Source organism: Megascapheus bottae, chromosome 4 (genome assembly GCF_031878675.1).
Source record: "Megascapheus bottae isolate mThoBot1 chromosome 4, mThoBot2.hap1, whole genome shotgun sequence".
NCBI lineage: Eukaryota > Metazoa > Chordata > Mammalia > Rodentia > Geomyidae > Megascapheus > Megascapheus bottae.
Window position 1 is genome coordinate 27,290,235 of NC_143512.1, and position 121,896 is coordinate 27,412,130.

The 121,896-nt window shown below is 38.2% G+C and overlaps 1 protein-coding gene across 1 annotated transcript; it reads left to right on the forward strand.

Moving 5' to 3' along the window:
* The first annotated feature begins 33,102 nt into the window (after window positions 1-33,102).
* On the forward strand, window positions 33,103-106,339 carry Ell2 (elongation factor for RNA polymerase II 2). Its single transcript, XM_090331602.1, has 12 exons — window positions 33,103-33,414; window positions 47,232-47,279; window positions 73,885-74,006; window positions 78,028-78,191; window positions 85,196-85,455; window positions 89,749-89,873; window positions 90,038-90,125; window positions 91,792-92,362; window positions 95,497-95,563; window positions 99,286-99,457; window positions 102,156-102,200; window positions 102,292-106,339. The coding sequence occupies exons 1-12, from the start codon at window positions 33,268-33,270 to the stop codon at window positions 102,406-102,408; spliced, it is 1,926 nt and encodes a 641-aa protein (XP_090187728.1). The 5' UTR covers window positions 33,103-33,267; the 3' UTR covers window positions 102,409-106,339.
* Window positions 106,340-121,896: the final 15,557 nt, after the last annotated feature.

The window sequence follows — 121,896 nt, forward strand, 5'->3', positions numbered from 1 at the left end:
CAGTCTCAGTGCTTTGCCCTCAGGATGCTGGCATGCTGACAGAAAAGACCCTGTAGAAAAATGACTATGGACATTTCAAATATGGCAAGATTTTACTGGAGGTGAGTGGTGGAGATTTTTATCTCCCAAGGTAACATGTGACAGTCTAAACTCCCTTGGTGGAAATGGGCAAAACAAGATCTTCTCAACCAGGAACAGTGGGTGGAGAGACCTCTCTGGGTGTTTGGTGCTATGAATATTTCTTTGTTCTTGACCTTTCTCTTTTGCTTGCCAAACTACATTTACCTGCTGTCAGCTCAGTTATCATACTTGTCTACTCAAACAAACTGGGTTAGACAAAGGACAGAAGCTGGAGAAGTAACTGAGCTTTCATTTAGAGCCCTGTGATTAAGTTATTCTTGTATCATCAATACATAATTGTGTCTGAGAAGGTACTATTTCACAATTGCTGGTTCTCTCAAATTTAAGCTCCTGACACACAGAGATAGTGCCAAGACAGGAGGGCTAGACAAGGAGTAGGAGGGAGAGGCCTGCCAGAACCCACGCACTAAGGCTTTGGATAAAAAGATGCTGGTGATAAACATGTCACTGGTATGGGTACAATTTCCCCTAATAAATATAGAAATCAAAACTATTCAATTTCTAGTGTCTTACTTTTACCTATAAGTGGAAAGTATCCTGTCTTCAGGGGAAATTCAGTGAGCTAGAAAATTGACCTTTAGTTAATCTGTCACATCACTGTATGGAAAAGTACTATACTAAACTTGTTTCTTTGGCTCTGGATTATTCTGAGATCTTTGATCAGCATAAATATGTAACATATCACTATATTGAGCACAGTGTTGTCCTTTACTAATTTTTATTCAATGCACATACTCATCTACTTAGCAAGTACTTAGCCATGTGCCAACCAAACTAACATTCATGAATGAGGATAAATAATAAAGTAGCTAGGCATTGGTGGTTCACATCTGTCATAGTAGTTATTCAGGGGCTTAAGGTATGAGGATTACAATTTGATGGTAGTAACTTTGGCAGAAAAGTCCTTGAGACTTTTATCACTAATAAACTAGCAAAGAGCCAAAAGTGGAACTCAAGTGGTTGAGCACTAGCCTAGTGCAAAAATAAGGTAAGAGACAGCTACCTGAGTTCAAGCTACAGTATCAGAGCATCAGCACCAAAAAATAAATGTGAAATCCAAGAGTTTGAAACTATATAAACTATGAACCATCTATCTCTGCACCATCTGAACAAATATAATTATTTCAGATGCATAACCCTGTGTCCTACTTTAATTCCAAGTAATTCAGAACCTCTGTAGGGAGATGCTGGGAATAGACATACAACAGGTCATTCTGTACACAGAGGGCTGTGAGTCACTGTTGTGATAAGAGAGGACTCATATCACAAATCCATGTGACATGGTATAATAATAGACATCGCTGTTTGGTACCTTGGTAATTATGTGCTACAGTATTCTTCTATAATGTTTTCAGTGTTTGGTATTTTTAATATATTAACTTCTAATCTAAACAGTACCATGAAAATAATTGTCATCGTAGAGTACAACAGAATCAAGTGAAGTGTATACTATGTTCCACTCCAAACACCTCTGATATTCTGTGCATTTCCCAGATATGGGCAGTGAGAATATGACATACTCCTGGTCATAGCTAGAGGCAGTAAAACTGAGTTGCTCAACTTTTACGTTCAGAACCAGTGGTGTGCCTCAAGTAGTGGAGCACCAGCCTTGAGTGATCTTTTTTTTTTTTTTTTGGTCATGGGACATGAACTCTGGGTCTGGACAATGTCCCTGAGCTCTTCAGCTCAAGGCTAGCCCTCTACCACTTGAGTCACAGTGCCACTTCCGGTTTTCTGGTGGTTAATTGGAGATAAGAATCTCACAGACTTTCTTGCCTCGGCTGGCTTTGAGCAGTGATCCTCAGATCTTAGCTTTCTGAGTTGCTAGGATTATAGGCATGAGCCACTGGTGCCTAGCCAATAGAGGAAATTCTTGAGTTTGGATTTACCATTGAATTTTCTGGGGTTTGTGTTTGTTTGTTTGCATATTTGGCTTGGTTTGGGGAGTTTTGGTGCCAGTATAGGGGCTTGAACTCTGAGACTAGCACTCTTGCTTGGCTGGCTTTTTTGGTCAAGACTGGTACTTTACCACTTAAGTACTTAAATCACACATCCACTTATAGTTGTGTGTGTGTGTGTGTGTGTGTGTGTGTGTGTGTGTGCGCGCGCGCACGCGCACGCACACACGCTGCTCTTCAGACTTGAACTAAGGGCCAGAATGCCATCCCTAAGCTTTTTTCCTCAAGGCCAGCATACTATAATTTGAGCCATAGCTCTACTTCCAAATTTTTTCCTGATCAGTTGTAGATATGAGTCTCATATTTGTTTGTCAGGGATCCTCAAATCTCAGCCTTCTGTGTAGCTAGGATTACAGGTGTAAGCCACTAGTGCCCAGCTACTTACTCAGTTTTGCAGTATGTCAAACTTTCAAAAATTGACAGAAACTTGCTGCTAGTGCCATCCTAAAATCAATTGCTTTCTGCCATTCATCTGTAGCCAGAAAAGTGATGCTTGTGACACGTTCTTTCCAACATATCTTAGTTTCAAGTCAAAATTCCTTGATGTATCAGACTAGTATAGCATAGCCCTAGCATGGGGGAAAATGTGAAACAATGTCTTAATTTTGTTTTTCTTTGTTTTTAGGCTGTCTTAGAAAGGTGAAATTCACATTCCAGGGAATGATGAAAACATGGAGTAAATGATCAAAAGATTCAGAACTGCTATCTGTTATCTGTTCACCATGCAGTCTATCTCTAGAACATAGGCTTCTTCCACCCACCTCCATCTACCACCCCACACACAAACGCACACATATTCTGTGTGTGCTGGTTCTGGGGCTTGAACTCAGGCCGTTGTGCCCTCACTTGACTTTCTCACTCAAGGCTGGTTCCTTACCACTTGAGCCACACCTCTGTTTCTGAACAGAGCAGCTCTGTTTTACTGTTTCCGGCTAAGACCAGGAGTATGCTATATTCTCATTGCCCATATCTGGGAAATGCGCAGAATATCAGGGGTGTTTGGAGTGGGACAGAGTGTACACTTCACAGAGCAACCTCTAGCACATTCAATACAAATATTTTCAATCTTTCTCCCTTTACCATACCTAAATCGTCTCAACTGAATCCTTTCCTTTGCTAATGACCAGATATAAAAAAGCAATTAAATACTTCCATCAAGAATCCAATTTCATACATTCTATGAAACAATTCTTCATTTTTTCACAGATTTATGTAAGTAGCACTCAGATGAGAAATACTAACTCATGAGGTCAACTAATGTAATTAACTGAGATTAGATTTTAAATGTAACTTGGCATGTTTACTAAATTTCAGATAAGCACCAATCAAAATATCATATGTCAACTACACTAAAGTTCACTAGAAGTAGTAGGTAACTATTGATTATATAAATGGAATTGGCCAGACTGAAGGTATTTCTCTCTGCTTATGGTACAAAAGAATGAGGATTCAACAGAAAGCATGTCTAGACATTTAAGCAGATAAACCCCATACAGGGTGGAATGTACTCCACTGGGGTCAACATGTTTGAGTCTAATAAAAATGTCAACACCTAGCAGCCTCATGTTTCAATCATAGCTCAATCTTCCACAGTTCTCGAATTCCCAGTTGCTCTGTTCAGGGTTTTTTTTTTTGTTTTGTTTTTTGTTTTTGTTATTGTTTTTTTCCTGAAAAGGCTTTTCTAGTAGGTAGAAGAAATAGGAAGTCCCGTACTTTCTAGGCCAAATATGGTTTAGCCCTGGTCAGTACAAGAGTCAGGCATACCAAGAATATTTTTAACTTTTTTAAAGTACCTTAGCAAATATTGTCCAGGGTGTATTTAATGTTTTAGTATGACAAATCTCATACAAAATTTTTCTTTCCCACTTACTAAAATGGATAGTCTTCCATTTATCACATAATCAAAAGAGGTTTGAATATGAAGTACTACCCGCTCCCCCGCCTCTATTCCCATTTTAAACCTTGAGACCTCGTGGAAGGATAGATGTGATCATCATTGCCTTTCTTTTCATCTTCTTCCTATCTCTATGAGGAAAAGAACCTCCTGGAACTTATTTGTCGCAAACTGAAGATCCTCTCGCCTCAGCTTCCCAAGTGCTGAGGCTCAAATTCACTCATACAGAGGTGAAAGAATTATCACAGTTGTATATTGTCCTACAATCATCACTACAATCAAGATAGGGGATTTTTCCATTCATCTTTAAAGTGTCCCCATTTGAACCAGATGTGGTAATGTCATACCTTCAGTCTAAGTACTGGAGGCTGATGCAGAAGGGCCCTGTGCTCCAGGCCAGCCTAGGATACACAGTGAAACTGTTTCAATTATTATTTGTTTCAAACGAATAATAACAACAATATCTTTTGGGGCTGGGAGCATGGCTTAGTGGTAGAGTGCTCACCTAGTATGCAAGAAGCCCTGAGTTCGATTCCTCGGTACCACATATACGTGGAGCTGTGGCTCAAGTGGTAGAAATCTAGCTCTGAGAAAGCCCAAGAACAGTGCCCAGGCTTTGAGTTCTAGCCCCAGGATGGGCAAAAAAATAAAAAATTCTCTTTCAAGTTGCTCCCTCCCTATCATCTTAATCCAAACGTAAGCAGCCATTGTTATATTTTTTGTCACTATCATTTTACCTTCTCATATAAATGGAATCATACATGTAATATTGGACTTTCCTGCATAATGCTTTGGAAATTCATCCATGTTATTATTAAATATCAAAATCTCATTTAAAGTTTATTGCCAAATAGTATTCTATAGTATGTTGCAATAATTTATTCATTAACCAGTTGGTAACTGGATTTTTTTCACTTGATACTACTCTGAGTAAGATGGTAATCAACCTTCATATAAAATTCTTATATGGACACACTTTCATTTCTTCTGATCAAGATCCTATGAAGTAGGAAAGCTGGGTGAATGTTTATTAGGTAAGACAATGTTAAGCTGTTTTCCAAAGTAACTGAACTATTTTGCAATCTCACCAACAAAGTATGAGCGTGCCAATTACACCATATCTTTGTCACTAAGAAGTTTCAATTTTTAGTCATTGTAGTTAATATGTAGTTAATATCTCATTGGGTTCTTAACTTCACTGGTAATGAATAATCTTGAATACCTTTGTGTATTTTTAATTGGCACACATATATATAACTTTTTAAAGCACCTCTTCAAATTCTTTTCCCAGTGTTGTTTTCTCATTAGTGGTTATAAGAGATCTTTATATATTCTGAATCCAAGCCTTTTGTCATCCTGTTTTCTCCCAGTCTGTATCTTCATTTTCTTAATGTGCTTTTCACAGAGCAAAAGTCTTAAATGTTGACAAACATCAACTACATTGACTGTTTTATCATATGATTCAAGATTTGTGACCTACTTAAGAAATTGTTGCTTAACTCTGACCTTGTCAAACATTGTACTACCCTCTTTGGAACTTTGATGTGGGACCTGTCCTCTGCATCACAGAATATTTAGCAGCATCTCTGGCATTACCTTCTACATAGGAATGACATCTACTTATCTGGCAACAACCCAAAATTTCTGCACATATTAGTAATTGTCCCTTTTAGTGTTAAGATTACTGCTGAGAACCATTGTTCTAACTCCGATCCATATACATAAATTTCTTTTCTCTCTCTCTCGATCTCGCGCGCTCTCGCTCTCTCGCGCTCTTGCTCTCGCTCTCTTGCTCTCTCTCCCTTTCCCTTCCCCATCCTTCTTCCTTTTTCTCTTTCTTTCTCTCTCCTCCTGCTCTTTTCTCTCCTCCTCCTCCATTCAATGCTCCTTCTCCTCCTTTCCTTCCTCCTCCTCCTCCTCTTCCTCCTTTTCCTCTTTCTCCTATAATATCCACAGCTCCTATAGTTAATGTTTATTGAGTTAATGTTTGTATCTCTTGAAATCAAGGTTTGCCAGTCTGTTGCAAGTGGCTCACACCTGTAATCCTAAATATTCAGAAGGCTGAGATCTGAGGATCATGGTTCAAATCCAACCTGAGCAGCAAAACCCATAAAAACACTTATCTCCAGTTAATCAGAAATAAAAAAAAAAAACAAAAAACAAAAAACAAAAAACGTGGAAGGAAGTGGAGGTATGATCCAATTGGTAAGTACTAGCCTTGAGTGAAAAGGCCAAGGGAAAGTGTAAGACTCTAAATTCAAGCTCCAGTATTGGCACATATATATATATACACATGCTTGTGCATATACACTGAAACATCTTTTCATTTTCCATACTCATCTCATACTCAGTTGCTTTAGTGCCATTTTTACAGAGATTATTCTTTCTTTTAGTGTAGTACCTTAATACATTTGTTGAAAATCTGTTGATTTGATTTTCAAGTGTGGATCTTTCTGAGATCTTTATTCAGATTACTATATGACTATACTTAAGCCAATACCACACAGTAGTGATCAAAAATAACTTTACAGTTCATAATTGTATTAGAACCTTAATTGTAACTGGTAGGATCACACATATTTTCTTTTTCTTTTTTCCAATTTACTGTTTTTTAGTAGTAGACCAAAGAAAACATTCATTAATCCCATAAAAATTATTTTATTATCAAACTTGTGGTCCATAGAGAACTTGAGAAAGCTAGTTTATTTCTACATATTACTGATAACAAAGCTTCCTTATCAAGAAGCAAGAATTTATAATATTAGCTGAACACATTATCTGAGACTGATGTTTCCTCCCTGGACATAATACTACCTTTAGCTCATTTTTGCTGTATTCTAGCCTCCATTTTAAATTTCACAGAATTACTTAAATTTATCCAACAATATTCAATTAGAACAACTTAAAACTTGGTAAATTAATAAGTGAAGTAATCCATACTCAAAGGAACATGGGCTCAATTGTTTCCACATTTGTCAGAATTAGTATAAACCTTGGACTCTCCTAGCAGAGGTTTACAATAGGGCAAAACCTAGATATGTAAGGCCATATAGGATGAGCCACATAATGTGTGCGTGTTGTTCTTAATGTACTATGTTATTTATCATCTTTTTTTGTCCCTTGGTTATCTCATATTGTTATAGTAGCTTACCTTGTTATCTGATATATTATATATATATATATGTTTGTTTATTTGAAATAGGGTATGGAAGGGGGAAAACAAGATGAGGGGAGGGAAATGGGGACAAAAACATGAGAAAGGGTAGCAATGCTTGTTAAATAATGCACCTTCTATCTGGCGAATACAATGTAACCCTTCTGTTAATTACAATAAAGTATATTTTAAAAAAGGGAAAAGGAAGATGCACACAATTACAAAGAAAACCTTGGTAAATTAAAAATCTAAACCTAATTTTAAGTTCAAAGGAATTTTTTAGTTCAAAGGAATTGAACTATGCTTTCCATGAATGTTTGAAAGGTTTAGTAAATTAGTATTCTAGGAAGCTTTCCAGCTTCATGATTTAAAACACGTCATAAAAATCCCAAATTATATTTTATTTATTAAAAACTCATTGTCCTCTCGTTAGAGTTATTATTATTTGTTCACAGTTGCTCAAATAGAAATGACAGGGTACAGCATGATCTTGTAAACCAAAACTTTCTGTTATGAACTGGCCCAATCTTTATTGTTCAAGTCTCATAAACTAATGGTGTAGTTTTAACATTGCTGATAATTATCTACTAAATCACACACTGGCCCTTTAACTTAATTTCACATATGTCAAACAACTTTTCTTATAATATTCTGAGTTTAACATTTCATACTCCTAGAAGATAACCCAATGGGAATGTTTAAGGTTAGTGGAGTGTTTATCTTATCAAAAGCCGCATAGTCTGTTTGGGATACTGTTTGGCTTCCAGTTAATCAGGCCTATTTACTAGTTTAAGAACGCTTAGCAATTAACAGTGTTCAAACAGCACCAATCTGCTATGTTATTTCAGCTGGGAAAGCAGCTCTATGAACCAACACAGCTTCCTTCTAAAAATAAATGACAGCACTTTCGACTCACTGGGAGTTAGCTTTTACTTCTTTAGCTATGCCACACTGTTGCACTGCATCCCAAAACAAAAGAGTGTGAGAGGTTTCAATCGTTAAAACCCGAGAATTTATGCTGTTTTAGGACTTAATAATAAAATAACTTGGACAACAGAAACATCACTGCAGAGAGATAAATCTACAGTGAATTTATTTTTTTTTAATATTTATTAAGAATTCATCTATTAAACCACAATTCTTTTTTTTTTTTTTTTGCCAGTCCTGGGCTTGAGCTCAGGGCCTGAGCACTGTCCTTGGGCTTTCTCAAGGCTAGAGCTCTACCACTTGAGCCTCAGCACCACTTCCGGCTTTTTTCTATGTATGTGGTACCGAGGAATTGAACCCGGGTCTTCATGCATGCTAGGCAAGCACTTTAACCACTAGGTCAAACTCCCGGCCCTCTACAGTGAATTTAAAATGGTCCTTTTTTCATATTCTTGTTTTTAAAGACTGCCTGATTATATGAGCAATTTTTAACACACGGTAGCACAAATCAACAATCTACTTGTTTTTCAGACTTTGACACTTTACCAGCTGCTAGGCCTGCACTTAACTCAACAAGTACAGTAAAAAGAGTGGAACATTTATGTAACATAGGAGCCAAAAATGTTCTTTGAGAAAAAGGGCTACTTATCCTAAAGGATATGACAAAGGGATAAGATTACTATACTTTAAAACTCTTTTGATTAATGTGTATACATATGTATGTATATATATATGCATGCATGGATGAATGTTATTATTATTATTATTATTTAAATGTGTCAAACTACCTTTTTTTGACGATCCAATATTCTTTCTTACCATGAAGTAAATTTTAAAACTTAGCATGTACCTTGTATTAAGCTCTAATTTTATCACTAAATCCCTGGAATGAATAATTCTATGAGATGTGGAGACAAACATTGATCCACATTTGACAGGTAGAAAAACAAAGTTAGATTAAGTAACTTGTCCTTGCCCTAGGCCCCCCCCACTAATAAATATTGGAGCATAGATTGAAATTCTGAACCTCTTCTCCTACCTAATATGAGAAAATCAAAATAACAATTTTCAGAAAAAGAAGAGCTATCAAAATGCCTGAAATAAACATTAGAGATGAGATTATGCGTTTTCTTTTTTTTTTACTAGTGAATACTTATTTAGGTGTTTCCCTTACCAGTGTTAGCTGGTACCTACTATCTTCTGGTCTTTTCATTTCCACTTTCCACTCTGTGTGCACACACATGCACAAGAAGATGACTCTGATAGTAACAAACAGGGAAGAAAGAAGTTAATGTTCTACTTCAACAAATGGACTAAAAAGTAAATGTGGCTTCACAAATAGAAAAGTGGGGGAGGGGAGGAAAAGGTCATAATTTGTTTAATTGATTGAATGTACCCACTGCTTGTTTACTTCTAGGTAAACTCCTTTATAGATATATAAGAAAAAGAGAAGACTTAATACTAGAGATAGTTTCTATATTTCTTTCCTTTCTCTGCCAAGGCTCAAAAGGCATATTTCCCTGTAAAACTAATGTGGTAATGTTTCCAGTACAGAATTAAAAATGAAAATTCTCTTGGAGTATTCTCGTGAAATAGATCCAGTCAATAGAACTTCCTGTAATGCAGGAAATTCCTGGTTGTGCAATGTTGCAGCCATTAAATACGTGTGACTACTTAGCACTTGGAATGTGGACAGTGCAACTTGGGAACCAGTTCTTGAATTGATTTTAATTAAAATCATCCTATGTGGTGAGTAGCTAGACAGAACAGCTAGACACATCTTAACCACTGTTCACTTCCTATCTTTTATGTGCTGTATCACTACCATTCAGAAAGCACCACTCTGGTCCCATTTTACCAAGAAAGAAACTGAAGTCCCAAGCGTATAAGTGACTTGCCAATAGTTTTAACTGATATGTAATAAAGTTCACCTCTACATCTGTCCCTTTCACATTCTGATGTTCCTGCCACCTGTGGTTCTCAACAGCAGCTGCAGTTTAGATGGTGCACCTCTCAAAATCAGTCACCCTCACCCCAGAAGGTTCTATTCAGATGACTGAGGGAGGGCCTAGCACATGCATAGCTCTGTAATTCCCACAGTGCAACACCACTGGTAAGATGAACACCCCAACTCCTGGAGCCAGAAAGGGATCTGTGAATAAACTCTACCTCCATCTCCTGTCTTAAATTCATTCAACTTTAAAGATATAGCCTAGCTCATGCCTATAATTCTACCTATCCAGGAGGCTGAGATCTAAGGACTGTGACTCAAAGCCACCCCTGGATAGGAATGTCTGTGAGACAGTTCCCCTCCCCTCAAAAGACTCAAGTAATAGAGTACTAACCCTGAGCAAAAAAAGCTCAAGGACAGTGCGCAGGCCCTGTTCAAGCCCCAGGACCCATTCACACGCACGCACACAAGATTCAAAAAAACACATCTTAGGGCCGGGAGTTTGGCCTAGTGGTAGAGTGCTTGCCTAGCATGCACGAAGACCCAGATTCGATTCCTTGGTACCACATACATAGAAAAAGCCAGAAGTTGTGCTGAGGATCAAGGTTCAAAGCCAGCCTGGGCACAAAAGGACCTGAGACTCTTATCTCCAGTGAACCTCGAGAAAATGGGGTTTGGCTCAAGGGTAGGCAGGAGCCTTGAGCTGAAGCTTTTAGGGACAACACCCAGGCCCAGGGGTAGGGCAGTAGTCTTGAGCTGAAGAGCTCAGGGACAGTGCCCAGGCCCAGTTCAAGCCCCATGACACTCCTCCCACACACACTCAAGACCTTGAGTTAATCCCCAGTATACATACGTACATACATCACACACACACACACACACACACACACACACACACACACACACACACACACAATCTTTTCCAGTCTTTCCATTTAAAAGTAGTTAGCAAGAAACTAGTGTCATTTTAAAATTAGGATTCTTTTCTGTTATTGCCATTCCAAATGTTTGTTGAAAAGGTTGGGAAGTGGTGAAATAACAAGAGCAAACAAGAATATTGTCAACAAGTTGAACAGAGAAATTTGTCCCATATGTAATGCTAACATTCCTGTTATGTACACACATTCTGCATCAGTCTCTCCTGTCATTAGGACAGCACTGGGTCAAAGTTTGTGAGTTGAGAATATTAATAATGCAAGTGTTGGAGGCAAACTATCATCAAAATAGAAAATGCTGCAGGAAATGTTCATCATCAGACTAGCTAATTCTTTCTCTTACACAATACAGGATCAAAAATAAAAAATAGTTGGTGTTTTAAAGTATCCTCACAATGGTGTATAGTTATAAAATTATGCTAGGAAAATCATTTCTCCATTCAGAAACAACACAGCTGGGGATGATAAGGAATGGCTTGTAGTCTAAGAATTTGCCTTTACAAGCAACGGCTCTGAAAATCACAAGCAAAAACATCTCCAGATGATTATATCAAATGGCTTCAAATAGAAATATCTAATCTGTGAACAAGTGCCTGTTAGAAGGCACAACTTGTATTCTCTTCAAACAAATTCCCCATTATTCTTTTGGACCTGCTGCTTATAGAAATAAGGAAAAATACGTAGGTTTTTCCAAGATACAACTGCAGATTCAATATTGATTTGTAGTAGTTGATGTTGCTTTTAGTAATGCAAAAAAATAGAACTCCAAAAGTTCAGGAAGAATTAACAGAGAACAGAGGATATCAAGGGATGTAGAAGAAGGTAAGGATAGAAAAAGTCATTTCAAGAAACACATTAAAATTTCAAACTTTTATTAATTAATTAATAGTTTGGGGGTGGGTGTGGTGGTAGTACTACAGTTTGAACTCAGCCCTACCCTTAGCTTATCTCAAATCTCTTACTAAAACGGCTGAGATCTGAAGATCACCATTTGTAGCCAGCCAAGGCAGGAAAGAAATCCTATCAGACTTTTATCTCCAATTAATTACCAAAAGCGTTGGAAGTGAAGCTGTGGTTCAAATGGTATACTGCTAGCTTTGAGCAAAAAAGTTTAGAGACAGTGCTCAGGACCAGTACATACACACACAGAGAAAGAATAGCCTTGTCTTTGCTAAGAAGCCATCACACCATTTAAGGAGTCATGCTTCCAGCCCTTTATTACTTAGTTTAGCAGATAAGGTCTCTCTCCCTGTTGCCGAGGGCTGGCTTCTCACAATGCTCCTCCCAGCTTCCTGCCTAGGCCTCTCACACAGCAGAGATGTCAAACATATGTCACTAAATCCAACTTGTTGGTTGAGATTCTGTCTTACTTTTTGCTGTGCTATCTTCAAACTATGATCTTTCAGATCTTTGCCTCTCAAGGAACCAGGATTACAGGCATATACCCACCCTCTTTTTTTAATATGTAATACAAGCCCTAAGTTCATAAACAACATACAGGTATGTGCAACTGAATGTGAAAGTCTCTTACCAAATCAATTCTCAATCCTATTCAATATCTCATCGAATTCTTAAACAACTGCCTAACTTGTAAAAGGTTATAGAAACATGGTGTTCAATAAGGAAATGTCTTAAGGAAGTCTGTTCCTCCCATGTCTCAATTTTTCCCTTAGAGATCAGCTGTGTATACTAGGGACATAAGACAAAATCTAAAGATGGAAAGTCTCCTCCCACTTCTTTCCAACTAGGTCTGTATGTCTGAGAAGAATTTCCCTCTCTCAACTGGGGTGTAGCTCAGTGATAAAGTGCTTACCTAGCAGGTAAAGTGTCCTGGGTTTGATAACCAATACCAAAAACAAAACAAAGTACACACACACACACACACACACACACACGCACGCGCACACACACACACACACACAAAACAAAAACAAAAAAACACACACAAAACAAAAAAACACCCCCAAGGGTCAGGAGTTAGGTCTAGTGGTAGAGTGCTTGCCTAGCATGCTCAATGACCTGGATTTGATTCCTTGGTACCACATACATAGAAAAGAGCTGGAAGTGGTTCTGAGGCTCAAGTGGTAGGGCTCTAGCCTTGAGAAAAAGCCCAAGGACAGTGCTCAAGCCCTGAGCTCAAGTCCAGGACTGGCAACAAACAAACTAACAAAACAAATACTTCCAGGAAATAAAATTCTCCCTCTCTGGAGCTCTCCCCTACCTTTCTGATTTATACCTACCTTACTGTTGCTAACAGAAAAATAGACACAGTCATCATTTTAAAATATTCAGTAAAAAAAATTAAAAAACAGGTAAGTTTTAATAATAATGTTTTATATTCATCCTGCAACACTAAAATCCTTGTCATTTCAACAAGTAATTGACGTACAAACATTAATATTTTATAATATTAGTAACAGTTTGCATTTTACTTTTAGGAGGATTGAACTTACTTTTTCATGTTTTATTAGCATCAATTAGTTGTCCAAAAGGAGAGCACAGAGCATTTTCACATATTCATATGTACATACAATATATCTTGCTCAAACTCTATCACTTTTCTTCATCCTCCCTCCTCCTTCCAAAAGCAATCTCAATCACTTTCATTGTTCTATTTTCATGGTGTTCACTACAGTCACCATTCTTCACCCTCTCTGTTCTCTTCACCCCTCCCTGCCATTTATATATATATATATATATATATATATATATATATATATATATTCCAATTGTTCAAAGGGACTTCATTATAGTATTTTACATACTTCCACACAGCATTTTAATCACATGGCCCCACATGTTTAGCTTTCTCCATCCTCATTGCTATTTCCCTTATTATCCCATTACTTTCCATGAGCTCGTATCATCATTCACAGATACACTGTACTGCACCCTCTAATATTCTCTCTCCCCATCCCAATACTTTCAAATGGCCCTACAATTACAAATATGTCCCGTATATATGTGCACATGATCTTACATGTGTTTACCTTGTTTTAGATCTAGCATATATAAGAGGAAACTGTACCCTTCAAATCTGACCTACTTCACAGATATGTTGTCCTCTAATTCCATCCATTTGCCTGCAAAAGATATGATTTCATTTTTCTTTATAGACAAACAATACTTTGTTGTGTATGTGTGCCACATTTTCTTGATTCACTCATCAACTATAAGGCAGCCAGGCTTTTCAGTAGCTTGGCTATTGTGAATAGTACTTCAAAGAATATGTATGTTTGGGTAACTCTGCTGTATCCTGACTTACATTCCTTTTAGATATATGTCCAAAAGTGAACATATAGTATTAGAATATATAGTTCTTCTATTTTTAGTTTTCTGAAGAACTTCCAGTCTGATTTCCCTAGTGGTTGCACTGGTTTATGTTCCTACGAACAGGATAAAAAGGTTGCTTTTCTATCCCGCACCCTTATTAGCATTTTTTGTTTGTGTTTTTGGCAACTGGCCACTCTGAAGGGAGGTAGAAATTTTAGAGTTGTTTTGTATTTCTTTTATTGTCAGGGACATTGATCATTTGTCCATTTACTTATTGGTCATTTTTGCTTCTTTCAAAACTTGTCTGCTCCATTCATTTGCATATTTATTAATTGCTTATTATTGTTAGTTGATTAATAGCTGTTGATTCTTTGGAAGTTTATCTACCTGGCTATTCTGAATAATAATCCCTTATCAGATGTATACTTAATAAAGTTTTTTTCCTTATTCTTTTTTGTCTGTCATGGAACTTGAACTGTGGGTCTGGATACTGTCCCTGAGCTCTTCAGCTCAAGGCTATCCCTCTACCACTTGGGTCAGTGCCATTTCCAGTTTTCTGGTGATTAATTGGAGTTAAGAGTCTCACAGACTTTTTAATTCCCAGGCTGGCTTTGAACCATGATCCTCAGATCTCAGCTTCCTGAGTAGCTAGGATTACAGGCATGAACCACCATACCTGGATTTTTTCCCCCTTAATCTATAGATGATTTCTTCAATCTAGTGACTATTTCTTTGTTGTGCAGAAGCTTTTTAGTTTAAATATAATACCATTGTCAGTCTTTGTTCTTATTTATTGAGCTATTGGAGTTCTATTCAAGAAGTTAACGCTTATGCCAACATGTTCTAGCATTTCCCCTATTCTTTCTTGTACTTGTTTCAAAGTTTCAGTTCTTAGAACTGGAAGTTTGGCACAAATGGTGCAATACCAGCCATGAGCAAAAATGCTGAGCAAGAGTGTGAGGCCCTAAGTGTAAGCATTGGCTCCAGTACAAAAAAGAGAGGAAGACAGAGACAGATAAAGAAATAAAGAGAAAGGGAAGGAAGGAAGAAAGGAGGGAGGGAAAAAGGGAGGAAGGAAGGAAGGAAGGAAGGAAGGAAGGAAGGAAGGAAGGAAGAAAGGAGGGAGGGAAAAAGGGAGGAAGGAAGGAAGGAAGGAAGGAAGGAAGGAAGGAAGGAAGGAAGGAAGGAAGGACGGACAATTGAAAGAAAGACGAGAGAAGAGAAAAAATAAAATATGTTTCAGTTTTTACATAAAGGTTCTTGATATATTTTGAGTTCATCTCCATGTCCAGTTCATCTCCATGAGGCTCAAGTTTCCACAGTTACAACATCATTCAAGATCTCCTGGGACACTCGGAGCAAATTCTTAGCTGTGAGCTTCTATAAAAATGTATAGGGGAAGATGAGGAGACAGTGATATTGTGTAAAACATATTGTGCACATAAACTAATAGGTTGAATTGTAACTTTTTTTTTTACTAAAATGACTTATTTTTTTTCAATTAGAACAAAATGTGGAGGAGGCCCCCATTAGGTGACATGGTGGACAAAAATACCAAAGTCCAGGTGGAATAAAGAAGGGAATCAAGGCTAAGAAATGGTCCAGTTGAAATACAAATATGAAAAGTGAGGACTTAACCTGTTTCCAAGAGAGAAAAATTTCCACAAACAGCAACTAGCCAATCAAAAGTAGGCTAACCAAAGGCTTTCTTCTAACCTTATCTGTTAATGCTATGCCTCTTCAGTACCTAGCTGCCCACACTATGTCTCTCCCATTCCAGAATTCTAATAAATCTTTGTTTTACCCATCCTCTTTGGGAAAGTCTAGTATCAGCCTTTGGCCACAGCTCCAAATATCCAAGACATAAAATAAAAAGAAAATTAAATACTTGTAGTTTGCAATGGCACAGAGCAAACATAACCTTTTCAAAAGGAATAAATGAGAACAAAGGCAAGAAAGATCTGATCAAAGCAAGACAGAAACCCAGCAAGGCTAACATTAATTCTTGAATCTCTATTGTCACAAATCTAGGGCAAATAGTATTCAGATGTGAACTCCCATTGGTTTGGGCAGCTCCACAACTGTGGCCTTGCTGGCTTCTCTATTGATCAAGTTTCACTTAATACTTGCTTCTTAGATAGATGTGCAAGCTGGACAGATGTCCCATGCTGTCATCTCTAGCATCCTGGGACCACCACTGTGGCTTCAGCTTTATAAGTATACTTCATGCATTGCCATTTCAGGAGCTCCTCGCCAGGCTACACATTAATAGAAACTTTCCTTACCCCAGAACTTTTGTATTCTTCATGTACACAGCACCCATATCAATGGACAGGACCAAGGTCTGCTGCCAGCCCAAGTAGTAGCCAGCACCTCCCCCTTGGACCAATGGTTTCTGAGTGCGTAAGTGCCTGCACTTGGGAAATGGCTGCCTTGGAGAGCTCAGTGTGAGCTGGGTGCCCCAGGATTCTCTCTTCTTCAGGGAAAAGTTTTCCAAACCGTTACACTTTCATACCTTCAGGGAATCTGGCCAATTCAGGAGATGTCCAGAAGTTATCTTTCCTACTGTCCTAATGCAAAGTAGTTATCTTATGTTTTTAATGGCACTAGTCTCTTAGCAAGTCTTTCTTATCTGCAACTTTCAAGGATCTTTTCCTGACTAAGTTACATACTCTTCAAATTTCTCCAATTTTCATTGTAAACCTGGCTCAAAAGCAAGCAGCTGAAAAGTCCAAGCTACCTTGAAATTTTCTCTGCCAATGTAATTATCCCATTACTTTTCTTGTTTGTTTCTTTGTTTTCTTTTGCTTCCTTTGAGGCAGGCTCTCTCTATGAAGCCCAGGCTGGCTTCAAACTCACAATCCTGTCTCTGCTTTCTCACATTCTGGGAATACACTAAGCATAGCTACTTAGTCCATTACCTTTAACTCAAAATCTCAGAGTACAAACAAAATGTAGACAGAATTTTTCCAGGAATTTAACATATGTGGCCAATAGTTCCATTTTTTTCTTTTTTTTTTTTGTGGGTCATGGGGTTTGAATTCTTGGCCTGGGTGTTGTCCCTGAGCTCTACAGCTTAAGGCTACTGCCCTACCCCTGAGCCACAGCCCCACTTTCAGTTTTGTAGTGATTAATTGGAGATAAGAGTCTCACAGTCTTTTGTGCCCCCGGCTGGCTTTGAACCTTGATCTTCAGATCTCAGACTCCTGCATAGCTAGGATTACAGGCATGGGCCTGATTGGATTTTGTCACAGCAAAGATCCTGCTTCTCTGGTATCACTTTGCTGTATTAGTTTACTTTTCTATGTGTGCTGGTATTAGAGCCTGACCTGAGGACCTCAAGATCTCTTATTTTCTTGCTTCATAGCTGGTACTCTACCATTTGAGCTATATTTCTAGTTCTGCATTTTGCTGGATAATTAGAGATAGAGTCTCAAGACTTTTCTGCCAAGGCCATTTTCAAACCATGATCCTATAGGTTGCAGCCTGTGGAGTACCTAGTATTACAAGTTTGAGCCACTAGTTTCTGGCTTGTATTAAGTATTCTCATAGTCACTGTGACCAAAATATGTGGTAGAATAGCTTAAGGAAGGAAAGATTCACAATGGGAAGATCACAAAACAGAGGAGTTCACACTAAGGCAACTGAAGAAAAATCTGAGATATTTATTTTTAACTCAATACATCGTGAGCATTTTAGCTAATATATAGAATAGCAGTACAAATTCAACAAATTTCCTAATACATAATGATCTAATTTCATTTTATTTTGTTATTATAAATAATGTTATTTAAAAAACATTTTGGGTATTCAACTTCATAAATCAGTTATTTTGAACTTAAAAGGAACTATAACTATTATTGCAAAATGAAGTGGTATATTAGTTACATCAGAATGCCTGACCATATTTGAGTTCTAATACAGCAAAAGTTTATCATGGGTTGTTCCTATTTTCTAGATTCTAGATACCTTTCACAGCTTTCATTTGCTAGGAGGCTGGAAGAACTATTTACAGCACATTGATTTTCTTCTTTCTCTCTCTCTTATTTTTCTTTTCTAGTCCTAGGATCTGTACATGGTAGGCAACAAACTCCACCCCAATCTCTGTGCTGTGTACTTCCCAGAATAATCACTACATTGCCAGCATCACCATAACTTGAGAAGCTTATTAAAATACATATTTCCCAGCATTCAGCATCATTAGGAATGGGTCTACTGTCTTCATTAGGATACACATTGAATTGCTGTCCTATAATGATACTCCAGAATATAGTAGTGTTAACGAATAGATTATCCTGTCTTCCATATAATTGTCTCATACTATATAGGTGTGTCTGGGTGGAAAAGGTGGCTCTACTCTAGATAGATGCCCATGGAGCCAAATCAATGCTCTTCTCGTGTTGATCTGATAGAAGGTAGCCAATCACTAGGTCCATAGAATGTCCATATTCTCAGCAAAGGGAAGAAGAAAGACAGGAAGCAGAGGACAAATCATTTCCTTTGATGGAAGAGCGGAGTATACACACATCCAATTGCCAGAGAACATGACCATAACATGAGACCCTTGTGGGCATGTGGCTTCTAGCTTATGTCCATGTGCCTTTCTAAAAGTGACGAAGGGTAGGGGTTATTGTTAAAAAGAAATAAAATGGCTGTTACAGGTATTAGCAGTTTCAAAATGTATCTAAATAGCAAGCCGGGCATCAGTGGCTTATGCCTGTAATCCTAACAACTCAGGTGGCTAAGATTTGAGGATCAATAGTTCAAACCTAGCCCAGGCAGAAATGTTCTTGAGACACTTATCTCCAATAAACTGCCAAAATGATGGAAGTGGAGTAGTAGCTCAAGTGGTAGAGAACTAGCCTTGAGCAAAAGAAGCTCAGGAACAGCACCCATGTTCTGAATTCAAGTCCCAGGATTGGAAAAAGGAGTAAGCAAATATTATCCTAGAAAAGACCTTTCATGTTTGGCTTAATTTCTCAAGTATCTCTGGAACTCTATGAACTATCTGCACTTCCTAGGAAACCCATGAGTAAAAATAACACCCCAAGTCACATGAGTGCCTTCAATGAATTATTTTACTTAATATGTATAATATACTTACAGCATAAGTACTGTTACTACCTTCCTGGCTATAAAAGGAAACTGCAGCTGACATGGTGGCTCATGCCTGTAATCTACTACCTACCTACTCAGGAGGCAGAGATCTTAGGATCAAGTTTCAAAGCCAGCCAGGGCACAAAAGGACCCGAGAATCTTATCTCCAATTAACCTCAAGAAAAGGGGAAGTGGGGCTTGGCTCAAGGGTAGGGTAGTAGCGTTGAGGTGAAGAGCTCAGGGACAGCGCCCAGTCCGAGTTCAAGCCCCATGACCCATTAAAAAAAAGGAAAGAAAGAAAGAAAGAGAGAGAGAAAGACAGACAGACAGACAGACAGACAGACAGAAAGAAAGAAAGAAAGAAAGAAAGAAAGAAAGAAAGAAAGAAAGCAAAAAATAAAGCAAAAAATAAAAAGGAAAAAGAAACTGCAATTTATTTCGGTCCTTGTCACTGCTTCAAAATTAGTCTTGATTACTAAGGGTGTAAAGTCGTACAGAGTTTATGCTTAACCTTCATTTGTGTAGTGAAAGGATACCTTTAAAAGAAACTACCCTTACAATCTATACATAGCCAACATAATAAAGCATACCCACTTAACAGTCGGTGTGTCACATTTTCAATAATTTTCAAATAACTTCTACTATCCTTATGGTGCTTCTTAGGTAGAACATAAGACTATCCAATGAAAGAACAGAAGCATAAGCTTTGACATCTATGACACTGTTACTTAGTCTATGCTTCGACGTCTATGACACTGTTGCTTAGTCTATGCCCTGAGAATCCTCTGATCCAGCGACTCTGTCTTAGCTGCATATTAAAGTCACCTAGGGCTTTGAACAATACACAGTTGCCTGACCTCCACTTCATATCTATTTTCCTGGAATCCCGGAATGGGGCTTGGACATGGTGTCTATTTTATTCATGTTAGTCATGGATAAAAGCGCTTTTACATATGCCTAATCCTTTCATCCTTCACTCCGTGACGTAGGTACTATTGTCACCTCCACTTTACTTATAATGAATTAAGGTTTATCAAGGTAAATTTACTTAGCCTAATCAGACAATGGAGTAAGTAACAGATCCAGTATCACACAGGCTTTACAACAGCCAGAATGATGCTATCCATTTTCACAGCTTTTCAACCCAATCTTCCCAGATTCTCCAGCCAACTATATAATTCCTGGAACTGTAGAACTGTACCCAAGATAAATACATGCAAATAAAATAGGCTGATTTTTACTGAGAATTAAAAGCACCAATGTAAACAGGATAGATGATGGGAAGCATGTAAAAGAAACTGAAAAATTAAAATCGAAGCAGCAGCCTGACAGGGTACTGTTCTCCTCTCTCTCTCTCTCTCTCTCTCTCTCTCTCTCTCTCTCTCTCTCTCTCTCTCTCTCTCGCCCTCTCTCTCTCTCTCTCTCTCTCACACACACACACACACACACACACACACACACACACACAGAGGTGTCAGTCTAGCTAGTGACAATCAAGAATAATTAGGCAGTCAAACAAGAACCCTTAAGGACTCACTCCAAAATACTATCAAATGATACAAACTGAGGATCCTAGATATCTAGGAAAGATTCTTAGTCCAGGTATATAAATGAACCACAAACCTAGAGATTCATCCCAATAAGGAAGGAAGCTTACGGTTTTAATTCTGCAGAACATCAGATCAGAGAATTGGATGCTCTTTTGTGTTAGCTTTTCTTCCGTGACAAAATACTTTAGAGAGACAATTAAAAGGAGAAAGAATTTGTTTAGGCTCATAATTCCAGAGGTTTCAGCTCATGGTACTTGGCTTCATCGCCTTGGGCCTGAAATAATATTAAATCATTGTGACAGAAAGAGCATGTGACAAAGGCTAACTTTATGACAGAAAGTGGGGAGGGGAATGGGACAAACTGTATCTTTCCAGGGCATGTCCCAGTGACCTACTTTAGCCAACTATGCTTTATTTCCCATGTCATCAAATTATGAATCTATCCACAGAGTATTCAAGTTGATCATGTCAGAGCCCTCATGGTCCAATCACTTGTCATCATCACAGAACCTCTGAGGATACACATTGTATCCAAACACCTTTTGCTTCATATGTGGGAAAAGTACAGTTTTATCACTTTCCTTTGTGCAGCTACTTTGAGTCCAATCACTTCATGTTTCATCTTTCAGGGAAAAATCTTATGGAAAAACATAGGAAAGCTGGCCAAGTGGCAGATGTTGAAACAGTGCTATTTCTATATCTACAAAGTAACTGGTATAGAATGCGAATTTGGATTGCTGGTGTGTGAGGGAATTTTGTTTTTCAAATTAAAAAGTGGGTTAGAGGTGACCACCTGAACTAAGAGATTAAGCACTTAAGGGACTTCAGTTGCATTTTGAGATGTCCCTTATGAGCATAGTGGAGCTTAGGCTTCTCCCTGGAAAGAGAATTGCTCTTGAAGTTTACAAGCCTCATCTCTATCTTTTCTCCAGCATGACCATTTTGGGGTGGAGCCACGGGTTTTACTACCCTGGCTATTGTCATGGGGCCAATTACTATATTCACAAGTAACTTAATAGGATCTTGAGTAACATCATTAAGGGCACAGTAGGCAATAGAGGATTATAAAAAGAACCTTTTGAAAGTCCCTTGATGTCTATACTGGTCCATCTCCCTTATCTAATATCATCTGTGGATGTACAATTACCTGGAAATGGAAATTGTGTAACTAATAACTTCTAATTAAAACAAATCTCATGTCTGTATATACTGCTCATTGAATCTTATCATTTAGGCCTAGAAATTTTAAACTAGCATTCCTAAACCGATCTGGGCTCTCATTCATTACATTTGTACTACAAGAAATTGTATTTTATACATTTGGTTGAAGAGCACAGCTTTTTGTTATGAAAATTTTGTGACCTGTTGAGAAATGACCGATGGTGCCAGAGGAATGTTATTAAAAATGCATATTTTTTGGTCACTGAACTCATACCTGGTCCTTAATCTTAACAAGCTTCCCAAGTGACCTTTTTTAAAAAAATTTTTTTGTAGTACAGTACTTTGGATTCAGAGCTTTTCACTTGCTAGGCAGGTGTTCTACCAACGGAACCAAATCTCCAATCCCCCACCTCACCCAAAGTGATCTCAATATACACCAAAGTTTAAAAACTTCAGCTGGCTAGGAGTTTGGCCTAGTGGTAGAGTGCTCGCCTAGCATGCACAAAGCCCTGGGTTCGATTCTTAGTACCACATACATAGAAAAAGCTGGAAGTGGCGCTGTGGCTTAAGGGGCAGAACGCTAGCCTTGAGCAAAATAAAGTTCAAAGACAGTGCACAGGCCCTGAGTTCAAGCCCCAAAACTGACAAAAAAAGAAAAAAGAAAAAAAAAACTTCAGCTCCAAAGCTAAAAATAATTTATAACAAAATACTACAAGATGCTGAATTTCTAGCACATTTGATTAGCTGCAAAAACAAGTACTTCCTAGCAGTAGAAGAATCTCCACTCTTATTTGATTTCCTTTTACTTTAGAATATTACTCTGTATATCGAAAATATTGTTTATAATGATGTTTGCCCAGTGTGATGCATTCTATACAAAGTTGCTGGTAGTAACAGAACTCCTGTATCCCATGTTTATTACCCACACCTGGCTTGGTATTGTTAAGTTTAATCACAGCCATTCTCCTTTATTGGTATGCTCTCTCATCTAAAGGGCAATATTTATTTTGGGCAACTCATAAAAAGCAATATACCTTTTCTTATTAATATTTTGTCAATAATCCTCCTTGTGAATATTTTAAAGTGTTTTGTTTTCTTATTTTCTTTTGGGGGCATTTTTAATAGTTCTCTTTCTGTTATTCCCAACTCATTAAAGATTGTCTTTTAAAGCAATATTTATAAGCCTATCAGAACTAAGAAAACAATAAAACAGACCAGGATTAAAGTGGCTTCAGCCACCCAAGAAATAGGGCAGACCCTGAAGATATACAAATCCTATCTACCCAGGCCCTTAAGAATTCTTCTTTCAAATCTAAGTTAATCATATGTCAAAGGGGAAAAAATATTTATAGTAGGAATTTTGTTGTTTTGTCTTTGAAGGAATATTAAAAACAAGGAAGCTCATAAAAATTATTCAAGAATTGGTAATACAAATTGTGTGTGTGTGTGTGTGTGTGTGTGTGTGTGTGTGAGAGAGAGAGAGAGAGAGAGAGAGAGAGAGAGAGAGAGAGAGAGAGAGAGAGAGAGAGAGAAAGTTGCAGTGCTTGTTTGTTTTTTTCAGGAAGAAATAACAGCCAGTACAAACATTTGATGAAAATAACATTTATCTATCCACTGAGCTCACACAGGGAGAACAAATTGCAGTATACCTGCTACAAAAATAAAAATAAAAGTTCAATTACCCAAGCACTGGAAATCAAACTGCTTATATAAAGAAAATTCTCCCAATCAGAAACCATTCAGCTTCACTTTTATTCGCACCACTATTCAAAAGGCATAAATCTTCAACGAGATGAATCATAGCAGCTGGTTCTGACCAACTGTCACTGTACCAGACAGGAAACTGCTTATCAATGGGTGGTAAGGTCAGTGCTTGCCCAGGCTGTTCAGGCAGAGTGGTGAGGCTTCTAAGAGATGTTGCCTTCCTGGAAAAGCCCCTCAAGGGAACTTCTGCAGATGGTAATTTAGGAAATGGTTCTTTTTGCAAATGTTTGAATTTTGATTATGTTTGGAATCACAAGATAAATGTCATAGTGTGAAGGAGTCTTTCTCTACCCAGCACAGGTAAAAGATGTATGGCTAAAACAGCTGAATGAAAAACAGAAGGCAGTAGCAGTCAGCAATAATCCATTTGCTCAAATATAAAAATACTCAAAAGAAAATTAAAGTTCTTCAAAGGATTTGCCTCTTTCTAGCAGAGATTTGAAATGCTAATTCTACTGTAAAGCAACAGTAATCATTGACAGTATGTTATTGGCAAAAGGATAGACATAGATCAATAAAAATAGAAAGTCCAGAAATAGACCCACACAATTGATTTTTGACATAGGTGCAAAGGTAATTCAATGGAGAAAAGTCCTTCTAACAAATAGTAAAAGTCCAAAGCCAAAAAAAAAAAAGTGAACTGGGATACATAGCTCAGTCAAAAATTAACTCAAAGTGGGTCATAGACATAAAATGTAAATGTCCTAGCATAAGACACTTAGAAAAATCTTTGAATTACAACAAATTCTTGGATACATTGCTAAAACATTATCTATAGAGAAAAAAATGATAAAATGGGTTTTTAAATGTTTATTCTGAGCTAACATTGTTTTACAGTAAATTTGGGGGATAATTATGACAAATCTCTGAATTTCCTTCAAATTTTCTATCTTTAAGGTACATTTTCAGTGCTATGCTTTGTTCAGCAAATATTCAAATAATATTCAGTCTCTTTAAACCTATACCATGCAGTCTATTTAAATGATTAATTTTTAGAATCGACTGAACTTTTAAAAAATACAGTTTCCAACACCTGACAATGCTAAACTATGGCTTGACTTTCTCTACTACTGATGTATAAGGCAATTTGCTTACTTCAGTCTCAAAGCTTTCACTAGAGTCAGAGTCATGACAGACAATCAATATTGTAGATTGTTGTTTTAAGAAATTCAGATACAGTGCTAGAGGCTAACCCACTTTTTTCAGGTAAATCAAATTATACTTTATGCTATTTGTAGCGTTTTACACTGGTTTAGTTGAGAAAAATTGAAGAAAAATGTCACAATTAAAATAATAGGAGCTTTTAAATCACCCAGAATCATTTTACACATAAGTGAAGTGACTTATTCTGAGCAAAATTCAGGACAAAATCAAAAACTACACTTCTAAATCTCAGTTAATGACTTTGCTCCCAAGATCAGATTATAGATTACCAAACACGTTTCTATTTCCATCATTAAAATTAATTTGTTATAACAAATTGCTTTTCGTTCTATGCAACAATACAAGCTCTGGGAAATTCCTTTCCCAGTTGCAGAATTTTTCCTAGTTATTGAACTTAAATTTTGATCTATGATAGATAATCTTCATCATATATTCATTATATATTATCTAGTTTTACTCAATAAATATATTACTATTACTAATATCAATGATCTTTTGTTGAGTGCTATTTGCTATCATTTAGGTCTCAATCTTCTCATTATTTTATTGATAGACCCTATTTCAAGTTTCCAAAGAATCTACTCTAATCATTGGTCTTTCCATTTAATCTATCAAATATTCCCTTTGGTTCCCTTTATTTTCTAATTCCCAGAGAGTTCAAGCTCCTCAATTATTAGCCACCTTTCTGCCATGACATTCCCAATGGATGAGGTATGCAAGGTCAAGACTTGTCCTTGAGTACGAACCAAATAAGTACAATGCCTAAGGAGCAGTGATTAATTTCCCCCACACTCCAAATAAAATAAATCTGAATGTGACTAAGAGTGATACTACTACTAAAAACTTCTGGAAAATATATTCAGGAATACACACACACACACACACACACACACACACACACACAGAGGCAAAAGTTAATTATTCCATAATCTTGAATAGGAAGGAGTGGTGAAGTTCTTTCAGTAGACATGGACATTAACAGACTTTCCAGTTCTTTCCTTTTTCTTTTTCCTTTTGCCAGTCCTGGGCTTGAGCTCAGGGCCTGAGCCCTGTCCTTGGACTTTCTCAAGGCTAGAGCTCTACCACTTGAGCCTCAGCACCACTTCCAGCTTTTTTCTATGTATGTGGTACCGACTCTTCGTGCATGCTAGGCAAGCACTCTACCACTAGGCCAAACACCCGGCCCAGTTCTTTCCTTTTTCATTCACTTTCTTCGTAACCTTCCTCAGAAAACTTGCCCAATTCTACAGGTCCTTTATGACTTGATGAAGTTGCTTCTGAGGCAAATAATGAGCCCACAATCTATCCTAAACTTACAGCTATTTTTCATTTGATTGATTTTTTTTCATATTATGGGTTCAGAGATGACAAGTATAATACTGAAATGACTGACTTAAAAAATTAGGATCAGCCACAGTTAAAATTCTAAATTGAATATTTAAAAATCTTCTCAGTTCACAGTCTGATAATTTTCTTGTACTGTATTCTCCCCTGGTAACAAGTGATAGTACTGGGGTGTTTGATTTTTTTGTTTTTAATTTTTTTGTTAGTTGTGGAGCTTGAACTCTGGGCCTGGGCACTGTCCCTGAGCTCTTCAGCTCAAGGCTACTGTCCTATCCCTTGAGCCACAGCACCACTTCCAGTTTTCTAGTAGTTAATTGGAGATAAGAGTCTGATGGACTTCAATATCCTGGCTGGCTTTGAACCATGATTCTCAGATCTCAGCCTCCTGAGTAGTTAGGATTACAGGCATGAGCCACTATGCCCAGCTAATACTGGGGTGTTTTTAAGGCGCATTGTCAAATAAATCATAGCTATAAGCAATATGCAATAAGAGTAAAGATATAAAACTTATAAATCTTTATAGTAATTTAAAATTATCACCTGAGCATTGACAAGTGAGTAGCTATGCACTGTGCATTTACAGCATGCCAGGAGTTCCAATATTATAAATTGCACACATAATGAGTGAAAACAGAATTATGTTTTATAAATCTCCCTGAAGTCACTATGCCAGTTATAATAAACCGAAACTGAAAGGATCTTTTCTTGACTTCTTCTTAGCTATGATTGGTATGATTCAAATGACTTCAGTCTTGCTTTTTTTCTTGTTTCAGCAAGGATGTAATTAATCCCCTCACATACATACCTGTCCAAGGAAGTAGAATCAACCCATAGTCTCTTCGTTATTTTTTTTTTGCTAGTCCTGGACTTTGAACTCAGGGCCTGGGCACTGTCCTTGGTCTTTCTCAAGGATAGTGTTCTATCACTTGAGCCACAATACCGCTTCCAGCTTTTTTTCTACTTATGTGGTAGTGAGGAACCGAATCCTCGTCTCTGTGCATTCTAGGCAAGCACTCTATCACTAGACCAAATTTCTGGCTCTCTTTGTTATTTTCTTATGATAACCTCACACATTCAGCTTAATTTTCAGACCTTAGAGACATGTCCAAACTGGATGGATGGGCTAGGAATGGAAAAGGAAACTTCAGGTTCTGGCTTGGCTCTGCCACTTACCACAATGGGTGATGTGCAGCTCTTTGTGCCTCCCTTACCTTAAAGAACACAAGAGTGCCAGGTGGGGTGGCTCACACCTGTAATCCTAGCTACTCAGGAGGCTGAGATCTGATGATCAGGGTTCAAAGCCTGCCTGGGAACAAAAACACCCAAGACTCTTATCTCCGATTAACCTCTTGAAAACCTAAAGTGGGGCTTAGTTCAAGGGGTAGGAGGGTAACCTTCAACTGAAGAGCTCAGCGACAATCCCCAGGCCCAGGGGTAAGGCCTTGAGCTGAAGAGCTCAGCGACAGCGCCCAGGCCGAGTTCAAGCCCCAGGACACACACAAAAAAAGAAAAAGAAAAAAGAAAAAGGACACAAGAGTCTAAAACAATGACTAGCTCACAGAATCCAAGTGCCAATCATCTACAACTTGATTTCTTCAAAACTTCAACTTCAGTTATAATAAATAACACATGGTTATTATAATATAATGATTAGTAGTTTTATATTAATAATTATACAATATTATAATTAATAATAATTATGTTATTGATCATCAGAAGTGCTATTCTTGATGTTGATGGCATTCAGCCCACTTAAAAATGAAAAATTGAATGTCCTTCCTCCATTACCCTTTTATCCAAATTTTTAGTGTACTCAGAAACTTATGAGATCCTTTCAATATAAGATAACATAGTGGTATTGTGACATGACTCAAGTGGCAGACCACCTACCCACCAAGCACAAGGCCCTGATTTGGTACCATAATACTGCCAAGGTAAATACACACACACACACACACACACACACAGCAACAAAAAGGTCACTTTTGACATTCTTTTTCAGTCTGTTTGACATCATTCAGGGCATTTTTCACTACACTAAAAAACCAAAAAAAACAATGATTATGTTTGAGTAAGAGATATGCAGGTCATGATATTGTGAAATTCTGTGGACTGGGCATTTCCCTCAATTAAAAAATGAGTTTTCTTTGTCAGAGAACTTATATTTGACTCCTTTGCCTCCAAAAGACATACAATATCATAAAAAGTATTTTCAGCCAGGTGAGCCAAAGGCTCATGCTTATAATCCTAGCTACTCAGGAGGCTGAGACCTGAGAATCTTGGGTTTAAAGCCAGCCCAGGCAGGAAAGTCTGTCCCAGGGCCACAAAAAAAACTACCTATTTTTCAAGTGAGGAAAACAAAAGCAAAAGTTATAACAAAGAGAGACAGACAGAGAGAGGGAGAGACAGAGAGAGGGAGAGACAGAGAAGGAGGGAGGGAGAATGGCTTTGAAAGGTGTTATGGACCACAAAGTATCTTCATCTTTGAAAGGTAAAGTGTTCTAGCTTTAATATATCTGAAACTTTGAGATAGCCCTAACTATTTAGACTTCTACTCAGCCCCAAGAGTAAAGAAGAGATTGGAAGAGAAAAGGAGACTACAGTATGGGAGGAGGAAGGAGTATAGATAGAATTGATCTCATATTGAGATTACAATATATTTTAAATTCAGTTACAGAAGGAGCAGAGAACCCTGGAGCTTAAGTGTAGAGGTGGATGTTTAGAGATAACTGGCTGTGAGAAGAAATATAGACTGCAAGTTCTAAGAAGCACACAGCCCAAATCGAGTGTCTTTTCACCTGGTACTCTCAGCAAAATACCAGGAATAATGGGGAGTCTCAAAACCCCTGCCAGTTCTTCCCTTAATCCTTCCCCAGGTAAATACACCAACCTAAGTCTAAGAACAACTTCAGTTGAAGATCTTTCTGTCTTCATTTCACTCCATATAAAAACCTTTCTTGAAAAGGTAATTAAATCTTCAATGGAAACAACAGTGATGGATACAGAATCATCTATGTATTCTGGTATCCATGTATGATCTTTGAATTTATTGTTCTACCACTCAGTAAGATAAGGGAACTTGGCCAGATTTAGAAATAATAATAGCAGTAGTAATAATAATAAATATAAATGATGTATTATTTCTTATACTTACATGAATTGGAACAAAAGAAAACATTCACACATTATACAATAATAATTTAGCTTGAAACTTGGGTTTCCACATCATGTACTTAAACTATTACTACAGAAATTACAGTTTTTATTCTTCTATAAACGGTGTGTGTGTGTGTGTGTGTGTGTGTGTGTGTGTGTGTGTGTGCCAGTCCTAGGGTTTAACTCAGGGCTTCAGCACTGGTCTGAGCTTCTTTTACTCAAAGCTAGCATGCTACCATGTGAGACGCAGGTTCACTCCTGGCTTTTTGATGGTTAATTGAAGATAAAAGTCTTCTGGTCCTTTCTTCCCCGGGCTGACTTCTAACCACCGTTCTCAGATCTCAGCCTCCTGAATAGGTAGAATTAAAGATATGAACTACCTGCATCTGGCCAGTGATGTTCATTCAAATGTGTCTAAGGGAAGAAGAATACCTTTGGACAGGTCTAGGAAAATCTTAAAAGAGGAGAGCAGAGCAATACAATGGCACAGTTCAGATATAGGGGATAAGAGACACCAAAGGGAGAATTCTAAGGAAAAAAGAACTTCTATCTATGCATTTTCCAACCTTGTTTTATGACATTAGTAGATTAATAGGTTTCTTTTGAGTTAAAGCCAAAGAGTCATCAGTGTGTATAGCTACAAAGACATTCAAAGAGCTGATTCAGACCCAGCCTTGTCTGATTATAATGGAGCAGGCTGGTTACTTTAAAATTAGTGGGATCTCTGTTTCCTTATTCATAAAATTAAAGGGTTCAGCTAGCATGATTATGAAGATCATTTTTAGTTGGCCTCTCTCCATCTACTTAGCCCTCCAAAGGTATTCAAGTTCTTCTATTTCTACCACACTTCTCTAGACTTCTTAGAATTTTTGAGTTTGCCACTAATATCATCAAATTCGCATTTACTAATGCTTTAATTTTTCCCCTCAGTCCTGGGGCTTCAACTCAAAGTCTGGCCACTGTTTTTGAGCTTTCTCAAGACTAGTGCTATATATATCACTTGAGTGCCACAGCACCAGATCGGCTTTTCTGTGTATGTGGTACTGAGGCATTAAACCCAGGTTTTGTGCATGCTAGGCAAGAACTCTACCACTGAACCACACTCCTGCTTTCATTGTTTGGGGGTTGTTGCTTCATTCACCACATTTATATGGAAAATTTTTATTCTTCACAGCATTTTACACTTAGAAAGCATTCAATGCTTAGTTATTTAAACTAAATAAAGGTACAGAAAACGTGTTTACAATGTTAAATTTCCCAAAGAGTAACTTAAAACTAATTACACTGATGAACAGGAGCAGCACAACTTGACCATCTGATTCAGGTAGGCATAATGTGTCCTATGCCTGTGAGGCATCAATTAAGAGACATTACTAGATTATCTTATCACTATACACAGGATCATTGCTTCCTAACACAGCAGGAAAACTCAAATGGAGAAAAATATAAGCAAACATTAACTCACTAAAATTCTGTGTTACCCACTGAAAGAACTGTGACCCACTAAAATATGGCATGAGGAAATTTTGCTACCACAATTGAGGAAAAAAAATTAGTTCTTAGTAAAGGACCACAGATTAGAAACTTGAAAATGACAGTGAAAAACCACTCATGTTTCTCCCCCATCCTTAGGATGGCATCAGAAATTCTAAGTAAGAGACTAAGTTAGGACTTCCTGTGGGCGGGGGTTTACCCACCCTCACTGGAAAGAGAATGGAATGCAGGTTTTACTTGTTCTGGTCAAAACTCTGAGCTCCACTTTCCCCATCTCCAACACTGCTTTCAAATAATTAAAACTTTAGCCATATGGTCAATTCCTTGGAATAAAGAAGAGAAGCACAGAAGCAGAAACAAAGCAAAGAAGAGAAAAAGAATGAAAGTACAGAATTCCTTTTGTATGCTATAATTCACTTACATATGAACTATTTGATAAGAGTTTTTTGCAAAGCTGAGAGAACGAGGAAATAGAAAGTTTTTATTCCCTTCTAAAAGAAAAATTCCTAATCTACTTTTGTGATTGTCTTAATTTCCTATTCAATGAATTGTACTAATATTGTTATTGTATTAACACTCAAATTAACAAGTGCTAATCCTGTCTAAACACTAGCAAACTCTAATGGATTGAAATTAACTCACAAACAGCTTTCCTGTGATGAGACAAGACTTGGCGCAGGTGTTCCCTTCCACTTAACCCATATCATATGGAAACAGAATCCCTTCTGGAAACTTATATTGTATGGGTAGAATGCTGGAGGAATTGAATTTAAAAAGTGAGGTGTGTGTAGGGAGTGTGTGGAATCATCGAAGAAAAATCCTAGCACGAATCCCATTTCAACAGAATGAGAAATACTGATTAAATTATCTAAAATTCCTGGGGAATCCCAACAAAACACCTAAAATTTTGTAATCTGAGGGTAACAATAAATGCCTATATTTTAAAAGGAAAATAATGATGCGTGCATTTCAAAGTGATGCTGTATGCTCTCACATTTTTTAGTGATTTATTATCTGGCAGTTCTGGCTGCCAGGTTACCCACCTTCTTTGGGAATCTACCTACCTCCTCTATCCACCCACAGCCTGAAGAGGACTCTAGGCTCTCTCCTTAGGACACACCTACACACAGAGCATAAACAGAGAATGGAAAGCATGCAAGGCCTCCACACGCCTAAGCTCCTGTCTCCTTCACTTAGCCTCCACAGCCCATCACAATTAGCCTTAAACCCTAGCTAAATTTTCCCGCAGCCCTGTCAAATAAGATGGGAGGAACTCAGACAGGAGGAGAGAATTAGAGATATCCATGTTTCTTTTTATTCAAGTCAAAATCAGTTCTACTCTTTTAGTTCTTCTGGAAAGATTACAGAGTAGCCTCTCCATATCCATTTAAGCAACAACAACAACAAGCCATAATCCGGATCCATGACGAGCTCCAGAGAAGCATTCCAGGTTCCTATGAGATCAAGACCTTGAAGTTCAAGTCACTGGTATCCCAATTCCATCACACGAAAGACAGTTAAACCCTCAGCATGATTTTGTACTTATTCCATCCAATTTAGCATAACAAAGACTAGGATTGATTGTCTCATCTCAAGTTTAAAGTAAACGGATTAGAGAGTCCTAATCCCATCTGAAGTTGTTTTGGAAGACAGTTTCAAAGACTGTCCACCCACGAACTATGTTCTCCTTAGAGGCATACACCCTCCCCAAGTTTCCACAGCTGTCAAGGCACAGAACCTTCGCTGGTCCCTCGTCAAGCTCTCAAATGAGGCGGACAGTGTTACTCAGGACCATCAGGGGGCTTGGCAGACAGATTGTCTACTCTTGCCTCGGACTTCGATACATAGGACCTGGCAACCTGAATACCCAATTCGCAGGGGATCCCCAAATCTGTCTGGTCAGACTCAGCAGGTGAGCCAAGGCAACTAGACGTGACGTCAGAGGCGATTAACTCCGCACGTCACCCCGACGTAAGCCTCTCATCTGGTGGGACGTCCCGTCCCGGGAGCTAAAAACTCCGGCGACTTTGGGCCCCGCCCCTGAGGGAAACTGGAGGGCGGCCAATGAGGGCGGCTCTGCGGGGAAAGAGACCAATGAGGAGGAGCCGGGGCGGGGCTTGGGACCGAGGGTGGGGCGGGTGTCGGCTGTGGCAGCCCGAAGTCTGGCTGCGCGCAGTCTATGACAGTACGTCAGCAGCGGGATGGCCGTAGCTGTGGCGGCGGCTGCAGGAGCCCAAGCAGCCGCGGCCGCAGTGGAGGCTAGAGCCGGAGCGGCGTCGGCGGTGGCACCCCGGGAAGTTTAAGATGGCGGCGGGGGGGGCGGCGGGCCTGCGGGAGGAGCAGCGCTACGGGCTGTCCTGCGGGCGGCTGGGGCAAGACAACATCACTGTCCTGCATGTGAAGCTTACCGAGACGGCGATCCGGGCGCTCGAGACTTACCAGAGCCACAAGGTGAGCGAGCGGCCCGGCCGGCCGGGATCCGGGCGGCGGCGGGCACCCCTCGCCGTCCGGCCGTGCTTCCGTGCCCGGGCACCTGGCGCGGGGCCGGTCGAGCCTTGGCTCGCCACGGCTGCCGTCAGCGCCTGCGGCGGCGGGGCCGGACCGAACCGGGGCAGGGTCGCTGCCGCCGGGCTCCGGGGCCGGCGGGGCGGCGGGGGGCGCTGGGACGGTGGCTAGCGGACGGGCGGCCCCTGGCGGCGGGGCCGAGGCAGCCTCCGCCCGGTCCGGGCTGGGCTGCTTTTGCGGGACTTTCCGACGGCGCCCGCGGGTTTCCCGGCCAGATGGGTCCCGGAGAGGGCGAGAGGTCCCCGGAGATAGGAGTGGGCCGGGCCACGCTGTCCATGGTGGGGTGGGGTTGTGGGGCGCGCGCGGAGAACCAGTAAAGAACCGGAGCGCCCGTGCGCACCCGCTGTCCGCGCTTTCGGGGTCCACGGTTGCTCCGTCCCCCGAGACCGGATCGCCGGCTATCCGCGTCTGGTTGTGTGTGTGGTTGGGGCGGTAGGGGGGTAAATGACACAAGCTCGGGGGGCCTGGGGAAGACCGGCGCTTGTCTGGAGAGGCGGGGCGTAGGCTGCGTGCTCGCCCCGACCGCGCTCCGAGTGCGGGGTCGGGGGACACCTTGCGCTCGCTCGCCGGGACTCGGGGTCTCCCAGCCAGCGCCTGCGTTCCCGGCGCCCGGCGATCCCCGGGAAGCCCGCACCGCAGGCAGACACGCACCCACACCGGTGCCAGAGCAGGACCCGGGGCTCTGGGGAAAGGACTTCTCGGAAGCTCAGCGTCTACCCGAAAGACGCACAGTGTCCCGGACGGACTCTGGAGTTTTTAGAAGAGGGGCTTAGCCTGACAGAGAAGGGGAGAGGGGCAGAGAGAAAAGTAGGGTGGAGTAGAATGAGCGTACAGTTCAGGGCACCTACTCCTGCCTCTGCCCTGCGTTCCCGAGAGAGCGAGCTGCGGCCATACCCTTCTCTAGGACAGAGAAGCTCCGCACACAGACGCGGCCCAGTACAAAGCCAGAAACGCTTTCACGTTGATGAGGGGGTAGGGAGGAAGAGAAACGTACCAAGAAGAAACATTGACAGCCGTTTATGCACACATAGTAGGGAGGAGAGAGAGGGGGGGAGGGAGAGGGAGAGGGAGAGAAAGTGAGAGAGAGGAGGGGGGTACACTGCGGAGTGCAGGATAGGTTACCATATGGGGAACCAATAACGATGTGCTCCCAAGATGAGACACACTTAGAGGGAAATGTAATCCACAGAGCATCCTGACAAATAGCCCAGTCCATACCAAGAAACGTGCTCTAACTGGTCTCATGAAACAGGCTCAGAGGGGCAGACGTCACTACACGCAGGCTCCCATATTTATTCAGATAAAAGTAGAGGAAAAGAAAAACACACACACACACACACACACACACACACACACACATCTGTTGAGCTCCCACTAGTGCCAGGCACTTAAAGTGCATACTGAGAAAACAGCCTGAAGCAAAACCTCCTCAGAGAGGTATAAACCTGGGTCAGCAGAGGTTAAAGCTTCTTAAACACACACACACACACACACACACACACACACCCCTCTCACATAAGAGGGTATGTTCAGGAGATTCAGAAGTTAACTGTTAGGAGGGCATTCAGAAGAATTGGGTGGACACACTAGAACACATGTGTTTTGGCCAAAGAAGCATATGGTACAAAGCACTCACCAACTTTGTGGGTGGGAGGCTAAAAGGACAACAGAGAGAAGTGCTTATATGGGGAGAGAGATATCTAACTGCACATAACGAAATGCTTGAGAAAGAACTTGAAATGTGACTGGGAGAGCTCTCTATAGCCAGCAGTACAGCTGCAGTGGGAAACAAGAAAAACAAAACTGGGTGCCAGTTTTCACTCCCAGACAGGTGCACCTGCAGTGAAGGCACCAGAGAGCTGGTGGGAGGCGCTTGTGAGGGAAGCCAGATACAGACGTAGAGGAACCCTAGGAGATAGGGGAGAGAAACTCCGCCCTGCTAGATGGAGAGATAAGCTTCCCTGTTTGTAGGAAAGGGTGGGGAAGAATGACAGTGGAGGAAAAGATAGATCAGGGGATAGAAAAAGAAGACGGTAGAAGGAGGCCAGTCTCCAGTCAGAAACAGATCTAGTGGCCAGAGAAAGACTGACATAGGTGATGCAAAGGCATCACTGGAAATGGTAGTTCAGCTAGCCACCTTGGGAAACAAGGAAATGAAACAGGTGAGCAGTCAGGTTGCTACCATATACTGGGGTGAGGTCACTTGGAGAAGGGAGATGTTTCTTAGGATGAATAAAATGACAAGTGATGCCCCCAATATTCACTGATGTGTTTGACCTCTGAGGTACAAGAAGATGCTTTGTTTTCTTCCCAGTGTGTATTCTTAATTCCTGCCTCCTGTACTCTAGTGTTTTCATATTTGGGATTAGGATCAAAGTTCTTAAAGCTCTGATGTTTATGTACCAGTTTCTTCCAGAAAACAAAATCATTTTCTTTTTCTCAAACCACCGCATAGGTCTTGATTTTATTTTAAGTTCTTAATGTACTGAAAGAGAGATAAAATGGCATTGTTTGCTATTCACTTCCATTGCCTATTACTATCATTAGCGTTTCCCTATCTAGGCATGCAAATGAATGGATCTGGTCAATTTGTACAAAGGGAATAAAGGGAAAGGAAATGACATTTTCCAAGTCCCTAAGCTCTGCTGAAGTGTGGAGTCTTAGGATTCCCTTTTCTCAAAAATAAAACAAAACCAAACACACAACTGGTGGAAGGAGCAAGAACACAATTGGAGTGAGAGATTGAATAAGCTGACTTGGCCTTTCTAGTTGAATACTGACTTGTTTCTCATTTCACCAACTCCTGTGCTCAGGCCTTACTGTCACTTGACCAACAGAAATACCTCTTAAGGGATTGGAAAAGCAAGCAAAAATTAGGATGAAAATGTCAAGCCTAATCAATAAAAAGTGAGAAGAGGTCAAGAAATGAGGGATTGGTTGGCAGGGTGGGATGACTTTGTTACTTATTCTAGGATCCTCTGGTATTTTGCCAAGCCGCTCACTGAGGCCCTTGGGGCCTTTTCTCCTGGTTCAGCCAGACCAGGACTTCCCATGGGCCCTGGTGAGAGTGATCTTTTTCACTATCAGTAGTAGGGCTGCAGTTTGGAAATATATTGGTAGGTGTTGATAATTGGGAAATGTTTCTAATGCTTAACTTTGCTCTCTCTGGAGGAAAAAGAAAAAACCTTTTTATTTCTCATATAAAACTTACATCATTCCTATGTTAGTATAGGAGAATGCTTGATGCTGATGACAAATGGCTTCCAAGTGGCTTCACAATACAAAGTGGATGACTAGTACTCTTTCTTGTAATGACTTTCTAGGTGCAGAAATTTCAACAAGTTCATTTGCTAAATGAAGTATCAGAGAAGTGTTTTTTTTTAAATAAGTCCAGTATATCTTTTATGTTTCACACTTTTTATATCTTGAGAAATTTTTATTAGAGGATACTAATTTTACAAATGAGTTTCATTGTACTATTTTCTTAGCATATTTGCATATCCTATGCTTGGAGCAAATTCACTCCCTCTATTGCTACAGATAATTTTTCTCATGTTATCCATTTGATTTTTTTTATTTATCCACTTAAGTTAGGGCTTCACAGAAGTGAATTCAGGAACTTAAGCCCTAGCTATGGCTTAAGTATAATAAATTATTAGGGTGTTCATGGAAGGAGAAGCTTCAAAAATACGGATATTTCTTTTTTTTCTCCCAAATCACAAGTTCCCCCAATGTTTCAGAAAACAAACATGACTTGTATTATTTAAGCTTTCTACTTTTCAGATTTTGGCATCTTCTGTAAGTGGACAGGGGGACATTTTGAGTCCTGGAATGGAAGTTATGGTTAGAGCAACTATATCCCAAGTGATGTTTTCCATTCATTTTGAATATGGAAAACAGTTTCAAATCAATTCTATAAAATGTTAAATGAAAGGTTATTTTCATTATTTATTTAAAAATTCAAATATGCTAATACGATAGCCTAGGACATTAAGCTTTGAAAAAATACACATAATTTTGAACAAGAGGACAAATTTAATAAAATCACAAATTATAGCTATATATTCTACCTAAATTGGTGTGATCTGCATATGTACTGTATATGTAAATGAACATATATTACTGTAGTTATAACTTCCATTGGATTTTATTTCATCTAAAATTATATTTAAAACTATATTTTGCAATATAGTTTAGGTAATTCCCTTAGTAGTATAAATGGCTTTCTTTTGACATTTAAGTAATGTGTACATAAAATATTAATGAAGTAATGTTTTTAGATTTTTGTCATTGCTGCTACCTAAAGTTTAAAAGGTAATCCACCCATGCTAGTGGCTGAGTCCATGACTCATACCTATGATCGAAGCTATTCTGGAGGCTGAGATCTGGAAAGGGAGTGTTTGAAGCCAGCCCAGGGAGAATAATTTGAGACTTCCACTCCAAAATAACCAGCAAAAAGTTTATCTGGGAGTGAAGTCAAGAGGTAGAATGCTAGCTCGAATGGTAGAGTCTTGAATTAAAAAAAAAAAAATCCAAGGTGGTGTCTCAAATGCTTGCCTAAAACGTCTTGTATGGTTGTGTTTGGATGCTGAGGCTATTTGTTCTCTAGGGATCTTTGAAGATCAGAAAGCAGATGTCCTTATTTGGGATTCTCTTAACACATTCTCCTGCCATTTCTACTGAAATAAATTTTCTTCCCTTGATTAGTGTTACTTGGGAAAATGTTACTGTTTTTTAAAATTATACACATGTATTTTCATTTAATTCTTCACGAAGAACTTAATTTCTGTGTACAAAAAAACTGCTATTTTGTTACAAAACATAAATTATTTCTCTGTGTAGTATGTTACGAGGTTTTTAATCTCTGCCTCTCTAAGTCATGGGGCAGATGTTTCCCCACCTCAGTCTTTCTATCAAGTGAATTCCTCAACATTGGCTTCACTATGGTTTAAGACATAGAAAAGAGCCACCCTGTTTTTTCCTTCTCTTTTTCTTCTAGCCCACAAACAATTGTGCCTGTACATACCTTCAACAATCTCATCTAATAAATACAGAAGACTGTGTTCTCCTCTACCTACCACTTTAGTATCAGACTTGCTAGCACAGCATTGTCATCATTGTCAGACATGTTTATTAAGTCATGAAGTTTGCTAAATCAGATTCCATTTGTCTACTTCAAAAATGCAGCCGTATCTAATTTAAATAGGTTAGCCTGTCTGTCTTTCAGCTTCTTTCTATTAGCCCTCCCTGGCAACATGCTTTTGGTCAGGAAATTCAAGTGCTCTAACCTGCAGTATTTGAACAGTGTATTCTAAGGCCCAGTCACTTGCTCCAAGCCTTGGAGGGTATGTCTCCCTAAGAAAAGTAGTAGCCAGATTGCCTTGAAAGATAGACAGGGAATCTTGGCACCAAAATTGGGAGGAGAAAGAAAGAACATATGTGAAGGATTGGATCATGTTCAAGAAAAGAATTTAAAAGGAAAGGCGTATAGAATTCTTGGAATGATTTCATGGAAGCTTACCAAGGACAATCACCAGATTCAGCCTTTCCATTTGCTCCATTTACACTTGTAAAGAATTACAGAAGCTGTGCTCCTAGGCTTGTTAGGTAACTGGTGAAAAAACCTGGAGAAAGAGGAAAATGACCATCTTAGCTGAGTCAAAGCTGGGTCCCTCAATAATTTGCAGTGACCTTATTCTTTGCCACAAAGAGGTTCAGAAACTGGCACCAGAGTTCATCCAGTCTTATAAGACATTCCACACTGAAGGCAAGCTAAGTTTTACAATAAAGAAAGCAGCATATAATACAACCCATATTAACTGTCTTGCATACCAAAGCTCCATTCAACATTTCCTATGACATGTAAAAATCTAGAAAAGCAGGCCTCAAACAAAATACTGTAAATTAATTACTATATTTCCACAGCTAAATTAATGCTGAAAGACATAAGAATCAGATCAGGTTTACCAAAGACAAGTTCTTTCTGTGGTTATTTTATTCCTCCCCCCCATCTTTACTTCATCTTCTCCTTTTCTTTTTTATTTCTTATATCTTTACCTATCTATAATTTCTGTTGTACTGTTAGGGCTCTTGAGAATCCTATAGAACCTTTAGTTTAAATGTTTCTTCTAAAGCTTTGCCAATAAAGGTAAAATCTACCTTCCATTTCCATTGTTGGTAACTTAAGATAGAGAATTTTATTCTGCTATAAGCTTCTTAAAGATTCATGAATCAAACTAGTACCTTGAATTGACCTCTCTCTATAGTCAGGGCGTTTGGCTACTAGTTAATAGTAATTAGATTGTTAGACAAAGGACATGAACTGCTTTTCTTCTTGAGGAATCTTATGTTACTCATCTAGAAAGCATCCTTGGATTTTTAATAGGAAAGAAAGGCAGATGCAGTTCAAAGCATGTGGGTATATAGGTGGGGAAAATAAAGATGAGTACCACTTTGGCAAGTACTTGTTTAGTGTTTTGTTTAATAAGCAAAAGACTTAAGTTTGATTAGATTTTTTGAATGTAGAGGTATATTTTGCAGCCTGAGGAAGACAGATATATGGAACAGTCTTAGATTGCTTGATGTCTTTTTTTTTCATATGTTTTATTGTAATTATTAGAAGAGTTACATTATATTCACCAGACAGAAGGTACATTACTTCACAAACATTGATACCCTTTCTCATGACTTTGTCCCCATTTCTCTTTCCCCACCACTGCCCCTCATCTTGTTTCCCCCTCCCCCCATCCGATTTCAAATAACCAAATACACATATATACCATATATCAGATAACAAGGTGAAATACTGTAACAATTGCTTGATGTCTTATATTGGATATTTGGATATTTTTTCTTTTCTTTTTGGCCAGTTCTGGGGCTTGTACCCTGGGCCTGAGCACTGTCCTTGGACATTCTCAAGGCTAGCACTCTATCACTTGTGCCACAGCACCACACTGGGCTTTTTCTTTTTTTTATTTTTTGCCAGTCCTGGGCTTGAGCTCAGGGCCTTAGCACTGTCCCTGAACTTTCTCAAGGCTAGAGCTCTACCACTTGAGCCTCAGCACCACTCCGGCTTTTTTGTATGTATGTGGTACCGAGGAATTGAACCAGGCTTTTGTGCATGCTAGGCAAGCACTCTACCACTCTGGCCAAACTCCCAGTCCCAACACACTGGGCTTTTTCTGTGTGTGTGGCACTGAGGAATCAGTGCATGCTAGGAAAGCACTATTCCTGACTCCAATTTTACATATTTTTAAAAGTGAAATTTGAAAAAAATTTTAGGTTGGACAGGGTTTTTTTAGGGTAACAAGCTTCTGTAGATTGCATTGAAGGCCAACAGAGAGCATAGATAATAGATAAACCTGATTTAATTTTCAGATGAAATTCAACATCCATGGTTTCTGTCCCTAGTGACTGCTGAAACTTAAGTATCTCTATGTAACGTAAGCTTATTTAAGCCCATGGATTTCAGAATTATCTATGTGCTAATAACTTTACATTTCAAATTTCATTTAGAAATAAACTAATTCCTAAAGGCCTTGAAGGGATCACCTTTTTTAAAAAAAAAACTTCTACTCAACTCCATTTTTGTTTTGATTGGAGTTTTTTGTTTGCTTTCCTTTCCCTGTTTTGGAATATAATATAAGCACTTCAACTACTTTGAGCTGAATCTTCAGCCCCTGTGATGGTGTTTTGATGTCCTAATTCCTTTTTGAGAGTACCTTAAGAAAAACAAACGAAACAGTCAAGAGTGCATAAAATGCTATGTTTTGAGTGCATAAAATGCTATGTTTTTACACCTTGGAGGTGACCTTAATTTAGGGCGGTTCCACCCAATTGTGAACTCCTGCCAGACGGAGAACCAGGCTCACACTTTCCTGTAAGATTTAACCAGAGAAATGGATATGAATATGCTTATCTGGAACCTAAGTGTTAGTATATTTTAAGATAACAATTTTATTGCTTGTGGCTCCTTTATTAGAAACCACAATGCCTCAAAGAACCAGAAAATGCTTGTGTGTAGTGAAAACTCTGTTGGTTATTTTAAGATTTTTTTCTCTTTAATAAAAGATTCAGAGGTGAGAACCAGAGTTAAAACTGTGAAATATACAGTTGATCATTGAGCAAAACTATTTATCTTCTGAAGTGTGCCAGACATTAGATGAGATATTAGAGATAAAGGTGGATAGTCTGCCACCAAAACAGAGATTTTTTTTTTTTGGATGCTGATAACTTCCACCAGTAATCCTAGATAGTCAAGAGGCTGAGGCCTGGAGGACATGGGTTTGAAGTCTGTGAAAGAGAGTACATTTCCCAATAACCAAGAAAATGACAGGCTGAATATGTGACTCAAGTGGTAGAATACCTTCCCTGAGCAAGAAAGCCCAAGTTAGAGCAAGTGGCCTCGAGTTGAAGTTTGGGTACTGACACCAAACAAACTGAAACAACAACAAAGAGAAGTAAGAAAAATAGAAACAGGTAAACGGGTGAAAAATAAAAACAAAAAAAAACAAAATGCTCAGGAGAAACATCTAGAAAGAAAAAGATTATATTTGAGGATAAATAATACCTTTACTTGCCATCATTCACCCAGCTGTTTTCATAGTATCTAATTACAAAATCCTTGATAAGTACACCTGAACAGGTGCTGTTCCTAATCATCTCTCTTCCTATCTTACCATAGTTAGTGGAACTCTAATAAAATGTGTATTTCATCATGTTGATTATTAGATCTTATTAGAAACATCTTTCCACCTTTCCCCCTATCCCTCTTTGCTCTGACATATTCTGCTTAGCTTGGCCACTAGATATTGATGATCCCAGCTCCCTTGTCTTTACTGTATTTCTTTACTATCTGATATCTGCTTGCATGAATTTAAATGTCACCTATATATTAATGACTTGAAAATGTTTACCTCAGATCAAACCTTTTCAACTATGACCACTTATTTTCAACATACCCTGCCTTCATCGAAGTTTAATAGGCATCTTAAACTTACAGCCAAACAAAGCATACTCTTAAGCCCATACCATTTGAAGGTTCTCCATCTTAGTGACAGCACAGTTGAGTTGTGAAGAATTGACAAGATCAAATGTATCCATCAGCAAGTTGTGTCAATTTTAAAAATATCTAGAATGTAAGCCCAGAGATTACCACTCTTCCAGTCCCAATCACCAAACAATCCCTTCACAATCACTGCCCTGGACACCCAACTGGCTTTCAAGTCCCCACTCCCCCACCTTCCACAGTTTATGCACCAGTGCCAGAGTGATCTTGAAACCACAAGATGATTATGAAGTTTCCAAGTATATAGTTTCCTAATGATTTCCTTTGTAACAATTGACTTAGATGCTACAGTTTATCAAGTTGTAATTTTAAAACATATTCTCTCTTTGAATCCCAGTAGTTGATCTCCTACCTCGAAAGTGCTAAGGCTCTGAGTTCAAACTCTTCAGAGACCACACAAGAAAGAACTAAAGAAAGAAAGAAGAAAGAGAAAAGAAGGGAGGGAGAGTGAAAGAGGGAAGGAGGGAGGAAGGGAAAGAAAAGAAAGAAAAAACACTTCTTCCTTTTCATAACACTTGTAGATGGTTAGTTCAAGGACTAAAACAGTTATACTACTAATAGAATCTTTTGACCACCTTTATTGTTTTTTGAAGCCTTTAAGGAGTTTCCCTAGCTTTTTCCAATCTACCCTTGTGCTTCTTGGGTGTAGATACCAGATCATTAGCTAACTTATGCCTCTTCCTGTGCAGTTAAACCCTAAAGTTACTTAATTTTCAAAAAACTACTTGGTGTAAATGTTTAAAGCTAAAAAGCAAAGTTTCAAGTTCTTCTACCCAGACTCACTTCCAATGAGAATGTCCTCCCAAAGATAAAATTTATTTTAAAACATATCACATCATATTTGGTCATCTATAATTGATTTGTAAAATTGGCTTGCTTTTTCAAGTATATTTTTAAGTAAATATTGAGTCTAGGTCTCCACCTTAAGCAAGACTAAAGACTTAACATGCTTGAGGTATTTCCTTAGAATGTTTTTTACTTTTGGAACTTACTCTTTGTAGCTGCCCTACTGTTGCAGAAGTCAGATGTATGAGTAATTAGAGTTCTGTGGGAGCAGTTTGCTACACTTTAGAACCAGTAAGAGAGAACGGTAGGCCTCTGTGGGTGGTGGGATATGTAAAGTGGTATCTGAGAGAGATTGTACTAGCCATTTGAATGTTTTGGATGTTCTTGAAAAAAGACAGGTATTAACCTGGATGCCAGGTCAAGGGGCCTTCAAAGGAGACTAAGAGCTTAATTTGAGGGCATCTGGGACAGACTGGCTAGAGCTGATGACGGATAGTCCTAAAGCCTGGATATAATTTTGTCTTTGGTTCTTGATACTTAACTGTCTGTACATCTTACTGTTCTTCTTTTCTGAATGTCTGCTGGTCCACCGTCTCTTGTTGGCCTCTGACTCACATAGACTAATTTAGACCTTTCTTTAACTCCAGTATTTCCAAAGCATCACCTGGAGTAGTGTTCAAGCTACTTTCCCTGCCACCACTCCATCTTTCTCCATCTTATTTATATATAGCTGAAAGAACTCCTCTCCCACACCCATTTTGGGAGTTGTTCATCACATTTCACACAAGGCTTTACAGCTCATCATTGACTGAGTAAGAAGAGTAATTTCACAAGATAAGCAATTTGGGCAAAGTCCTGAGGTGTGAAACTTAAATAAACATTGTATTTATTCTGTAACAGAAAAAGTAAAACCAGAGAATTTGTGGAGTACAGGAGAGCTTAGGCAAGAATGTGGAGGTATAGTTTCTACCCATTGTGTTAGGTCTCAGTGTGAAAGAATGTCATATACACACAGACCTGCCCTATGCTCACATGGTACCCATTGTTACCTTCCTTGCTTGTTACTCAAGGAGCTGTTTTTCCTAATCTGCTACTCAAGATCTACTTTTTCAACTTGCCTAGTATCTATTCTTACTCATATTCTTTTTTCCCTTTTGAGAATCCATACGGCATTTCCTGATAGTGCTTAGCCTCGTGCTTCATCATTCTCAAGCTTTCCCCAACTAATTGGTGAACTCTGGTCTGAGGGATTAAGCCCTCACACTCTCATATCTCCTGCAGCACATATGTGTGGAGCACAAGGTAGTACAAACGAAGTAGCAAGGCAAAATAGGCAGGTTCAGCCCAGAATTCTGTGTACAGTATCATTAATAATGGAGTTCAAGGACTGAAAATGGAGGATGGATACAGTACATAATTTCCAAGGCTTGTTCTGGGTTTGAAATTCTATAATTATAGTAATATGGAATTGAATGTGGTGGGAAAAGAAACTAAATTAACCAAGATTGTTAGCCTGAAAAACCAAGAAGATAGAAATGCCATTACCAGAAAAGTAGGAAAGAGGTGCCAGTGTCATCAGGGAGGTTGCAAATGTGGGAGTTTTTTAGTATTTGCCAGTCAATGAAAGTTTGCTGCCTATCAGGGGGTGGGGAGGAAAAGCAGGGAGAAGGAGAAGGAGAAAGTCTGTGAGTTTGTGTGCATAGAGGGCTTGGGCACTGTCTCTGAGCTTTTCTTGAATAAGGCTGGCACTCTACCACTTGAGCCACAGCTCCACTTCCAGCTTTTTGCTGGACTCACAGACTTTCATGCTTGCATTGACTTTGATCCTCAGGTCTCAGACTCCTGAGTGGCTATAAACCACTGAAGCTTGGCTTTTATTGAGAGTTTTTAATGCCAAGTGTCCTGTAGTCAGAAGTAAATAACAGTTTGGGAAATGCAAATTGAGGAATGAAGAGATTCTGTCATCAAACAGGTACTGGCTTTTTCCCTCAAGGCTGAAGCTCTATTATTTTAGCCACGCCAATTCAGCTTTTTGGTGGTTAATTGTCAATGAGTCTCATGGACTTTTCCTGCTCTGGATAGTGTCATTAGGCCCTGTTGGGTTTTGGTTGTCGCTGTTTGTTTGTATTTTAGCTCAAAAGCTAAAAATAAAACCTGCGATGAAAAAGCTGGGGAGCACTGGTGTACTGGTGTATCTAAGTACAAGGAAGAGCTAGTATGTGGTGTCATTTGGTGGGGGGAGGAGTGTGCATTTATTTGACACAGAAGAGTTGATAAACTTGAATTGGAGAATTTTTCAGTTCTAAAGGTGAGCTGAAGGCAGTGTGTGAGTAGTAAGGAAACCAAGTGTAATCAGCCTTCAGTATTATAATTTGAAGGGTAATTGAAGAGGCAGGGCTGGATGGACTTCCACTCAAAGACAGTTTCTCTTAAAGAAGCACTAACCTTTTCTTCCTCTTCCTTCTTTTGTTTATTAAATCCTGATTGACTTTTTTTGTTTTGTGCCAGTAATTGGGCTTGATTGAACTCAAGGACTGGCTCAGATCATGATTAGAACACTACCACTTGAAAGCCACTTCTGAATTGGAGATGAGTCTGCACTGGCTGGCTTCCAATAGGATCCTTAGATCTCAGCCTCCTGAGTAGCTAAGATTCTAGGTGTAAGAGTTGTTGTAAGCTGGCAGTGAGCTTTTAGCCTGCATAGAAGTTTTGGGAAGTAATTGGAACTTGTAGTTGTTATGATGTGGTATGGATGAGAACAGAAGTGCTGTTTTCCTTCCTTGCTTCCTTCCTTCCTTGCTTCCTTCCTTCCTTGCTTCCTTCTTTTCTTTCCTTCCCTCTTTCTTTCTTTCTTTCTTTCTTTCTTTCTTTCTTTCTTTCTTTCTTTCTTTCTTTCTTTCTTTCGAGCTTCACACTCTCACTTGGCCTTTTCACTCATTGCTGGCTCATTTGAACTATGCAACCAGCCCCGTATTTTGGCAGGTTAATTGGAGGTAGAGTTTGTGGATTTTCCTACCCAAACTGATTTTAAACTGTGATCCTCAACCCTCGGCCTTCTGAGTAGTTAGGATTACAGGCATGAGCCCCCAGCACTTGGCATTGCTTTCCTTTTTTATACATTACACTTGCATTTACTATTAAATGCTACTCTCTCCTGGTGAGAAGTTCATGAGGAAAACCAGTAATTTTTTGATGCCCAAGTAAAAATTGTCTTATAGCAGGATATCTATGGCTCCTGCCTATAATTCTACCTATTCTGGAGGCTGAGATATGGAGGAACAAGATTCAAGCAGCAAAATCTGTGAAATCCAAGATAGCTGGCAAAAAAGGAGTTTTGCAGGCATGGCTCAAGTGGTAGATTACCAGCCAAGCAAGTCTGAAACCCTTAGTTCAAACTCCAATGCTCCTTAAAAATTAAAAAAATAAATAAATAAAAAGAGGAAATGTGAGCAAATAAAAAGTTATAATTGACTTAACTATCTTAAATTTTTGTTTTTCTTGCAGTCTATTATATTTTTCAAAGTTCTTTTCTCTTTTCCTACCCCTATGAAAAGAAAGAATTTTTAATATAAAATTGAATTAGTACACTAATTTTGTTTTGGGATTTGGGTTTTTTTTTCTAATCTTGTCAAGAGCATTACTAGTTACACTGCAAATGCATATCTTTTAGTTGTGTGGTTCAGAGAAATGTACACCGTTCATCAAGCCTTCTTCAATTAATGTGCTTGCAAAAGAACTCATAAAAGGAGATTTTTACATATGGCACTGAGCAAATGCATAGAGTTAAAAGTGTAATTTCATTTCTATGTTATGGTAAACTAAGATTTACCTCTTGTGTTTCTTTTAACAGAATTTAATTCCTTTTCGACCTTCCATTCAGTTCCAAGGGCTTCAAGGGGTAAGTACTCTTGCTGGTTTGGCAAAAAATAAATCTAATATTACTCTTATATGCTATAAAACTGAAAATTTGTGTCTACTGAACCACTCAAACATAGTCAGTCATGTGAACATTGTGACTAAGTGAAAATTTCTGGCATCTTTTGATTATGATGCTTTGATCTTCTTAATTTATTTAAAAATAATTTAGATAATTATTTTGAAATTCATTTCTAGATCATTATTTCTGACGGTTTAAACATCCTATTTTGTAAATGTTAGATTTACAACTAAATGTCCATAAAATTGCTAATGTTATACAAGTTAGAATTATGATTGCTGTTACAATTAATACAATTTTGCTGCCTGTACACTTAGTTTCATAATTGCGCTTGCTAGGAAGCAAGATAATGTAAGTAGAAATTAATATGCTTTTCTAGTGTACATAGTAGAGAAAGTTTCCTATTCTATTTTATTGCAGCATTGAAATGCCCTGGGAGATATAGTTCAGAGATAGAGTACATGTTTAGCCTGCACCAGGAAAAAAAATCAAAATAAAATATATTATAATATATAATAACATAATAAAATAGATCTTTAAATTTGTGTTCTTAATTGATGGACAATTTTATATTAGTGTGATATTATAAATTGTTGCCTTTAATACTTAACATTAAAACAGTGGTAAACCTTTGTTTCTTCACTTAAATTAATATGCATTTCTATCAATACATGATAACTATATAGAGCATAGATCTGAAATATCTGTTAAGAGAATTGTAGGCTATAGAGGATATGGCAAGCCAAAACAGGAGGTTTTATTCTTTATTATTGTAAACCTATATATTTGTTATGTCACAAAGGCAAAGAGATCAGTGTTAATAAATGTAATCTGTCTAAACTTTATAACTCTAAAATATTTCAAGAGTTGCATTGATTGTATTATTCAGCATGGATTAGGATCTTGTACTTGTAAATCATTTGTGTAATGCTAAATTGAAGGAGATATTTATGTGGATGTCAGAGCTTTCCTTCTTCAGGACAGCTTTACAATGAAGTCCTTTTTCCCCCTCAGTGTTCATGAATGAGATTCTCATTGGAACAATTCTTCCAATTCCTCCCAATTGTTTCACTTAGAACAATTCCATTTTTCTTAATTTTCTCAGATAGCTTTTTAGGTAGTTTTTAGTGCATGATTGTTACAATTCCGAAGGTTTAGTTTATTTATTGAAGGCTTCAGAGGTTTTGCTGAAAAATGTAGAAGGTTTAGGTACTTGTGTGCATGTGTGCGTATTAATAATGGGACTTGGACTGAGATCTGGAGCCTCACTTGTCTTTTTCACTCATGGCTGGCACTATGCTACTTGAGCCACACCTACACTTCCAGCTTTTTGCTAGTTAATTGGAGATAAGAGCCAGGAGAATTTCCAACAAGAACCTCTGACCCTCACTACCTAAGTGGTATAGATTATAGGTCTGACCTGGCAATGCCCAGCTTCCTACAAATGTTAGTGATCCAGCAATATTTCAAGGGATGTTCCAGGCCAAAGTCCTTGAGACCCAGTGATCAGTCAAGGGTTATCAGATGGTAGAGAAAGATCTGGAGAAGTTGAGCAGTGTTTCTCTCACTAGAAGTTGCAGGACTACATTTTATGTGAGAACTGCTGCCTCCCCTTAATTCTCTATTTTACCAAGCTGGGAATTCAAGCTAATGAAATGCACATATGGGACTTTTCCTTAGAGAGACATCACAACGAAGACCGAAAGACTAAATAATAGAGAACTTATCCTGGGGCTTCCAAACACTGAATTCTGACTCTTGCAGCTTTTAACACTGAAGGGGCATGGTTTTCTCAGACATAGTCCTTCCTTACTCCAGGGCCTAGCTATGATTGAAAGCAAGTTGGTTTATATTTCAGACTTGGGGCTGCCTTTTCCAAATTTTCCACTTAGCTTTCTCCAGAGCTTACTACCCCCATGTATACAGCTCCCCCATTTTATCTTAGTACCATTCTTCTTCCTAGTCTAATAAATTATAATTTAGTTATAAATGAGTGGTAGACTTAACTCTTAATGCATCTTTCAGTTTTAGCAGATGAGCTTTCTTGCCCAAATGAATGTAAGGAGACTGGATTTAGTACCATAGATAAACAATGGAGGTATTACAGACTAAAAGGTATAGGATGCTTTTGCCCTACCTTGCTTGTTTAGGGTCTGTCTCTTCAAACCCCTACTCTTTATTATTCTAACTGGGAACAAAATATATGGACTCAGCATTGTTTCAGAGTCTGCAGCTGCATTCTATTTGCCCTTCCCCCTTTCCCTTTGCAGAGCTCTCCCCAGCCCTTTGGGGCTTAGTAAAAACAAAGAGTCATTACAGGGGAAAGAGTGGGTTGGCACAACCCACAGGGAGTACGAGAGCCTTCAATGTGAGGGTCTTCTATACAGGGCTCCTCTGTTTCTCTGGAGAGTTATGATACATTAATGTTGCCTTTGCCGATTGCTTTCAAAACCCCAAAGAAATATGCTTATGGTATTCCTATGTTGAAAATACTCAAAGCTTTACATTGGAAGATATAAATTTAGATTTTACACAAAAGATACGATTCCTTAGTGAGAAATTTTATTTGTTCCTTTATATCAAGCATCATTGAAAATTGTATACCTTAAGATTACATTGTCCGTCAGTCATATTTGAAGCATAACCGTAACAATATTAAATATGCCCTTTCAAAGTGATAATATCTTGTTAAAATTATTTTCTGTTTCCCTGATGAGACTTATGCTAAGCACTTTATGGTTATGCTGTTCCTTGTTACTAATTATAGGATGTTTTTCTTAAGTAATGTCTTTAGAAGACCAGAATTTAGATTTTGGCAGATTAGCTTCTAACTATATTTACTTTACTGCTTGAACATGTTCTCCTAGGTTGGATTTGATGCCCAAATAAGTATATTCTAAAATATTAAAATATAATAGTATATTGTTACAGAACAAAAATTCATGTCCATAAATTAGGCAACAGCTTTTATAGCAGGAAAGAAAGTTCTGGTTTTTAGAGTTCATTCTATTCCTATTTCTTAATGAAGAGGGTATTCTGGATAGTCATTAAAAAGCTTATTTCTGTATTCAGAAAGACAAAATGTCTATAAGAACATTGAATTCTGATAACTAAACTCATGGATGTTAGGAGGAGATCATGACATTAAAAATGCTTTGTTCGTTGTGAAGGTTGTGAGTCAACTAGTTTTCTTAACACAGTTCAAATCCATACCTAGGACACAAGGTTTATAAGGACTGTAAGTATCTGTAGATGAGCATATCTGAACAGTAAAGGTAGCTGGGAGGATTGACACGAGCAATTTCATTGAGGTGTTCAAGATACAACATTCAGATGAATGATTTGGCATAATGCATCCAATATTTGTTACAAGTAAGCTGTATAAATGTCAGGATACTTCTGACTCTGTATTTTAACTTTGTATTGAAACTGTTGCAGGATGTAGTGGTACACGCCTGTAATCTCAGCACCTGAGAGGCTGAGATTGGAAAATTATGAGTTTTGAGACCAGTTTATGCTACTTAGCAAGACTCTCTGTCAGAAAGAAAGAAGAGAGGAAGGTGGGAGAAAAGTAAGAAAGTGCTGGAGAGCGGTAAGGAAGGAAAGAAGGAAGGAAAGAAGGAAGGAAAGAAGGAAGGAAAGAAGGAAGGAAAGAAGGAAGGAAAGAAGGAAGGAAAGAAGGAAGGAAAGAAGGAAGGAAAGAAGAAAGGAAAGAAGAAAGGAAGGAAGGAAGGAAGGGGGAGGGGGAGGGGAAGGGAAGGAAGGAAAGGAAGGAAAGGAAGGAAAGGAAGGAAGGGAAGGAAGGGAAGGAAGGAAGGAAAGAGGAGGAAGGAAGAAGAGGAGAAAGGAAGGAGAGGAGAAAGAAGAAAGTTTATTTTATTCCTCATTTTTATACCATTGTTATCTTTAAGTAGTTATACAAAGCAGGTTTAATGCAACAAATTAGAAAAGGTGAGGGAGAATGACATTAATCAAGATGTATTGTACTTATAAAAATTTTATTCTATATTTTTATTATTTCTTTTTATGTTGGTTCTGGGGCTTAAACTCAGGGCCTAGGCATTGTCCGTGACCTTGTTTTGCTCAAGGCTAGCACTCTACCACTTGAAAAACAGCTCCACTTCCAGATTTTTGCTTTTTTCTGGCTTCTTTGGTAGTTAGAGATATATCTTCAGATTTTCCTGCCCAGGCTGTATGGAAACCCGCAATACTCTAACTTCAGCCTCCTAAAGTAGGTAGGATTACTAGTGAAAATTTTTCTTTTTAAAAAGAGAGTTGAAAATAGGTAATATTTTTGTATGTCCTTTACATTTTCTACACTGGGTGCAACCCTGAGTCATACTCACTTTTCCAGTAATGAGCAAGGAATAGCTGGACTAACAAGTTCTCAACGTACGCCTTCCAAAAAGTACAGTGACCTTCTGAAGATTAAACTGGCATTTAACTGCCAACCCTAAAGCCTTAGTGGTCCTATAAACTCCTGTACTAGAGTCATTAACTCCAAAGAGCAGGTAAAATTTTTTTCTCTTAAATTTATTTTTAATTTAAATTCCAAATTCATAGTACAAGACTCAGAATACTTTGCTAATTATTTGTTTTACTTTATAAGGACTGAGGAGAAGACTAAATTATACAGTATTTTGAAATTAGTAGGCAATTTCAACCTGCCTTGAATATGCTTCCCCCAGACTGCCCTTCCCTTCCCCACTTAGTACCTAGGAAAGCAAAGATAACTATCGGCTTGAAACAAGCAGCAAAGACAAAAATAAATTCTCAGCTCTGCCACCCTTTTCTTAGATAATAGACTTTCCCTCATACTCCTTTCCCCTGCTGTTTTTGGTTTGGCTAGCCTACTGGTTTTGCCAAGAGTTGTGTTTAGTTAGTCTGATCAGAAGGTTGCTGACTAACAGCTACCTTTATTCTCTTGGCTCTAGATATAATTAACACTGGAAGGATGTTAAAATTATATGCTTTTTGTAATGGTAGTTCTGTTTTAATTTTTAATTTAGTTTAAAAAAATTTTTAAATATAGTGGTACATTCATAATGATAACATTTATTTTAATTATTTACATTGAACTGTTACACATTTATTGAGTAAGATATTAATAGAGTAGAAAATTTATTTTCAAAGATATTTAACTATAATATATACACATGCTTGTTAAAATGTACATTTTAGCCAAGGGTATATGCAACCTGCCTCTAGAAACTCATCATCACAACAATGGAATCATACTTTGAAACTATTGTAAACTAGCCAGCTTCTCTATTTTGTTTCCAATCCCTCTCTCTCCCCTTTCCCTCCCCCCACCCACCATACCTGAATAAAAGTTAGCTTATGGGTTTCCTAAATAAGTAGAACTAGTGAGTAAATCAAACATCCTCATATGTATTTGTATATATATATATATGTATATATGTATACATATATACATATATATGTATATATAAAACGCATGGGCAGATACCACTATTTCCATCAGCAATGCAAAGAAAACCCAGGCCAGCCTGTCTCCTAGGACTTCACAGTGTCAGAAGGTGAGAGGGACTTTGATTAGATGTGTGGTGCCTGGGGAAACAATTGTTGAAACTACTTGTTGACCACAGCTTTCCATAGATTCCATCAAAGGCTATTTCAAATTTCCAGAACCTGAGCACACTGTGTGTGCTCACCTTTCACTAAACTACATCACTTTCCATAGCATTGATTAGTATTCTACCTAAAATCTGAAGGTACCTACAAGAAATAACAATTACAACACCCCAAAAAAAAAAAACAACCCATAATAGTATAGGGAATATGGCTTAGTGGTTGAGTGCTTGTCTAGCATGCATGAAGCCCTAGGTTAGATTCCTCAGAAACAGAAAAAAGCTAGAAGTGGCTCAGTAGCTCAAGTGATAGAGTACTATCCTTGAACAAAGTAAGCTCAGGACAGTGCCCAGGGCCTGAGTTCAAATCCCAGGACTGGAAAGACAAAAAAAAGGCAAAAGCAAATATAAAATACAATATTAAAATTCTACCTCTTATTCCCAAATGATGTTATCAAACAGACATTTTGTCTGTCAATAAAGTCTTCCATCACCTGGGGGCTTATACCTCATGTCTATAATCCTCTTCCTCAAGAGGCTGAAAGCTGAGGTTCATAGTTTGAAGCCAGTCCAAGTAGGAAAGCCCATGAGACTCTTACCTCTAATTCATCATAGAAAAAGCCAGAAGTGGCACTGTGGCTCAAGTGCTAGAGCCTTAACAGTGCTGGGCCCAGAGTTCAAGCTCTATGAACTGCAAAAAAACCCTGCCATTGATGGCTTTAAAATTTTTTCTCCTCACTAAAAATTAAAATGACATTGTATCATCTCTGTTACAGATGTCACTTTAATAACACTTAGGTATTTGAAGCTTGAAAAATAATTTTACTGAGGTTTTTAAGCTTGGAAAATAATATTACCCCATTATTGACAACTGTTGTTATTATTGAGCTATCCTTTAAATTTGAACCACAAGCACATAATTTGATTTTTATGTGTAAGGCCTTATCCTAGATACAGAAGATGAGTTTGTGAGAGCTTTTTGAAACAAAGTTTTAAGAAGGAAAACCAGGACAGAACAAAATAACAACACCAAAAAAAAAAAACCCATAATAGTATAGGTCAAAGCCCCAAATATTATTTCAGACAACATTTAACACACCAAATAATGCTGTGAGTCACTGATTCTAGGGTGTGTATGTGCTTTTTTTTTTCTTAACATATTAGCTATTTGAATTTACAGTGCATCTCTTTACCAGATGTCCTATTTTTATATTACACTTTATCAGCATTTTGTTATATGGTACACATACAATCATAAATCTTGAAAGTACTAACAGATTGAGTGAGCTACAACAATGCAGTAGAAGTATATAGAGTTCCTGTTAGGAAAGATAAGATATTAATATAAATGAGGTCTTGGAAAAAAAATTTCTGTGCTCGTTCTTGACTAACTTGTTTATTACTAATTAATACCCCATATATTGGATAACCTGGAAAAATTATAAGGAAAGTATATATTCTTTTTTTTGTGGGTCATGGGGCTTGAACACTGTCCCTGGGCTCTTCAGCTCAAGGCTACCACTCTACCCCTGGGCCTAGGTGTTGTCCTTGAGCTGACAAGCCACTCTACACTTGAACCAAGCCCCACTTCCATTTTCTAAAGGTTAATTGGAGGTAAAGTCTCAGGTCCTTGGACTGGCTTTAAACCTGGATCCTCAAATCTCAGCCTCCTGAGTAGCTTAGGGTTACAGGTGTGAGCCATCAGGCCTGGCTGGGGAAGTATATATAATTTTTTGTGGGGGGGAGTATATATTCTTATAATCATCTTTTTTTTTTATTATTGGTCAGTCATGGGACTTGGGTCTGGGTGTTGTCACTGAGCTCTTCAGCTCACCTCAAGGCTACCACCCTACCCCTTAAGCCACAGCGACACTTTTGGTTTTCTGGTGGTTATCTGTGAGATAGAAGTCTCACAGGCTGGCTTTGAACCACAATCCTCAGGTTTAAAAATACTGTTTCTGGGGCGAGGGAAGATGAGGGGAGGGGGTTGGGGAGGAAAATGGGGACAAAAGCATGAGAAGGGGTATCAGTATGGAAAAAGTAATACATCTTCCATCTGGTGAATATAACTGTAACCCATAGCAACACTGTGAAACATACTTCCATTTTACTGATGTATATAAACCATAGCTTCCAAGTTGCATTACTTGTTAAAGCTTACAATTTCTTACTTTTTGGAATAGTTTTACATAATGAAAGAGCTTGCCTCAGATCTAGATTTCTGTTCTCACCCCTGTGATAAATGGTCAGTGAGCATTTTAATTTATTCAAGTTTACAACTAATAAGGGGAAGAGAGTGATAGGAAGACCTCAGAGAAGAAATCACATTTGACCTGAAGAATATTAAAGAGTTGGCTGACAAGAGAAGAGGAAAATACTTTGGGGGTCTTAGTTGCAGCATGAACAAAATAGAAAGTAGATATGGCAAATGACCCCATCTTCCAAAGAAATTATATGTTACCATGGAGATCAGTGCTTCTTATCTGTAGGAATTCTTCATAGGTCTATTATGAAATCTGAAAATCTAGACTTCTTTCCATCCCTCAGTTTTCTTATAATAGCTAGATTCACTAATATGAGACTGTACCTGTTTTTTTGTTTGTTTGTTTTCAGGAAAAAGATTTCTTAGACCTCTGGCAACTCTTTTATTTTTTATTTATTTTTTTTTTACCACTGTTCTGAGCCTGTTTGTGTTCAAGACTAGCACTTTACCCCTTGTACCACAGAGCCATTTCTGGCTTTTTCTGAGTAGCTTATTGGAAATAAGAGGCTCTTGGACTTTCCTGCCTGGACAGGCTTTGAATTGTGATCCTCAAATCTTAGCTTCCTGAGTAGGTAGGATAATAGGTATGAGCCACTGGTGCCCAGTCCTCTGACATTCCTTATAGGAGAAAACAACTTACAAAGATATCTCAATTAGTTTTGCAGACAGTTTGCCATACGACAGCTGCCTTTTTTGTCCTTTGCACATAAAGGGTATGGATATTTACACAAATGAAATAAAAGTTGTACACTTCATTTACCTGTACTTTGACAATGTGACCTGGGATTTTCTATTCTATTCTCTTATTTAAAGAGGAAGCATGGGCTGGCACTGTGGCTCATACCTATAATCCTAGCTACTCAGGAGGCTGAGATCTGAGGATCATGGTTCAAAGCCAACCTGAGCACTGAAGTCCTGAGACTCTAATCTCCAGTTAATCACCAGAAAACCAGAAGTGGCACTGTGGCTCAAGAGGTAGAATGGTAGTCTTGAGCTGAAGATCTCAGGGACAGATGATACCCAGGCCCAGAGTTCAAGTCCCACAACCGAGAAAAAAAAAAATAGAAGAAGCATGGTCATAATTGAAAAAACTAATGTCACAACCTGTGGCTTAAAACACACTGCAGGAGATCACCATTCATTTAAAAAACTTAACCAGTGAATTATGTGATTAGGTTTGCATTTTAACATTCTTCTTCAGTAGCTGCCTTGATTTGTTGTATAAATATATGGAAAGGGAAGACTTAATTGTCTCTGTGTTGACTATTTGAGCATACAGTTGGATAGGGAAGCCAATCTATTCAAGCTGGCTGAGAGTAGAGCCAGCTGAGTGTATGTTAGGGATGTACTTTACTTGAGCTATTCAAGTAACACTTCTACTCCTGTTCCATGGGGATGGAACAGCCCAGGAGACATTAGCACTGAGAACTTGGAATAAAAAAACAAATCCCCCCCTTTTTTTGTGGGTTATGGAGCTTGAACTCAGCCTGGGCACTGTCCTTGAGCTCTACAGCTCAAGGTTACTGTCCTACCCCTGGGCCTGGGCGCTGTCTCTGAACTCTTCAGATCTAGGCTACCACCTTACCCTTGAGTCAAGCCTCACTTCCCATTCTCTAGAGGATAATTGGAGATAAGAGTCTCATGGACTTTTTGCCCAGGCTGGCTTTGAACCTGATCCTCAGATCTTAGCCTCCTGAGTAGCTAGGATTACAGGCGTGAACCACTGCATCTGGCTAATTCAACCAATTCTCAAAGAAATTTTCCATTGTTTAATTATACCTGAAAATCCAACAAGAAAGTGGAAGAAAGTATCTCTGGTGTGAAACTATGCTTATTGAGGGTTTTTTTCATATCTTTTTATTGTAATTAGTAGTAGGGTTACATTATATTCACCAGATAGAAGGTGTATTACTTCATATACATTGATACCCTTTCTCATGTCTTGGTTATTGAGTTTATTTTCAACTGTTATGAATATCTAATTTATACAAGAACTTACAAGTACTGTTGCTTTTGATTACTAAGAGTTCTGTTGCTCAATTTTGTCCATATAAGAACCATGGTAGATTAAGGGAGATGAGCATTAAGTCAGTGGAAGAATATTCAATGATGGAAATTGGTAATAATTATAACAGCAACATGATATCAAGAACTCCATGTGGGAAAATAATGCCTATGATATGCCATTTTTAAGTATAAAATGACAGGCAAAATGTAGCACAGTATTGTGTATTTTTTATTAATCATTGTGTTTTATTGTCAGGATGATGTATAGAGGAGTTACAGCTACATTTGTCAGGTACATTGCTTGTTGAACCTTGATACCTCTTCCCATGTTTTTATCCTAATTTCCCTTCCCCCCACACCCTCCTAGTCATCTTGTTTTCCCCCTTCCTTATTTCAAATAAACAAATTAACGTACATACAATATGCCAGGCAAATACAGTATAACATGAGATAAACCAGAAAAAGAAAAAGAAAAAAGGACAAAAAAATAACTTCACATTGTACATTAAGAACAGCAATCATAAAGTTAAACCTCTTGTTTCCATATCGACTAAAGATACTAACACAACTATGATCATTACAGCATTATTTACCATAGCTAAGATAGGGAACCAGCCCAGATGTCCCCCAGTAGATGAATGGATCAAGAAGATGTGGTATTTATACACAATGAAATTCTATGCTGCTATCAGAAAGAAAGGCATTGCCCCATTCATAAGGAAATGGAAAGACTTGGAAAAAATCATATTAAGTGTATTTGTTTCTTATGTGATAAATTATTCAGCAAAGAAAGAAGAAATGATAAACTTAAAACACTGGTCACCCCTGGCAAGGAAAGGCAGGCAGGAAGATGAGAAAGGAGATGAACAGATAGGTAGAAAATTACTGTTACTATTTTAGTTCTTGAGTGGCCAGCTTACAGATGTTCATTATGTCATCAGGCTTCATAGCTCAAACTATTTGTAGACTCAAGTAGTAAATGAATTAAAGCTTATCCTCATTATCATTCATTTTCAGTATACTTTGTCATGTTCATGGGTTCAATGAGGAAAACCAGAGCTCATTTCAATGAATACTCCAAAGCCATGTTATATATTCACGAATTGTTCCCTAAACATAAAAGATATTTTTTGAGATGTCAAGGCTAAAAATCCAGGATAAAATGTCTAATAGTAAAGGTTTACAAAACAAACTAAGAAGAAGAATAAGAATGGCAGGTCTTGAGAACTTATCTACAGCTAGACACTAGCCATGTATCTTTCTAGTCAACTACTTGATAAAATTGCTTTGTCATTTATCAGTGGAGAAAGAAAGTTTTCTCCCAGCCTGTAATCTTTCTCCACAGGGGAGAGAAGGTGCAGGCAGACATGGCATTATCAAGGGTGTGGGAGCAGAGGCCATTTTCATTGAGGGAAGAAAAGTCCAATCTGGGAATGATAGATTAGGGGAATGAAAGGTGGCAGTTGAATTGAAAATGATGCAGTTTTTAGGGGGTTAGTGTAACAAAACTCAGGATTCAATATAGAACTGATTAAGAACTAAATCCGGCACACACAGACAGTGTAGGTTGATGTGTATCCTGCTGTGTGAAAGGATCAATCCTTTATAATACTTAGGAAGCTCAAAGTGTTTATAATCATTCAATAATATGTTATCCATGTCTTATTTTAGAAAGCAAACATAAAACATAGTCATATTTATGACTATGTGTAGTAATAATGTGCTAATCATAATCAGTCTTTTTTTAAAAAAACGTTCATTTGAATGCTTTTCAGTTTTGTCATTTGTGTTGGTAATTCATGAAAGTGAGTCTTGACCGTTTAGAAAAGAAGATATTTGGGAGTGTTTATTTCCACTGTGAACAGTAAGATGATGCCGGCTTAGATTGCCACAGCTGTCTGAAAGTTCTGTATTAGGTTATAAAGGAAAACTTTGTGCTAAAGATTCGTGGTGATTTGTTCATTGTCCTTTTAAAAGAAGATAGTGTTCTATTCTTTCCTTATAGGGCTTGAAGAATAAGATAATTATGAACCCAGGACTATATTTTGGAGAAAGTCTTACATTTTGTACTTTCTGATTCAAAAAGAGAAAAAAAAAACTTCTTTAAAGTGGTTTAAACTGATGGACTCGGCCATAGTGATAACCTGCAATATTATTGATAATTCTTCTGCAACCTTTGTTGTTGCAGTTTACAAATCAAAGTGACTATTGTAGAATTATGTAAAGTATATACATGAGTAAAGATGAGTAATAAAAGCATCTCTAAAAGAAAAAAGAAGAAATCAATTTCTCACACATATATTTTTAATTCCACTGACAGCATATTTATTGATTTTGTTATATCCTGTTTTTAAGCATATGTCATAAATATTTTCCTATCATAAAAGTTATTTTCAAATAGCTGCCTCGCATTTTATTGTGTGGGTATACTGCTGTTTATTTAGCCATTCTGTTATTAAACAGTTCCTGTGTAGAAATAATAGTAGTCTTATATACAAATTTTATGCATAGACATTTATTTCTGTCTCCTTTGTTTTGAGGAAAGATGTTTTTAGATGTATAATTTATTAGGTCAGCAGTAGTAATGTCTTTCACATTTAATTTTATTTATTTACTCACGTACTTTGTCAGTACTGGGGCTTGAACTCAAGGCCTGGGCATTGTCTCTTGGCTTTTTGCTCAAGGTTGGCACTCTACAGCTCCCCTTATTGGTGATTAATTCGAGGTGAGAATCTCATGGGTTTCTCTGCTGGCTTCAAACCTCAATCCTCAGATCTCAGCCTCATGAGTAGCTAGGATCACAGGTGTGAATCACTAGCTCCCAGAACCACACTGTCAATTACTGTCATAGAGTTTTTCCCCGCCCCACCCATACTCTCCAAGAGTGCCACTGCTGCTATTTCCACAGCATTTTGGAAGTGCTGTCTGTCACAAGTGCTGTCTGTCACAAGTGCTGTCTGTCTTTCCCTGACCAATATTGAATGCACATTATTTTTTGAATTTCAAAATTAGTCATTTGAAAATGTTTAAAAGCTAACAGTATGATTTCCTTGATAATATATGGCACAGGCAAAGCATTTCAGTGTTTTTAAGAGATGACGTTTCATCAGATGTTCTACTGTCTACATCTGATGTTGCCAGAAATGATTTTGAGTTCTTTTATCTTACTCATGTTTCTTCTAATAGGATAGAGAGAGTTTTTGGGTTTTAGTAATTTATAAACTCTTCTTTGGGATAATTACCTTATTTTGCTAATTTTCTAAAAATAATTATATTTACCTAATTTTTTATATATATGCCTCTTTTCTCTGTATTATGGTTTATGGTGTTAAGAATTCCACCTTTACCTTTCGATGGCTGCTATCTCTAAAAGATTACAAATGTCTCCTCTTTTTTCTCTTCCTTCTCTTTGTTTTTAAACAAGGCAATGAAATGAGTTACTGGACGGAGGATAAAATGTTTTATTGCCTTATGGAGTTCTCTTGGCCCAGAGGGATTGTGCGGTATATGGTGCTACCTCCTAGCAGAATTAAGTAACTATCTAGAAGATAATTGAGGAAAAGTTTTGTAATGTAGGGCCAGCTGTTGTCGCCCTCTCTTGTAATCTTATACACTTCAGAGATGGAGATCTGGATCAAGGCCAGCCTGGGCAAAATGCTCACATGACCCCATGTCAACAAAGGACATGGAAGCATGGTCTGTCATCCCAGCTACCTAGACAAAAACAAATAGGAGTATCACAGTTCAGGCTGGTCTCAGCATAAAGTGAGAGCCTATCTCTAAAATAATCAATGCAAGTCGGGCACTGGTTGCTCAAGTCTATAGCCATATCTACTCGGGAGGCTGAGACCTGGAAGATGGTGGTTTGAAGCCAACTCAGGCTGAAAAGTCTGATTCTCATCTACAATTAATGAGCCTAAAGCTAGACTAGAGGTATAAGAAGTGGTAGAGGGTCTGCCAAACAAGCAAGTGAGAGGGTCCTGTGTAAATATTTGCCCCTTTTCCATTGTTTCTTTTTCTTCACATGAAGAAATAGGTTTGATGAGCTTAGCAAAGACCAGACATTCTAACCCTAGGAATCTTTTTAATTCTATATTTCTTACACATGTAAGACAATTTATCTGAGAGGTTTAATGATCCCTCTTATTTACAATAGACCTGCCTGGTCCCTTAGAAATCAGGACTGTACTCTTTAATTTAGCTCTTGATGTGCTGTGTGTATCAATAGCTGTGAAATCGAAAATAATTTTGCTTTATAAACAAAGAAAATTAGCAAGTGAATTTAACTTAAGGAATTAAATAGAAATAAGTTATTTTATAATAGATTCCACAATAGAAGTATATTTTCAGATCAGATACTTGGGAAAATATTTATAAAAATTATAATATAACAAGCATTACTTGCTTTTAGGGGTAATCATGGCTTTGACCTAAGGGGAAAAAACTTATAATTTTTAAAAACTGGTTATTATTCATGAAGACTGAATGCTTTAAAGTAACAAGCTGTGGTTCCCATGAGAACCCTTAATTCTATTTTCTTTGCTTCTTTGTTGTGCTGTAGCTAGTATCCAGCGCTCTCTGGGGCTCTGAAGGCAGCATATTTTTTGTACATAGGACACTTGGGAAGCAGTGTTTGCTATCCTTCCCCAGTAGCAGCAGGCATCTGTAATTTTTCAGCCTTCCATGGAGATCTGTTGTGACTGATTCATTCCAGTATCTTATCTCTCTGTGTTTTGGATTTGGGACAATTAAAAATATGGCTAATCATTTTTTATTGTCTTCCCAGATCACCTCTTTGGCTTCCACTTATGTTAAAAAGCATTATCCTAGAAGGCCTGTTGTTGCTTCCTTTTGTAAATACCAAGAATTCACAATAAGTAGAATCAACTTTTGATTATCCTCCAAGTGCTTGTTACCATCCTTACTCACTTAAAAATTTAAAAATCAACCATATCATTATGCTAAGAAAGGCATGTGTGTGCTTGCAGCATATAGGTCAAAATCAGAATGGGAGCTTCCCAAATCGTTCTTATATCATTGGCAAATTCTTGGGTACCTGTCCTGTGAGTTGTGTCAAGCATCTTGCATAGAACCTCTCTAGGCTTCACCACAGTCATATGAAGTATAATATTGTCTACATTTTACTGGAAGAACCCAGGAGTTACTGAGTCTAGTTACTTAACGGAAACCCAAATGGTAGGCACTGGAGCCAGAGCAGAAAGCTAACAACACATGTGCTAGCTTCTCTTTCTGTTTCATTCTATTTATTTTTTGGTCGGTTGCGGGGCTTGAACTTGGACTTGGACACTGTCCTTGAGCCTCTTTGTGCTCAAGGCTAGTACTCTACCACTTGAGCCACAGTGCCACTTCCATTTTTTGAGTGGTTAATTGGACTTCGAGGGCTGGCTTCAAACCACAATCCTCAGATCTCAGCCACCTGAATAGCTAAGATTACAGGCATGAGTCACCAGTACCTGGTTCTTTTCATTTGTATATAAAAGAGACCTTCATACTATTTTTTTATCAAAGTGCTGAAGGAGGTCCATTAGACTTCATTACTAAAGAAAGAGAGTATGCCATCTGGGCCCCATTTTGTATATTTAGTGTTCTCCAAAAGGTTGGCACTAATTCCTGTGCCCTTCCCCTCAAATGACATGCAAAGATGTCTGCTTTTATATACATTATTTTTCATTTAAGATCAGACTACTGTATTATTACTAAAATAATATCCTTTCATTGCTGCAAGTCTTGCAGTTTCTGCGTCCTTAGCAGATGTTGGCTGCATGTGGGCTTTTGTCCCCAGAGGTTTTATGATGTTGCCCCAATGCCTGACTTTGCAGCCCTAGCCCCTTAGCTCCCAGTTCCTCAATCAGAGCAGTTCTGACTACTTGTAATGTCTGTTGGATTTCCCGTATGATTTATTTTCACACACACACAAAAAAGAATCCCTTCTGTGTAGCTTTAAAAAAAGGGTGGGGGTAAAAAGCTTAAAATAAATTGGTGTTGAGAAACAGAATTAAAAGCTAAGTATACTTCTAAACCTACATAGAGATATTCTGCAGACTCAACTATTGTTTACCTTAGAGATGTTGATTGGTGTAGGCTGAAACCATGTGTTTTGCAAAATCTAGGGCATGAGCCACTTTTCAAAACCTCTGTTGATCTTGAAGATGACTCTCATCTTTCAAGTCTCAGTCTTCCCAGTAGGTTTACACAACTAACTATTCCTCACTGCCAGGCATAGATCCTAAGCGCTCTGGTGTCTGCCAGCAGTTCTTCCTAGCCTCATATATAACAGCTTTCCTCCTGTCTAAAGGAGAACAAGAAGAGAGAAGACTGTCAATAATTTGGATGTTGCCAGTCACAATTAACATCTATATTTTTTCTTGTAGAATTCACATTTGGATTTTGTTTCTGAGAATTAAACCAGTTTAAAATAACAACAACAAAGCCCTGCTTCTTGACCAGAGCACTAAATTTAGAATTTTTTTTTGATGTGGTCTTCCTAAGTCTTTTAAAACATCAAGTGGTTTTTAAGAGGTCAGACTATATTTTCAAATGAAATTTGATGGGACAAAAGTATGTCTATACTTTAATAAAGGTGGAATGTACTTTAAAAAAAAGAAAAGTATGTATTGTAAGTTTAAATCCCAAAAGCCAAACAAGTCACTTTGCCTACGTTTGCAGACTAAATATAGTACAAGCGAGATCAGAAACTTTCTCATCCTGACATTTAAACGTGGATTTTTCCTCCTTTCATTTTATTTGTATTTACCTCTCTTTGGAATCCTATATAATCTATTTAAAATGCATTTAGGATTTTTTTGTGAAGTACCATTTAAGTGAATTTAATCCAATTTTAAGTTTCTTCCTGTCAATGAAGCAAATATTTATTAGGGATCTCCTATGTCCCAAAGAACCAAATCTTTGTTTCCATAGAATTCAGTCTACTGAAAGAGAAAGATGCATAGACAGTCAGTATTCCATGAAGGGAAGGTGGCAGTACAGAGGAAGGAATGGTGAGGACCCACTGAGCTAGGGAAGGAAACTTGGTTCCCAAGAGAGAGAAAACCCTTGAGTTAATTGGCTTACAGAAGATTGATTAAAACTCACTAAAAATCAAGTGGGGATGCACATCAGTACATTTTTAGCATTTATTGGCAGAGGATTCCAAAGTGGAAGGTGCATTGGCAAGAGTGTTGTCTGCTAAGAAGGGAATTTTTTATGCCCTATGAAAGAGCTTAGACCTACTAAGTATAAGTAAGAGACAACTACAAAAAAAATAGCCCAACATTGCCAGAGTTGGTATTTTTTTTAAATAATAGTTTTGGTGTAAAACAACAACAACAAAAATGAACCCTAAGTGATTAGGGGATAGCAATTGAATGATTTACAAAATGGAATTGAGAAGGCAAAGGAGGAGTGTGAAGGAAAGAACAGTAAGATTTGCAGTAATTTTGACATTGATCTTGTAGGCTAGTATGAGGCAGAAAATAGTCATTCTGCACCTGTAATCCTAGCTACTCAGGAGGCTGAGATCTGAGATCTTGGTTCAAAACCAGCCAGGGCACTAAAAAGTCTGAGAGACTCTTATTTCCAATAATCACTAGAAAATAAGAAGTGGGTCTATGGCTCAAGGAGTAGGACAGTAATCTTGAGCTGAAGATCTCAGAGCCAACGCCGGGCCCAGAGTTCAAGTCCTAGGACTGACAAAGAAAGAAAGAAAGAAAGAAAGAAAGAAAGAGAGACAAAAAGAAAATAGCCACTCTGAATGCCCAAGATAGGAGGAAGCTCAGTAAGTTGAATAGTGCTTTATTATCTGAAAATAAAGAATGTGTGGGAAATTCCAGGATAAAATAATTTAGTTCATTTCTAAATTGATTCTGTAAGTTGGGAATGTAGCTTAGTGGTAGAGTGCTTGCCTAGCATGCATGAAGCAGCTCTGGATTTGATTCCTCAGTACCACCTAAGCAAAATTAATTAATTAATTTAAAGTTTTGATTATATGGAATATATTTAAATTTTGGAAGTGACTAATCAATAGAAGAAAAATAAAATGCAGCTTTATTATAAGAGTTGATTATCTCAATGGAAGGTTTTGGGTTTTACCATCAAAGAAGAATGTAGTCTAGCCATACTAGTTTTAAATGGGTTAATTACATTCTCTCAGCCCTCTTACTCTTCTTTCAAATGCTACTTTAGCATTTGTCTCAGTTGTCATTCTTTTGTTATTGTTGTTGTTGTTTTATTTTGAGGCACAGGGTCTCACTATGTTCTCCTAGCAGGAACTCCTCATGTAGCTTAGACAGACTTAAAATTCAAGGTCCTATTGCCTCAGCCTCCCAAACCAGGGCTGGGATTAGTGATGTATACTGCCATACCTGGCTTCATTTATTTTCAAACAGAGGCCTTTATTCTCTGATACTGCACAGGTCATGTAGTTTTCCTCCAGTAGAGTATATCGTATTTATTATTTGCATCTTTCTCCTGCCAATAACTGTCATCTCTCTTCTTTTCCTGAAATACCCACCTGTCACCCAACTGTATGCCCAGCCACCTGGCTGGTTTTCTTCTACAGAATTTTTAGCTATGAAGCTACAACATGACTCATTTAAAAAAAAAAAAACTCACCTTGAAACTCCACTTTAGATAGTGAAACCAACATGGGTCACTTCTAGTTGAAAAAAAGCCATGCACTCAGCTAATGTATTGATGGATTCAGTTGTTTAAGGTATAAATTATTATATACTAGAAATGCGTGTTACTCATAGCAAAACACCTTGGGATCCGTTTTGTTTTGTTTTGTTTTGGTGCTACTCCACAGGGCTTCAGCTCTACGCTAGAGCTTTTATAAAAACTCAAGGTCAGTGCTCTCCCACTTGAGCCACAGCTTCACTTTCAGCTTTATCGTGATTAATTAAGAGGTAAGAGTCTCATGGACTTTTCCTACTCAGTCTGGCTTTGAACCAAGATCCTCATATCTCAGCCTAAGTGGCTAAGATTACAGTTGTGAGCCACCAAGCACCTGGCAAGTATCTTTTTTTTTTTTTTTACAAAAATTTCAGTCATATATTGTAGAAATATAAATAATGCCTAAGACAATAAAACTCGATTAATATTGTGAAATAAATTAATTAAATGTCAATTAATCAAAATCACATCATTGGACACACCAGAATTTTTTTTAAAAAATGACTAGTCTCCTATTAATAGAGCATTAATGCTAAGAAAGCAAAAAAAAAATACAGGCTTTAATTCAGCCTAAGTTTCATAGGAGCATGGGAATACTTGATATTTTAAAAATTAGCACTTTAATTCCAAAGCAGTCATCATTTACTTATAATTTGGACTAAAAATAAGTTTTAAAATGTCACTATCCATATTCTCTCAAAGATGGTTGTAAAATTAAAGGACTGTATTAGGGCTAGGTATCTATTTTTCCAAAATACAAATGTCAGAGCTAGCACCTGCTACTCTAATCCAGACCTACTTCAGAAATCCTACTACTGCAGCTAGAGGGGCTACATTAACAACAACAACAACAACAACAACAATAATAATAATAATAATAATAATAATAATTGGAAAAGCTTTACTTGCTTACTTATTATATAGTCTTGCTGAAGGAAAGGAACACAAACATACTTCTGTCAGTCCTAAATTATTTATTGTAATTGCTATATGACCTGAAATTTTGAATAACTGCCCATATTTCTTTGTGTTACATGAATCGAACATTTTATCCTTCTCGTCTCAATAAAGTATCTGTCATATAAAGTTCTAGATGTTTCTAACATAAGTCAGAATTATTCTACCTCCTCATCTCCTCTTGACTCTCACCAGTACATAGCATGTTCTGTCGTTTCTAGAATATAATTTTATTTCTTCCTATTTCTCAATCCACCTGCCCCCAGCATTGGTTCGCACATCTGGGCTGATAAGAGAAACTATTTTTACTCTAAACCTTTCATGTTGAGCTAGTTTAAAAAATAGGACTTGGGGCTTTCAGGTTGAAGTTTCTATTTTCTGTTCTGATTCTAGGTTATCTATCCTGCCCCTGATTTGTAGAATTTGAATAGTACATGCAAATATATATCTCTAACTACACTGTTTTCTAGATTACTAGGAAATCAGCATCATCAAGACTCTGGAAAACATTGTAGGGAAATAACAAATTCTGTTAGGCTTGTAACTAATTTTAATATAATCTATATATGTTTTAACAACAGATCTATTCAAATAATATTGAGTTAGTTAGCTTTCTGAAAATACTAGTGGGATGAAGAGGTAAATTCTTTAGTCACAATAATTGGACTTCTTCGCTGGAAAGATCTAAAGCAGAGGAAGTCATCTTGTTTGACATGGCATTTCTCAAATTTTTTATTAAAGAATTTATTAACATTAATTTTTACATCCTATTTCAAATGACATTTAACAAACAAGTATGGCATTTCTCAAATTTATTTAATAATAGAATCCCCTTTTAGAATAAGGCCATTTTCCATCATGCTTGTGAAATGTTGATGGAAAAGATAGTATACAGCTCAGTTGTAGTCCTGTGTTTGATACTAGTCAACATTTTTACTCATTCAACAAATATGTATTGAGTGATAGCGTTGTGCTGTGCATCGTTCAGGTTTCTGGCAGTATATTTATGGAACACGCAAAGGCCCCTGTGTTTGCAGAGTTTATATTCTAGTGGGGGAAGAAGCACTGTAAACATCATATGTGAGTATTACAAGATAATGAATGTTTTAACATGAACAAAGGGCAAATTAAACTAGGTGACCCTGGCTTTCCTGATCCTATGGCTTCAATTTTACCCCAAGAATTGTCATGTCAGCCTTTTGTCCCTCTGTCTCTTTTGCCATGTGAGGATATAAAGTCCAAGGAACCAACTTGGAAAGAGGAGGAACTGGGCCATCATGGGCTTCCCAGCCTCCAGAGCTATGAAAAAATAGAAATGTTTAGCATTTAAACAAAATTTATTGTATTTTATTGTCGGGGTAACATATTAGAAAGGTTACAATTACGTTTGTCAGATAGTGAGTACATTATTTCTTGAGCATTAATATCCCTTCCCCTGTTTTACTACCACTTCCCCCCTCCCGATATTCTTAATTCTGGTATTTTAAAGACACAACACATTTATTTTGTTTTTTTATTTTTCCATATTTTTATTGTAATTAATAGAAGGGTTACATTATATTCACCAGATAGAAGGTGCATTACTTCACAAACATTGATACCCTTTCTCATGTCTTTGTCCCCATTTCCCTCCCCCAACCCCCACCCCTCATCTTGTTTTCCTCCCTTTATCCGATTTCAAATAACCAAATATGCCTATATACAATATATCAGAAAACAAGGTGAAATACTGTAACAATATGAGATAACCGAGGGGCAGCAAAAGAAATGAGAGATAACATAGGTCAACAATCACTCATTATATGGCTTTTGTTTCTATAACCTAAAAATAGAATTTTTATACTTCATGATTTTTTTGCCAGTCCTGGAGCTTGAACTCAGGTCCTTAGCACTGTACTTGGGCTTTCTCAGGGCTACAGCTCTACCGGCTTTTTCTATGGATATGGTACTGTGGAATCAAACCTGGGTCTCTGTGCATGCTAGGCAAGCACTCTACCACTAGACTAAACTCCTGGCTCACTTTATAAACTTTTTTTTTTTTAATGTGTGTATGTGTCATGGGGCTTGAACTCTGGGCCTGGGCATTGTTCCTGAGCTCTTCAGCTCAAGGCTGCTGGGCCTACCTCTTGAGCCACAGCAACACCTTCAGTTTTCTAGTGGTTAATTGGAGATAAGAGTCTCACAGTCTTCAGTGCTGGGGCTGGTTCTGAACAGAGATTCTCAGATCTCAGCCTCCTGAGTAGCTAGATTACAGGCGTGAGCCACCATGCCTGGCACTTTATAAATTGTTTAAAAAAGAATTGTCATATCAAACTATGGTACTACTGATTCATGAGTACCACACTGAACATTTATGGTCAACTTAGTAGGAAAGGTTAGATATTAATACTCATAGAATCACTTCTAGACAAAGAAGAGTTCTATCATCTCAGTAATTTATATTATCCAAAAAACAAAGTACTCAAGAAACTTTTTGAACTTATTGGTGTCATTTTAAACCTAGCATATACTTCAACCCAATGTGGAAAGGAAGCTAGTTGACTTAGCGGTAGGAAATTTCTGCATTAAAGGCACCAGCTACTGCTAAGCTAATATTAGTGTAGATGTATGTGAAATTTGCAGCCATTTGCACATTGCACTTCTGCCCTAAATCCTCTGTAAATAGCAGGTCTGTGACTGGATGTTGAAATGACCTTTCAGAAAGTATTCCATTTGCCACATGCCTGAGCTTGTATCTTAGAATAATTAGAAGCTTTGACTTACACATCTCGCTATACAGTATTTATGATGATTATAAATGTCTGAAAGTTTCCTGAAACTTTTTCTTTGTACCTTCTTATCGAAGACAGACTGGAGTTTGAGAGGAAGACTGTGGATTGTGGTCCTAAGCCTTTGATTTTTAGTCTCTCATTTTCGGAATGAAAATTAAAATCTATGTTTCTAGTTGATATACTTTCATACCCTTTATCTTGATTTTGGATCAAGCAATCTTTAATACTTCCTCCATGATATTTCATTCTCAAAGTACAGATTAGAGTCAAGTGTTACGTGCATTAATATATAAGTATACCCTCAAGAATGAAATGGCACACAAAGTAGCACTTATGTTTCTAGCTAACTATTTATAACACTGTGGCCTACAGGTGGGCAAGCAGGAGATTTACTGAAAAGAGCTGGTTAAATATGACAATTAGAATAGGTGGGGGACAGAGGACATCACAGTAGATAAAAACCTGTGAGACTTTTTAGAGATCGAGATCAAGTTTCAGAAGAACCTGGAATCTGTATCACTTTTATGCAGTGTAGCCTTTTTTTTTTTTTTTGAACTAGCCTTCAAATTTATGGGATACGAGGAAGAAAAGTAATGAAAATATACTGCTTCATGGACCTAGAATCACTTTTCAAGGACTGAGCAACTATCAATCAGAGGAAACTGAAAAACAACTGCACACACATGATTCACAGTTAAAGAAAATTTAGTTTTTTGCTTTTCAAATTCCTCTAGTTGGCAGATATGAAACAGGAATGTGTCTCCAATAAGTTAAAATGGCTCCTTTCCAATGGAGAGAGGAAGGGTGAGCCAGTGTAATCGTCACATTCAATATACATTACATAAAAGATGAACTATGTTACTTGAGGATAGGGACAGGAGGAGGAAATGGAGAATAAAGGAAGAGGTGACAATGACCAAGAAGCATTGGACTCATTTCTAGAACTTTAATCTCTTTGTACAATTACTTAATAATAACAATAATTAAAAATGAATAACCATTTCATTTGAAATAAAATGGATAGTTATTTCTTTAAAGATAACTTATTTCTTCCCTGTACTTCAGTGACTTTCAGAAGCGAATTATACAGTAGTCAGAATTCTGAATTCCTTTTCATTTTTTATTTTTTGGTGGGTCATGGGGCTTGGACTCTGGGCCTGGGCGCTGTCCCTGAGCTCTTCAGCTCTAGGCTACCACCCTACCCCTTGAGCCACAAGCCGCACTTCCCATTTTCTAGTGACTAATTGGAGATTAGAGTCTCAAAGTCTTTAGTGCCCAGGCTGGGTTTGAACCCCCATCCTCAGAATTCAGCCTTCTGAGTAGCTAGGATTACAGAGTGAACTACCACACTCTGCTTTGAGTTCCCTTTTAAAGGAACCTACCTACCTCTATTTGTAATCCAAAGTTTCTCAGCTTTGGATTTTCTGTTCTGCAGACTGGATAAATCTCTGTTATGAAAGTTGTCCTGGACACTGTAGGTAGAATCTGAGAAGATTCCAGCCTGACAGACCTCATGGCCTCTCTAGGGCAAAATTGTCCCTGGTTGAAACTGTTATTGTCATCTATGAGTATCACAAGTGTGAAAACATTTTATTGAATGCACAGAATGTGTTATATGTGCTTTTAGAATAAGCAAAACTTCATTTCTTTTTAGTCTGATTCTTTCCTATTCCTATTTATTAGTCAACAGAGCTAAAAATAAGAAATTAGACTGAACACAAACATTTTTAGAATTCCAGGCACTCTCTTTCCTTCCTTCTTTCTTCCTTCTTTCCTTTCTCTTCCTTCCTTCCTTCCTTCCTTTCTTTCTTGTTCTTTCTTTCTTTCTTTCTTTCTTTCATTTTCTTGCTGTGCTGGGTCCAGAACTCAGAGCTGAGCACTGTCCTTGGGATTTTTCAAGAGTTTTACTTTTTTCAGAGTTTTACTTTTTAAAAATGCATGTTAGATCTGGCAAGAGTAACAGTCTTCCATAAATATTAAGCCCCAATATATTGCCCTAGACCTAAATACTAAAGCAAAAGCCTGACATAGAGATGAGACCTCAGCTACTATGAAATCTTCTCCAGCAGGTTCTGAGATCAAGATGGAAGGTTAGTTCAGAAAGAAGAATGCCAGGTGAAGGGATTGTGACCAGGAGGGGATTCCATACCTTTCCTACCTATCTCCCTTCTCTTCCCAGTTTTAGAAAGGCTTTGGGCTATGCTGAATATCCCTTTCTGTCAGCAGCCTTCTACCCTTTTCACTAGGCAAAAGCTGACCTCAGTGTGCTTATAGGACAGCATGCAAATAGATTTTTAGATTTTCGGTGCTCCACACAAGCATTCCTTTCACTACTGCTCTTCTAACTGCTAAGGATGTTGCCAGTATGTGTAGCAGCTAAGTGTGGAGTTTGCTCACCCAGTTAGACAGCCTGATAAGTACCTACAGATAAAGTAAAGTAAGACTTGTTCACAACACTATCACATTTTAGAACTAGGGGAAATTTGGGCCTCCATGAGGTATTTTTTTCTAGAGTAGATAGCAAGAGGCTTGTTTCTTGAGGAATTGAGGAATTGAGACTAATCTAAAATAAGGAGCAAAAAAATGTTGCCTAAATTCATTAGTAATGGAAACAGTATGGATTATTGTCTAAGATTCAGATTCTTTGGTGAAACTTGAGCTTTCTATCCTACCCAAGTAAGAGTTTCCAATCTCCTTTGAAGAGATATTTCCCTTATTCTTCATATTCACTCAGTCCATCAATATATATTTATTGTACTCTAGCTACTACATTTGTCTCCCTTGTTAACTTCAGTTCTATTTTTGTGAGTTGAAAATGGGGGTTCCAAGTTTTAAATGTAGGTCATTGTGCATTTTTAGCTTGGTTAAGTCACAAGAAAACTTCTATAAAGACTTTCTAGCTCACTGGCCCATTCACAACTATGTCAATACACATCAACCAGTTAGTTATCTTTGGTCCTTAATCTTGCAGTAATAGCAAGGACAGATTTTTCAAAGAAGGAGAAAACACTTTCCCTTCACCTCTTGTCTACTAAGATATTAAGATTCTGTGTTTGAGGCTGGAGGGTAGGAACTTATATATTACATAATAGCCAAGAATCCTGTTTTGTTTTGTTTTGTTTTGTTGTCAGTTATGGGGCTTGAACTCTGGGCCTGGGCACTGTCCCTGAACTCTTCAGTTCCAGTCGACTGCTCTACCCCTTGACCCACAGCACCACTTTTGGTTTTCTAGTGGTTAATTGGAAATAAGAGTCTTACGAGACTTTTGTGCCCGGGCGATCCTCAGAGCTCAGCCTCCTGAGTAGCTAGGATTACAGGTGTGAGCCACCAGCGCCGCATGTCTTTGGGGGGGGGGTTGTTTGGTTTTTTTTTAACATCACCTGATAACATAGTGGTCCCTACTTAAAAAAAATAAAAAAATTTAAAAGGCAGGTGCCAAGAAAACAGGAGCAGTGGAAGGACAGTAGGAAGATTAAAATTGTTCACATAGGTTTATTGACTTCCAACCATATGCCAGGAAATGTATTTGATGCAGGGCCTTAATCACCTAGAAAAATCCTGTTCTTTTGTTCTTGGGATTTCCCCTCAGTTAGGAAAGGCAAAACTTGAGCAAGACAGCAGCAGATACATCTGCAGATTCCATCTGCCTGGGGTTCAGCCGGGGAGTGGCCTGGAGAATCTTCTCTGAAGGTTGCTGACCTGTTGTATAAATATGAGGATGAATCAGGGAATCATGGAGCTAGAATAAACACCCAACTGCTTTTAGTTTGTGAATGTAATTATGGCATTATCCTTGTTCTGTTAATTATTCTTTAGAAATACTACAAAGTGGGTTTTGATTAAGAATGCAAATGAATGGAATGTGGACTGTATTTCACAGACAACTATCTAGAAGCTATGCTGCAGAGGACCATATCTGCCAAAGATAAAAGTTACTTCCATGTCTCAAAGGAGCAGGAATTTTTTTAAGAAAGCAAATTAGTTTATTACTGTTACATGTGAACTATGGTCTTTTCTTGCTTTGAAATTAAGAGGATTCCTCTTTACAAATACTGAGTGAGATAAATTGCTGACAAGGGAAGAAAATGAAAATAAGAATGTGATGAGTTATAGGCATTCTTGACAGAGTACATGAATTATTTGACCATTTAAATGCTGTATTATAAAGATGAATATCAAGAGAGCTATTCAATGATTGACATAAAAAAAACAGTAAATCAGAAGATTAAACGATCTTCCATGGCAAGACTGTAATTTGAGGTTTTCTCTCTTTTCCCCACTTTTAGCTTGTCAAAATTCCCAAAAATGATCCCCTCAACGAAGTTCATAACTTTAACTTCTATTTGTCAAATGTGGGCAAAGATAACCCTCAGGGCAGCTTTGACTGCATCCAGCAGACATTCTCCAGGTAAGTACTGCTCAAGGTAGGCGGAAGGTCAGATTTTTACTTGAGACTTTCTAAAAATTAATGAAGTACTTACTAGTCATTTCATAAGTATTTGTTGAATTGAGTTGCAGATATTTTATTTTAAAAGTATATTAAGTACCTAGTACATATTGAAGAAATTGTGTTTGTCACTGGGGTACATACAGCTGAAACATTTTAAGGCCCTTCCACTGAACATGGGGTTTTTAAGGTAGAGAAAATATCCAATAAAATTAAAATTTATTCTTGAGGACTTGTTTTTTGTTTTGTTTTGTTTTTTTTCCAGTCCTGGGCTTGAGCTCAGTGCCTGAGCACTGTCCTTGGACTTTCTCAAGGCTAGAGCTCTACCACTTGAACCTCAGCACCACTTCTGGCTTTTTTCTATATATGTGGTACCAAGGAATTGAACCCTGGTCTTCATGCATGCTAGGCAAGCATTCTACCACTAGGCCAAACTCCCTGCCCTTGAGGACTTGTTTTTAAAGATTTTGTTCACTGAGTTTTAAATAAGAGTGTCTTATCTTCCACTGGAGGCTTAAACACAAAGGAAAAAGAGAGCAATATATATAATGTGTGTGTATATATATATATATAATATGTATATAAATCTCCATTTTAAGGTTTTTCAAAATTTCATTTTACAACAGCACAGAAACTATATATTAACCCTAATATTGCATACCCATCTCTTGTTTAAAAATAAAATAAAAAGAAGAGAGTAAGAGGAGAAAAAGAGGAAAAAGAGGAATACAAGAAACTATATACTACTTTGATCCTCCAAAAGCAATAGCCATTTGTTTCACCCTGGTTTGGATTTTAAAGTAGACCCTTGTGTATGGGAAGTTTGTTGTTCTGCTTCTTGATAAAGATACTCAGGTCTTGGGATATAAAAGCTTGACATTGGCCCTGAATGCCTATGCCAGTTCATCTTCATTAAAACTATGCAAGGAAAGAAGACAGATTAAAAAAAAAAGACATATTAGCTGAAAGAGTCTTCAGTTTCTCTTCCCATGTAAGGTGACTAAACGACTTTCTTCTTTACCTTATTCTGCCATTCTCCCTAAGTATATACTGATTTTACTTCCTGAAAATTACCTCCCTCCAACTTGTGTTTTTAGCCTGATTGTATGTTATTATGCCAAAGGCTGTTATAGATTATATGGTCTTTTCTATGCAAACTACATGCAGTTATTTATATTTCAATTAATAAAAGTCAAACAAAATTTAGAATTCCATTGTGTATTTCCATTAACCACATTTTACAGTATCAAAACCTACAGGTGGCTACCTTAGTAAACACCAGAAATACAGCACATGACCATCATGACAGGAAGTTCTTTTGACCAGCACAGTGATAGGTTGCAGAATCTATCAGTATAAGAGTGCTTTATGATTGCATAGCTCCACACCTTCATTGAACACATGACTTATCCACTTTACACAGTTGGACTGTTAGTGGCTGGTTAAAAGAAAGGGGTCAGCCCAGTATTTACATACCACTTGGGCACACTAATATGTAATTGGGACACCAGCACCTAAGATGCCTGTCCAGTCCTACCTTCTCACCACCTCCGGAATATACCTACTACTCTTCTGTATTCTTACATCTCAGCTTTATGCATCCCTTCCTACGTTCATTCCGTTAGTAGCCTCCCTAACTGATCTCTCAGCTTTCGCTTTTGTAATTCCCTCCCCATCTACTCTCCATCCAGACTGATTTTCCAATAATATCAATTATTTTCTTGTTTTCAGTTTCCATTGTTTAACACATCCCAAGCCCTACCTCATCTCTAATTGTTCTTCCTGACTTTCTTTGACTACACTGAAAACCTTATTTACTCCAAGCCTGCCTAGTATAGCTACATCTTAGAAGTCTTCTGCTCCTCTTCTTTTTTTTTTTTTTTTGCCAGTCCTGGGCTTGAGCTCAGGGCCTGAGTACTGTCCTTGGACTTTCTCAAGGCTAGAGCTCTACCACTTGAGCCACAGTACCACTTCTGGCTTTTTTCTATGTATTGGTACCAAGGAATCGAACCCAGGTCTTTGGGCATGCTAGGCTACCACTCTACCACTAGGCCAAGCTCCTGGCCCTCCTCCTCTTTTTTAATCCAGTGTTCTTTCTAATCAGGTCAGGAATCACTTTCTCTAGGAAATTCAAGTAAGATATTTGGTGGGGGCGGGGGGATGGATCCCTGCTTCTTGACACTTGTCATACTGTTGTAATTTCAGTTAGCTTATCTTTGTTACCTACCATTAGAGAAAAAGCACCTTTAAGAAAGGCCCATATCTGTCTAGTCCTTGTTACAGACTTGATCTTACTCAGATTACCTGCTATACAGTACAGTCTCTGGCCAATAAATATCTATTAGATCAATGAGCTTATTTTTAAGAGCATTTCTAGAGAACATTATTTGCAATTTACATTTTTAAAAAAATCAACCCTTAAGCTGGACGCGGTGGCTCACATCTAAAATGCTAGCTACTCAGGAGGCTCAGATCTGTGCCAGCCCGGGCACTAAAGTCCGTGAGACTCTTATCTCCAATTAACTACCAGAAAACCAGAAGTGGCATTATGGCTTAAGGGATAGGGAAGTAGCCTTGAGCTGAAGAGCCCAGGGACAGTGCCCAGGCCCAGAGTTCAAGCCCTATAACTGACAAAAATAAAATCAACCCTTCTCAGCATAATAACAAAGTTTCTTGTAATTCAGTTTCTAAATAGTAAGAAATAAGACTGAAGATGTGATATTATTTTCATTACTTTTACATTCCACTTTGTTTTAAAGCTGTAGTATTGTCTTTTAAAATACTAGTTGTGCTTGGTTCTGATAGCTCATACCTGTAATCCAGCTACCCAGGAGGCTGAGATATGAGATATGAAGATTATGGTATAAAGCCAGTGGCAGAGTTCCCGTGAGGCTCAGTATCTCCAGTAAACTACACAAAAAAGCCTGAAGTGGTACTGTAGCCCAAAGTGATACTGTAGCTCAAGTAGTTGAGCACTAGCTTTAAGCCCAAAGAGGCTCAGGGACAGTGCGAAGGCTCTGAATTCAAGCTCCAGGACCAGCAAAAATAAAAATAGAAAATAGAAAAACACTAGATGTGATTATCACCATGATGATCTGCCTAATAACTGTGTGTTCTTTTTGAACAAAACCATATTCTGAGTCAATATTAATATTAGTGATATTTCAATGGGATTTTTAAAAATAATCACTTGCCCTGTATTTTCTCCAATATTTGCTGTATAGAAATTCAAGGAAGTGGTTAATACAAATCTTATAAATTTGGGGGAACTTTGGATTACTAATATAAGAGTCCTCTTGTCTGTCAAGATTTTGAACCTTAAAACTTACACTTCATCAAAAATATCAGGACTTGAAGTAAATGTTCCACTTCATCAGTTATTGTGTATGCATACCATGATTCCACTAAAAGTAAACTTTTAAATATCTCCCAGTAATAGGTAATTGTAAAAATAGCTAACTGTTCAGTGAAAGCAAAAGTACAATGTCCATTGGGACTCTGCTCTTCACTCCAGATGATGATTGATAATTGATTGATTGATTTTTGTGTGCGTTTGCCAGTACTGTGGTCTGTACTCAAGGCTGGCCTGTTCACAGCAAGTCTGGCATCTCCAGCCCATCATTTTGCTGATGGAGTCCTGTGGACTTTTCTAGGGCTGGCTTTGAATTGCAGTCCTCTGATCTTAGCCTACTGAGTAGCTAGGATAGCAGTCATGACCACTGGCACCAGCTGCAAATACTGATTTTTTTTTAATTCTTTTGTTTGGTCTCTGAGAGTTCATCTTGCCCGTTCTACTGAAAATATAGAAAAAATAAAGAGGAGGTACTGAGATATTTTAAATAATCTTGGCATTTCAAAATTACTATGCGATTACAAACTTATTTAAGGCTACTGACTTTAGGATAATACAGTTTTTGCACCTGTGCTGTATAAAATGGAAAAGGACGGTCATGTCTAACAAAGCCACTGTCTTACTTGACAGCTCTGGAGCCTCTCAGCTCAATTGCCTGGGATTTATACAAGATAAAATTACAGTGTGTGCAACAAACGACTCGTATCAGATGACACGAGAAAGAATGACCCAAGCAGAGGAAGAATCCCGCAATCGAAGCACAAAAGTTATCAAACCCGGTGGACCATATGTAGGTTTGTATAGATATCTTTCTCACTCTCGATGATTGATTGGAGTAATTCAAGATCGCTGTAGGTAAATACCGGTATTGCTAATTGAATGAAAGCACAGAAATTAGTTATCAGACCATTTTGCATTCATAACATGATCTATTTTTTAAGTCATTTTTTTCTCTTCAGACTTTTAGTAAATTGTAGAACATGTTTTAAAGTTTTATGACTTTATAATCTTCAATACTATGTTGATTATTTGTTATTTATTTTACAATGCTAGGGTTTGGTCATGTTACTACAAGAGGCTATCAACAGTAGTACCCTTGTGTTTTCTTTGTCACCGGGTGATGTAATCTCAGTGGACAGTGTGGTGCTTGTTTTGCACTTTTATAAAGCTATTTTTACAGTAAAATCTATTGGTCAGAGTTTTGAGTTGATAATGTTACTGTTGCAGACTTTGCTTGTATTTTCAGAGCACCTTTGAATAATAAATTCTTACTGCCAAAGTATAAAATGATGAGGTCTGAGGACTGCAATTCAACACCAGATAGAGCAGGGAAATCCATGAGACTTTTATCTCTGAATGACAACCTAGAAGTGAAGCTGTGGCTCAAGGGTGGTAGAGTGCTATCCTTGAGTAAAAAAGCTCAAGGAACAGTACCCAGGCCAGTATCAAGCCCAGTATTGGAACACACATACATACGTACACACACACTGAGTATACAATGAACATACAGAAAACTACTGTAGTAAAACATTCAGCTCAATTTTCTTTGGTGCTACAATTATGATCCTTATCTTCATCTATCCACTAATTAAGTCTCTGCCTCACCCCATTGCCTTTATCATCACTCACTCCTACATATATCAGATCGAAAGGAAGTAAGACCAGAACAACAAGATGAGTCTCTCCTTTATGATCAATGTCCTGAAAAATCTTAATAAATCAATTCATAGTGACTATTAACAAAACTAGAGTGATAAGAGTAAGGACAAGGTCTTTGAATCCCTAGTAGATTAATAAAGACATATTTAGTAAATGATAAAAAAGAAGATTGTTAATTTGTAAATGCTTATGAAAATGATCCCTTACAGAACAAAACCCCTTACTTAATTAACCAATATCTTTCCATGTTTGTTACGGTAACTATTTCTGTTTTCCTTTTCTCTTATTGCTGACCCAGATATAATACATTCGGCTTTAAGACACTCTACTAGTCTTTAATAAGTGTTTCTTTGGAACAAAGCCAGTGCTCTTGGGACATGATGCTTAGCTTAGATACATTTAGTTTGGTTTAACAACGATTCTTGGCTTCCCCAGGTGTCTATACCCACAGGGTCACAGTTCCTTGCCTAGTAAGTTGCAAGCAATGAGATTTTGTTTAACCTTCCCTTTCCTATTGAGTGAGGTAACAACTTCCAGCCTCCCTTCTTTCTCCTTTCCTCTCGTAGAAAACTTAATTAGCTGTCTAGTATGCTGCCTCTCCAATTATTTTTAAAATCTTCTACATTATATTGCATTTTTAAGTAAAAATTGTTTTATCCATGCCTATTTGAACGTGTTATTTTAATCCACTTAAACAATTCATTTAAACAATAAGGCAACTTGATGCTTAGAACAAAGGAATAAAAGTCTCAAATCATCATCAAAATGATTTCTTCCCAGCAAAATAAGCCGAAAACTCTCTTCTTGATTTACTCTAATGCTTGAAAATCAAAAATGATTGCTGTCACTGTGTCTTTTCATTGACTGACCCACGGGTCCCCTATGTCCATGTGTTTTTGTTTTGATGAGGGTCAGATAGGGTAGAGTCTATACAAAAAACTTTTCCAGATCTGACAGTGTACTTCCTAATGGTACCGGGAATTTTAGAAATTATAAGGCTTTAATGGAAACTCTCAAAAACATACATGCCTTTTGGAGGTGACTACAAGAAATCCAAAGTTATGAGAGTTCAATCAGAACCTTGAAATGATCCCTGAAGCCAGTCTAGGTATCCTGTTTAGCCATTGCCTCTCAGCTTTCTCCTGTCAAAGCACAGTGTTCTTCTCTGGTCCTCTTCAACTTCTCTGATCTCTTCAGCTTTTTTTTTTTTCCTCTAGGTCACATCATCCCAGTTCCTTTTAGCTTTCCTTGAGATGGCCAGTGTCCCAACATGTTAATTTGTATTGTTTGTCTCTAGGCTGCCAGTGGAAAGCTGCTCTTAATAAGAATATTCTTCTTCAGACACAAGTATCCTCATTGGATGTCCTATTTGATTTTTAAACTATACTCTACTATTGTCCCATTTTAATCTTTTAATTTTATCCGTTGTGAGTCCCTTACCACACAGCTCTTTCCTGCTAGTCTCCTGATCTGAATTTCATAATGGTGATGATCACTCCAAAGTGGGTTGTGATTACATCTTCATTTTGCATATCAAGTTGTCAGGACCAGAAAATTGCACATGATATGGGCATGTCCTCATAAACAGGTTTTATTCTCTCCTTAATCAGCAAAACTTACCCACTTTAGCTCATATTTGACTATGTCATATTAAATCATACCAAAAGCTCCCCTATGCCAGCGTAGGTACCTGCAGAACAAGGTTTCTTTCAGCAATGTCAGCCCGGGTGGAGATAAGTGAGAATAATACTGGTCCCTCTGTGGTGTGGTGGTGCTATGATGTCAAGTCAGGCCTCTGCCAGCTGAAGTAGGCCAAAGTCCAGTAAAGGGATAAAGTCTGTACTCCTAAAGATCTAGGGAATATAATCCACAACTTTCTTCCCAGCTAAGGAAAGAAAAGCCTATTTGCCAAGAGTTTGCCAAGTTGAAGAGTTGTTGTTGTTTTTTTTTTAACCTGGAAAATGCTATTATTTCTTCAGAAATGTTTCTACATTTAGATCAGGAGTAGACAGACATTGCTATATTCTTCTAACCCCTCCCCTTTAAGAAAACAGTCACAAATCACTACCACATCTGAATCACCAGTACCCCTAGTTAAAATGTGGCATTGTAATACAAATTTAGTACACATCTTTATTTGTTACTAATATTTACTTAAGTACATAAAATAACCAGTGAGTCTAATACTCAAGGTGCTGGTTCTCATTTTCAACAATTTCTCAACTCTTATTTTTGGTGAGTTGCCACGTATTTGAGTGAGCAAACAAATCATTATTTATTTTTTCAAATATTAACGAAAAACTGGATAATGGTGGTTCACACCTGTAATTGTAACTATTCAACAGGCTGAGGTTTGAGGATCAGTTCAAAGCCAGGCAAGAAAGTACCTGAAACTTTAATGTCCAATTAACTAGGGAGTCGAAAGTGGTGCCGTCTCTCAAGTGGTAGAACACTGGCTGTGAACTAAAGGCTCAGAGACAGTGCCTAGGCCCTGAGTTGAATCCCTAGGACCGGTGCCAAAAAAAATGAAGGGTATTCGAACTAGATAACCTTTAAGGTTTCTTTGTACTCCTAGCTGTGTGGTTTTAAAGCAGTAAGTCTGTGTTGCCAAGACTTCTGGTGCCGTAGAACAACAACAACAAAAAAAAAACCCTCTGAAGGTTTCTAATAGAATACTTCCACATCTTCATTTCAAATCATTTATTCATCCACCATTCCATATTAAATGCAGGAGCTAGAAGTGGACTCCTTGTTATGAAAGGACTCAGTTCCAGTCCCAGATTAACCAGCCCTCTTGATATCACTGCTGCTGTTTATAAAGGAGCCCAGGGAACTGATTAGCAGATGGGTGTGGGAAGAGAATTAGGTTTTCCCATAAGCTTTATTATAAAGACTTTTCTGAGGCAAATATTAAAAATAAAAATATAACCATTCAATCCACAGTGAATCTGACATTTTCTAAATATTTATGTCTTCAATGTTTTCTTCATCTGAAGCATATCTTTCCTAAAAGCCAAGGTCTCCTTTCTGATTAAATAGGTCCCAAAGAGGCAAGAAAACATCAAGCAGGTGATCTTTGAATCAGAGTTCAGAGATCCACTGTGGCTGACTTGCTTTTTCATACAGGCTACCCCCAGACTGGCTGTATAAAAGAAACATGAGATAGAGTGCAATGAGGGAGTGGATGTGAGTCAGGAGTTCACAGTGGGGGAGGATCTGATCCTAGGCCTAAGGTATGACTATAAAGCTGTCCTCTCACTTGATGTCTACAGTCTCTTATGAAACAGTGTACTTGTTCCACTCTTAAAGGGAAAGTTAGGCTCCCTTAATTTGTTACCCTCATTTCTTGGAGAATGAAGGCAAACTCAGCAACCCTTCTGAGGCTTAGAAGCAGAGGTTGAGCAGAGCCCAGAAGAGGCAGGGCAGTCTGAAACAGATGGGCAGAACTGTGACTCTGCTTCATTTTTATTTGCCAGCTTTAATTCATTTTAAATGATCAGTCAGTAAGTTTTATTTGGAAAAGGATATGTTCAACAGATTTCTTTTTTGCAAGACTTGGCAAAGGGAGAAGTAATCTGGAATTTCTGTGAGAGTGATCCTATTTTTTTTTCCACAAATTCCTATTAAATTTTTGTGACAGTGCCTTTCTTTCTCAAATTCCTATTAAATTTTCAAAGAATAGAACTGTGTGTTTTATGCTGATAATCCCAAGTATGACAGAGATAAAAATGGATTGTGGTTAGAGTCCATTACACACACACACACACACACACACACACACACACACACGCACACACACACCAGACTCTTATCTCAAAGAACAAGTGTATGTGGTATTACAGGCCTATAATCCCCAACTGTGCAAAAAAGTATAGGTAGGAGGATTGTGGACAAAGGGTAGCCCTGGATAAAAAAGCACAGAGCTTTTTAACTACAGCAGAATGGGGTGGCAGAATGGGGTGTGGCTCAAGTGGTAGAGCACCCACACAACAAGTGCATGACCTTGAATTCTTACATCAGAGATTTCAGTCATCTGGAGGATGGATACCTGTTAATGCAGGAGAATACAGAATGTGTTGCTTCCTGCTGACTTGCTGTTGTTCACTTAATCATTGAGCACTAACTCCTGCTGGTAGAGAAAGAAGCCAGAGCTCTGAGCTTATTGAACTTGCAGTCTAATGTGAAGCCAAAGTATATCAGGCTTTTCATGAAACTTTCCCCAAAAAGTACAGTGAAGAATATTTGGGAGTTAATTACAGAACACAGATGCTGAGTGAGCACAGTACTGTTAGGAAAGCCTGAGATTCCTCATTTGTGAAATGGGGTCACTTACTCACCCTTTCAGATCACTGAAAGACTGTCATAATATGTGTGAGGCTTTTGGTATAGTCTCTTTTACCATCAAACACCGATCTAGCTGTTGTAAATTATGAAAAACACAGAAAATGGATCTAAGTCTGTATCTAAATGTTTTTCATAGTTTTTCTTTTCATTGGTCAGTATTCCCTTAGTGATGAGTTACTTTGCTGTTCAGTGGTTCAAATGGTAAAGAAACATACTAGGTGGTGCAAGTTTCCAAAGAACATTCATCTTTTTTCCTTTACTTGAGGCAGGATGTTATCCAAACAAATATGCTCTGGCCAGGCCTGGAGAACTCAGGGCAGACAGAATTACTATTCAGTGAAGTTCCTTCCCAGCAAGCTGACTCACCCCAGACCACAGCTCATGGAAATTGCTTCCACTTATCCATTGTTTCTACTTGCTAGTCTTGTTCTTAATGTTGTTGCCCCACACTGTATATCATTCTGGTTCTGTCTGCTTTTCAACCGAACTGCATGAAGTTGGGCTTAGAATGTGATAAATGACCTAAAAAAAATTCTACTTCAGGAATGATCAACTGAGGGTCCTGTACATCTCATGCTAGTTTCTGTTCCTTCAGCAAGAAATAGTTACTGGTGATGTGGGAGGAGGCGTAGGGGGGAGGAGAGGAGTCATTGTTGACAAATATACAGGTTACTTTGGTCCACATGTTTTCTAAAAGTAGCCACTTGCCAAGTGTCAGTGCTCCATCCAAGAAGAACATGAGTTATCTAGCATGAGAGGCACCAACTATGCAAAATGCCATGAAGGCCCCCTTTGTACCATTTTTCCTTTCTCCTAACTCATCTGTGTAGTCTTAGTCTGCAGTGAAGAGATCTGTTTGCTGGATGCTCTGTGATTATTTTGCTGGTTGGATGGTTGATTTTATTTATTGGTTGGTTTGGGGGTTTTGACTCAAAATGTATTATACCCTGCCAAAAGGAATATCACTAATGGTTGTCTAATGGATGTTGACTCCACTCCTTGTGGCTTCTTAATCTGTGACATTAGCAGTATACTTACCCTGGTGAGCTGAGTGTATGTGCGCCTAACAAGTTCTGACAGGCAATTTTTTTTAATATTTTACCATGTTGATTACATTTCATCCATCTTTTCAGAAATGGCATAAATAGATTGTTTTTTTTGCCAGTCCCGGGGATTGAACTCACATCTTGATCACTGTTCTTGGGCTTTCCTCAAAGGCTAGTGCTCCACTACTTGAGTGACAGCACTACTTCTGGCTTTTCTGTATCTGTGTTACTGAGGAATTGAACCTGGGTCTTCGTGTTTGCTAGGCAAGCACTCTACCACTAGGCTAAACTCCAGACCCAGAAATGGCTTAAATAGATTTAAGTTTTGTTATACACTCACTATCTTAATTCACTTTTCAGAAATGGCATATAATATGTACACTTAAGTTTTGTTAATGGCACAGATGGACATAGAAACTGTTATTTTTATTTAGCAACAAATAAAATAAAGTAAAAATCTATAGTGAATTCTTACTCTTTACATCACAAATTATCGTCCATCCATGTGTAGCCAGGTGACCAAAGCACATCTATAATACATACTTATTCCAAGGGATAATTATGTCAAAAGCTCCTAATACTTAGGACATTCATTTAACATATTTTCCATTTCCATGTCTCTTTAAAGTAAAAATTGAAATACAGTGGCCTTTCTTTGTACCTAAAGAAGCCTGAAAATTACCAAAACTCAGGGTCTTTATTATATTGTCATCCCAAATATCTAATGGCTCTTTTCCATTGGACTCTAGGGAAAAGAGTACAAATTCGGAAAGCACCTCAAGCTGTCTCAGATGCAGTGCCTGAGAGGAAAAGGTCAACCCCCATGAACCCTGCAAATACAATTCGAAAAACACACAGCAGCAGCAGTGTTTCTCAGCGGCCATATAGGGACAGGGTGATCCATTTACTGGCGCTGAAGGCCTACAAAAAACCAGAGCTGCTGGCTCGACTCCAAAAAGATGGTGTGAATCAAAAAGACAAGAACTCCCTGGGAGCAATTCTACAACAGGTGAGAATCTTCCACTAACCTTCTTTCTTGTGGAGAAGTTCACCTAAGACTTTCACTACCATTATTATTGAGATAGAGAGACCTCAGCTATTGTGATCAATTGTGTATAAAAGAGAACTTCGAGTGTTAATTTGGGTGAAACAAGTTTTGCCTCAAAGTTCCTTTAAGAAGTAAGCAAGAGATTTTTGCTAACTCATTTTCATCTCGAATCATGAGTTATTTTCACATATGCAAGTAAGTTTGTTTATTCTATTAGTCTCTGGTTGGCACATGGAAGTCTATTTTTGCTTTGCTAAATGGATTACAATGTACCTTGTCTTCTAGATCCTTGAAGCCCTTTTTATTCTTTCTCTACCACTAAATATGCCAACTCTGTAGTAAGAGATATAAATGTAAAAAGGATTAGCAGTAACCAATTACCTTAAATTACTTCAGAATAAAGTAGACTATTGTTTTCCTTAAATACAATAGTTGGTCAGACTGTTGCTTCCTATACTTTTTTCCTGTGTTTTTTACACTTATTTCAGATCATGTCAGTTATTCAAATACACTATGAACTATAGTCCATCTCTTCTTAATTTTCTCTGAAGCAATAATATTTACAATGTTGCTCTTTAAAAATGATACAGTTTCATGTGTTACTCAGAGACTAATACTTTAAGTCTGTTTTCCATTAATTTTTTTTTACATTTAAGACATAGTACTGAATGTGAGGAAAATAGTGAAAGCATTGATGGTCCACAATTCAGGATTGGTCAGTCCCTAGATAACTCAATCAGTCTCAAAGTTCTTTATTAAACACATTGAACATCTTTTGGAATAACTTAAACTCATAAGTCACAGAATAGTTTTAGGATCTCAAGAGAAGTATGAGAGAGAAAAAAATGAGGATGAGTATACAAATGTATATCTTCAGTCTTATATTTGGGGAAATGGAATTATTTGATTACTATGTCTCTAGAAGGTTTTGAATTACCTTTTGGGAGAGGATGGAAAATATAAAGTGACACCAGAAGCAATTCTCTTAGAAACTACTAGTGATAAATTAAAAGTTTAATGAGTGTGTGTGTGTGTGCACACGCGTGTGTGCTCACTCACACAACCATTGAATAATTCCACATGTGTGGTATGGGCTGAAAACCAGTGGCCTAGTGGAACCGAGATAAAGAGACTAATCACATCTACCACTGTGTAGGCACGTACTATGTGTTGGGCGCCAAGCTAGTCATGATCATGTTTAATCATCACAAAGAAGAGCAGAGGCATGTCTGGAGTACTTTAACTTAACTTAGCTTCCTCACACATTCCTTTCCCTGAACATTTCTAACAATTATGTTGTTAACATTGGGATATTGGGTTCATTTCATTCAATTCACAGCTACAGAGTCTACCAACTCCAAATGAGAAATATATATTTTTTACTACTTCAATTGATTTTTTTATTAAAGAATTTATTAACATTGATTTTTACATCATATTTCAAATGACATGTTTAACAAACAAGTGTTCAAGAAGGGAATCTCTATATACAATCACTGGCACATAGATTTTAGAACATAATCAAAATTAGGCTGAAGGTTTGTATGTCATAGATATATATTAATCTATATAATAAAACATTATGTCTATAGGATCATAAGTTTTTATGTCTATGTAGTTGTGTTTATATTTCCAGTACCATGTCCATACCATTGGGTATGCAACTATTGAGTCCTTGTTCTTGTACTGTTTGGATCTAATAGCCACATATGAAGGATACCATGCCAGAAATATTTTTTTAAAAAATTATATGTAACCAGATGCCAGTGACTCCTAGCTACTCAGGAGGCTGAGATCTAATGATCATGGTTAAAAGCCAGCCCTTTATCTTGTCTCCAATTAACCGCCAGAAAACCGGAAGTGGTGCTGTAGCTCAAGGGTAGGGTGGTAGCCTTGAGCTGAAGAGCTCATGGGACAGTATTCAAGTCCCATGACCAACAACAACAAAAAATTACATGTGCAGTAAACATTTCTTACTAATATTCTCTAAACAATACGACAACTACATACATAGTTAAGTTATGGGACATATTGTAAGTATTCTAGATAGCACGTAATAGTGTAGGGAGGACATAGTAAGTCTATACATTTTTACATAAGGCAGTTGACATACCTTAGTATTTGGATAAAAGTGGGGTCCTGGATATCAAATGTGGGTATGGGGACTGAGAATGTAAACATTGAAGGTTGATTCTATCTAAAATGCACCAGATACATTCTTCTGCATGTTGGAATCTTGAAGTGACCCTCAGACTATTCCTGTCCTCCTGGAACAAATCCATGGTGTCTCAGTTATACAGGGAGTTGAAAGAGCAGTGAGTTGAAATCTCCTTCACGGCCAGGGAATGTCTTAAAGGTTTACATTTTAGCTGAAAATGAAGAGCAAGAACCAAGAAAATGAGTTAGCACCTCTGGAAGTGTGGTGAAGGAAAATGCTTTGTATGCTCAAACTAAAAGAAGAAGACCTCTTCAAGCCAGGGCAAAGACTTTAGATTTTAAATTGACTGGTGCCTTGAATAAGACCACTAATACTTAGATGGCAAGGATAACTTAGGGGAGCAAGAACAGAAGAGACAATTTAAATGAGCCTACTACAGAAATCTGGGCTGGTGAAATGTTGGTGGGTTGGCCTTGTGGGAACAGTGGATAGCTTATCATATTAAAGATACATTTTGTGACAAAGTTTGCTAATGAAATGGGAATAGGGAGATGGTGAGAGAAAAATGCGATTATGACTACAATTTTATCCCAGCAATTGAATGGATGTTGAGCTATGGACTGAAATTGAAAGGACAGAAAAGGAGCAGAAAGGAAGGTGATGCAAAGTTGTAGTCAGGAATTCTGCCCTACATTGGAAGATGTCCATTAGACATATAAACAGAGGTAAACAGTGATAGATAATTACGTATAAGGGCCTGGAATTTAGAGGACAGTTTAGAACGAAGCCATAAATTTAGGAATTAGTATCATCAAGATTAAGCCTTGTAAATCTGAGAATTGAATGAAATCATTTTAGAAGGAAATAGAACGAAGAAAACCAGGCAGAAAGCAAACTAAGCATTCCCCCATGCAGAGCTCTGAAAAAATAAACAGAAAAGAAAGGTGTGGAAGGAGAAGGTCTATTGCTGTAAGAGTGGTGTTTGTATGTGTACTGCCAGGGGTAATAGAAAACTCAAAGGATTGTTACTGATTCTACTCAAACCTGATTGGATCACATAGTCATTTATTTGCAAATTTGAATTTTAAAATCATTTTATATTTTATATCAAACATCAACAGTAATATTAGATTAACATTCAACTTACCTGTGAAATGAGCATTAAAGACCATTTTCAGAGTACTTTTCTCTAGCTTAAAAAGTTACTTTTGGTTTGGCACCTAAATCCATACATTTGTATACTTAATGGATTATATAGGTTTGAATACTAGGAATTCTACTAAGGAATAAGGTAAGATTATACTTAGGAATTATCCTTGTGGCCAATAACAGTTACTTGGGCACTCCTTCAGTTTATGATTCTGTTTATTGATTTAAAGAATTTCAGGGACGTTGAATAAATAGTACTTCTAGAGATCTGGTAGACCTGTAGTCCTAGCTATTCAGGAGGCTGAGGTCTGAGGATTAAGGTTCAAAGCCAGCCTGGGCACAAAGGATCTAAGACTCTTATTTCCAATTAACCTCTGGAAAATAGGAAGTGGGACTTGGCTCAAGGGTAGGGTGCTATTCTTGGGCTGAAGAGCTCAGAGACAACGCTCAAGCTCAGTGGTAGGGCAGTAGCCTTGAGCTGAAGAGCTCAGGGACAGTGCTTAGACCCAGTTCGAGCCCCATAACCCAAACAAACACAAAAAAGATGAGTTTATCAAATTGATTCTATGTATAGAGTTTCTTTTGAAAACTAAAAGGGAGAGTTTGTAACCTAAAATTTAAATATTGTGATTTAAAATTACTTGAGTTAATAAGTAATAAAAATGATTTTGCTAATATAAATTTTAGAGTTCTTTGCGAAGATGAGATTGATTTGGAAAAATTAGCTAGATATTTAATTAGAAATTGGGCAAATGAAGGAAAACTCTCCATAAGGTTTTAGTTCTGGGCAGCTTTTAACTACCAGAAATGAAGTTAAATGGAATTTATTGCAATCTGGCATGTATACAATGAATAGTCCCTTTGGAGCCAGTGGGGGTTGTTTTTGATATATATCCTAAAGATCAACCAGCAGAAACATCTAATTCTCTGTTTACATCACATACCAGGTAGCCAATCTAAATCCTAAGGACCTCTCCTATACATTAAAGGATTATGTGTATAAGGAGCTTCAAAGAGACTGGCCAGGATACAATGAAGCAGACAGACGGTCATTGGACTCAGTGCTCTCTAGGTAACTTCTTTTCCCCTTTTTGTCTTTAAAAATGGTACACCTAAGTAATCATTATAGTCATGGTTATTTTAGTGTTGAGGTGAGAAAGAGAAGCAAGAGTAAGCTTTCTATTGTGAACATTTTAAAGTTCTCATTATTACCTGGAACATGTGTGTTCTTGGCAGAAAACTAAATGCATCTCAGAATGCTGCTGGCACCAGCCGTTCAGAATCTCCTGTATGTTCTAACAGAGACACTGCATCCTCTCCTCAGGTATGTCATCAACTTATAAACCTAACATGGAGGCCAGCTACTGAGGTCCTCTTCTTCATCAGTGTGGGAAATGAGGCCCAGTTTGCCTACACAAAGCCAGTTCTCAACTTCCAATCTAGAACTCTCCACCATACAGCCCTGCTTGTCAGAATATTTTATATACCTTGCTTTCCATTTTTTTAAATTTCTACTTTGCTGTAAAGTTATCTACTTCTCAATTTTATTTTGATCACTTACTACAAGGTTTTCATCCTATACAATTCTTGCTCGACCTGGGAAGTTAAAGACATTTGATTGTGGCTAATACATGTTCCAGAATATTTTTAGGGAAAATGTATTAGCAATGAGAAAAGATGGCAGTTATGCATGTGTCTTATTAAAGCTCTTTTCAACTTAATCCTAATCAAAATACTCCTTCTCAGGCATTATTCCAATTTATAATTTTCTAGTTTTGCCCATACTAGAAAAGGTTGAAGAGGTCCTAGGAAGCATAAGAGTTCCAGGTCACTGATCCTCAGCCATCCATGAAACTCTCTCCCTGAGAGAGTAAGAGAATTTTCCGTGAGAGTTTCAGTGTCCTGGGCACTTGGGGCAGACATTGGAGAAAGACCTCTATACCTTCCCAGCACTGTACCATATGCCTTGCAGCTCTGGATTCTCCTAAGAATTAGGAGGACAAAAGCATGGAGGGAATGCCCTGAGCTGAAGACTATCACACAAAGCAATTTATCCTAGCAGTGTTCCTTAACTGTGGAAACTTCACTTCTATTTTGCACCAGCCATAATGAAGCTACACATATATTGAGTGCCAAGTCAGTTGGCTCACTTTAAAACAGAAGAAATTAATGAGATAATTAGCTATTCATTTTCTGAGCAAAGATTCAAGCTCCAATATTTAAATAAAAATGCACTTACATTTCAGATCTTTCCACTGCTGAATTTGCTTTTCAACTTATGTGTAACTATTGTTAATTCTATGATTAAGCTAATATGGTATGATTTCTGTAAAAGTACTTTTATATTACTTTAATGAAAAGACTTAGTTTGCAATACTGTAAATAGATTTGGAAAGGTAAAAAAAATAAATAGCATTTGAGCAATGACAGACAAGAGGAATTACTCTTAAACTACTGATACTCTAAGGTAGAGAAAAGGATGATTAACAACCAAACTGTTCATAACCAGAGCATTTTAGCAATAGTCAATAGATGTAGACATATTGCCGTTAGCTAGCGTTTGTAGTGCTCACAGAGTCAAATGACACAAACTGTTCTCTCCTTACTTAATATAAGTAGGCCAGCCATGAAAATAGCTGTTTTTATTTAATACTATTCTGAGTGGTCTAATTCAAATAAATCATCATAGTCTCGCCTAAATTAGCATGATCTTATGGATAAGGCTATCAGATCAGAAAGAACTGAGTAAGCATATGTATCTGCCAAGTCCTGCTCTTAACATTAGAATTACAATTTATTTTACTTTCAGTTTGGATTTTTTGCTTTGGTTTGGCTTGGGCTTGTTTATAGGGCTTAGTTGTTTTTGTCTTGCTTCACTTGGTAGAGAAATTGGTATGAGTAAAGATACTCAGCTGTTTAACCAATTACATATGTTTTGAATGTATTACAATGCAAAGCAACTTGTTTTTTCCCCTTCCCTTCTCACTCAGAAACGGCCTTTGGATTCAGATTTCATTGATCCTTTAATGAATAAAAAAGCTCGAATATCTCACCTGACAAGTAGAGTACCTCCAACATTAAATGGTCAATTGAATTCCACCAGTGACAAATCCGCTGCAGGCCTACCGCCGCCGCCCCCTGCAGCTGCTGCCACCCCCACGCCCCCACCACTGCCTTCAACACACCTGCCTGTATCAAATCCCCCTCAGACTGTAAATTCCAACTCCAACTCCCCTAGCACTCCAGAAGGCCGGGGGACTCAAGACCTACCTGTTGACAGTTTTAGTCAAGATGGTAGCATCTATGAGGACCAGCAAGACAAATATACCTCGAGGACTTCTCTGGAAACATTAACACCCGGTTCAGTTCTACTCAAGTGTCCAAAGCCTATGGAAGAAAACCATTCAATGTCTCATAAAAAGTCCAAAAAGAAGTCTAAAAAACACAAGGAAAAGGACCAAATAAAAAAGCATGACATTGAAGCTATGGAAGAAAAAGAGGAGGATCTTCAAAGAGAAGCAATTGCCAAGCTAAATAACTCCAGTCCAAATTCCAGTGAAGGTATTTTACATTTGCTAAGGGGATAGAGAGTACCTGACAATGTGTATTACATGAACTAGAAAAGCATACTAGCATGAGTTTTAGATGGTGATACTCATAACCAGTAATGCTTAACAAGTAAATGCTTGTTTAGTTGTTTACCTTAATGTTATACTTTCAAGCTGTTTTTTTTGTTGTTGTTGTTGTTTTTTGCCAGTTATGAGGCTTGAATTAGGGCCTGAGCACTGTCCTTGGACTTTTTCCTCAAGGCTAGAGCTCTACCCTTGAGCCACAGCACCACTTCTGGCTTTTTTCTATGTATGTGGTGCCAAGAAATTGAACCCCGGGTCTTTGTGTATGCTAAGCAAGCAGTCTACCACTAGACCAAACTTCCAGCCCCTCGAGCTGATTTTTTTTTTCATCTTACAACTGGTATTTCAATTTCTTTTTAGACAACTATTAACATGATTTCTGTATTAATAAAATAATGACATTTTAAAATGACATTTTAAGAAGAGAGGCTTCACTCTTTTTCTCACATTATGGTGTTGTGCAATCTCTTACTGTTATTCTTGAATTGACTTTAACCAGACGCACAGGTAGCAATAGAAATAGTTACTTTCTTCTTTCTCAAAGAAGTCAGAGCACCCCATACTTTATTAAATTAATATTATCACAGGGGGAATGTCAGATTCCTCATAAAATAGGCAAAGTAATGACATTCAGATCCATAACATCTTCATTTGCAGTGAAAGCAAGGTTTTGGTTATTATCAACTCAAAGGCTTAAGATTCTTTGTTGTTTTATTCCTTGAGGTCCTTAATTTTAGTGAACACTTATAGTAAATTGCCATCAGTCATTATTCTGTATTTTTCCCATAACCCTAAAAGCCTATAATTCTTTGCCTTAACTAGTCATTTTTTAATTTTATATATTTTTATTATAATTAATAGAAGGATTGCATTATATTCACCAGATAGAATGTGCATTATTTAACAGTCAATGCTACCCCTTCTCATGTTTTTGTCCCCATTTCTCTCACATACCTTTCCCCTCATCTTGTTTTCCCCCTTCCCTATCCTATTTCAAATAAACAAATAAACATATACAATATATCAGATAACAAGATAAGATACTGTAACAATATGAGATAACCAAGGGACAACAAAAGAGATGAGTACATTAAGAATAACAATCCCACATTATATGGCTCTTGTTTCTATATCCTGGAGGTCCTTTCATTTTAGCCTTATCCTATATGGCCTTATGTATCTTTAACTAGTCATTTTTGTCATATGAAACAAGCTCTGATTGGTTTTAGTGGTGTTTGCAAAGAAGTTGTAGGATAGCATGACATAGTGTTGTGTCAGTCTAGATTGGGTATGTTGCATCAAAATACATAACAAATGGCCACTTCTAAGCTTTGTTTCTCTTTAAACACTTTTTGTACCTAACTCTGTCACGTCAAGAAAAGCCACAAAGAAGTAAATTAGCCAGGTTCCTGGGCATCCTCTGTGCTCTTCCACACTTCCCATACTAGGAGGATAATCCTGAGCTGAAACCTCATGCCTACAGATCTGAATTCCAGTATGCTGAGACCTACAGCAGAGTTATAATTGTTCTTAGTTGGAGACCTGGAGTAACAGGATTGGTCTTTGGAATCCTTCCCTGAAAGTCACAGAGAAATATTTTAGAATAGGCTCATCACAAACCCAGGACAGATCCAGACCCAAATCCTCTGTCTCTGTTGGAACTTCTCTGGCCTCTGTAGCAAAGTGGAAGTGACCCATATTTGATTCATTTCTGTGAAGGTAGAGGTTGTTGTGAAAGCATGATCTTGTGCCCTAACCTGAACCAAATATATGTAGGTGAGCAGTAAGACCAAGTCTATGTAATTTATTGAATATGCTTTATCTTTTAAAAAATTGGTCTGAGGGGGGCCTGGAGTTTGGCCTAGTGGTTAAAGTGCTTGCCTAGCATGCACGAAGACCGGGGTTCGATTCCTCGGTACCACATACATACAAAAAAGCCGGAAGTGATGCTGAGGCTCAAGTGGTAGAGCTCTAGCCTTGAGAAAGTCCAAGGACAGTGCTCAGGCCCTGAGCTCAAGCCCAGGACTGGCAAAAAAAAAAAAAAAAAAAAATTGGTCTGAGAGGCCGGGAGTTTGGCCTAGTGGTAGAGTGCTTGCCTAGCATGCACAAAGACCCAGGTTCGATTCCTTGGTACCACATACTTAGAAGAAGAAAAAAAGCCAGAAGTGATGCTGAGGCTCAAGTGGTAGAGCTCTAGCCTTGAGAAAAATCCAAGGACAGTGCTCAGGCCCTGAGCTTAAGCCCAGGACTGGCAAAAAAAAAAAAAAGTGGACTGAGAAATTGTCATACGCACATTTATTTTATAGTGAATATAGATGTTTTGCCATCTGACAAATCAAAGTCTGAAATATCAACTGTACTTTAAGAAAAATTTTTTTAAAAATTGTGCTAATGAAAGGTCCCTAAGAATGGGAAACTTAAATAGAATATTGAAAATTTGCATATTTTAAAGGATAATCATGAGTAATTGGAATCTTTCTTTAAAACCTTTATTTAGAAAAAAATCTGTTTAGGCCCAATATCAACATTGAATAATACCTTTATTTTAAACCAGTGGGAAAACTTCCTACCAGTTCCACTGTCTGCATGTAAAAAGAAAAAAAAAAAGATGGCAATAAAATACAGTGACCAAAGCAGTCTGCTACCTGACTTTATTGTTTCATCTGCCTTGTTTGAATCCCATGAAAAGTAGATGTTGATTTAAATTTGTGTCTCCCATTGTCTGACTGCATCTGCCACCACAATCTTTGAATTGCTGGGCAGATGCCACAACTGTTGTTGAAAGAATAGAAGATTGACCTTGGGTTAAGATGGAATTCCTGTATTGTGCAGACACTGCAGTAGCCGGGGTGCTTTAAATGCCTGGCGTCAGTTCTTCTGGCACTGCTCATACGGCCCCTATTGTTTGTGTTCAATTGTATTCCTTACTCACTGCTGCTTATTGCAATGGGAGAATAGAATTTGAGGAAAAGTGTTCCAGATGTTTCTAATCTTTTTTTAGAATTACAGGCATTTGATAACCATACTGATTGATGGACACTCTGATTTTGTTTTTCTTCATAGGAGTTAAAGAGGACTGCACTGCCTCCATGGAGCCTTCTTCTGCAGTTGAACTCCCAGATTATTTGATGTAAGTTCCTCTGTCTGCCAGTGGAGAGAGCTGTTTAATTTTAGACAGTTTGCAAATTATTTTCCCATAATTTGCAAATCAAAAAAGTAAGGAATTCCAGAAATAGAGTCCTGGAGCGACCCATACAATTGAAAGACTGCCATTAAGCCTGTATCCACCCTGGTCTTCATGAGCTCCTCGGGCCTCCCCCTACTCTGAGCCATGTTCCTTGGCCTTTAAGTATTGAGCAGCCCTTGGCCTTTGTTCCCAGGCGAGGCCAAGCAGTTGATTATGGAAGATTTCAGGGATCGGCCTCTTCAAAGCTGACAGTCTAGCAATTCATGGCCATTCCCTTGGGCCCCTTGAGGGACTGTTTTATTACTGACAAAGTGGTTAGTACTAAAAAGTAAAGATAGGTGGATTCTTATTTAAATAAAAGTCTGCCCTCAAATTAATTTTAAAAGGAATAAATAATAAAATTTAATCTTTTCACTTGAATACCAATTATAATGTTTTGTTTCTTATGACAACAAGTTCACAAATGCTGACTTGCAGACTTTTTCTGGGGACATTTTTGTAACTGGTCATCACAGACATTATAATGACACATAATTGTGGCTTTTTTGTGGAATAAAAGGCTTCTATAAGGAGGAATAATTGTTCCAAGAGCTTGTTAAGAATGAAGGCGAAAACAGATCCGACAGCAGATAGCTTTGAAAACGAACAAAATACATAGCATGTAAAACAAACAAAAATAGAATATATGCTATGTGAACTTTTTATAAATGGCATTTAGTAGTGCACCAAGTTAAACTATATTGTTTAGCCTTCTGTATCCCAGAAGACGGGACATTTTAGATTTAAAATGTTTTGCTTCCATTTACTAGTGAGAATACAATAGTTACAATGCTGGTTATCATCTTTTCACTAATAGGTCTGAGAAACCATGCTAAATACTCTGCTATCTGAGCTCAGTTTAACAGAGGAGCCTTGGAAATCAGCTACCTCTCAGAAAGGAGTATAGGTTTACAGTAAGCTTTCCAGGTCAACCCCTGGCTCCACTGCTAAAGACCCAGAGCCAACTCTCCAAGTCAGCCCCTCATGTTAACACCCATCAGGAGGCTGGTCTTGATTTCCTCTTATTAAAAGTGGTTATATGTGATTTAAAAAAATTGTGTGGGGAGACTAAAAAATACTCTCTAAACTTTTCCCCCAAGGATTCAAGGCTGTTGCTGTGTTTTGGCAACCTAATTAGCTAATTCTATATTTAAAAGGCTTTTTTTAGGTTACTGGTCTGAGGCTGCTTGCTACATCTGCTCTGGTACAGTTTTGTATGTTACATTTCTAGGACTGCAGTTGTGTACCTCATTCATTTAAGTAAAAGCAATATGCCTTACCAAAAGTACGGCTTATAAATAATGAGAAAATTGCTGAAAATACAGAACTTGGCTCATAAGAGAACCAGAAAGAGATATTCCAACCCCTAAATGATTTGCTTTTGAATAATTCATACTTAACCATGGTATTGCTAATTTTTCTATAATAAAAATACTTTTATTACTTGTGGTTTTGAGTTATCCAGTTACAAATTTTTATTCTATCACTGAATTAAGAGCCAACTGTAAAACCATAGCAAATTTTGTAAAAAAAAAAAAAATATATATATGTAATAAAAATAAGGATGATGATGAAGTAGTTTTTATTTAAAATGCCAGGATAAGCAAACAACACCTTTGCAGTCAGTTTGGAGCTTTCTCTTAAGACAATTATTATATAAAACACAAAAGATGTGATTTTGGAAAAGTAGGGTACATATACAGCAAAGTAAATCAATTTCCACATTGGGTTAATTATTTATTCTGCTTCTACGTACTTATCCCCAGAAAGCTCTTGTTCCCTTCGGGACTCCCTCTGGTGTGCAGTCAAGAAGCCATGCCTGGGGAGGACTGCTTTCCTGCTTCACTGGCTGTGTTCTTTGTGTAGCCAAGCACCAGCAGGGCAGCTCTAAATCAGCACACTACTGCTGTCTCAATTACACATCGAAAATTAAACCTCCATACTGTCTATCTCAGCGTGAATAAAAATATTAATGAGGACACCAAGTTTGCTCACTGCATCACTTTTCTCACATTTCCAACTAGACATCTGTGATGTAGCAATTTAAATAAAGCTGGTAAGATTATATAAAGGCATTTGGAGAGGACTGACTTCCAAGATGCTATCACAGTGATGAATAAATGTGCACCTTCAGAATACATCCTGATGTTCCCACTACCTGCTGAAATCTCAGCTTTTATCTCAATTAGTCAAGAGGATTTTGCATTTCGGAAGTACTGAGAGTAATGAGCCAAGCTGTTAGGATTCTGGCTCCCAGACCCATGAACAAACAATACCATTTGTTTTTACAGTAAAATACTGTTGTTGTAATTTACTTACCACTAAGGAGTACTCACATTCCAAAGGAATAAATGTATTTCTTGTATTTTATTAAGAAATCAAATTATGAGTACTAGGAAATGAGTACTTGCAAGGTGTGTGGTGGAGGGGTCACAAGAATGAATGGAAAGATTAGAAGAATGCACTGTGTATACCACAAAACTGAGCAAAATAAGTAATGCAAGACAGTAATGTAAGACATGGGTTCCTATGAGACATATATGCTTATATGCTCTTGATGTTTCTCCTCTTATAGGGAAATTAAGAAAAGTAAGAGGAGTTTGGTAGGAGGGGTAGGTGAGAGTGTTAAAAGGGATAACACCGATCAAGAGTCATTTTATTTATAAATTGTTCCATTAAATGGTAACTCCTTTGTACAACTATGTAAAGAAAATTAATATATATATATATTAGAAAAGAAAGCAAATTATACTAATATTTCAACATCAACTTTTTTTTTTTTTTTGCCAGTCTTGGTCCTTAAACTCAGGGCCTGGGCACTGTCCTTGGACCTTGTCAAGGCTAGAGCTCTACCACGTGAGCCACAATATCATTTCTGTTGTTTTTTTTTCTATGTATGTGGTACCAAGGAATGGAACCCAGGTCTTTGTGCATGCTAGGCAAGCACTCTATCACTAGGCTAAACTCCCAGTCCCAACCCAGCTTTTTGGTTGCAGAGTATAATGTGTTGCTTCAAAAGACCAAGAAAAATGGTTCTTTTCTTTTGTCTCACTTTAAAAAGTTATAAACAGTTCCCCTTTTTGTATTTTTTATAGTTGTCTAGTTAGCAACACAAGGAAAGAAGTAAAGAGAGCAAACCAGAGGAACCTTGTTGATTTCTGGTTGCCACTGGACTAAAAGGCAGAATGGCGAACCCCTTTTACAAAGCAATAGGCTCCAAATCCCCTTTCTCTCCAGCACTCAGGGACCTGTGACAGTTTCCTGCTGCTGCATTACATGCCGAGTCCTTCTTGCTATCACTTGAAACAGATAAGTTGGCCTCAGCCATTAGTACAGTAGTGAATTGTTTCAGATAGACAGTTTAGGAGGCCAAATGTTTGTTGTTGATGCTATTTTCTTTAATTCCATTGCTACCAACTGTTTTTCACATGTGATCTCCTTCATAAAAGCTCTTAAGTCCTGTGAAGCACAAGAATGACCTACCAACAAACTAGTAGTGAAACAGTAGTAACTACTAGTGATAGATATGATTCATGTAAAGATACAGTTTCTAACAGTTTCAATCTCAGACTCCAGCCATTGTGTTTAGCCAGTAACTAACTCTTCATTGTTTTTTTCTTTATTAGAAAATATATTGCTATTGTCTCCTATGAGCAACGCCAAAATTACAAGGATGACTTCAATGCAGAGTACGATGAATACAGGGCTTTACATGCCAGGATGGAGACCGTGGCTAGAAGGTTTATCAAACTGGATGCTCAACGAAAGCGCCTTTCTCCAGGCTCAAAGGAGTATCAGGTAAATGGGTTTGATTTGTTCCTGATCAGACTCACTTTTCATATTTTGCCTTCTTTATTTCCTTATCTCATTAACTTCACAGCCACCCTTTACTAAAGTTTAAAACAAGTTCTCTCTGAGAGACTAGACTAGCCTTTACTGCTTTTGGAACTAAATTGTTGAAGTAGTTCTTAAAAAGTAAATAAACACAGTAGGGGGGAAATCTTTGCCAGTATAAGAAATCATGTATTGAGAATTATCAAATATAACCAAACAAGGGGAAAAACTTGATGTTGGGATTCATTCACACTTCATTTGATGATACAGCCAACTCAGCTCTGATTACACCTCCTTCCCCTCCCCCAAAATGTGCTATTTCAAGAAAGTTGTTTAATTATTACTTTTATAACTCTGAGTTAGATTATAGTCATAGAATTAGAGCCATCCTAGGCACAGTACATTATGTGCTAATTTTATTTCCTTCCCCACCCTAGCTGGTAGTAAAGCTTCAGCTGACAAAGAAGAATAGATCTATTACTTAATGTAACTGTAACCCTTCTGCACATCACCTATACATCAAAATAAAATTTTAAAAAATAAAATAAGATTTAGCAGTTATAAGAAAAGAACAATAGACCTTGATCCATTTTTGTTATTTTGTGGCGGGGGGATATATAGTTCTTCACAGAAGAATTGATAGAAATAATAAATATTCTATCATTACATAGGCCAAAGAACTTAGTCTCACTTCACAGCCATAAATGGTCTGATGCTTCTCTTGGAGCCCCCTGCCATGGTTCTTGCCTTACAATTTCTCCACAAGAGGAGAAACATCAATAGCGTATGGCTCACAGGCACCCATGTCTTGCATTACTGGGTTTCAGTCTCTTCAGTAAATAATAAAAGTTAAAGACTGCCAGATGAATTGATATTTAGGGTATAGAAGTTGTTGGAGTGAGGTTTTGCAATTTATGCTTTTCTGTGCAGTTATTTATCTGTTTACATAATATTTAACTGAAATATAATTCTAAGGATTGCTTAGTGGCTCTGAAACCACTTTATCTGGGTTACAACCCAGATATGCCATTTAACATTTGTGTATATTGGCCTTAGGTAAGTTTCCAAATAGTTCTTTGACTCAAGTTCCCCATCCAAAAAAAATGGGATGATCATAGAGTGCAAACATTTGTGAGTGACATTAAGCTTTGAGAATCCATGTCCAGTACCTGGAACATGGAAGCTAACCAGCTATTTTTCTCTAGCTACCTGATGTCTCCCTAGGAGTAGCCACTAATACTAGTTTCTAGTGTATTCTTTTTTTTGTATTTAATAAAAAGGTTACATGATATTTGCCAGATAGAAGGCACATTAATTCACATACATTGATACCCTTCCACATGTCTTGGTCCCCATTACCCTACCCCCCATCCCCCCTCTTGGTTTTCCCCCCTTCCCTGTCCAATTTCAAGTAACCAAATACAAATGTATCCAATATATCAGATAACAAAGTGAGATATTGTGACAATATGAGATAAACGACATCGCCCCATTTGTTAGGAAATGGAAAGACTTAGAAAAAATCAAATTAAGCGAAGTAAGCCAGACTCAAAGGAACTTAGGCTCAATGGTTTCCCTCATTCATCATAACCGGTAGAAACCTCGGGCTCTAATAGCAAAGATTTGCAATAGAGCAAAAACTTGATACATAAGGCCATATAGTATGAAGCTAATTGAATGGACCTCTAGGATATTGAAACAAAAGCCATATAACGAATGATTGCTGTCCTTAAGGTGCTATGTTATCTCTCATCTCTTTTGCTGTTCCTTTGTTATCTAGTGTATTCTTTTAAAAATGTGTATTGTTTATATATATACATATATATGTGATATATGTGCATACACACTAAATTCACATATGTACTGTATTTAGTTGCACTAAAATAAATTCACGTATGTACTATGCTTAATTGAATCTAAGTTAATTATAATCTTTCATTATAGGAGGCATCATTATGTTCTATCCCAGGAATTTATATTACAGTTTATCCCAGTTTCATTAGAATTAGAACAAGGCACATCTTAAAAGTAATGATATTTACAGTATATAATAATTTCTCCCTTTTAAAAAAATGGTAGCAAACTGTCCATATAATTTTGGCTGCACAATGTAAAGTATTAAAGAATTTATTTTTCTCAGTATATAAAGCACTTCCCCATTTTTCAGTGTCCTCTTGTAGCCATTGTATAAATTGAACTTTTTGCCACCTTTTGCTGCAGTGAATTAACATACTTTCATCATTTCACTGAAGGACAAGCAGAGCTGTAGTATACATTAAATTGCTGAGTCAATTTTACATTTGGTATTTTGATAGCTGTTGCCAATAAAGATTGTATGCCAGGTATGATAATGCAGCTATAACCCCAGTTATCTGGGGATCAGAGATCAGATAGATCATGGTCCAAGACTAGTCCCAGGAGGGGAAACGGTGTGAGACATTATCTGAAAAATGACAAAGACAAAAAGGGATTAGGATGTGGCTGGCATAGTAAGGCCTTGAAAGAATGAGGGCCTGAGTTCAAACCCCATTTTTATTGCCACAGAGAAAGATTATTCCAAGTTACATTTTCAGTATCCCTACACTTTGCCAAGTACATGCTAATTATTGTAATACCCAAAAGAATCCATTCTCTTCTGATTTCTTATTCTTAATTTTTGTAGCATGTTCATGATGAAGTCTTACAGGAATATCAGAAGATCAAGCAGGTAGGTATTGTCATTATTGATTTTCTAACCTGTAATTGACAAATGAAATCAATTCTGCAACCTAATCCCTCACTGTTTTCTTCATCTGCAGTCTAGTCCCAATTACCATGAAGAAAAATACAGATGCGAGTATCTCCATAACAAGCTGGCTCACATCAAAAGACTAATAGGTGAATTTGACCAACAGCAAGCAGAGTCATGGCCCTAGAACTCTGCTTGCACCAGAAGATGTGAATAAACTAATATTATTTATTTAAAATTCCAAAAGAGTTGCTCTAGATTCTAAAATGATGAAACTTTGCCTGTTGAAAGTTTCAGTATTAGTAAACTTGAGTTACTTTTTTTTTCTATTTTACTTTGCTTCCCTCCTCTTTAAAGCTGCTTTTTCCTGGTCTTCCCTCTTCCCCACCCCCACTCCCTTCTGTATTTAATAGAAACTTTTCTTTCTTTCTTCCTTTCTTTCTTTCTTTCTTCCTTCCTTCCTGTCTTTCTTTTTTAAAGATATTGGGGATCCAGTGTCTATACTTCAAATTATTTTTCTTTTCCTTGAGAGCTTGTGTTTGTCATTAGAAATGATTTTTTTTTAGATATTGGGGATCCAATGTCCACACTTCAAAGTTGTGTGTATTAAACAGCCATGGTAATGTGCAAGGTGAAATGCTTTTGGATAAACATAAGCCTATTTTCTGACCTTTCTTAATGCGAACTCTTTGCCTTAAATGGTAGAATATTTAGATATTTGCACAAAATACAAAAAAAAATAAAACATTGTTTTGGAGGGTTAAAAAAATAGGAAGTTGTGGGAGTATGTGTGTAGGTTTTTATACACATATATATCTATTGCCTGACTTGATCTAGAATATTAAATCTGCCCTGCAAGTTAACCCCCCATTGCAATGGTTGCCTTAAGGTGTTTGCTAGTTGTGTACATGTGTGGTTGCTCATTAGCTACACTGCTTCCCAATGATGAGAGCACTGGGAAGCACGCTGTGGCCTACCAGCGTCTGAAACGTGTGCTCGACCTGTATGTGTGCAGAGCTGATGTGGACGTGAGCGTGCATGAAGGAAAAAAGCTGCTACTCTCAGTAGGCCCAACGCTCAGGTTAAACAACTGACGAGTGTTACTGTAGGGTTTTTTTTTTTTCCTGTCAAATTGCTACTTCTATTTTGGAAGACAAAAGCATTTCCATTTCAACAGTTTGTCAGCTTTATTAATGTTGGGCAGAAATTGATATATAAAAATGAAACAGATCTATAGTTTTGGGGCAAAATTATAAAATTAAATGTGTAGGTAACCTATTTATATACTGCTATAAAGTATTTTTTGAAGAGAGATATGCAAAGAAGCTATTACCTACATGAAATGTATATTTAAAGATTTTTTTTCATCCTGGATGCCAGGAATATAAGAAAGAGCAGATATATTTAACCATAACATACTGTGATTCATCAAACAGCACAAACTTTCATTTCATGGAGTTTATCTGTTGATATTGGTTTAAACTATCACTTGTTTTATCATGTGGGAACATAAATTATGTGGTCAAAATATAAGGATTTTGAACTAATGTTGATTCAAGTTGTGTTGTCTTATCGTATTGTCTTTTCAAAGTGCTGCCAGTTGAAAAGGGAAGCATTATGTTTACAAATCTGTTTTGAAATGTTTGCCAAAATTTTGGTAGTATCTTTAATAAAGATGTTTGTCTCCAGCATCCAAGAAAATAAATAACTTGTTGCATATCACTGTCAACCAGAAAATGTTGATATCTAGAAAACATGACAGAATATGTAGATTAACTTTCTTCTTTGGAGTCTTTCTAAAACTTTAACTGGAGAGATTAGAAATATGTTACAAGTATACAAAGGTATACACAATATACAAGGAGTGAAGTGACACTTTTACACTATAGCTCTAAAATATTACTGTATATTTGATTTCTATGTAGCATGAACCTCCTAGAGAATTGTTTCTTTTAGCCTTGAGATCCCTGGTGCTCTTCCTTTTACCTCAAAACAGATACAATCATTAAAGGTTAATTTATTTCAAAGTTTGACAAAGAAAGAAAAGTAAGTCTATTGGGAGATGAATTCCGTCACCATATTCTTATGGTAGAGTGTCCTGAAGGATTTGTCTATAAATGATGATGACCTCATTGGTGTTGCATCTCAGAGTCTTGGCCTTTTAAATCAAAGATTGTGTGCTGCTAATTGCTATGAGCAATAGTTCTCAAAAGCAAGGTTCTTGGACCACTCCCATTACTAGCATTAGAATCTCTGGGTAGGACCCAGGTATGTGCACTTTCACACATTTTCTCCTGTAGGTGACTTTTGCAAGCTGAGGTAGGAAAACTGTTGGCTTGAATGTAGTCTACACTTTTAAGACTTGATTTTGAAATCTTGAAATGAAAGTCAACTAACTCAGCTTTTTCTTTTGTAAACCCACCCCTGTCAGCAGGTACAATTCATCCTTCCCTTCTTTATGATTTGAGGGCACACCCTCTCTTGTTTCACTGCCAGCTCTTTAATTCAGAACCTGTTTACCAATAGTTAATAAATCCCCATTGGAGTTGCTGCCCACCATTCTCCAGCATGCCTTCTGATTGACAGGTTGGAAACTGGAGATGCTTTCCAGAACTCTGTAGACTTGATCACATATTTGAAAAAAAATCCTTAATTTGGATACCATTGTATTACCTTGGACAGATTCTTTGTCACCTGCAAAGGTGAAAACTGTAAACCTCTCAATCTGCCATAACCCAAGGTTGCAGATCTTTATGAAGATGAGTACGAACCTGTTAAAGTATTTATAAATATTTTTCCATTTCCCCCCATTATAAGATTTTTAGATTCCTGCAGATGATTTCTACAGGAAGGTATGGCCACTTAGCATCAGTTACTCCAATGGAAATTTTTCTCATTTTTACAGTAAATGTAAATCAGCATTGTCACAATTAAGGGATGCATTGTCCTGCTGTTTGTTTCATCACATTTCATATAAAACAGTTTGCACTCTTGAACATTTTTTATCAATACCTATAAACTTCCTATTGAATGAGAAGCTCACTTCAACCCAACTGAAAGAATATTCAAGTACATTTTTTAAATACAGAGATTTCATCTCCTATCTTATTAGTTATTTCCCTTGAAATACTTTAGAGAGAGTAGTTGTTTTTGTTTTTCTGATCCTGGGGTCTTGGTGCTGTCCCTGAGTTCTTTTTGCTCAAGGCTAGCACTCTACCCCTTGAGCCACAGTGCCACTTCTGGCTTTTTCTGAGTTATTTATTGGAGATAAGGGTCTTATGGACTTTCCTGCCTGGGCTGGTTTCAGAGTCCCTAGATCTCATCCTCTTGAGCAGCTAACATTACAGGCATGAGCCATTGGCACCCAGAAAATGTTAAATTTTTAAGTAGTGAGAAGTGTTCAATAGTTGTTGGTGTGATCAGATTTTAGTGTTGTTCCATTCATTGACTTTTAAAATTTCAGTATTATTTTTTTTCCTCTCTGATTGATTTTATACCCTGTGTAGGAGTTTTCTTTTAGCATAATGTATTTCATCTCATTATGTAAAATACGTGTTGGAAGCAAGACGTAGAGGAGATGTTCAGACAAAAACAGGTCGTCAGTTCAGACACTGCCTGGGTGCCTTACCCTTTTCATTAGTGCGTTCTTAGCTCCTGGAACTTGGCTGGGATTCTGTAGCCAGTTCACCTGCCTTGTGTCAAGTCCATATGCTTGGTAAATGCCTTTACTACTTTTAAAGTTCTGACAGTTTATTACTTGCCCAAGTGTTACTAAATCCTTTTCTATGTGTACTAATGTGGAATGGGGAACCAAAATAGAGCCAGCACTTTTGAGAGGAATATTTTGGGAAAAGACAATAACTAACATTACTAAATGAAGGCCACAGGTGTTAACAATGTTCTATGTAACTTGGAAATTCGACAAGGTTGTGAGGCTCATTTCAAACTATCTTGAGTGTTTAAAAAAAATGATACCTATATCTCTATGCTGTTTCCATACATGTTAGGCCTCTCAAGGCTAAAATGTCACCGGGGCTGCTCTCGTGTGAGCTCAGCAGCTGTGGTGGCCCCAGTTGTTCCTTCACCAATTTCAGTTCAATAAAAATGTTAACTTTGCAGTTCTGGTACTTGTTTTTCCTTTGTCTCATTTTAAAGCACTTAACTTTGTCTTAAAAAACAAACAACAAACAAATAGCCCATGACAAAGTAGTCTCTGATGCCCTAAGGCAAATGATTTTTCTGGGTCAGAGATAGGTCTTGTCATGGCTCCAGGAAATGGGAGCCCAGGGTATTTGCTTTGGGTCCCTGCCTGTTTCGTATATGCAGGGCACAGGACACATCCTCTAAAGGCAACAGCAAAAAACAGAACAATAACTCCAGTTATCATTTTGGAGGGCCTTACATTTCATTGCATTTTTGCACTGAACATCCTGTTTCTCTGAGAGCTCTATTTTACCTATGAGTAAGCTGAGAGGCGTCTAAGAGAAACATACCTGACAAACAGCTAGTAAGTGGGTGGCATCTGGATACCCTGATGCCAGCTTCTGCCTGTTTTAACCTTCTTCATATCGCCCTCCCCTGTTGGCATAATTTCACAAAGTGACAGCCTGAGCTCAGCTATGTCCTACACAATGTTTAGAGATAGAACGTGAGAGTTGAGATGATATCGAGCAGGTTAGTCAGGGTGTTTGTCTGAAATGAATTTTTTTCAGAAAGACTTTGAAGGAGGGTCAAAATACTTTTTGAGAATTTGTTTCATTTTTATTGACTATGTTCAGTCTTCACAATGAGGTGTTTGACATTGGGGCAGTACAAGTACAAGCCTTCATTTTAGAAGGCTATCCCAGGAACAAGCTTTACATTAGCAGGTAGCCCATTCGAACTAGGCATAAGAACATCCCAGGTGAATCCTTAACTTATACAAGTTTTTATGAAGGAATAATATAGGGGGATAAAAAAGGAAACCTTAGTCAAGCTTTGGTGTTAAAAACCTAGACTGATGAGTGCCAGTAGTGACTGGATAGGTATATGAGGAGCCTCAAGGCTGGGTGAGGCTCCCAAAGTCAGCAGTGCCACCAGCCCCCCCCACATGCGACAGCTGACATTGTACTTCCCTTTTAGCCAGACTTCTGTCTTCTCAGCGCAACAGTAAAAAGAGGCCTTCCTACTAGGTTATGAAATGGAGCTCATTATGTAAAGCATTTGAGGGTTCCGGAAAAACAGTTATCTGAATTATGGTTGGATGATCTTCCTGGTGCAAGCATGGTTTTCCAAGCAAGACTGAGTCCAGTCAAAGGGAACAGAGGCAGAGAGAAGCCTGAGGTTTCAGTTGAGGTGTTTTTTTTTTATTGAATGCTAGACATACACATACCTGCTCTTCTGGTTTAACCATTCTGAGATTGGGCCCTGGGAGACTGGTCATGGCAACAAGTGGCTGTGATATTTTACAGTTGCTTAATTCTGAAGCTGGAGAGCAGATGAGTCTCCTGTGCATGACACTGCACATGTGTCATCTTCAGCTCCTGCCTGTCTGATTCAGATGACCAGCTAGGCTGGTTTTTCTGACTTGGACTAGATTGTTGGTACATTGCGGGCATTTGCAGATGGACAGGAAGAAAGAACTTCATATCTAGGTCTAGGAGGAAAGTGCTTCCTAAAAATGAGCTCACATGATGAGCCAGTCAGCATGTTTGCATTAGCCAAAGGAATGAGGCTCACTGCCCTTCTTACGCATGAATTTCAGCCAGACTTACAGAACTCCATTGTGGTGCATTGTGGGCTGCCTGCTGTCCCTCACCAATCTCATATCCTGCAACTCCTACTTCTTGTTCCCCAATCAGCCAGGCCTCCCTTTAGGTTTTCCTATATATATATTGCTCATCCTACACTAAGATCTATACCACTATCTCCACCCTCCTCCCCTTCCTTCCTTAGATAAATCCTCCTCAGTCTTAAGATACCTAAGCAGCCTGCAACCTTCCAGCCTCAGATTATAAACCCTCTTTCCTATTATACATCTCCTCTGTGGCATTTAACATTGTAACGGGATACTAGTTACATTCTTAAGTTCCATGAGAGTAGTAACTGTCTTGTTCAGAAAGATGTCCCAACCTCTAGCTGGGTGTCTGGCGTATTGAAAGTGTTCAATGATAATGTATTGGTACAATGCCTGGGGTAGATTATTCTTGCAGGTCAGATTTAAAATCCATGTAGCCAGAGAATTTGGATAACTGTGGGAATCCACTGCATTGTTCAGATTTCTGTTCTTTTCTCCTTTATCTTCCCAAAGTCCTGATTTAGGCTTTGGTTAACAAAGGCAGATTTGGTGCCAAGACAGAGTAAGGAGTCTTTTGCCATGATTAATTAGCTACACATTTCCAAAAGGAGTATCTCTTTCTAATATTAGTGTTCTCCCTCTAGTTACCTTTGTAGTACCAAAACAGTCTAAAATGACTTGGCTTTTGAAACTTATTTTTATTATAAATTTCCTATGGAAATTGTATCTTCTTTTTTTCAAGTGGCTCTCTCACGAACCCCAGTGGAGAGCTATCTAAAATGGCTGCATCAACTTTCCATGTTCCTTAAAGCATCTCTTGTCTGATGTTTCTTTAAAAGCAACCTAAGTTATTATTGACATTTATGTTATATCTAATACTTATGCAACATTCCAGGTGGCGAATGCTCTGAGGATAATTGGGCCCAGGGATTTCTGTAATGGTGCAGGTAGCAGCACCCTGCCATCCACAAGAACTGCTTTAATTTTGTAGAAGATGGAGTGGAAATGTCTGAATACAAGGCAAAACAGGATGAGGTGGCAGGAGCTTGCACAGGCGGCATCTTCCTGCAGCTACTACTGGAAAGTGATCAAAGATAGTGGTAAAGCAAGCTGAGCCATAGCACAGGCCACAGGCACAGTGGTTGAGAGCACATACTGAGCCAGCCTGGCTTATACTGGCTCTGCCACTCAGAAGCTACAGATTATGTTCCAGGTCGTGAAGCCTTGTGTACTCAGTTTGCTCCCTGAGTGTGGTGTACTGCCTACCACAGAGGTTGTTATGATAAGGCATAGGTAGAAAGATCCTGGCGGCTACTAAATTCTCCATGTGTACTTTTATTGTATTTTTTTTTTGTTATTTCCATCTTTTGTTTGCATGTTGCAAGTTTTGTGGCAATGTGCCTGACAAACCAGCCAGTCAGAAGTGAACAACCCTATTGGAGTTAACTTCTTGCATAACATTGAGCCCTTACGGTAAAAACAAACAAACAAACAAAAGACACAACCCAGAGCCTAGAATGTTTTAAAGACACTGCTGCTGGGCGCCAGTGCCTCATGCTTATAATTCTAGCTACTCAGGAGGCTGAGATCTGAGGATTTCAATCCAATGGCAGCCCAGGCAGGAAAGCCTGTGAGTGTCATCTCCAATTAATCACAGAACAAGCCAAAGTGGTGCTGTAGCTCAAGTAGTAGAATGCTAGTCTTGAGCAAAAGGAGTTTAGGGACAGTGCCCATTCCCAGAGTTTAAGGCCCAGGCAGGATTAACATAAAAAAAGAAAACCTGTGCTCCTGATTCTTATGTACCACATTAGCTTCTATAGCATCGTGGCTATAACTAGCTTACAGTAGTGTAGGTATATTTGTTTTCCACACTTAAGATTAACTGAAAATTCTCCATGGTCTCTTTTTCTAGTTGTCTTTAGAAAGGCCACACCCCTGCTTCCCAGAAAGGATAGTTTTAAAAGAGCCTTTTTTTGTCTTAAACCTACATTCTTCTTACCACTCAGTTTTTAGAAGTGTTCCACGTGGTTCATTATAGGTTAATATGTTTTAGGGAAAGGGCTGCTATAAAAATGATTCCCTCTCCATTTCCTTTTCATCCCAAGGCTAGAGCTCATCTAAATCTTGTCTAAGAATTACCTAGAGAGTCTCCAGGGGTCTCATGATCATCTGAGAACCCTGCAGCTGAAAAAGCTGTGAGAAGACACCTGGGGACTGTTGGCAGAGCCACTTTTCCGACCAATTTCTTCCTTTCTTCCTCTGTCGGTCCCTGTTGACAAATCTGTATTGCTATGGTAGCTAATTATCACCACCCCACCTGCTCTTGACCCTTTTATTTATTTTTTTTACACTACTAGGGTTTGAACTGTGTGCTTCATACTTGCTTTACCACTTAACTTGACCCACGTTCCTAGCGATGTTCAATTTTACTTGCCAAGTAGGAAATGACATTTATACTTCTAGTCCAGGTTTTTCTTTGAGCTGTAGCCTCATAAAGTTTTTAGCCTGGTTTGGTCTTGATCCACAGTCCTCCTGATTTCTATTTCCCAAGTAGTTATAATTGCAGATTTCATTCCTTTTCTGAACTCACTGTTCTCATCTGTATGAACTATCCTGCTCTTCTTTTAACATGCACATGTAAACATGTTTCCTTGGATTTGGCTTATAGGTGGTGAAAAGATCAGATAGAAACAGGAACACAAAAGAAAGACATGAAAAATTCTGTAGTGATGAAGTCTGATAATGGAACACGGAGCCTTATGCCCTGGGTGTGAATTCTAGTTCTGGAGTTACAGGGTTATTTTCCTATACCTTTCCTCTAATAATTCATATAACACTTGAATTCCACAATTATATGACCATTACATCAAGATAGACGCATTACTTATTTTTACATGTCCCTATCCATGCCAACCCACTTTGGGGGTGAGAAACCTCTAGAAGGTCCCATACTTTCTACAGAATAGCTACTCTTGCATACATCACTTCTCCAGGATTGAAGGATAGGAAAGGAATGAGCACAGGAAAACATCTTAGGTAGCACCTATAAAGTTAATCTTAGTTTCTTCTGGATACTGTTTGGTTTCTCATCAGCATCTCTAACCTTTCTCTGGCATCTCTGGGTGCTGGCAGAGCCAGCAGAAGAGGACCCAGTGGGAGAGAAAATGTTAAGGCCTCTCTGGGGAAGCAGCATGAAGCTACTGCTTTCAGCAGCAGAAGCGAAAATGTGTTGGAAATTGCTTCTAGTGAACAAAAGCTGTCTTGGGCCTGTTTGATTGTTGAACTTATTCTCTAAATTGCTGCTTTGTCTTTATTAAGCATATCTGGGGAGATAAAAGAGGCGCTATTCCTTCCTGAGGCCCAAGCATTTTAGTTATTGCCTTATCGAAAGTGGGTTCTTATCTAGTGGCCTTCTCATGTTGCTAATTCCTTCCGAGGAAAGTTTCCAACATGGAGAGCTATCATTTTCGTGGGCCAGTGGACCTCAAGCTGGTCCCTGAGTTCACACGGGAAAGTTGGAACATGGAAAGGACAGTGATTCTTTCTCTCAGGAATGATGGAGTGCCCCATCTTCCAGCCGGTCTGAGGCTGGTACCTTCCCTGAGTGGACCATTCTGGGGTAGAGCAATGTCTGGGATGAGAGTGCACTACCGCCCAGGGGAAGCTTGTGAAACAGAGAAATAACATCTGTGTTGTTAAAACTGCCATCAAGTGTTCTGCTGTGTGTAACAGGGCACACCATCTGTGTGAGCATAGTGAGGTTACTGGTGGACAAACAAGTGACTAAAACAACAGAGCTGGGAGGAGGGGCCAAAGGGTCAGAGAAGCTCAGGAGAAGCCCTTTGTGGTGTGTGAGAAGAGCAATGAGTATTTTCTTTACCATTTGTCAATGTGCAACACTTCGTGTCTTTCCAAACATTGTCACAGGTGCCCTCACTTCATTGTTCATTGCAAACGCATTTCATGTGAGATGGCCTGACTCCCATGAACACTCCCCAAAGAATCACAAAGGATGAACACAAGAAGGAAGGTCTTGTCACTCAACTGTACCCCAATTTCTGGCAACCTCCTCTATAGGATTATTCTCAGACTTGGTACTAGCCCCCATTATTTATGTGGTGGCTGAAAGGACTCAACAAGGTCTCCTCACAGCCCGTTCATAGTCTACCTCCATGAAGTTTCCATGGCTCTGTCTCATTTCCCTGTCTTTTCCCTGTGGGTAATACCCCAGTGTGCTATGAAAATGCCTCTCCTACTGCTCACACTGCTTAGGTGATGGGAGGCTTTCCCAGCTCCCAGCCCCTGATGCAACCACTCACACTCCTGTTTTCTTCCTGGAGGTAGGAAGCCACTCACGATGGCCAAACTAGGTTCCCATCTGCAGGGACAAAATATTCTGGTGGCTGCTGCATTCTTTTTTTTTTTTTTTTTTTTTGCCAGTCCTGGGCTTGAGCTCAGGGCCTGAGCACTGTCCTTGGGATTTCTCAAGGCTAAAGCTCTACCACTTGAGCCTCAGCACCACTTCTGGCTTTTTTCTATGTATGTGGTACTGAGGAATCGAACCCGGGTCTTCATGCATGCTAGGCAAGCACTTTAACCACTAGGCCAAACTCCCGACCCCGGCTGCTGCATTCTTAACACTGGAATGCTTGCATCTCCTTTCAGCCCAGAAAACAGTGGAGATGTGCTCTGCACCTGTATCTTTGCCCTGACCTTTACTCTGAATTCTCAGCCATAAGGAAAACAGATGGATTCTCAGAGAAGATAGCCCAACAGCCATGCTAACCCACTGTGCCTCAAAGTGGTGGGTCTCAGGCATGATCTCTGACCAGAAGCAGTATAGCAGCACCTGGAAACTTTTTAGAAATAGAAATTCTCAGCCCTCTGCCTAAATTCATGGGAATTTAGGACTGAGACCCACCAACCAGTGCCTTCACGAAGCCCTCTAGGTGATTCTGATTTGACGCAAAGTCTGCGTCATTAACAGCCTCCATTAGTCAGAGTTACTTGGGTACTTATTTTTTCATGCTCTCACATACACCAAGAGTTATTCAAGGTAGACTCTCTGGGAGTAGGATTTACACAGCGAATATTTGCACAAATTTATCACATGATAGAAATGAATGGTGAGAAGTGAGGGCCGCTAACCTGCGTAAGATTTCTGCATCTCCCAAATGCAATGTCGAAATGTTTGCAGGCAACAAAAGAGTTGTTTAGCTTAAGAAATTTGGACAATGCTAGACTTCACATTGTTAGCATTTCTCTTCTGATGAAGGACTTTTCAAAACCTTTAATATACTGATTTATGCCTTCAGAGAAAGTAGAGATCATAGCATATCCTGTTTCATCAGAGTATCTCAAAATCAATATTTCAAGGAAGAAACACGTTGAAAATGTGTTTGTAAAACATTATTTTTGCAGCATATCATTTCTGGAATACTATGTACCTGGGCTCTGTGACCCATCTCCTCACTTTTCCAGAACTAGAAAATGTCATATAGATGCCCCTGTTTCTATTTGTTTTTTTTTTTTTGTTTTTGTTTTTTAGGTTTTACTCTTTTTTTCCCTTTTTTGTTTTTTATTGTAATTAGTAAAAGAATTACATGATATTTGCCAGATAGAAGGTGCATTAATTCACATACATTGATACCCTTTCTCATGTCTTGGTACCCATTTCCCTCCCCCCCACCCCCCTCCCATCTTGGTCCCTGTTTCTATTTGTATAACCACACTCAACACCTCTTTATTAAGAAGCTGGTGGTTCATGTCTATAATCACAGCTAAGATCAGGGAATCAAGATTTTAGGTCAGTTGCTTTCCTGATTAGCTTAACTAAGAATGTAAAGGACCTTTTTGATAAAAACTTTAAAACCCTAAAAAAGGAAATTAAAGCAGAACTAAGGAAATGGAAAAACCTCCCATGCTCCTGGATTGGAAGAATCAACATCGTGAAAATGACAATCTTGCCAAGGGCTATCTATAAATTCAATGCAATACCCATCAATATCCCAATGGCATTCTTTAAAGAAATAGAAGAAGCAATCCAAAATTTCATATGGAATAATAAAAGACCCCATATAGCAAAAACACTTTTTAGCAGAAAGAACAGTGCAGGAGGAATTTCAATACCAAACTTTAGACTCTATTACAGAGCTATAATTGTCAAAACAACTTGGTACTGGCACAAGAACAGGCCTGAAAACCAATGGAATAGAACTGAGGACCCAGATATTAAACCACAGACCTATGGCCACCTAATCTTTGACAGGGGAGCCAAAAAAATAGAATGGAAGAAAGATAGCCTCTTCAACAAGTGGTGCTGGCAGAACTGGTTAAGCACCTGCAGAAAACTAAAGTTGGATCCTTCTTTGTCACCCTGCCCTAGAATTAACTCCAAATGGATCAAAGACCTGGAGGTAAAAGCTGACACACTGAAAACTTTACAAGAAGGAATAGGAGATACACTAGGCCTCCTTGGCACAGGTCGAAACTTTCTTAATAAGGACCAAGAATCACAACAAATCAGAGAAAGGCTGGATAAGTGGGACTGCATTAAACTGCAGAGCTTTTGTATGGCAAAGGACATAGCTAGTAAATTAATTAGGAAGCCTACAGAGTGGGAGAAGATCTTCACCAACCCAACAACAGACAAAGGCCTCATATCTAAAATATAACAACAGCTCAAAAAATTGAATCACTCTAAAACTAATCTCCAAAGTAACAACCATCCCATTAAAAAATGGGCCAAAGACTTAAAGAGAGTCTTCTCTGAAGAAGAAACAAAAATGGCCTATAGACACATGAAGAAATGCTCCACATCTCTGGTCATAAAAGAAATGCAAATCAAAACAACTCTAAATCCACTAGCACAACAATGTTCATTGCAGCATTATTCATCATAGCAAAGATATGGAACCAACCTAGATGTCCCTCAGTTGATGAGTGGATCAACAAGATGTGGTATTTGTACACAATGGAATTCTATGCTGCTGTCAGAAAAAATGACATCGCCCCATTTGTTAGGAAATGGAAAGACTTAGAAAAGATCATATTAAGTGAAGTAAGCCAGACTCAAAGGAACTTAGGCTCAATGGTTTCCCTCATTTGTCATAATCAGTAGAAACCTTGGACTCTACTAGCAGAGATTTGCAATAGAGCAAAACCTTGATACTTAAGGCCATATAGTATGAAGCTAATTGAAAAGACCTCCAGGATATTGAAACAAAAGCCATATAATGAATAATTGTTGTCCTTAATGTACTATGTTATCTCTCATCTCTTTTGCTGTCCCTTGGTTATCTCATATTGTTACAGTATCTCATTTTGTTATCTGATATATTGGATATATTTGTATTTGGTTATTTGAAATTGGATAGGGAAGGGAGGAAAACCAAGATAGGGGGGTGAGGGGAGGGTAATGGGGACCAAGACATGTGAAAGGTATCAATGTATGTGAATTAATGCACCTTCTATCTGGAAAATATCATGTAACCCTTTTATTAATTACAATAAAAATATTAAAAAAAATGATTTGAGATCAGGTGTAGCAGAAAATCTGAGAGACTCAATCTCCAATTTACCAGCAAAAAGCCTGACTGGAGGCCTGAGCATGAAAGCCACGCAAGAGCACAAGCCCTAGAGAGTTCAAGAACCAGTATTGATGTACACACACACACACACACACACACACACACACGCACGCACACACGTTTTCTTTCTGTTGTCCTTTAAAACAATTTTTTCTTAGTTTGGTATCTCTTGGTGAAGTAATATATTTCTTTTTCCTTTTTCTTCCTTTCTCTTTCTCTTTCTCTTTTTCTTTTTTTTTTTTTTTTTTTTTTTTTTTTTGCCAGTCCTGGGCCTTGAACTCTGGGCTTGGGCACTGTCCCTAAGCTCCTACAGCACCATTTCTGGTTTTTTTTGTGATTAAGTGGAGATAAAAGTCTCATAGACTTTCCTGCAGGGTTGGCTTTGAGCCACAATCCTCAGATCTCAGCCTCCTGACTGAATAGCTAGGATTTCAGGTGTGAGCCATTGGTGCCCAGTCCATAGTTCATTTTTTCTTTTAAATGGAATTAAGATTCTTATTTCTGAAATGCTTTCTGTTTATCAATCCTCCAGTGTCACTTACCTGATTGGACTTAATGTCCAAGTGAGATGCACGAAACTATGAAGCATCTTATCAAGAATTGGCCTTTGAGAGGCAGAGGCATCTGATGTGAAATGTGAGGACAAGGGTACATTGTGAGAGTAGCCAGGAGTGATGACAAATCCACTTTTAAGAGAACCCTAATGGAAGGAACCATTCATTCATTAAGACATTTCAGGCATATCTGTGACATGGCAACACCATGCAGCACTGGACATGACACAGTAAGCAAATCAGATTTCCTATTTTCAGCCATTTGCAACGTGGAAGTCAGAGCCAAATTATACAATAGGAATGAATTCTTACATAGCCTAATGTTTTATTTAACAAATGCTTATACAGCTTTCACTGTATGTCTGGCATTTCCTTAAGCACTTTGGAAATAATAAAATCATCAACTCCTCAGAATTGCCCATGAATATTAGTCCCATTGTATGTATGGTTCACAGGTCATGTAGCTTTGCCAGGACCACATTGCTAGCGACAGAGATGGACTTTGAACTCAATCTAACTGCAGAGTCCAGTCTCCTCACTAACTTGTCAATGACTGTTGGCCCTTAATAAAACAACTCAACTCTGAGTGGTAGCGTTTTCTTTGTAAAGCACAGAATATTATACACAGTTGATCATTTTGTAATGATATTTTGTCACCTGAAATTTCTTTTCTTTTTTTCTTATTTTTTTTGGTGGGACATGGGGCTTGAACTCTGCCTGGGTACTGTCCCTGAGCTCTTCAGCTCAAAGCTACTGACCCACCCTTGAGGTAAGCCCTACTTCCCATTTTCTAGAGATTAGAGATAAGAGTCTCAGGTCCTTTTGTGCCCAAGCTGGCTTTGAACCTTGACCCTCAGATCTCAGCTTCCTAAGTAGCTAGGATTACAGGCATGAGCCTTCTCCCCACCCTCACCTGAAATTTCTTTTATCTGAAGATTTGCATCATCCTTTAAAACTTCAGTGGTGATTTTTGTTTGTTAGGTCCTTTATTTTGGGGATAGCATTATCTTATATGCCAGTTGGCTAACTGCTGTATGTAATATTTCATCTGTTTGATTCTCTCTTGTCTGGAGTCCACCATCACTGGGTTTATGTCCTGCAATTTCTGTTCTAATGTGATTTTCATTTCTATGATGGCTTCATTATCTTCAACTTCTTTCATCACTTCTGTAGCTTTAATTTCTCTTTATCCCTGACCTCCTGTATCTTATCTTAAAATTCATTTCATACAAAGTTGGTATGCATTTACAATTTCTTTGAGAATGTAGATAAATATGCATCTGAAATTCTGTAGGTTGCAAGAATACTCCCTCTTAACAGTTTACTATTCATCTGCTTGTCGGCTATAGATTTGGTTTCTTCCCCCATCTTGGATGTGTTTTGTTGTTGTTGTTGTTGTTGTTGTTGTTGTTGTTGTTGTTTGCTTGTGATGTTTTCAATGTGCCTACATCTATTAGAAATCATAGACTGAAAGGAGTGGAGTTCTATTCTGCTTTTCTGTTTGTTCCATGTTATGGGAAGGATTAGAATAAACAGTGGCAGACACAGGCCTCCAATCAGACCCAATGGCTCACAGGGTTTTAGCCTGACCACTTATGGATGGATTGTCCATGCAGGATATAATTTGGTGAGGATCTTAGTGGAGACTTCTAGCTCTCTGATCTTTTCTTATGTATATTTAGAATTGATGGCTCAAACAACTGGCTGCCATTTCTGGTTTTCTTATACTTCCTGTCTTACCTGATACAATTGAGCTCTATTTGCAGAGAGAACAAATGTATCTTCCCTGGTAACTTCTTTCCTTCTGCCTGATCATCTTTCCTTCTCTGCAAAGTAGAATGAATCTTCAGAAGGACGTTCTGTATTTGTCAGGGGCCCCTTTGCACCTTTAACCCTTGTTTGAAGGAAGATATGCCTGGAGACCCTTACATCATTTCCAAAGAAACCTATAGCACAACTGGAACCTAGAAAATGGATTTCAGGTTTTTATAGCCTTTCTTGACTTCGTCAGATTCAACAATTTGGCAGACCATAATGAATTGAGACTCTTCCTAGCTTCATTGAAATGGACTTTACATATCAAACTTTTATGCTTTAAAAATTATTTTGGGGCCGGGAGTTTGGTCTAGTGGTAGAGTGCTTGCCTAGCATACATGAAGACCCAGGTTTGATTCCTCGGTACCACATACATAGAAAAGCCAGAAGTAATGCTGTGGCTAAAGTGGTAGAGCTCTAGCCTTGAGAAAACCCAAGGACAGTGCTCAACCCTGAGCTAAAAGCCCAAGACTGGCTTTTTCATGAAAAGGGTTTAAAAAAAACTACAAACCACCATATTTTATCTAGCAAGTTAAATTGCTGAAAGCTCTCGTTTATGAATACCGTGGATTATGACCATTTCTCTCAGCTTAGTTTAACTCAGAAACATTTATTGAGGTGATAATAGATACAGATGCAGAACATTATGTAAGACACTGCTAAAGATATAAAATGAGTAAGACGTGAGACCTACTTTCAAGGAACATATGGTATGATGTGAGTTAGAAGAGAAATCCATAAGTAACCACAATAAGATGCATTTTAATGAGGTCAATGAATGATAACCAGGACTGTGACAGTAATAATAGTGATGAAAGGAGTTATGAAGAGTTAAAGAAGAGCAGGGAATGTGGCTTAGTGGTAGAGTGCTTGGCTAGCATGTATGAGGTCCTGGGTTCAATTCCTGAGTACCACATAAACAAAAAAAATAATAAAATTAAAAGGGAAAAACAACTATTACAAATTATTATTGTTGTTGTTGTTCTGGCCAGTTGTGGGGCTTGAACTCTGGGTCTAGGTATTGTCCTTGAGCTCTTCAGTTCAAGGCTAATGCTCTACCACTTGAGTCACTGCACCACTTCTGGCTTTCTGGTGGTTAATTGGAGATAAGAATCTCATGGACTTTTGTACCCGGGATGGCTTTGAACCATCATCCTCAGCTCTCAGCCTCTTGAGTAGCTAGGATTACAGGCATGAGCCACTGATACCCAGTGACAAATTATTTTTTAAAAGAGACAAGAGGTGGGGCTGGGAGTTCGGCCTAGTGGTAGAGTACTTGCCTGGCAAATACGAAGACCCGGGCTTGATTCCTCAGTACCACATACATAAAAGAAAGCCAGAAGTGGTGCTGAGGCTCAAGTGGTAGAGCTTTAGCCTTGAGAAATCCCAAGGACAGTGCTCAGGCCCTGAGCTCAAGCCCAGAACTGGCAAAAAAAAATAACAGGGTGGGGGGGGGAGGTGATCTTGTTCTGTTGAAGGATTGACAACAGTCAACAGACAGGGAAGAAATAAGGGGCAATGTTCAATGTTCATCTCATAAAGGAGGTGGGATAATGGGCTTTGGATTACACTGGTACTAGACTCAACTCTCAGCTCATCAATGATGATGTGCCCTCAGTAAAAGAACTCCAAATGAATATCACATTCTTCATTGTAAAATGCAGAACATGATACCACACACCTGCTTTGAAGGTCAAATGGTAAAAGGCCTGTGAAGATACCTGCCTGCACAGTAGTAGGAAGCGCTCCTAGAAGGTATTTCAGATATGTGTATTTTCTTTCCAAAATGAAGCCCATTTGTATAATAAGATCCATCCTCTAATTGTCATATATTTAACACATAGGAAGCTTTTTCTTACTTTTTTTCTAGGCACTGCTTGGTTACAAGGCCATACTAGACCAGGATCCTCTTCATCTCAGCGTCCTAAGTAGTGAGGATTCAGGCACACACCCAGCTCAGAGGGTTTCTTTCTGTTTATTTTTTTGTGATCATTCTTTCCTTCTGTTGGTTATATCCATTATATAATAATAATGCTCAATTAGCCTTGTATCAGAAGAGTCATATGGGACAATTATTGTGACTATGCCCCTGGAGCTCTAGTAAGTAGTGTAGGGAAATGGATTAACTTCCGGGGTACTTTATGTCCCCTCCTTTAAAAAACAAAATCCCACTTTCGATCCTTTAACCAGGAAACATCTTTTGCTGAATTTTACCCTGGCATGCGATTAGGCAAGTGTTCAGTGACTGCAGGCCAGTTCTCTGAGAATGTTTGGGGTCTGTCTGAGGCTAGCTTGGGACACAGCCAGTGTTTTCCATAGAGGCGCAACATGATACACATGAAAAGAAAATAGGTCAGAATCTCCTGTCACTGTGCTGCATTGCTCCTCAGCTAAAGGTCATTCTTAATCCTCCCACAGCTCCCAGAACACTGTGTACGGTGCTTTTGTTCCCCCCTGCAATGTTCCAGGAAGGAAATGACTTCTGTAAAGCAAAGCAGGGCACACATTTTTCACAGGAGCAAGGGCCCCCCAAATGCCTCACAATTCCATTGAAAGCACTGCAAAGGCTGGTTCTAGAGAAACTCCATAATTGTATTTTCCCCATACTTAGCATCTGAAATGACATTTCTCAGATAGAACCATAGTTGAGACTTTAACCTTGAACCTGCATGAAATAAGAAGCGTCCACAGAGGAAGTGGCGCTGTGGCTGAACAGGTAGGGTAGTAGCCTTAAGCTGAACAACCCAGAGTTCAAGTCCCATGACGGACAAAAAGAAAAAAAAAGTCCACAGAGCAGGAGTCAGAGGATCAGAGGATTGTAATCAACACAGCTGGAGAGTTTCCACTCCAACCAGTGATCTCTATGCAGAGAAATGCATCAACACTGCTTTCAGAAACACGGAAATCCAAAAGAAAACCAGTGAGAATGTCATGGAGTCCACTCGCATAGCTGTAAGGCACATGGCATTAAAGGCCTGGCCCCTGTCCCCCGCTGCTTCCTCAGCACTTTATGGCTCAGTTGCTCTCAGGCTTCCCCTCCAGCAGAAGGCAACGGAAGCACCAGAGAACTGTTCGTACCCTGAATGAACTCCACCAGCTATGCTATCTGGCCTTTAATATATTGTTCAGAGAAGGGGTTATTTTCCAAAATAAAAGTAAATGTGCCCTTCTCTGGGTACGTTCATGTTTTTCCACACTTCCTAAAACCCATCACCAACTTAGGTCCCATGTATCAATTAGTAGCAGTCCTTCATCTAGCTCAAAGCAGGCTCAGTGCCCTCAGATTATTTATCTGGAAGTACCAGGGATATCACTCAGGAACAAACAAGTGAGGAAGCATGGGTACTCAGGGTCATTCTTTGCTATTATCTTTCCATTCGTTCTCTAAAAATGGACACTTGTTGATTGAACTTCTTTGTATGGATTAACTAATAATATATCCAAACATACTCCCCTTGAAAACCACAAACTGCGTATGTGCACTTACATAATAAATAGTTTACATACATATAGACATACCTATATTTATTAAATTTGGCCAGTGTCAACATAATTTATGGAAAACTTTATATACACTGAGATAAAAGTATTAGTAACAATGTTTCCTTTAAAACTATGTCAAAATGAAAGCTATGCCACTGATCAAGATAACCTAGATGATTCCTAAGACTTAATAAATCCTTTTGCTTTCCTGAAGACATTCCATTCAGAGGTTGCTAATTATGGAAATCAGTACATCCTTTGCCTTTTTCTTAGGCCTTTAACATTAATCCAAGCCATAAGAAATATAAAGCTAGATTTATTTTTATTTCTATGATGTGGTATCTCAAGCTCAGTGGTAGTGAGCCCACACTCTGCTGCCAGGGTCTAAGGTTGGAGGATGAAGTTGTCCAAACATTTCCTTTCCTTGCCCCACGTCTCATTCATACTAAACCTTGATG

Bases quoted from the DNA above. Each gene is read 5' to 3' on its own strand.
- Ell2 (XM_090331602.1), top strand. From the start codon at position 33,268: ATGGCGGCGGGGGGGGCGGCGGGCCTGCGGGAGGAGCAGCGCTACGGG. The intron at 47,280-73,884 runs GTAAGTACTCTT...CCCCACTTTTAG, and splicing joins AGTTCCAAGGGCTTCAAGGG to CTTGTCAAAATTCCCAAAAA. The intron at 74,007-78,027 runs GTAAGTACTGCT...CTTACTTGACAG, and splicing joins ATCCAGCAGACATTCTCCAG to CTCTGGAGCCTCTCAGCTCA.